Below are 144,179 nucleotides of genomic sequence, written 5' to 3' on the forward strand. Positions count from 1 at the left end.
CAACCTCACAGATGCGTGATAGGCAGGTGGCCTCACTAATTTTAAAAGCCGTGCTTGGATGTACTTGATGAGGTTTGTTTTGAGCTATTGCTTATGTTCTTCTTACCCATCAGCATATTTGTACAATGAGCATGTCTGTCACGATTTTACTATCAAAGGATATGCCTGTGTTCCATTGCACTGTACACCCATTCCAGCAAGGTTTATTTGCCTTCCTTGCATTGCTGTATATTATTTTGAAAATGATAGTTGGGAACAAAAAAAACACTTATGAATTCTTTCTTTCTCTATCCCTTCATTATTCTATTCAAACCAAATACCAGACTCACATGTTCTCCACTCCAGTTATCTCATACCTCCCTATACATACCTCCACATATTAATACTGTACTCCTATTTCCCTATACTAATCCACCACTAATCTTTTTGAGTTCGGAGTAGCGTGTTACTCATCGAAAACCACTTCGGTGCCACGTTAGGGGTAGTATGCACTATATAAATACAATTACAATACACTACAATATGTTTCATGCAAAACATAACTATGTAATTCAGATGTGAAAGATTCCTTATTCCTAAAGATTATACAAAAGAAGGTATCCAGATATAAATGAGATGTGACTCAGGATATTCTCGAATATTCGGCACTCAGATGCACAGCAAAGTATTGCCTAAAACGTGTCCCAATCAAGAATTATCTAGTATATTTGAAAACGAACTATCAAACAGAATCAATTAATCCGTGGTAGAGGAATAATTCCCTTTATAAAGAAACATCGTAATCTGTAGGAATAGGAACACTTAATCCTAGTAACATAAAGTGAGGCAATTAAATCCTCCAAGTGATGCTTCTTTTTTTTTTTTTTTTTTTAAGATCATCCCACTGGTGATACACTTCCAAGCTTCTTCACAAAGGTATGCTTTTGTATAAGTATTTCCAATTGAACTTTCTAGTCTACATTCCGACCTACTAGTATAAGTAAAATAGGTGCAAACCACATATAACATCCTTCTAGGCCATCCTCCATTAAGGAGGATATTTCTGCGGATTTGGAAGATGGCACTGGCTTTTAATAAATGATCAATCTTAATTCAGAATTCCTCAAGCTCACCAAACATTGCACTGCTCACTTGTTCAATTTGGTACTGAACAAGTGAGCAGTAACCATCACCTGACCAGAGGCATCGGTTGGGGCAGGTGAGTACATTCTTCCTTTGTGGCCTTCCTGGGCACTTGTGTTGTATATTCAAGCTTCCTTCCTTTTCAAAGTGAGAAGGCAGGGTGCACAGAATAACTCCAGAGGCAGGGACCAGGTCTAGAAGTGCACAGAGCAGTCAGGATGCACAAATGACTTTACAGATTGCAGCAGTAGGTCTGCAAGCACAAATATGCTTACTGATGTCATAGAGCGCATAATTAACTAAAGCTGAGGTTTTGGAACGCCTGGTTGTGTTTACCATAGCGTGAGTATGGAGATACCGAGCATATCTAGGAGTATTCACAGTGTTAGTGAAGAAAAACAGAATGACCCTTTTTGATGTCTACCTCCTAGACTGGTTCTTTCTTTTATTTGTCATGCTATTTTTTGTGTTCTTTGTGGTGAGCGTTCTTGGTTTTACCCTGCTCCGTTTTGTTCTGTTTAACTTTCATTTATCTCCGAGTTTTCATTGTATGGTATATTTTGGCAACCGTTTTTGTTCATTCCCAGGTTCTCTCCCCAGGGTGCCTTCCCTTGGCTTGTGGCATATCACAGTGCTGTACCACCCCTGATTGTCCCTCCGCATTTACAGATTTTAGATATGTGGTGGCTCTATGAAGCCAGATTATACGAGTCCGCAGCAGATACGAGTGAGTGTCTGTCTCAATCAAAACAGCCTGCATCATGCTTCCCCTACTGTATTTCTGTTGTTTGAGTTTAAATGTTGGAGAGTTTATTTCATTTGCCACTCGGATTTTTCCTTCTACCATTTGTAGTCAAGGGCCTATGCTTTTTGAATGATCTGTGCATTTTATTTGGTTTCATTATTGCGTTGTTTAATTTGATTGACGTAACCTGCTCCGTTTTCTTTTATTTAACTTTCTAGTTTAGTTACCTTTCTGTAGTTGGCAGTATGTTTGGGTTCCTCTCATTGATATCTTAATGCTTCCCTCCCTTTGTAGATAACCTTCTCTCGGGCTCTAATACGAGCTATTTACTAAAGCAATGGACAGCCCCTAAATAATATTCGATGTGATACAATCATACTAGGCCTTGGTGTCTCAACACCATAAACATATCTAAGGCAAGTCCTTCTGAGCACATCCTTTCAGAGAGCGAACCCAGGTGGCGCGGAGCCAAGCCTTGATGAAAATGTCTGCTCCCTACTGCAGCTCGGCAGACCTTGCACCTGACAGCCTTCATACGGCGCAACCCTCCCTCTGAACTCCCCTCAGGGGCTCCGTCAAAGATCTCCTCCATCCCAGACTGTGAACTTGCCTGGATTCTTCGCTTCTCCGAGCAGCTGCCGTGGAGCCTTGGGTGCAGCCTTCCAGCATGACCGTGGCCTCCTATGCTCTGACAGCCAGTGCCTTGGGGGTCCTTCTGAGGAGCGATGTTGCTACCCAGGAGGTGCTGGTACTGCCATGAGGTTGATAACTGGCAAGCCGACTCCAGGGCTTCTTTTGCTTAAAACGCTTTATTGGACACCTGCTGAGAGCTGTCCCTCCTCTTTCCTCATGAACCGCCCGCAGCTTCCAACCGGCCTCATTGCAGTGATGCACCTCTCTTTTGAGAGTGACAGGATAGTGCCCTACACTCGTCTGGAGGTACTGGTGCTTCCATTCCACTAAATACTGAGAATCGGCCTCCTTGGCCAGCTTGTTTTTGCCATCTGCAGCCTCTCACCCATCAGAGGCTGCTTGTCATTCCTAAACTACTCCATCAGGGTGAGACGTCTCGCCTGGCTCCAAGGGCGGTAAGCAGGAATCATATACCTACCAGGGAGGTGCTGGTACTGCTGTTTGTCCACCTGCAGACAAGCTACTGAGTGGGACTTTTTGCTCTCTCCTTGCCTAGTGCCGTACCCCTAAACCCCTATTGCAGCTCTTTACTGGACAGACAGGGGGCGCTCTATTCTTGGGACATACCACCTTCTTTGGTGACAGCTTACCCTGCTTGGCATATGGGATGATCCTCATATTGAACTGGGTATTCAAACGTTGCTCCATCTTTCTGGAAAATTCGCATAAATGTATGGATGACTTGGACCTCAGAGTGACAATGACATGGAGCGCAGAACTCTGGAATACTCAAAAGAAGCTTAAAGACTTGGAAGACAGTAGCTTCAATGGTCACAGAGGCGGACCTTCATGGTCGCAGAGACAGAGGATAACATAGATGTCTTGGCTTTCTTTCAAACATTTTATCCGGACCTTACTGGCTTAACTTTCACACCACACCTGGAGTTTCAACATGCCCACCAGATGGCAACTCGTACTGCCTCTTCCTGCACCACCCTGCAGCTGATTAAAGCCAATCTCATTTGGTTTCAATACACACAGTCCATCTTGTCTTAAACTAGGTGGTATGATTCATGTACCTATAAATATGACAGAAGAGCCATTTCTGATGATTTCTCCTATGAAACCCACATTACTCGGAGAAATTTCTAGCTCTGCATCCCGCTCCTATAAAACTTGATGTGCAGTTTATTGGACCTGGCACTTATGATCATCATGGCTGGAACATGAGGGAACCCAATTCGTGAACATGGATACTTCCCAAGCTTCTTCTGAGGTGATCCTCAACCTATCCATATCACAATCCATCATGCAGAAGGGCCCAGACAGAGACCACAGCAGGTGAGAGGCTTGTTTACCTAACACAGACAGGGATATGTCCTGTTCACCTGTACTACGATGTCCACAGGTGCACAGACCTTCTTTGGATTTGACATGTGGAGCCCACCTACCCTCCTCTTCTACCTCAGAACATTTCTCAACTTACTAGATAGGGCATACCTTATTGTTTCTTTACTGCAGATGTCCACACACCTCCTATTCTTTGTCTCTCAATCATGACTCAGCACCATCTTGCAGACTTGGACATATGGTCTCTCAATGTCAATGGCATGACTCACTTTTTTAAATGAAAAAAAATCCTAACAATCACCAAACTGAAATATGACTGGGTGAAGAAAGTGATCTCTGCCTCAGGTTCAGACGTCCCAACAATCCGGAAGCCACTGGTCCTGCCATCACCCCAAGGAAAAACAGACTGACCATACTCATTCATAAGAAGCTGCCGGTGAGGGTCCTGAAAACTTGGATTGATGTATGTGGTTGGTACATCTTTGCCCAAATGCAGATCTCTGATTGCACCTTTGCAGTGGGATCCATCTATGCTCCAACAGGAACTGAACAACATTGATTCACTAAATTGACTAGACTTCTTACTGAATTTATCTCCTACCCCATCACCATTGAAGGGCACTGGAACATGACACTGAACCCACTCCTGGATAAATTGGCCCAACCTAACCTTCGCTATACTAGGAACAGAGCTATCCTTGGTGATCTTATTTGGTGATGTTATGGCTGATTTCTCCCTACATGATTCATGGCGCCTGTGGCTCCTTGGGGAAAGAGGCTATACCTACATCTTTCCTGCTCATGTATTGGAATTCAGACTGGATTTCTTTTTAACAACTGCATCTGTGCTACTGAAGATCTGAGCCTGCGAGATCAAGATGGCGGTATTTCTGATCATACCCCAATTGTTCTCTCCTTAGATATCTGATTAATAATGCCTAAAACACGTACATAACATATGGACAGGTCAAAATTCAGAATACCCAGATAATAAATGGAAACCTCTATTAGAAATGCACTTCTTTGAGAAGAGGGATTTATCCACCCGAAAGCCCTGTTATGGCATAATGCTTGCCATGACCATTGATTCTAACCCTTCCTATGGCAGAACTGCCATCTTAGGGGCATCTCTGAATTAGAAAATACAGTGGTAGATGGATCTAAATAGACCTTTGTCATTGTCTTCTTGTCAGAAGTATATTGACTACCCAGCTACCACTTCTGGAGATATTTACAACTGTGGCACTGCTTGCACTCGATGCAGAGGGCACATAAATGGCTTCACATAGGTACTTAGGGCCTAATTTATACTTTTTTTAGAGCCACATTTGCATCACAGAAGCGGCACAAACTTAAAAAATTCAATTATAGCCCCTTTTGCATAAAAAAATGACACAAATGACCTTATGCTTACCAAACAGTTTTCTGCTCTGCTGGAACATCTCCTCTTTCACCAGTGGAAACTGATACTCAGCTTTCCTTACTCTATGATCCAGTGGGCACATCGCATGGCTAACCATGACAGAGATCTTCGCGAGGCGCAGATGAAACTCAGTTATTTTAAAAATCTCTATGATTGGCACTGGACCCTGAAAAGTGTTTTCCAGGTGAAATTGTCATATACCTCTAATTGCTGGAGATGGCCCCATCCACACTGAGGTACTTTACATGTCCTCTGGGCCTATCCTATGCTTCAGTCCTACTGGACCCAGGTATGATGAGCTCTCACCTGTGACCTGGACTGCACCCCATTAACGGCCTTCACAGCGGCAATGACATCAGAACTGCCTTTACCATTACTAGGTATGAGAAGCGGTTGCTCTCTACTGCCTTGGCAACAGCGAATATGTGTATTCTTCGGAACTGGTCCAAAGCCAAGGCCCCCCACTCTTGAGGACTAGATGGACAGTATGGCAGTGACTGTGACCTATAAACAACTGATCTTCAGAATAAATGACGAGACACAGCTCTTGTTAGACATTTTGGGACAGCTTCTTGCGTCCCACTAATAGTGCAATATTGTCTATCCCCCGAGCACTCCCCATGAATGACTATCTGATACTGCTCATTCTATGGTCCATGGGAATGTGTAGTATTTCTTTTGATAATCCACTTTGAATTGGAAGCAGCTATCTCTTCTTTTACAAATCCAGACTTTGTAACTTCCTTTCCTACTGGTTAGCAATTATACATGTAAGGATTGAGCTTGCAAGGTGTTCCACCTTTGTTGCATGACCCTAGTCCTCCTAGGATTGTTCTCATATTGGTAATTGGTGTTTATCCATTTCTAAGATCAGCAAGAAACTGTATATAATGCTGTCTTGACTATTTGATTCTCACATATCAATAAAAATGTTTATAAACAGAGAGAGCACCCAGGGCCAGCACAGTTGACAAAACATTCACTATGGACATCATACCTTCATAAAACTGCGGGCAACATTGGCTGTGCATTCACCATTAGCCTTGAATATTTAATGGCCATGGACAAGAAAAGGGCTTTGCCAATATCCACTTCCACTTGTGCTACCCTACACGAGTATCTCTTAAGGTAGACTACATTAATGCATACTCTCTTGTAGGACCTGCCTGTAAAATCTATGGCCCTCATTCTGACCTTGGCGGGCGGCGGAGGCCGCCCGCCAAAGTCCCGCCGTCAGGTTACCGTTCCGCGGTCGAAAGACCGCGGTGGTAATTCTGACTTTCCCGCTGGGCTGGCGGGCGGTCGCCTTCAGACCGCCCGCCAGCCCAGCGGGAAAGAGGCTTCCACGATGAAGCCGGCTCGGAATCGAGCCGGCGGAGTGGAAGCTGTGCGACGGGTGCAGTTGCACCCGTCGCGTATTTCACTGTCTGCTCAGCAGACAGTGAAATACATGTAGGGGCCCTCTTACGGGGGCCCCTGCAATGCCCATGCCAGTGGCATGGGCACTGCAGGGGCCCCCAGGTGCCCCGCGACCCCCCCTACCGCCATCCGGATCCCGGCGGTCGGACCGCCGGGATCTGGATGGCGGTAGGGGGGGTCGGAATCCCCTCGGCGGCGCAGCAAGCTGCGCCGCCTTGGAGGATTCAATGGGGCGGCGGTACACTGGCGGGAGCCCGCCAGTGGTGCCGGTCCGACCGCGGCTTTACCGCCGCGGTCGGAATCCCCATTGGAGCACCGCCGGCCTGTCGGCGGTGCTCCCGCGGTCCTCCGCCCTGGCGGTCTTTGACCGCCAGGGTCAGAATGACCGCCTATGTCTCCATCTATCACCTGTCTTTCTGATCCATGAAACATTGCTTGCCTTCATGATTGGATTATCTGAAGCTATTCATAGTGGTTTCACGATCATTACAGCATATAACCCTATTGAGAATTGAAGTGTCTGTTAGAGCCATTTTTGCTATCTCCATCAAAGTCTACCCTATCATAGGTGCAGAAATGTTTTTTATTGAAACACCCATGATTCTAGCATTACCCTCACTGTTTGACAAACATACCCCAAGCTGGCCTTAAAACAGGTTTCTAATATGTGTTTTGCTGCAATGCACATCTTTAGTGACCTCACTTTCCACACCTTAAATTATTGCTGAGTGTACAAACTGGCTAGATGTCCACTCTGATGAGGCTGCATACATTTCTGACATTTTATCAGCCTTAAATCTAAAACATTAGTTCTCCGCACCCACCCATACGAAGGGTCACAACTTGTATCTTCTTTCAGGTGCTTAAAGCTAAATTTATAGTCTTTAACACTACATGTTACATGGGATGACCTTTCCTCATTAGTTTCTCCATTAAATACCAGTCTCCTTGCCCTTCGAAGTGAAAGCTGCCCTTAAGAATTGCGGAGTGTTCAAAGCTCAACAAACTGTTCACATCAGGATTGTGCCACAGGATTAATCTAATAGATCTACACTTCCCATTGCAACAATATATTCATTGTAGTTCACACAATAGGAAATATGCAGGGGGAGAGTTATGGTTATGCTAATACAAATATCCATCACTAGCACAGAACCTATGATGATGATTTCAGGATTGACAATAAGTCTACCTGTCATTCTTGCAAAAAAATCCTAAATACACTGGTAGGAAGATCTTTCCTTGCTTTGCCTGTAATATCCAAAACTGATAAACAGATCATTTAACAAACTTTCTAACCCTCCTGCGCTTCACCCCTCTCTCACCTTCTCTCAAAAAAGTCTGAGGTGCCCTAAATACGTTTGTTTGTGACATGATCATCAAGACTTCTTAGATCAATTTGCCACCCCAGATAACCCTTTAACCCTGTCCACTTTTCTTCCTTTTACTGTTTATTCACTACTGAAAATCATTTTAAGCTTGTTGTATTTTCCCTCACACTGATCAATGCCTAGTTGAAATTTTAAAGCTATTTGTACTTAGCATTCTTCTGGAAGTATATGCTTAAAGTTTGTCTTAATTTGTCGTATTTCAAACTAAACTACATCAGACCTTTGTTATGCATGGTTTACTTATTAAACCTCTATTGTATGCACCAGATTCTAAATGTGGTACTTCACTGCTATGAAGTAGCAATAATTGTCAACAATGCTTGTTACTCATCGTTAAAGGCCTTCCAGGCCAGGAAGACAGGTCTCTGCGAGTGACTCTGAGTGCCTGTAAACACTGTGCTGCTTTCTCCTTTTAACGAAAGAAAGAAAGAAGCACAACTGCAGGAGGGAGAACGAAGGATTGAATGTGATGAATGTTGGTTAAGATTGCCAGTTAAGGTATTTCTTCACATTTGAGACAGGGATGAGAGGCCCCATTATGCATGACTATCTCATTACTCTTCAGCCCCACATAGAAGTTGAAAGCCAAGCATAACATAAAATGATAGATGCATGAAAAGTACAGATGTTTGTCACCTCTGCATTCTGAGTGACATCATTGACCACTTGATTTTGTTCTTATTGTCTGCTTGATGTCACTCAAAGACCCTTTGTGAAAAAACACCCCTGTAATTCGCTGTTAAAAGCAAGCTAGGGAGTTATCATCCAAGCTCCCTTCTTACAGTAGCTGCTAAGATTTTGGAAGGCCATGTTGCCAAACATGTCTCAGGGTGGCTTCTATTGAAAAGACAGTGCAGAGTCATTCTCATAGCCACCATAAATGACCTCAAGATGACCTATCAATAACATTTAAAGTAACTGATTATTCTATCCTTCTGATAAACCAAGGCAAATGGGATTTCTGAGTTAGCCTACTTCTGGTTCAGTTCTTTCTGGATCTTTCTTCTTCCATTAAGTTTAACACTATGGGGTAGAGCTGCAGATGGATGGGTGGCAAGTGGCTTAAACGCAACACAGACAACAAATATGGCCATGCTGACGAGTGAGTAGGCAAGTTCCTAGATTGACATGTACTTGGAACTAAGTTGAGCCCATATCTGGTCCCTGGTCTAAAACCTTGGTGTCTGTTCTGGCACCGGTCTGTCTCTTTTCCCTCCAATCACTTCAGTAGCTTCCATCTGCTCCTTACACATTCACCATCTAATCAAGGTAGTTCCCTCCTTTAATGATATTAGTGCACTCTACTCCATCATTGGGGCCAGACTTCACTTGGCCAACTCTGACTAAATGAGACTTTGAAGTATCTACCATATCCTCTTCGACTGCTGTAAAACCAGGCCCACTTGGCTAAATTGTCTCACCACTTTAGTCATGCCAGGCATGCCCTTGCTGCGTTCCACTAGCTCCCCAATAAAGAGATGCTTTATGCACCACTGTATATACCAGCTACCTCGGACCTGCATTAGATAGTTTATTTATGCTTACAAACCTAGCAGTCTTTTAGTTTAAGACCTTCTTTAGCCCAGTTGTTAGCTGCCTGTCGCCCAAACAAGCTTGTTTACAGCCCACGTCCATTTGAAAGTCTTTAATTCCGAGCTTTCATTACATTGATTCTTTGCTCAATGTCTTCAAAGTACTGAGAAACTATCACTTTTTCAAAGTCAGCTATTATGAGCAGTCCTTAATACCTTCTGCACCACAAACACTATTAGGTGTAGGCATGCCCAATAACAACCAGATAACATAACATAATCTGTGAATATGTGCATAACCAGACTTCACCAAGATAGCAGATGAGAGAAACGTAATCCTTTTGACTCCAAACCTGAAAAATAGGAAGCAATGTTTTCATAGAGAGAAGCAGAGTAACAACGTGAGACATGCAAATGGAGCTCAACAAGTTGAGTTCTATTTCTTTCTTCTTTTTGCTGTTTTTCATTTAGATTATATTTTTGGGTTATAGTAGGCTTTTATTCACTGATTATTTTTATTGGCGTACAAGTGACTGCCTTAATGTTTATGAATGGTATTATGAAAATGGGAGGGTTACTCGGTACCTTAGGGAAGGTCAAAGCTTTCAAAGATCAACAATACTGGCAGAGCTAGGAGTCAGCCATGATGGAAGATCTCCCTTGAAGCTCAGTTTGAAACTGGAATTTTGCTTGGGAAAGGTTAGTAGCCCCATGGGCTAACACAGGGTAACCAGTAAGGCTGGTCTAAAAATTCCACTCCACTAACAGAGTTTGCAGAGTTCGGGAACTCTGTGCTATGCATGTAATGTGGAGTTTCCGCTAAATTCCACCTCTGGCGTGTGGTGGAATTCTTTTTCTGTTCGTAAACACAAGAGTTTTTTTGGCATCTACTGACAAGCACAACAGGATTTGCTGGCCACTATAAGGTGCATGCAAGACTTGCTTCCCACTTGTTCAACGTCTGGTCACTACAGAGCCTTCTGGCAAAATCCTTGTGATGCTTGTAAATGCGAGTGGCTGAGGGTGCTTCTCGAGCATATTTTCTACTTTCTAAACCACTAAATATACTTGAAACAGTATTTTCAAGTGAATATTCTATTTCAATGGATCATTGTGGTTGTTTTTTTATTGCAAAAAGCATTAAAAGTGCCCCAGAGACTCCAACTTCCTTGCCCAGTCCAGCAGGCTCCTTCCATTGCTTTATCCATCTCCTGGTCACATTTCACTTGGATTTGGAGGTGGAAGGATCACTCTCCCTATCTGCAATTCCTACTGTATATATACTATTAGATTTTAAGGACTTTGGCTCTCATTATAACATTGGCGGTCGACCATAGACCACCAACAGTAATTGGAGCCTCCTTTCGGCCAGGGATTCCCTGGCGGCAACCACGTCAGGAAATCTCTGGCGGAAAGGATACTGGCAACAGAAATGTACATTCCTGTCACCAGTATGCGACTCCCCCAGCCCCCTCCACAACCACGGTCCCCCTTAAGCCCCTAGAGACCCATCCCCACCCCCATCCCATCCAAGCATGAACGCACCACACACACACACACATGCAATCGTGCATTCATGCACTCATCCAGACACACACATAAACTCGCACACACCCCCACCCCCTCATCCATTCACGCACTCACACAGACACTCGCAATCACACACATAAATGCACACAAACACCACTCCGCTCCAATCACACAAACGCACACCCCCATGCATGCACACACCACTCATTACCCCCCCCCCCCCATTGGCCGGGCACTTACCTTTTCACAGTGGTCGTCCGGGAGGGGACGGGATCCTTGGGGCCTGCTCCACCGGCAGCGCCCCATCACCACAACCCCACTATGCCTATTACCAACTCGTAATAGGCGTGGCAGTGTTGTGATGACGTGGCAGTGCAAGCTACGCGGCCTCCGCTGCACTGCCAACTGCCAGTATGGCTGCTGGCGGCTCTCCGCCCAAATTCTGGCAGAGAGCCGCCAGCAGTCATATTATGGCGGATGGATGAGCACCATCCCTGGCAGTCTTGTGGCTGGCGGGACTTTGGCGGTCTAGGTTATAGACCCCCAAAGTCATAATGAGGGCCTTTGTCACAAGTAAATAAAACACTTTTGTATAAGAATGTTGTTTGTTTGATGGAGGGTATGCACCAGTATTTATTTGTAATTTTGTCACATTTTTTCAAATTTAATTATGGTTGTGGTGGGTGGCCTACAGTTTCAGTTGGGCCGTAGATATCGTTTTGCATTTATTTTTGTGTCTTTTGTAAGGGAAACATATTGCACAGTTGAGGTACATTTTCTCTGTGTTTGTTAAGTTTGCACCATTCATTTCTTTTACTATGTGGATTGTGGACTAGTCTGCCCAGGGGCCATCCAGCCTGTACTGGTAATGCGTATACGAAACAACCGTTTCTGTGGTATATTTTATTTTAAATACTTCATTTAGGCCAGGGATGGCATGGGAGTCAATGAAAAATGTGTTTTTTTGTATTTTACATTTTCTTTGCAAAAAATCTATTTTGGTGGGGTTGATGCTTTGGCAGGATGTGTGTTGTTGTAAAAGTGTTATAGCCATGTGGTAGGGTGGCATTTTGTGTAGTCTTTGTCCATAAGCCTGCATGTGTTCTTTGTTATCCATGCCTCCTTGTTTGCTGTTGTGTGACCATGTGACTGGCAGCCATTTTGTGCAGGCAACCAGTGTCCTTTTGCCATAGGCCTTCACATGTTCTTATTCTCCAATGCCTCTTTGCTTGCTGTTGTTGATGTTGTTTGACCATGTGACTGGGGACCATTTTGTGAAGCCAGCCAGTGTATTTTTGCCATAGGCCTGCATATGTTCTTTTATATCAGTTTAATTATTATGTTTGAGGGTTGTTGTGGGTTCTCATTAGTGCCTTGGTTGGACACCCTTATTTTAGCATTAGTCCCATAGCCTGTGACTTTTACACGTAAACATGTTTATATTAATTTCAGATTTTTTATCACAGCCAGCTTTTAGGTCATTGTTTTTATATTTTAATCAGCTGCCTCTTTCTGAGAAGACATAGTTTTTTGCATTGCACATTGTATTGGCCCTTTGTAAACATTTCACTTTGTACCCTATTCAAGGCCATCATGTTCCATATATGATATTCTAACTCGTATTGCCACTCCAAGAGCTCATGAGTCAGTCCCCAATTCCGAGACACATTAGTACATCAGGCCTGTTCTTAGAACAGTTCAGGATTTATTATATAAACACCATACAGGCCTAAAGGGGAAAGAGGGCATTCCAGGCATGGCCATTCTGGGGTGCACATCATTCCATTGACAGCTTTGCTGACCCTGCCACTGAGTGTTCAGCTACCCGAGATTATTTCCATCCAGGCAACAGGCAAACTCTTGCCAGCCTCTTCTGGTATAGGGTCGGGGTCCTTCCCTTAGACCAGGATAGGCAGAAGGGTTACCACTGCTATGCCTGAGATTTTAGACATAGGTCGTAGGTAGGAATTTTTAGGATCATACAAAGATGGTGGGGTTGTTTATTTACTTCATACTGATTGAAATGATGATTACTGTTTTATGTTTCATCTGCCTAATTATTGCAGTTCATACTTTTTATAATAGGATGCAATTGTTTCAATAAATGCAGACTTCCTTGAGGAGTCAGAGTGTCAGGCTTAGGTTGCTATAAATCACTTTTCCTTTCTAAGATCAGTGAGGCATTGCGGGCTAGCCATTGAGTTAGACAGACAACCTCCAAACACTGCGGGACCAAACTTAGCCACCCACACTGGATGGTGCTGCCACCTAAAAACATGCAGTCTTATTACCTAAACAGGAACCACGTGACAGGATCATTGTAGTATCTGAATGAACAACTTTTAATATTCTATGCATTTTTTTCTCCATTTTTCACCTGCACCTTCTTAGCCTTCCAAATCCCAACGAGTTCCCCATAGTTCCCTAGTATACCAGCAATCACTTTTTAAAATGTATTTATTTTTTATTTATTTTTTAAATAATGTATTTTTTCATTATTTATGTTTTGTAATTTTTTATAATTTTAAAAACATTTTTAACATTGTTCAATTTTTATTTCTTAATATTTATTTTAAATTTTTCTTCCATCTACCCCCGCCTGCCATAGGTGCCTGTTGCACACCAGCATTAATCTTTTAAGGTAGGCATTCCTCATTTTCCCCTGGCACCCCTACCTGCTGTAGGCGCATAGTCCCACACACACCAGCATTCATTTTTTAAAGATGATTTCATTTTTCTCTAGAACTCCTTGCCTGTCACAGCTGTCTCCCCTTGGATGCACATACAGGAAAACATTACAGCTGTATCTTGCTATCCTGACTGAAAATGAAATATTATGTTATGGTGGTGTAGTTTGACTTTGGAATAGATACACTAACCACACTGAATTATATTGTCTGTACTATGCATAATTAAAAGAAAACTGAACAAATGCCACGTTTTACTAAATGTTTTCTTGCTTGTTCACTTTTAGGTGCACAAGAGACATCACCCACGGAGTACTGCCAGACAGAAGGCCAGAGTAAAGTGACGTGACCAAATCATGTGAGCCTTCCGGTTTCTTCCACTTGTGCACCTAAGTGCAACTGCCAATAGACAAAGCTACAATGATGGCCCCAAAGAATGGTGCTGCCACGAAAGTGGCCAATGAGAAGGAGTAAAATCAGATTTCCACCACTGGTGTGCCACAGCAAGCCATTTTCAGGAAACATGCGCCTGTCACACCGTCCTCTGGCCAGCAAGCTGGGAACTGCACTCCTGCATCAATGGCACCACCCCAACCAAAGCCTAAAACCATGTCTCTCAGCAAAGCAGCCACTGCAATCATGGCGATGAAAAGAGACCCTGAATTGGAGTTGTCTCAGCCACAAACTAGTACCTAATAGTCACAGAAAACTGAGCAAAGTGTACAACTAGAGCCCCATCCAGCAATAGTAGATCTTCCTGAGGTATGAGCAGAACAGGGGGTTATTCTTTCTCCTGAGCAGGATGTACTTATTCTTGAACCATTGGTTTCCCAACCCCCAGCAAGAAAAAGGAAGGGTATTCCATCATTTTCTCCAAGCCCCACTTCTGGTTATCTGGACACGGGGTGGACCCCACCGGAGTCCAAACCCAACATGAGAAACAGTGAAAAAGGAAAGTTCCTGAAGGCCTTAGACTTATGGAAGGGGATGAGGATGAGCCCAGTATTGTTATGGAAGTTGGCTCAGGGTACACAGACATTATCCCTTCTGTCCAACTTGTTCCGAGGGATGTGGCACTGATACCACCACCACCTCTCTCCTCCATAGTTGTAAGGCCCCCACTGAGACCTGCACAGCAGAGAGGCAATCATTGACACATCCACCTACCTCTAGTTCTTCAGGCATTGTTAGTGACACCAGTGTCCTACCCAAAAAAGTTCTCCTCCCCAGTTTTGTGCTTCTTTATGATTAGCAAGCAGGGGGATAACATTACAATATGCTCCATTTGCCACACGAGTGTTCATCGAGGTAAGCCTGGTTCACACTATGGTACTGGAGGCCAAACGACCCATATGAAACAACATCATGCAATCCAGTTGGATGAACACCTTAAAAAAATGCTGCAGGTGGTGGTGGTGATGAAAGGAGACTCAGTTCCGATCACAGTGGGAGGTGAGGTTGATGAGCAAGAAGAGGTTGACAGGTTTACGCAAAGTAGCTCTGTCCCCAGCAGTGTACCAGTATTACTTGCCTGAGCAACCTCAAAATGGCACAAGAGTCAGATGGAGGAACCACAGCATACAGTGATTGCCTCAAGATGCACATTAAGTCTACCACCTCCTAGTTCTTAGAAGTCACTTTCATCAGTGGCAACAGATAAAAAAAGAAATCCAGGCTACAATTAGGGACATGTTTAGCCAGGAGGGGCCCTATGAATGCAACCGCCCAATGGCACGTTTTTACAATTGGAAGCTGGCTAAAATGTTAGCACTGTACCTCCTACCTTTTTCTTTTGTGAAAGGAGTAGTATTTTGAGAATTTGTGGCAGCCATCTGCCAGAAATAGAAGGCTCCCAGGCTGACCTATTTTGCCAGAGTTGCTATTCCAGCAGTCCATAACAATGTTTGCAGCAGAGTGCTATTCACATTATGCACCTGACAACAGACATAAGGACCAGTTGGTTAGCAAATGATTACATGTGTATCACTGGATACTGGATCTCTTATGTGGGGGTTAGGCAACAGCTATCTACAGGTCTAAGTGCAGAAGAAACGTTTAAGGATGTTCAGGAGCATACAACAGTAGCTCTGTTTGCCATGGAGAAATCCCATACAGTTGCAATCATCCTGGAAGACTTTAACAGCAAGGTGTTTGAATGGCTGCGATACAGAGGTCTAACAACTGAATTTGCCCCAGGCAATGCCAGTAATATAGTTAAGACCATGGCAGAGGGTGACTATTTCAGTGTCCTGTGTTTGGTGCATTGCATCAGTCTGGTTGTACAGGACTTTCTAAAAAAAGAAGACATAGGGACTGATTTGGATTTTGGTGGATGGGTGACAGATATCCTGCCTGCCAACATATAAATCGCATGCGAAATAATGGGATTTATATTTCATCTGATGAGATATCTATCATACTACATTGGCCAAAACCAAAATCACACACCTGACACTCATACACACACCACATCCACCCACCCACAGAACCATAAAACACACACCCACATTACCTACAAGCCTTTATGAACACCAATTATTGCCACCAGACTGAAACATAGACCACTGAGACAATTACACACACCACAAGCACACACACATCCATCGCGCATCCCACTTCCCACACCCCTCCACATTACTCAACACCCTCCCACCAACACACACCACACAACACCCATGTTCCCACTAAGGTACCCCCATTTCACTGATGAGGAGTTTCAGGTCATGGTGGAGGAAATAGTCAGGGTAGAGCCACAGCTGTTTGGAGCACAGGTACAGCAAATATCCATTGACAGGAAGATGGAGCTATGGTGGAGAATCATGGTCAGGGTGAACACCGTGGGACAGCATCCAAGAAAAAGAGACAACATCAGGAAGAGGTGAAACGAACTACGGGGGAAGGTACATTCCGTAGCAGCAAGGCACTAGCTCGCCATACAGAGGACTGGCGGTGGACCCCCACCTCCTCTCCCACAGCTCACAGCTCAAAGCATGAGAGGAGGAAGTCTTGGCAATACTGCATCCTGAGGAACTCACTGGAGTTGCTGGAGGACTGGACACAGGTGAGTCAATATTTATTACTTATCACCCTCCATACCTGCATGCAAACACACCCCCTCACTCCCATCACCCCACTACATCCCACACACTGCACCTACACATATGACTAACCCCAGTGCCTAGCCCTGCATGCTATACCAATGCATGGACAGCCCTCCGAGCCCTGCATGGACACCCATCACAAAAGCATGCACAGCATAGAGAACTAACAATCACACAATACAGCACAGCACCATACACAAACAAAGGCGGCAGGGCGACAGCAACGATAGAAGGGAAGCCAGGCCCAGGGATGTATAATTTGTCACAGACATGAGGCATAATACATCACTTACATCCCCACAGGTGCACCAGCCAATCTCAGTGGAGAGGAGGTGCCATATCTAGCCAGTCCCCCAACAGAAGATGCCCCCAGTGATGATAGTAACTCTGGACTTCAGGATCTGGATCAACTACCTGGCCCATCAGGGATCACTGGTCAGTCGGACAACCAGCCCACTCACAGTCCACCCCAGAGCCTCCCCCATCAGTACCCAATACAACAGCACCCACCCAACGACCCCTGTTCTCAGGACACCTCAATCAGCAGTGTGCCCACCTGTACAGGGACCCCAGTCCACACCTCACACCCAAGACAATCAGGGTCCTGGGGTCAGTGGCAGTGGGAACACCATTAAGGGGACACAAGCACAGGGCTACAGGAACACTGGGAGGACTGCTGTGCGCCAGGGGGAGGACAGGCCCAGGGAACTGACTCTCCAGGAGGCACTCAAAATTGTCCTGGGGGCTTTCCAACAATCCCAGGACAAGATGAGCCAGAGCCTTACCAATATGCAGGAGAACAAGCGGCTGCAGGAGGAACACCATCAGGAGATCAGGGAGGATTTGCAGGCCCTCAACACCACCATGATCTCCATAGCAGGGGTGCTGGCAGACATGGCCAACATGATGAGGGAATGGGCAGCACGCCAGCGTGCCCCTACCAATAGACAGCATAATGACCAGCCCACCACATCTGTTGAAGCTAATGGACAGGAGAACCTGCCACAGGACCCACAGGCCACCAGCACCCCTCCCCCTGCAGAAGGTGAAACACCCCGTAAACGTTCCTGCAACCAAGACAGAAGCCAGAGACACTTGCCAAGACCACCACCAGGAAACAAGACCCTCCTGAATGTCCCCCTTGTGTCCCACCCTGTCACCTTGTCCACTTGAACTGTCTTTGCTCCCCTTCCTATGGCCATTGCACACTGGACCTGTGCTACAAACAGAATGGAACTATACCCTGGACTTTCCTCTACCATCACCCCATTCCAGTGCACTTTCCAGTCAATTATTTGCACTACAATAAACACCCTTGAACACAACTTGACTGATAGTGTTTAATGTGATGAAAATGTGCATTTATGGAAACAGTCACATCATGTGCAAATGATCTTAAAACTGTGCTAGCATACAATTAATGACTTGTAGCTGTATGTAGTCATCACATCAGTACATTGTTGAAATATCACCAACATCTGCAAAATGAGAAGCCAAGGAAGTGAATGCCAACCTGCTACAGCCACACAGATAAAACAATATTTAGAAGAATGGTCAGTTACACTGTCTCACCTGTGTGTCATTGGAAGTATTTACGTATAACTGATGTTCTGTTGTCCACATCCTCATCCTCTGCCTCCTCATCCTCACAGTATTCAGAGTCCACTGCTGCCACAGGGGCATTTCCAGTCTCCTCCTCCTGCAGATAAGGCACATGTTGTCTGAGGGCCAGATTGTGCAACATGCAGCATGCCACTACTATCTGGCAAACCTTCTCGGGAGAGTAGCGCAGGTATCCACCTGTCAGATGCAGGCATCTGAACCTGGCCTTCCGGAGGCTGAAGGGCCTTTTGGTGATTGTACTGGTTCTTCTGGTTCACCCATGTGCATCATTATAACAAGAAAAATTCTCACCACCTGTCCTGGCATTCCTCACAGGGGTCAGCAGCCACGATATGTTTGGGTAGCCAGAGTCACCAGCAAGTATTGAGGGACAAACATTAACCTTAAACAATGGTATGGGATTAACAGCAGAAGGCATACACTGACATACATTGGGTGGGCACTCAGGCACACCTATTAGCCACACTCTGTGCCTCTGTAGTTGTGCCATCAGGTATAGATTGCTGTGGGATGCTGCTATTCCTCAGAACAAAGACCTCATGCACTGACCCAGGATACTTGGCAGAGACGTGGGAGATGTACTGGCCCACCAGGCACACCATTTGCACATTGAGTGAGTAGAAACTCTTCTGATTCCTGAACACATGTTCATTCTGGCAGGAAGGGGGACAAACGAAATATGTGTTCTGTCAATCGCCCCAACAATATTTGGTATTTGTCCCATTGAATAGAATCCTGCCTTCACAGTGGCCAAATCTTCCACCTAGGGGAAACCAATGTAGCTGCACATGTGTTTGACCAAGGCAGACGGAACCCTTGCCAGCACAACTGAGAACATTGGGTGTGACATTCCTGCTGCCAAGCCCACTGTCACTTGGAAAGAACCAGTTGCCAGGAAATGGAGCACTGATAGGACTTGCAAGCATCCCAGTGGGATGACGGATAGCTGATATCAGATCAGGCTCCAATTGGGCACACAGTTCTGTGATTGTGGCCCTGTCCAGTCTATAGGTGAGTATAATGTGCCTCTCCTCCAGTGTAGCCAAGTCCACAAGGGTTCTGTACACAGGGGCTTGTCTCCTCCTATTCATCCACAGTGGTAGGTATCTAAAACACAAGAGTTGGTAGTCTGTCACAATTTGTGCAATGGAACCACCACCTCAGTGTACAGAGAGCAAAATTGTGATGGGACAGTGGGAATGGCAATGTACGTGCAATCTTCAGAAAGGACACAGTTCAGGAATAGCTGAATGTTGTCCACCACCATTAAATGGCGACCGCCTGTCCTGTATGTAGGGATGTGGAAGTGAGGTAACTCTGCCGATGTTGGGCGTTGTGACCGAAGGCGGTCTCGCAATTCCTCATTAGCTAATATGGTTCTCTATGGAGTACAGTGGGCAATAGGGATCAGCGGTGGCGGTGACAGTGTACACCACCAAGGACATGACCCCCATTTTCTATCTAAATCCTCACTTGATTCCTGATTTTCCATGGCCCGTGTGACTGGGGAAAGGGCCCCTGCCTTCACTTCGGAGGAGTTGGAGCATTTGGTGAATGGGGTTCGACCCCAGTATGGACTGCTGTATGAGCCTCCAGACCAACTGGTGAGTACACCTTGGGCACAATGCATGTGCCAAGTTGCATGGAGATGTGTGTGCAAGCATTGTGTCATTCGGGGGGGGGCGGTATGTCTGTTGCCAGTATACATGTTGGGCACCGGGTGATGTGTGTACCAATGGAGATGGAAATGGGTTTTGTGGGTCATATGTGTGACAGGCGGGATTGTATGTGTAATGGTGTCCTTACATCTGTATTACCTTTCCAGGTCAGCACCCATAAGAGGAAGGGATTGTGGCGTGCCATCGCCAAGGACGTGTGGACCCTGGGGGTCTACAGCACCCACTGTCGGAAAAGGTGGGAAGACCTAACACGCTGGGCATGGAAGACCGTGGAGGCCCAGCTGGGGATGGCCTCCCAATGAGGAAGGGGTGCCCGTCGGAACCTGACCCCCGATGGCCCGTATACTGGCTGTGGCCTACCCAGAGCAGGATGGGCGCTTGAGAGCATCACAGCAGCCACAAGGGGGTGAATACAGAGGGAGTAACTACAGTCATTGGTAGGTGGCATGGGATCCGGGTGGTGGTTGTGAGTCAGTGGGTGCCCCTTAATGCCAGGTCAGACATTGCAGCGTGACCCAGCTCAAGGGTAATGGGTGTAGACCAAATTCATGAAACCTAGCTAGGTTGTATTCCATGTCAGACAGGGCTTAGCGGGTCCCAGGAGGGGTGCAGTTGACAGTGTTTGGCCCTCATCTTTCTGTGGCACCTAGCCAATTGTTTTCCAGAGTGGTGCATAGTACTCACTCCTGAACCCTGTGTGTGATGGTAATGTGTATGCCAACTGTGGTGTTGGTGCTGTTATTGACCCTGTGTTCCTTTTCCCTCCCCCCCTTTTTTCTTCTTTCATCCTGTCCATGTGTGCATTAGCATCATCTGGCGGAGGAGCAGGGGCACCGGCGGCTGAGGGAGCTGCATCCCACAGCACCCAGGAGGTAGAGTCCACCGACGCCGAGGGAACCAGTGGGACGGAGGGCGAGGGGAGCACCACAGCGGAGACAGGAGGTGACAACGCTGACTCTGATTCCTCCCTGGTGGTTGTGGACACCTCTGGGGCAACACCAGCTCCAGGTACAGCTGCCACCCCGTATCAGCACAACCCTCCATGTAGCCCCTCAACGAGTTGCCCGTGCCCGCTCACCCAGGAGGGTGGGCATCTCCTTTGCCCCAGGCACCTCAGGCCCTGCCCCAGTGAGCCCTGCTGCCCTGAGTGAGGAGGCAATTGACCTCCAAAGAACCATCTCTGTACGACAGTCAACCATAGTGAATGCCATCTAGGGACTGGCATCCCAGATTCAGCAATGTAATGCATTCCTGGAGGGCATCCACAGTAGATTGGCAGCCCAACAGAGATCATTCCAGGATCTGGCTTCCTCTCTGATGGCAGCCATTGTCCCTCTTCCTACCATCCTCTCTGCAACCACCCCTTCCCAGTCCCAGTCTCCTCAACCCCAACCCATTCCATGCACACATACAGACAAACATGCACACAAAACATCACACAAGAGTAGTACAGTCAAACCCAAGCAGCACACTTCAGTCCACAAGCACTCGCACAAACAACAGACAGTTACACACACACCAACATTAACTGCCTCCACTGTCTTCCCCTCCTCCTTCTCCCTCACAGTCACATCCACACTCACACCTACATGCACTGCTTCAACAGCCAGCACCACCATCACCACACCAAGCAGCACACACACCTCACTAGCAGACACCTCCACAACATCCATTCACGTGTCCCCTGTGTCCTCTCTCACCCTGTTTGTTCCCCCTTCTAAGGACACAAATGCAGGCACTCAGACACCCAACAGCCATCGACCTCACATTAGCACACTGCCCATGCACCTGCACCCAAATCCAGCAGACGTACTCCTCGAACAACCACTCCCTCAACCTCCACTCCCATCCTTCCTCCCTCATCTTGCCCCACCATCCCTAAGAAGCTTTTCCTTTCCCAACTTGACCTCTTCCCTCCCTGGCCATCCCCCGTCCTGCCCGTAAGAGCAGGCTCCCAACAACCCAGCCCAGCACCTCAGCCAACAGTTCAAGGGGACAGTGGAGGTCCCTCCTAGTCGTGGAGGCAAGAAAGTGAAGGATCCCACCCCACCAGCCATGAAAGGGAAGGATCCCACTCCACCAGTCAGAAAAATGTGGGTTCCCACTCCACCAACCAGGAAATGGAAGGATCCCACTCCACCAGCCAGGAAAGGGAAAGACCCACTCCACCACCCAGGAAAGCGAAGGATCCCACTTCACCAGCCAGGAAAAGGAAGGATCTCACTCCACCAGCCAGGAAAGGGAAGGATCCCACTCTACCAGCCAGGAAAGGGAAGGATCCCACTTAACCACCAATGACAGCAGCTGTTCCCACTCAACCACCAATGACAGTAATGGTTCCCACTCATCCACCAATGACAGCAGAGGTTCCCACTCACCCACCAATGACAGTAATGGTTCCCACTAAACCACCAATGAAAGACAAGAAGCCCTCACATCCCGCTGAGACAATGCAGCCCTCACCTCCATCAGAGGACGCCCAAGAGACACCTCCCTCAGCAGTGACTATGGAGCCCTCACCTGCAGCAGAGGCTGCCCAGGAGACACCTCCCCCAGCAGAGACAATGCAGCCCTCACCTGCAGTAGAGGCTGCTGAGGAGACACCTCCCCCAGCAGTGACAATGCAGCCCTCACCTCCAGCAGAGGCTGCCCAGGAGACACCTCCCCTAGCAGAGACAATGCAGCCCACACCCCAGCAGAGGCTGCCCAGGAGACACCTCCCCTAGCAGAGACAATGCAGCCCTCACCTCCAGCAGAGGCTTTCCAGGAGACACCTTCCCCAGCAGATACAATGCAGCCCTCACCTCCACCAGAGGGCATGTAGGCCACCCTCCAGGGACTGTTGGACAAGGAGCACCCTCCAGAAGCAGTGGGTGAGTTCCCTTACTTCAGAGACTGTGACCTTGCACTCCCCAGCATTGGAAAATGGACATGGAGCCCCCTCCAGAAGCAATGGGCGAGTTCCCCACTTCAGAGACTGTGACCTTTCACTCCCCAGCTTTGGGAAATGGACATCGACCACCCTCCAGAAGCAGTGGGCGAATTCCCCACTTCAGACACTGTGACCTTGCACTCCCCAGCATTGGGAAATGGGCATAGAGCCCCCTCCAGAACCAGTGGGCGAGTTCCCCACTTCAGCTGAGGTGCCTCCCACCCCCTTCCCCCTGAGGTGCATGCCCACTTCCTACATGTTGCCCCTGCACAGTTTGATGCCGTGAATGTCAGGATCAAGTTGGGGCTTGGACGCTGCCCTGTGGCCATGTGGGGATTTTGTACTTTGGACTGGGCATTGGCCCTTTCTGGACAATGGTTCATGTATAATATTTGTCACTTTGGTACTAATGGTGGTTGTTGTCATGCGAATTCATTTTCAGTTCTGCCTTACTGTTGTCCTTGCATTATTATGACGTGTGTCCTGTGACATTATTTTTTCATTTGCAGCTGGTTGTGTGTATGGTGTGTGTGAATGGTATGTGTTTTGCGTTGGTCACTGTAGGAAAGTACCATCTTGCCTGGCATGTTACCCCCATTTTTACTTGTGTTTTTGCCTGTGTCACTGGGATCTTGCTAGTCAGGACCCCAGTGCTCATAGTTGTGGTCTATATGTGTTTCCTGTGTGGTGCCTAACTGTATCACTGAGACTCTGCTAACCAGAACCTCAGTGTTTATGCTCTCTCTGCTTTTAAATTCTCACTGCAGGCTAGTGACCATTTTTACCAATTCTAATTGGCACACTGGAACACCCTTATAATTCCCGAGTATATGGTACATAGGTACCCATGGTATTGGGGTTCCAGGAGATCCCTATGGGCTGCAGCATTTATTTTTCCACCCACAGACAATTCTTACACAGGACTGCTACTGCAGCCTGAGTGAAATAACGTCCACGTTATTTCACAGCCGTTTTACACTGCACTTCAGTAACTTATAAGTCACCTATATGTCTAACCCTCACTTAGTGAAGGTTAGGTGCAAAGTTACTAAGTGTGAGGGCACCCTGGCACTAGCCAAGGTGCCCCCACATTGTTCAGGGCAATTTCCCCAGACTTTGAGAGTGCGGGGACACCATTACACGTGTGCACTACATATAGGTAAATACCTATATGTAGCTTCACAATGGTAACTCCGAATATGGCCATGTAACATGTCTAAGATCATGGACTTGTTGCCCCATGCCAAATCTGGTATTGGGGTGCCAATCCCATGCATCCCCGGGGCTCCAGCATGGACCCTGGGTACTGCCAAACTAGCTCTCTGGGGTTTTCTCTGCAGCTACCACTGCTGCCAACCCTCAGACAGGTTTCTGCCCTCCTGGGGTCTGGGCATCCCAGTCCTATGAAGGCAGAACAAAGGATTTCCTCTGAGAGAGGGTGTTACACCCTCTCCCTTTGTAAATAGGTGTTTAGGGCTGGGGAGGAGTAGCCTCCCCAGCCTCTGGAAATGCTTTGAAGGGCACAGATGGTGCCCTCCTTGCATAAGCCAGTCTACACCGGTTCAGGGAGCCACCAGCCCCTGCTCTGGCGTGAAACTGGACAAAGGAAAGGGGAGTGACCACGCCCCTGTCCATCACCACCCCAGGGGTGGTGCCCAGAGCTCCTCCAGTGTGTCCCAGACCTCTGCCATCTTGAATGCAGAGGTGTGAGGGCACAATGGAGACCTCTGAGTGGCCAGTGCCAACAGAGGACGTCAGAGACCCCTCCTGATAGGCTCTTACCTGGTTAGGTATCCAATCCTCCTCTGACCCTTAGGGTCTCTCCTGTGGGTTCCTCTTCAGATAACAAATACAAAAGCTCACCAGAGTTCCTCTGCATCTCCCTCGTTAACTTCTACCAAGGATCGACCGCTGACTGCTCCAGGATGCCTGCAAAACCGCAACAAAGTAGCAAGAAGACTACCAGCAGCATTGTGGCGCCTAATCCTGCAGGCTTTCTCGACTGTTTCCTGGTGGTGCATGCTCTGAGGGCTGTCTGCCTTCACCCTGCACTGGAAGCCAAGAAGAAATCTCCTGTGGGTCGATGGAATCTTCCCCCTGCTAACGCAGGCACCAAACGTCTGCATCACCGGCCCATCACCGGCCCTCTGGGTCCCTCATCTTGATGAGCTTGGTCCCTGGAACACAGGAGCTGGATCCAAGTGACCCCAACTGTCCAGTGATCCTCCTGTCCAAATTTGGTGGAGGTAAGTCCTTGCCTCCCCACGCCAGACAGTAATCCTGTGTACTGCGTGATCTGCAGCTGCTAGTGCCTCTGTGCACTTTTGCAAGGAATCCTTCGTGCACAGCACAGCCCAGGTCCCCAGCACTCCGTCCTGCATTGCTCAACTCGCTGAGTTGACCACCGGCTTCGTGGGACCCTCTTTTGTTGTGTTTAGATGACTGCTGTGCTCAGATTTTTTGAATGCCTGTTCAAGTGCTTCTGCGGGTGCTGCCAGCCTCTACGTGGGCTCTACGTGCTGCTGAGCACCCCTCCTTCTCCAAGGGGCAACCTCCTGGTCCTTCCTGGGCCCGGGCAGCACCCATTTTCTTCAGCTGTGACTCTTGCAGCTAGCAAGGCTTGTTTGTGGTCTTTCTGCCTGGAAACAATTTTGCATCCTCTAGCACGCCATGTGACATCTTCTGACCAAAGGAGAAGTTCCTAGCGCCTTCCGTTGTTGCAGAATCTTTGGTTTCTTCCACCCGGAGGCAGCCCTTTTGCACCTTCATCTGGGGTTTAGTGGGCTCCTGCCCCCCCTAGACACTTGCGTGACTCTTGGAATGGGTCCCCTTCCTTTACAGGTCCTCAGGTTCAGGAATCCATCTTCAGTGCTTTCCAGTCAGTTGGTGCTTTTGCAGAATCCCCTATCTCAACTTTACTGTCTTTCTGGGGTAGTAGGGTAACTTTACTCCTACTTTTCAGGGTCTTTGGGTGGGGTATCTTGGACACCCTTAGTGTTTTCTTACACTCCCAGTGACCCTCTACACACTACACTAGGCCTGGGGTCCATTCGTGGTTCGCATTCCACTTTTGGAGTACATGGTTTGTGTTGCCCCTAGGCCTATTGTCTCCTATTGCATCCTATTTTATTCTACAGTGTTTGTACTACTTTTCTAACTGTTTACTTACCTGATTTTGGTTTGTGTGTATATTTTGTGTATTTTACTTACCTCCTAAGGGAGAATATCCTCTGCGATACTTTTGGCATATTGTCACTAAAATAAAGTACCTTTATTTTTAGTAACTCTGTGTATTGTGTTTCTTATGATACAGTGCTATATGATATGAGTGGTATAGTAGGACATTGCATGTCTCCTAGTTCAGCCTAAGCTGCTCTGCTATAGCTACCTCTATCAGCCTAAACTGCTAGCACACTACTAATGTACTAATAAGGGATGACTGAACCTGGCACAAGGTTCACTACCATCAGGTGCCCACTATAAGCCAGGCCAGCCTCTTACAGTCACACTCCTTTTCCTCCCTCCCTCCCTTGTGTGCTAGGCGGCTGCACTCACCGTCATCGTCTTCGTCAGCATTGGTGTTCCAGGGGGAGCATGGCATAGAAGAGCATCGGGAAGGCCTGCAGTTCCGGTTCCTTGGCAGCGTTGATTTCTCTGTGTCTCTAATGGTGAGTCTTCGGTCTTCGGTGTTGTGTTTCCGCCAGGCTTTTGATGCCGTTGGTACTGCCCCGGAAATCGTGGCAGTGTGCTGTATCATAATATGATGGGTGGTACCTTGTCTTCTGCCTGGCTGTTGATGGCTACTACCGTAGTCAGTGGTGTTTACACCCTGGCAGTTGGTGTGGTACATTGGCTGTCTATGGAGTTGTCACCACCATGGTCATAATTTGGCAGTAATTACCGCCAGCCTGCTTGCAGTATTCAACCACTTTATCACTCATTGCCAATGTCATAATGAACACCTTTGTGTGGAAAAGTCCAAATTAATTACTTCTCCTTAATAAGTAAGGCATTATGCACTATGGAGTACAAGTATTCTCATTGTGCTAAATTAATGGAGGCATGCTAGCTGTGTGTGTTTGGTACTTTGCTACTCTCTGCAGTGTGCCGCTAGGGCAGCTGTAATGTATAATTATCTTACATTAATTCCAATGGCCCTCCTCCTTTCCAAATGCCCTTCAATTCTACTCTGTCTCCAAAAAGGCACATGAATAATGATAATACTATGTCACACATGTGACATATAAAATGCACATATCCTGTCTGCCATAAATAGATGGTGGGAAACCAATGCACTGCAGCACAGGGAAAGGAACAGGATATAGATTTTGTTTTTCACATTTGTCACAAAGTAACCCATCCGCAAAACCTGAAATCAGGCACTTAGGTGGTCATTCCAAACTTGGCGGTAATATCGGCTTACCGCTGTCAGAAGACCGCCAACATACCGCCGCGGTAAACCGCAGCGGTCATTCTGACCCACAACAGGCAAACCGCCAAAATACAGACATCCACAAAAGTCCGCCACACCAAAGGGCAGCGAGAAACTGGCGATGACCAAACCTCCACCGTCACGCCAAAAGAAATACGCCCACACTATCACGACACACGAATCCACGCAGCGGTCTTTCAACCGCAGTATTCTATTGGCGGTACACACCGCCGCGCTCAAAATACACACACACTTACAAAATACAACCACATTGGACAATTCGAAATACACACACCTGATACACATACAAACACCACTCCCACACACCCAAGACAATATAAAACACACACCCACATCACCCTCAAACCCCCACTCCTCCAGAATCGGGACCACGCACAGAGAAATAGAGATCCGAGCACCCAGACGTGCATTTTACTTTCACCCAGCAATATTACCACGCACTTCACACAACACACCAATACACATCACCACACTTAGCACCACACAATCCACCCCACACATCACCCACACTACCCCATGGCACCGCAAAGACACCCCAGGTTTTCTGAGGATGAACACAGGGTCATGGTGGAGGAAATCGCACTGGTAGAGCCACAGCTCTTCGGAACACAGGTGCAGCACACCTCCATTGCCAGGAAGATGGAGCTATGGAGCAGAATAGTCGACAGGGTAAATGCAGTGGGGCAGCACCCAAGAAATAGGGACGACATCAGGAAGCGGTGGAACGACCTACGGGGGAAGGTGCGTTCAATGGTATCCAGGTACAACATCGCGGTGCAGCGGACTGGCGGCGGACCCCCACCTCCTCCCCCAGAATTTACAAAATGGGAGGAGCAGGTCTTGGTGATCCTGCATCCTGAGGGCCTCGGCAGAGTATCTGGAGGAATGGACTCTGGTAAGTCTCATCTTCACTACTTCATCCCCCCCACCCCACCAGCATGCCAACTCATACCCCCACCCTCACCCTCACCCCCATCACACCTACTCCTTGAAAATGTCTCACCATCACAACCCACCCATCCCAACCCCAAGCCCTGCATGCGACCACAAAGCATGGACACCCATCACCAAAGCATGCCCACTGCACATCCCCATCCCCCCCCAAACCACCGTCACAAAAGCCCCCACACAGGAATGCCAGCAATGGGGTACACGGGCACCCAGCCATTGCACGCTATGGCACACACAGATGCAATAACCATCCATTTATACCCCTGCAGGACCCGAACGCCACGTCACCACGCAGGAGGGTCCACAAATGTCCACTCCACCCCCAGAAGAGGCCCACAGTGATGACAGCACCTCTGTCGACCTGGATCTAGATGACCAGCCCGGCCCATTGGGGACCTCGGGACAGTCGGTTCCCCTCAGACAGCCACAGGCCACAGCAGACCTTACCCCCTCTGGGAAAACCAGCACAGCACCCACCCAGCGGGCCCATACCTCTGTCTCCAGGACACGTCAATCAGCGGTGTGTCCACCACTACAAGGCACCCAGGTTAACCCACCACTCCAACAACAACAGGGACCTGGGGGCAGTGGTAGTGGGCACACGGTCCAGGGGACAGAGGCCCAGGGAAACAGGGGAACTGGGAGGGCTGCTGTGCGACAGGGGGGGGGGACAGGCCCAGGGAACCCACTCTCCACGAGGCCCTCTCCTCCATCATGGGAGCCTACCATCATTCCCAGGAGACGATGGCGACGGTCCTGGCCAGGTTTCAGGAGATCCAGCTCTTGCAGGAGGAACATTATTTGGGGTTCAGGGAGGAACTACGAACCATCGGTTCCACCCTGGGCACCATTGTAGGGGCTCTGAATCAGGTAGTCACCACATTGCGGGACACTGTGGCACCACAAAGGGCCGTTACACTAGCATGGACCAAGAACTGCCTACCACCTCTGCCGGCGCTAGTGGACAGGAGGCCCCACACAGGACCAACAGGCCACCAGCACCCCACCACCTGCAGAAGGAGAACCACCCCGCAAGCGGGCCCTGAGATCCAGGAAGAAGACAGAGTAAGATGCCAAGACCCCCGCCAGCAAAGGATACCTCCCTGATTGTCATCCCACTGACCCACATTGTCACCCTGTCCATCCTTAAACTGCCCCTGCTCCACTTCCCACAGCCATTTGGACAATGCACCTGTGATAATACTAGTCTGGACTCTGCCATGGACAATCCTCCACCATCACCCCTCACCGATTTGTAACCACCCACCAATATAAAGCACAGAAATAAACACAGTCATTGCACAAAACATTCTGGAGTCTGGCTGTGATTTAGTACAAATGTATTAGAGATTACTTTGCCAAAATGCATATTTACATTGTGATGCCAACATACCACTGTCACACAGCTGTAGTCCATGGGGAAACAAAGCAGATGTCACGCAGTGGGGCCCACATCTCTGAAATCGGAAGGGAAAGTTACAACTCAGTTACCATACACTGGGGGAAAAGGACAGACAGTAGAGACGTAGTAGTGGTTAAGTATATGTAATATGCCAGTGTGGATTCTTACCTGTGTGTCACTGAAAATACTGCTGTATTACTGTGTTCCTGTTGTCTATGTCATCCTCTTCGGCTTCCTCGTCTTCACTCTCCACAGGCTTCACAGCTGCTACAATACCACCATCTGGACCATCCTCCTGCAGAAAAGGCACCTGGCGTCGCAAAGCCAGGTTGTGAAGCATACAGCAGGCCACGATGATCTGGCACACCTTCTTTGGTGAGTAGTAGAGAGAACCACCTGTCATATGGAGGCACCGAAACCTGGCCTTCAGGAGGCCGAAGGTCCGCTCGATCACCCTCCTAGTACACCCATGTGCCTCATTGTAGCGTTCCTCTGCCCTTGTCCTGGGATTCCTCACTGGGGTCAGTAGCCATGACAGGTTGGGGTAACCAGAGTCACCAATTAGCCACACACAGTGCCTCTGGAGTTGACCCATCACATAAGGGATGCTGCTATTCCGCATGATGTACGCGTCATGCACTGAGCCAGGGAACTTGGCATTCACATGGGAGATGTACTGGTCTGCCAAACACACCATCTGAACATTCATCAAATGATAACTCTTCGTGTTTCTGTACACCTGTTCACTCCTGCTGGGGGGTACCAAAGCCACATGTGTCCCATCAATGGCACCTATGATGTTGGGGATATGTCCAAGGGCATTGAAGTCACCTTTCACTGTAGGCAAATCCCCCACCTCAGGGAAAACGATGTAGCTGCGCATGTGTTTCAGCAGGGCAGACAACACTCTGGACAACACCTTGGAAAACATAGGCTGAGACATCCCTGATGATATGGCCACTGTTGTTTGAAATGACCCACTTGCCAAGAAATGGAGCACTGACAGCACCTGCACTAGAGGGGGGATCCCTGTGAGTTGGCGGATTGGTGACATCAGGTCTGGCTCCAGCTGGGCACACAGTTCATGGATAGTGGCTCGGTCAAGCCTGTATGTCAGTATGACATGTCTTTCCTCCATTGTCGACAGGTCCACCAGCGGTCTGTACACCGGAAGATTCCTTCATCTCCTCGCATGTCCCAGCGGACAGTGCCTATGAAGGACAACAGCGAGCACAGAGTCAATCAACCCACAGGTACGTAACCACAGCTTGCACATAACACGATTCCCAATGCATTGAATGGCTTGTATGAGTGTTGATGCAAGGCCTAGGTATGTGTGACGCAGTAGAAAGAAAGCCATGTGGGCCCCTGAAATGGCGGCTGCCTGACCTGTGAAGTGCGACAATGGGATGTGAGGTAAATGCACTGGCGTGGCACACCGTGGCGGTAGGCGGTCGAAGACCGCGGCGCTAAGCACCATTGGTTAACATTGAACCCTATGGGTCTCAGGAGCCAATGGAGATGTGCGCCGGCGGTCGCGGTATGCACCGCCGCGGTACGCACCGCCGCGGGCGTGACCGCCATTTTCTATCAGCTTAATCACTCGATACCTGATCTTCGACAGGAGAGGACCTACACTGCAAGTGCTACTGTGACCTCGGTCTGGAAGAGACAATGGCTCATGCGACTGGGGAAAGGGCCCCTGCCTTCACTGCTAAGGAAAAGGAGAAACTTGTGGATGGGGTCCTCCCCCAGTATGCGCTACTCTATGGTCCTCCAGACCAACAGGTAAGAACACTGGGACCATGCTTTGTGGGCAATGCCTGTGTTGAGTGGGGTGGATGAATGATGGTGGGGAGGGGAGCGATTGAGGCATGCATCAAACGACGGTGAGAGCATGTGCCACATGGCAAGGGTAGTGATGGGAGGCCACTCACATTGAGCATGCAGATGGTGATGACTATTTTCCCCCCCTGTGCATTTCACATAGGTCAGCGCCCACCAGAGGATCGATATTTGGCGTGCCATCACCAAGGACGTCCGGACCCTGGGGGTCCACCAGAGACGGGGCACCCACTGCCGGAAGAGATGGGAGGACATCCGACGCTGGAGCAGGAAGATGGCGGAGGCTCAGCTGGGGATGGCCTCCCAACGTGGGAGGGGTGCCAGTCGGACTTTGACCCCCCTGATGTCCCGGATCCTGGCAGTGGCCTACCCCGATTTGGATGGGCGCGTGAGGACATCACAGCAGACTCAAGGGGGTGAGTACACTCTCATTCTGTTGACTTTGCGCCCAGTGGAGGTGTCTGGGTGGGGGAGGAGGGCTGTGGGTATCCCTAGGCCAGGGCGATTTCTGTAGGCTAGGCCCCTCCGTATGGCATGGCCCTGTGCCCCCGCCCCCCACCTCTGTAGGGTGCCAAGTACAGCTAATCAAGGCCCTGTGTCATCTATGTGTGCAGATGTCGTCCATAGGCTTGCAGGCCATGTTCCACGGATTGAGTAGTCGACCCCAAGTGCGCGGCGTAGTGCAGGGGGCTTCTGTGTCTGTCCTGTCCGCCAACGGTGTCGCCAATGGATGCACTCAACATGTCTTTCTTTTCTCCCCCCCCCTTTTTTGTGGTCTTCCTGTTCATGTGTGCATTAGCATCATCAGGCGGAGGAGAAGTGGCATCAGAGCACGAGGGAGCTGCATCCCACATGGGCATGGAGGGCCATGCAACGGCCTCCGAATTCACCAGTGGGACGGAGGGCGAGGGGAGCTCCACAACGGGGACTCTGGCAGACATCAGTGACACCGACTCGTCCTCTGAAGGGAGCTCCCTTGTGGTGGCGGCAACATCTGTGCCCCCCGCAACAACAGGTACAGCCGCCACCCACTGCACCAGCACCGCCCTCCCAGCAGCCACTCAGCGTTTGCCCCGTGCCCGCTCACCCAGGAAGGTGGGCATCTCCTTCGCCCCAGGCACCTCAGGCCCTGCCCCAGTCACCCCTGCTGCCCTCAGTGAGGAGGTCATTGACCTCCTGAGGACGCTCACTGTTGGGCAGTCTACCATTTTGAATGCCATCCAGGGTGTAGAAAGAGAGGAGCACCAGAGTAATGCATACCTGGAGGGCATTCATTCTGGTCAGGCTGCGCTACGGCGATCGTTCAACACTCTGGCCTCAGCACTGATGGCAGCCATTGTCCCTGTCTCTAGCCTCCCCCCTCCAACTTCCTCCACCCAGACCCTATCACCTCTACCTCTGCCTATCCCTGACACACCATCAGACCAGCCTGCACACACCTCAACACCCAAGGGAAGCTCAGGCAGACATAAGCACCACAGATCACACAGGCATTCACCCAAGCAACATCCACATACAGACATACCAACACCCACTGCATCCACTGTGTCCCCCTCCTCCTCGTCTCCCTCCTCCCTCCCTGTCACGTCTCCACTCACACCTGCATGCACAACATCTTCAGCCACTACGTCCATCACCAGCACACACACCAGAACCCCCCACACACGTGCAGTCACCACCCCCACTACCATTTACACGTCCCCTGTGTCCTCTCCCAGTGTGTCTGTGACCCCCTCTTCCAAGATACACAAACGCAGGCAGCCACCCGCCCAACAGCCATCCACCTCACGACAGCCTCCAGCCAAAGCACCTGCACCCAAAGACACCAGACTTCATACTCCTACAACCACAACCTCTTCCTCCACTCCCATACCCACTACACCTACCCGTCCCACTGCTCCTAAGAAGTTTTTCCTGTCCAAACTCAACCTCTTTCCACCAACTCCCCCACCCCGTCCATGTCATAGGACTATAGTCAGCACCTCAGCCACGACAAAACCGGGCCCTGTCATGACAGTCTGCCATGGACTGTGGAGTCCCCCACCCTCCAGGGCAGCAAGTTCAGTACGGAGCCAAGGCACGGGCAGCCCACCCCTGGAGAAACATCCAAAGATAGGCAGTGGCCGGCGCGAGAGGGGGAAAACACCAGGGACTAAAACCCCTACCATGGCTCCGGCAGGAAGTGTGGAGACAGCTGGCACCCCGCCCAAGGTGGGGAAGGGACACAGGCGATCAGGGAAGGCTGGGAAGGGCAGCACGCCCGACAACACCGCCATCAGCCCAGCTGGCCAGGAGGGCCCCGCCAGCCCCATCCCAGGTGGGCAGGAGGGCCCCGCAAGCCCCATCCCAGGTGGGCAGGAGGCCACCAACAAGCCCGGCACTGCAGCCCAGGAGGGCCCCGCCAGCCACAGGACAGATGGGCAGGAAGGCTCCGCCAGCCACAGGACAGGTGGCAAATGACCTCCACGCCATGGCCAGATCCGCTGCACTGGGCACCGCCGTCTCAAGCACCGCTGAACTGGGCCCTTCATCTCAAGTACCGCTGAACTGGGCCCTTCATCTCAAGTACCGCTGCACTGGGCCCTTCATCTCAAGCACCGCTGAACTGGGCACCGCCATCTCAAGCACCGCTGAACTGGGCCCTTCATCTCAAGCACCGCTGCACTGGGCCCTTCATCTCAAGCACCGCTGAACTGGGCACCGCCGTCTCAAGCACCGCTGAACTGGGCACCGCCGTCTCAAGCACCGCTGAACTGAGCCCTTCATCTCAAGTACCGCTGCACTGGGCCCTTCATCTCAAGCACCGCTGCACTGGGCACCGCTGTCTCAAGCACCGCTGAACTGGCACCGCCGTCTCAAGCACCGCTGAACTGGGCACCGCCGTCTCAAGCACCGCTGAACTGGGCCCTTCATCTCAAGCACTGCTGAACTGGGCACCGCCGTCTCAAGCACCGCTGAACTGGGCACCGCCGTCTCAAGCACCGCTGAACTGGGCCCTTCATCTCAAGCACCGCTGAACTGGGCCCTTCATCTCAAGTACCGCTGCACTGGGCCCTTCATCTCAAGCACCGCTGAACTGGGCACCGCCGTCTCAAGCACCGCTGCACTGGGCACCGCCGTCTCAAGCACCGCTGCCCCATGAGCGGCAGGGGCTGGCCCGCATCTGTGTTGGGCAGGGCTGCACAAAGCACTCTGGGCACAAAGCCCCCTCCAGAACCAGTGGAGACTGTTATCCACTTGTGAGACTGTGGCTTTGCACTCCCCAGGATGGTCCAGTGGGCAAACCACCCACTGCAGAGACTTGTGAGACTGTGGCTTTGCACTCCCCAGGATGGTTCCAGTGGGCAAACCACCCACTGTAGAGACTTGTGAGACTGTGGCTTTGCACTCCCCAGGATTGAACAGTGGCCATGGAGGCCCCTCGTGGATCTGGCGTCATTCACTCATCTGGCTGAGGTGCCCCCCCTTCCCTTCCCCCTGAGGTGCCTGTAGTTTTGCTATCTGATGCCCCTGCAGTGTTCTCTCCGTTGGAGTCAGGTATCTTGTGTGGGCTTTGCCCATGTGATTTGGGCCCAGTGGTCCACGGACAATGCATGCTACAATGCTCGGACTTGTAAATTTTTTGTATATCAGATTTTTTGATGTGTAGATATATTTTTATGCCAGTTATACAATATATTCCAATGTTTAGAATCATTTCCTTTTGTCTTTGCATTCTTCCGGGGGGTTTCGGGGGTGTCACTCTGATGTGTTGCTATGCATTGATGTGTGTGTTGTAGTGGGTGAGGGTGAGGGTGGGTGTGTCGCGTATGTGTGTACCCGTAATATGTTCTTCTCCCCCCTCCCCTGTGTCGTAGGTGCAGTACTCACCGTTGTCTTCTGCGCCGGCGTTTGTGCTCCTGGTAGAGGAGTAGGAACACTATCCCTGGGAGTATGTGGAGTTCGGGTTCCATGCTGTCCTGATTCCTCGTGGGGTATATGGAGGTGGGCGTTTTCCCTTCGAAATGGCTGTTTCCGCTGTGTTTTTATCGGCGGGGCTACCGCCCCGGAAAAGGTGGCGGATTGGTAGGTTGTGATACAGTGGGCGGTACATTGTCTCCCGCCTGTCTGTTGGCGGTGACCGCCGCGCTGTTTGTTTGTGCCGCCGTGGAACGGTGTGGTAATGTGGCGGTCTCTGTTGGCGGTTTCCGCCAGGGTCGAAATTCCATTTTTTACCCCGCCAGCCTTTTTGCGGTTTAGCCGCAGGTTTAACACCGACCGCCAGGGTTAGAATGACCACCCTAGTCCCACTTTACTTCCTGGCCTCACGGTCCACCACAAATTATGTTCAACAAAAACACTTGCTTGGAATATTGATTTTCTGGAGAACATGGCGGGCTGCGTTGAGGAAGGAGCACGCTAGGACGCCTAGCTGCCTCCTGGATTGCGAAGGACAGAGGTGACGGCGCCACTTGGGGGCGAGACCACGTATGTGTGGGCTGGTGACGACGAGGGACGGTAGTGAGTCGCTGCGTTCGGTTGAGGGACGGAAGGCGGCTGTGCTGGTTTTGGGCACTGGAATCGTGCTGCGCTGGAGCTTCGTCACACATGCCGGGGAGAAGCGCGTATTCCCCTCCGGGGGACCAACAGCAGCGGCAGCCCAAGCAAGGCTGCCGGCGAGATGAAAGAGGAGTTGTGAGCTGCAGCGAGGAGGAGCGCGAAGGGGGCTGCAGCAGCAGGAGTGGAGGTGGGGACAGCTGGAGGAACGGTAAGGCAGAGTGGGGGGATTGTGGCACCCCCCCAAACTTTTACAAGCAGGGGGATTTAGGCAGAAGGAGCCAGGTAAGGGGCAGAAGGGGACTTTGTAGTTGAAGAAAGAAGGTATATAAGTAAAATTAAAGAGCCTTAAGGAAGGAGAAATTCTGCGAGGAGGGGAGGCGTTAGGGTTAGACCCAACGTTATTGCACTTGTTCCGGGGCAGGCAAAATCTCAGAATAATCAGGTGATGTAAGATCCCGGCCCACAGATAATGGAACAGCTTGGCGATGTTAGTGCTTCCAAGCTAATGGAGGTTTTAATAAGGGGCAAGCAAGAGATGAGGTACCTTCCCCTGCGCAGTACAGTACAGTAATGAAGAATCTACTCTTTCGCAAGTAGAAACTCCAATACCAGTGGTCCCCCGGTCGCATAGGTCTCAGTTTCTGTTAGAAGCTGCAGCTTCTACAGCTCCTATCACCACTCTCTCACCCAAGGCTCCCCCATTGAGACAGTGATTATTTCTATCACAGAAGATATAAAAAAGGGTTTTACAAATTCTGAGCTAAAGCAAGGGGTGATAAGGGAAGCTTGCGAGGTATTAGAAAGGAAGTTTGATAGTTTGATGGTGAGAACTCAAGCTCTAGAAAAAACAGTGGGTGGAATGAAGGAGGAATTGAGACTACATAAAGAAGAGATTCAAGTATTTAAAGGGAAAGAGCAGGAGCAATTGGAGAATTATTCACGAAGGAATAACTTAAGACTTGAAGCCACCGGAAGGTGTGGAAGGGGGAAATTGGAACTCCTACGTGGTCTCCCTCATTAAATCTGCAGTTGGGCTTGAAGAGAGTAAAGAGGAGTTTTGGAAAGATATTCAGAGAGTGCATCGTGACCCCTTTATGAGGCGGCCGAATAGTAGTAAACCTCGAAGAATTTTGATACATTTTCTAACTTATGAATTGAAAGAAAAGATCTTGTCTAGAGCGTTAAAACAAAAAACTTTAAGAGTAGATGATGTTATATTTGAGATTAGGTCTGATTTGTCTAGGTTTACCATGGATAGGCAGTGGGAATTGAGAAAGCGCTTGGAGGAATTTAAGAGCTTAGGTGCCTTGGCTCAGTTGAAATTTCCTGCGTCTCTCCGAGTTATGTACAATAACAAAATGCATAATATAAAGGATGTAAATGGAGCGGATGAACTGTTGGCAGCTATTAAGAGTGAGCAGGCCGATCACCAGGGAAGGTGTTGCTTTCTTCCTTTTTGTTATCCTATGTATACCCAGGAATGCAAGGGTGTTCTAAAAATGGGTCCAATATTGGCCTATAAATTGGGGTGGGTTCTCTACGGGAGGGGTGGGGGAGGTGGGGAAAGGGGGATCACTGGGTTGGGAGCATTTGGGAGAAAAGATAAAAGAATCTTGTTTACCCCGGTTAAGTCTCACACCTTATTCTAGAGATAGTTATTAGGTGTTGGGGTCAGGGTACAAGAGGAGCGGTATCGTGCATCCTTTCTTGGAATGTTAATGGTTTGAGAACCAGAGGAAGAAAAGATAGAATTCTGCAATATTTAAGAGACCCAACAGCCCACATTTTGGATTTGCAAAATACTCACTTGGCAAAAGATGAGTGTATGACGTTATTTAGAACACAGAGGTGGGTCCAAACGTGTATTTGTACTGAGAACAATTTTCATACAAAAGGTGTGGTTATTCTGTTTAAACAATGACAGCAAGTTAACATAGTAGTACTGGATGTAAGATCAGACCCAGCAGGGCGCTGGGTTATAGTTATAGTACAGGTTGGTGATAGAAATATTGTATTGATTGAGTACTATGGCACTAATTGTGAGGACATAGAACCACTTAATCAGTTGTTTTCTCAGCTAGTTGAATTTTCAGATCCGGTTATTATGATGGGAGATTTTAATGGTGTGTTAGATAATAAACTGTGTAGGACAGATAACTGGAAGTCATTAGGAACTCCGAAATCTCAACAATATTTGAGGATGATGATGAGGGAATTGGGCTTGTGTGACAAAAGGGATTATTCTTTTTCTAACAAGAAATATAGACATGCTAGATATACGGTTGAGAGAGGGGGTGGAGGACGTAGTATACCTGCCGTCTCATCTATCCGACCATGCAGCGCTGTTGTTGGATATTGTCCTGTCTCAGAGGACAATTAGTAATAGATGGACATTTGACCGCTCATTGCTATTGGATGATGAGGTTGTATTTCAACTATGTAAGGAACCAGAGGTTTTTTTAGTGTTAATGTAGGGTCTGCTTCACCATCAGTAGTGTGGGACACATTTAAGGCAGTTATAAAAGGGAGGATTATGAGTATTTCGTGTTACAAACGTATGTTGTTTAAGAATGAAATAAACTCTCTAGAACAGGAAATGTTAATGAAAAGGGAAAAGCTGGTGGGGTTGGGGGAACGGTCAAGACAGAGGCTTTGAGGATAAAATTGGATGAATTGAGACAACAGTTGGAAAATGTATTACAAGGGAGAATTATAAAAAGATGGGAGGCAAGTAAACTGGCGCATTTCGAGTATGGTGAAAACGCGGGGAAGTTACTAGCTTAGAAGAGCAAATCAGATCAAGTAAGACATTATATCAAGGAAATTTAAGTAGATCAGTCAGGGGAGAGAGTGGCAAATAGTAAGGCTATTGAGTTTGTTTTCCAGAATTTTTTTGCTCAACTTTACACAGAGGATTTAGAGGTGGGAGAGGATATGGTTGATGATTGGTTGGGTCCTGATATACTTCCTGGTATTTCACAGCAGGAGCAGGAATTACTTAATGGACCAATAACAGCAGAAGAAATAAGGAGGGTTTTGATTGGGAGTAAGGGTGGGAATGCCCCAGGTTTGGACGGTATCCTAGTGGAACTATATAAGGCATTAGGGGATGCTATTATTCAAGCTTTAACTAAATTGTTTGGCGAGATTTTTGAAAATGGAATTGGTATTCCAGTTTCGTGGAATGAGGCGATTATTACACTAATTCTGAAACCAGATAAAATCTCTGCAAAATGTGCATCGTATAGGCCTATATCGTTGTTGAACAGTGATTATAAATTATTTGCTAAAATATTAGCTGATAGGCTGAATAGGGTAGTGAATAACTTGATACACCCTGATCAGAAAGGGTTTTGTAGGGGAAGATATTTGCATGAGTTGACTTTCAATTTGATTGGGGCTATAGATTTGGCCACTTCCCTTGAAACCCCCCCGGGCGATTATTATCATTGATGCGATTAAAGCTTTTGATCAGGTGAATTGGAGTTATTTAAAATCGATTTTAAGACGGGTTAATTTGGGGGACAAGTTTTGTGGGATTATTGATCAGATTTATAGGGCCCCTTTGGCTAAAGTTTTGCTTAATGGGAACCTTACAGGATCTATTGCAATTACAAGAGGCACTAGACAGGGATGCCCATTGTCTCCTGTGCTGTATAATTTGTATATTGAGCCATTAGCTAGGAAGATCAGGCAGAATTTGTCAATCTCTCCTTTTAGCTGTAAAGGTTGCTCTATAGGCGGATGATCTCCTTGTACACACAGATAATTTATCAATAGCTCTCCCTGCAGTTCTAAAATTGGCTGAGGAATTTGGCAGTATATCAGGATATCAGGTGAATGTTGAAAAAACAGATACTATGGCCCGCATTACAACATTGGCTTTAAAAGCCGCTTACCACTGTGCAGAAGACCGCCAACACACCGCCGCGTCCGCGGAACTCCGCCACAGCTATTATGACCCACAGCACGGAATCCGCCAAAATTTAGACACCCACACAAGTCCGCCACACCAAAGGTCAGTGATAAACTGGCGAAAACAAAACCTCCACGTCACACTGACAGAAATACAGCCACAGTATCACGACACACGAATCCACGTGGTGGTCTTTCAACCGTGGTATTCCATTGGCGGTACACACCGCTGCACTCAAAATACACACACACATCCAAAACACAGCCACATTGGCCAATTCCAAATACACACAACTGATACACATACACACACTACTCCCACACACTCAATACAATATAAAACACACACCCACATCACCCACAAACCCCTGCGACCAAAAATCCAGAACGAAGTCCAAAGAGAGACACCACAAACAACTACCAAGCATCCACAGGCACACAATACCATCACCCACAGAACTTCCATGCACCTCACAGAACACACCACTAAATATCACCCCACCTATCACCACACACACCACCCCACACATCACCCACACCACCCCATGGCACGGCAAAGACACCCCAGGTTCTCGAAGGAGAAGCTCACGTCATGGTGGAGGAAATCGTCCGGGTAGAGCCACAGCTATTTGGATCACAGGTGCAGCACACCTCCATTGCTAGGAAGATGGCGCTATGGCAAAGAATCCTGGACAGGGTCAACACAGTGGGACAGCACCCAAGAAATTGGGATGACATCAGGAAGAGGTGGAACGACCTACGGGGGAAGGTGTGTTTCGTGGTCTCAAGACACCACCTTGCGGTTCAGCGGACTGGTGGCGGACCCCCACCTCCTCCCCCACAACTAACAACATGGGAGGAGCAGGTCTTGGCGATTCTGCATCCTGATGGCCTCGCAGGAGTAGATGGAGGAATGGACTCTGGTAAGTCAAATCTTAACTATTACATTCCCCACCCTACCTGCATGCCATCACATACCCCCACCCTCACCCTCACGCCCATCACTCCTACTCCTCACAAATGTTCCACTATCACAAACCACACATCCCAACACCTAGCCCTGCTTGCAACAACAAAGCATGGACACCCATCACCAAAGCATGCCCACTGCACATACCCACACACCCCCCTAAACCATCATCACACAAGGTCATACACAGGAATGCAAGCACTGGGGTACACGGACACCCACCCATTGCACACCATGGCACACACAGATGTAATAAACATCCTTTTATACCCCTGCAGGACCCCTACCCAACGTCACCGGACAGGAGGGTCCACACATGTCCACACCACCAACAGAAGAGGCCCACAGTGATGACAGCAGCTATGTCCAACTGGATCTAGATGACCAGCCCGGCCCATCGGGGACCTTTGGACAGTCGGTTCCCCTGACACAGTCACAGGCCACTACAGAGCTTCCCCCCTCTGGAAACACCAGCACAGCACCCACCCAGCGGGCCCATCCCTCTGTCCCTAGGACACGTCAATCAGCAGTGTGTCCACCACTACAAGGAACCCAGGCTAACCCACCACCCCAACAACAACAGGGACCTGGGGGCAGTGGTAGTAGGCACACGGTCCAGGGGACGGAGGCCCAGGAACACAGGGGAACTGGGAGGGCTGCTGTTGCGACAGGGGGAGGACAGACCCAGGGAACCAACACTCCACGAGGCCCTCTCCTCCATCATGGGAGCCTATCACCACTCCCAGGAGACGATGGCAACGGTACTGGCCAAGTTTCAGGAGACCCAGCGCCTGCAGGAGGAACAGTATTTGGGCTTCAGGGAGGAACTCAGAGCCATCAATTCCACCCTGGGCACCATCGTATGGGTGCTGAAGGAAGTAATCAACACCAGGAGGGACACTGTGGCACAACAAGGGGCACCTGACACTAGCATGGACGATGATGTGCCCACCACCTCCGCCGGCGCTAGTGGACAGGAGGCACCGCCACAGGACCACCACACCAGCACCCCACCCCCTGCAGAGGGAGAACCACCCCACAAACGGTCCCTGAGATCCAGGACAAAGACAGAGAACGATGCCAAGACCCCCACCAAGAAATGAGACCACCCTGAATGTCATCCTTTCTGTCCCACTTTGTCACCCTGTCCATCCTTAAACTGCCCCAGCTCCACTTCCTATGCCCATTTGGACAATGCACCTGTGAGACTAATAGACTGGACTCTGTCATGGACATTCCGCCACCATCAACCCTCACCATTTTGCAACCCCCTCCAATATTGAGCACTTAAATAAACACCCTTGAAGCACAAAACAATCTGGAGTCAGTCTGTGATTTCGGAATAGTGTATTAGCAATTACAGCGGCAAAATGCACTTTCAATTATAATGTCAACATACCTATGCCACACAGCTCTAGTCCATGAGGAATCAAAGCAGATGTCACACAGTGGGACCCACATCTGTGTAATCGTAAGGGAAAGTGACAACTCAGTGACCATACACTGGGTTAAAACGACAGGCAGTAGAGAGGTAGTAGTGTTAAAGTACATGTAGTAGGAAGGTTTGTATTCTTACCTGTGTCTCAACGGAAATATTGCAGGATCACCAAGTTCCTGTTGTCCATGTCCTCTTCTTCTGCTTCCTTGTCTTCACTGTCCACAGGCTCCACAGCTGCAACAACACCACTATCTGGACCATCCTCCTGCAGAAAAGGCACCTGTCGTCGCAAAGCTAAGTTGTGAAGCATACAGCAGGCCACAATGATCTGGCACACCTTCTTTGGTGAGTAGAATAGGGATCCACCTGTCATATGGAGGCACCTGAACCTGGCCTTCAGGAGGCTGAAGGTCCGCTCTATTATGCACCGTGTTCGCCCATGGGCCTCATTGTAGCATTCCTCTGCCCTTGTCCTGGGATTCCTCACTTGGGTCAGTAGCCATGACAGGTTGGGGTAACCAGAGTCACCTGCAAATGGTGAGGGACAACTGTTAGACACACACTAACCTGGAGTGATATCCCCAGACCCAGACAACCATTCCCACGGACTTGCTTCCAGGTGCTCACCTAATAGCCACACACGGTGCCTCTGGAGTTGCCCTATCACATAAGGGATGCTGCTATTCCGCAGGATGTAAGCGTCATGCACTGAGCCAGGGAACTTGGCATTCACATGGGAGATGTTCTGGTCTGCCAAACACACCATCTGCACATTCATGGAATGATAACTCTTCCAGTTTCTGCACACCTGTTCACTCCTGCGGGGGGACCAAAGCCACATGTGTTCCATCAATGGCACCTATGATGTTGGGGATATGTCCCAGGGCATAGAAGTCTAATTTCACTGTAGGCAAATCCTCCACCTGAGGGAAAACGATGTAGCTGCGCATGTGTTTCAGCAGGGCAGCCAACACTCTGGACAACACGTTGGAAAACATAGGCTGGGATATCCCTGATGCTATGGCCTCTGTTGTTTGAAATGACCCACTTGCAAAGAAATGGAGTACTGACAGCACCTGCACTTGAGGGGGGATTCCTGTGGGATGGCGGATAGCTGATATCAGGTCTGGCTCCAACTGGGCGCACAGTTCCTGGATTGTGGCACTGTCAAGCCAGTAGGTGATGATCACATGTCTTTCCTCCATTGTTGACAGGTCCACCAACGGTCTGTACACCGGAGGATGCCGCCATCTCCTCACATGTTCCAGCAGATGGTGCCTATGAAGGACTACAGCGAGCACAGAGTCAAACAACTCAGAGGTACGTAAACACAGCTTACACCGAACACGAATCATAATCTGATATTTGGCCTGTATGTGTGTTGAGGCTAGGCCTAGGTATATGTGACGCAGTTAAAAATTAAGCCATGTGGGCCCCTGAAATGGCGGCTGCCTGACCTGTAATGTGGGACAACGGGATGTGAGGTAACTGCGCTGGCGTTGTACACCGTCGCGGTAGGCGGTCGAAGACCGCAGCGCAATCCTGCATTGGTTAACATAGGACCCTATGGGTCCCAGGAGCCAATGACGATGTACGCCGGCGGTGATGGTATGCACCGCCGCGGACGTGACCGCCATTTTCTATCTGTTCAATCACTCGATACCTGATCTTCGACAGGAGAGGACTTACACTGCAAGTGCTGCTGTGACCTCGGTCTGGAAGAGACAATGGCTCGTGCGACTGGGGAAAGGGCCCCTGCCTTCACATCAGAGGAGTTGGAACAACTCGTGGATGGGTTCCTCCCCCAGTACACGTTACTCTACGGTCCTCCAGACAAACACTGACACTGACACTGGGAGCATGCTGTATGGGTTATGCCTGTGTGCAGTGTGGTGGATGAAAGAAGGGGGGGGATTGAGGCGTTCATGAAACGACGGTGAGTGCATGATGGCAAGGGTAGGGATGGGGGCCAATGACTGTGACGGTGCATTTGGTAATAACTTGTCTTTTCCCCCTGTACAATTCATGTAGGTCAGCGCCCACCAGAAAAAAGATATTTGGCGTGCCATCGCCAAGGACGTCCGGACCCTGGGGGTCTACCACAGACGGAGCACCCACTGCCGTAAAAAATGGGAGGACATTCGCCGCTGGATCAAGAAGATGGCGGAGGCCCAGCTGGGGATGGCCTCCCAACGTGGGAGGGGTGCCCGTCGCACCATGACCCCCCTGATGTTCAGGATCTTGGTGGTGGCGCAACCGGAGTTGGATTAGCATTTGGGGTCATCAGAGCAGCCACAAGGGGGTGAGTACACTCTCATTCTGCTGATTTTGCACGCAGTGGAGGTGTCTGGGTGGGGGAGGTGGGCTGTGGGTTTCCCTAGGCCACGGCGAGTTTAGGAGGCAAGGTCCCCTTGAGCTGGCAGAGCCTGTGGCACCCCACCTGTGTACAGTGCCAAGTACACCTAGTCAGGCTCCTGTGAAACCGATGTGCGCAGATATCGTCCATAGCCTGGTAGGCCATGTCCCAGGGATTGAACAATGGAGGCCAAGTGCGCGGCGTAGTGCAGGGGGCTTCTGTGTCTGTCGTGTGCGCCAACGGTAGCAGTAATGAACATGTCTTTCTTCTGTCGTCCCCCCACTTTTTGTGGTCTCCCTGTTCTTGTGTGCATTAGCATCATCAGGCGGAGGAGCAGTGGCAACGGAGCAGGAGGGAGCTGCATCCCACATGGCCCTGGAGGGCGAGACAACGGAGTCGGAATACACCAGTGGGATGGAGGGCGAGGGGAGCTCCACGGCTGGACAGGAGCTGACACCAGTGACACGGACTCGTCCTCTGATGGGAGCTCCCTTATGGTGGCGGCAACATCCGTGCCCCCTGCATCTACAGGTACAGCCGCCACCCCCCCCTACCAGCACCACCCTCCCAGCAGCCCCTCAGCCTTTTCCCCGTGCCTGCTCACCCAGGAGGGTGGGCATCACCTTCGCCCCAGGCACCTCAGGCCCTGCCCCAGTCATCCGTGCTGCCCTCAGTGAGGAGGCCATTAACCTCCTCAGGTCCCTCACTGTTGGGTAGTCTACCATTTTGAATGCCATCCAGGGTCTAGAAAGGCAGTTGCAACAAACAAATGCATTCTTGGAGGGCATTCATTCTGGTCAGGCGGCCCTTCAGTGCGCTTTTCAGACTCTGGCCTCAGCACTGATGGCAGCCATTGTCCCTGTGTCTAGCCTCCCCATCCAAACTTCCTCCCCCCAGACCCAATCCCCTCTACCTCAGCCTATCCTAAGCACACCTTCAGACCAGCATGCACACACATCAACACACAAGGGAAGCTCAGGCAAACATAAGCACCACACATCCCACAGGCACTCACGCAATCATCACACACATGCAGCCACACCAACATCCACTGCCTCCACTGTGTCCCCCTCCTCCTCACCTCCTTCCTCCCTCCCAGTCTCGTCTCCACTCACACCTGCATGCACTACATCTACAGCCACTACTGCCATCACCAGCACACACGCCACCACACCCCGCTTATGTGCAGTCACCACCCCCACTGCCATTCACACTTCGCCTGTGTCCTCTCCCACTCTGTCTGCGACGCCACCTCCCAAGATACACAAACGCAGGCGCACACCCACCCAACAGCCATCCACCTCACGACAGCCTCCAACGCATGCACCTTCACCCAAAGTCACCAAACTAACACCTCCTACAACCACAACCTCTTCCTTCACTCCCAAACCCCCTCCAGCTACCCGTCCCAGTGTTTCCCAAAAACTTTTCCTGTCCAACCTTGACCTCTTTCCCACACCTCCCCTACCCCGTCCACCTCCTAGGGCCCGACTCTCCAGGTCCCAACCTAGCACCTCAGCCACAACATCTCCGGGATCATTGGTGCCTGTAGTCACCGGAATCTGGAGTGCACCGGCCACCAGGGCAGCCAGTGTGGCACGGAGCAACAGCACGGCCAATCCCCCACCTGTGAAGCATCTAAATTTGGCCAGTGCCCAGCGGGAGAGGGGGAAGACTCCAGCCACCAAAGCCGCTCCCAGAGGTACAGGTGGGAGTGTGGAGTCAGCTGCGACACCTTCCAAGATGGGGAAGGGCCACAAGAAAGTCTGCAGGTCTGCGAAGAGCAGCAAGCCGGAGAAGACCGCCATCATCCCCGCTGCCCAGGAGCCCACGCCATCATCCCCGCTGCCCAGGAGCCCACCACCATCATCCACGCTGCCCAGGAGCCCACCGCCAGCACCTGCTCTGCTGCCCAAGAGGCCACTGCCAGCACCTGCTGCCCAAGAGGCCACCGCCAGCACCTGCCCTGCTGCCCAAGAGGCCACCGCCAGCACCAGCCCCGCTGGGCCAGACAGGACCGCCAGCACCAGCCCGCTGGGCCAGAGAGGACCACCAGCACCAGCCCCGCTGGGCCAGAGAGGACCACCAGCACCAGCCCCGCTGGGCCAGAGAGGACCACCAGCACCAGCACCAGCCCCGCTGGGCCAAGAAGGACCGCCAGCACCAGCCCCGCTGGGCCAGAGAGGACCGCCAGCACCAGCCCCGCTGGGCCAGAGAGGACGCTACTGAGTCCATCACGAGCAGGATGAAGCATTCTGGGCACCATGACCCCTCCAGAACCAGTGGAGGTTCACATCCACTACCTCAGTCCTTAGCAGGATGAAGCACTCTGGGCACCATGCCCCCTCCAGAACCAGTGGAGACAGTCATCCACTACCTCAGCCCTTAGCAGGATGAAGCACTCTGGGCACCATGCCCCCTCCAGAACCAGTGGAGACAGTCATCCTCTACCTCAGTCCTTAGCAGGATGAAGCACTCTGGGCACCATGCCCCCTCCAGAACCAGTGGAGATTCACATCCACTACCTCAGTCCTTAGCAGGATGAAGCACTCTGGGCACCATGCCCCCTCCAGAACCAGTGGAGACTGTCATCCACTACCTCAGTCCTTAGCAGGATGAAGCACTCTGGGCACCATGCCCCCTCCAGAACCAGTGGAGACTGTCATCCACTTGGGAGACTGTGGTTTTGCACTCCCCAGGATGGAACAGTGGGCAACCCACCCACTGTAGAGACTTGAGAGACTGTGGCTTTGCACTCCCCAGGATGGAACAGTGGGCAACCCACCCACTGTAGAGACTTTGCACTCCCCAGGATGGAACAGTGGGCAACCCACCCACTGTAGAGACTTTGCACTCCCCAGGATGGAACAGTGGGCAACCCACCCACTGTAGAGACTTGAGAGACTGTGGCTTTGCACTCCCCAGGATGGAACAGTGGGCAACCCACCCACTGTAGAGACTAGTGAGACTGTGGCTTTGCACTCCCCAGGACTGAACAGTGGGCATGTGGCCCTCTCGTGGATTTGGCGTCGTGCACTCAACAGGCTGAGGTGCCCCCCCTTTCCCTCCCCCTGAGGTGCCTGTTTTTTTGCTCTCTGATGCCCCTGCAGTGTTCTCTCCATCATGGTCAGAATCTTTTGTGGGCCTCGCCCATACCGTGTGGGCCCAGTGTTCCACAGACTTCACTGGAGCACTACCTGGACTACTATTGTTTGTGTATATTTTGTTTATAGTGTATATAAACATATTTTTGCATACTTGATTTAAATATATTACAGTGGTTACACTAATTTTTTTTTGTCTTTGCATTCTTCCGGGGGGCTGGGGGTATAACTATAATGTATCATGCTGTATTAGTGTGTGTGTTGTCGTGGGTGAGGGTGGGGGTGGGGGTGTTGCGTGTTGTGTGTCCCTGTTTTTTCCCTCCCCCCTCCCCTGTGTCGTAGGTGCAGTACTCACCGTTGTCTTCGCCGCCGGCTTTCGTGCTCCTGGTAGAGGAGCAAGAAGATAAGGGCTGGCAGGATCTGCAGCTCTGGTTCCATGGCGTCCAGATTCCTTGTGGGGTGTGTAGATGTGAGCGTTTTCCCTTCGAAGTCCTGTTTCTGCCGTGTTTTTGTTCGCGGTGAATCCGCCCGGGAAAAGGTGGCGGATTGGTAGGTTGTGATACTGTGGGCGGTACTTTGTCTTCCGCCTGTCTTTTGGCGGTGACCGCCGCGCTGTTTGTTTGTACCGCCGTGACAGTCAGAGTGTTAAAGTGGCTGCCTTTGTTGGCGGTTTTTGCCACGGTCGTAATTGCAATTATTTTACTGCCGGACTGTTGGCGGTCTTACCACCGCTTTAACACCATCTGCCAGGGTTGTAATGACCACCTATGTCTTGGAATATGGAGGAAGGCTCGACATATTGTAAGAAGGAAGTAAGCTATCTAGGTATACTGGTGACTCATGATCTTAAGCAGCTAGTAGAAAGGAACCAACGGAAATTGTTAGTATAATGTAAAGGTATAATGCAAAGATGGGCACACCTTCCATTGACAATACTTGGGAGAGTTAATTTGCCATCTTGCCTAAGTGGATTTTTTTGTTTTCAGCTATTCCTCTTCTTATGCATAAAAGATATTCGGATAAGATTCAGCAGGTTATAAACGATTTCATATGGAGGTCAAAGGGGCCAAGAATATCTTGGAAAGAATTGCGTAGAAGGAGGGAAAATGGAGGTCTGGCACTAACAGATTTGAGGTTTTATTCTTGGGCTTTTTTACTCAAGAACTCAAGGATTTTATTTTTCTGTCCAGACACCACAGCAATGGGTCTTATGTTTAAGACTATGGTTTCAACTATTAAGGGGGCTTCAAGACACGTTTTATTTAAATTTGGAGACCCCAAGTTTAAAAAAATGGTTTAGTTGAAAATATTGCAGGGTCTTGCGAAGTGTTGGTAACAGTTAAGATTAGCAGCAAAGGCAACATATTATAGTTGTAATGCTCCTATTTGGGACTCTCCGGGTGCACAAGACTGTTTTACAGATGTTCTGGCTTCACCAATTCAAAAGGCTCGGATGGAAGATAGGGGAGATCTTTTTCATGAGGGCATCTTGCTTTCATGGGAAGAGTTGACGGAGGAAACTGGAGGATCTCTGTCTAGACTGAGGTTTTTGCAGGTAAAGGAATAGGCACAGGGGGTTAAGGGTGGGTGGGTGTTGCTAACACTTTGTAAGATTCTCTCCCGTTGTTCTCCCCAGCTTCAAGAAAGGTTGCGGTTTGGTATTGGGAAATTTTAGAAGGATTAGATGGGGATTTTAAATTGCCTATTGATCTTTGGGGTGATTTTATTCCTAAGGAGATGGTTCATAGGTGGTGGAAGAAGTCGTTGGCGCTTTTGTTTGATGTAGTAAAACTAGCCTCATTAAGGAAGAATCACCTTTATTTTATACATAGAGCCTATATTTCTCCGGATAAGATGTATAAAATTAAAAAAGGAGATGGTTAAATGTTTAAAATGTGATCTTGAAGGGGCAACAGATATTCATATGTTCTGGGAATGCCCAGACATTTGTTATTTTGGGAGGAAGTATGCAGGACGGCCTCAAGCATATTAGGTTGGGATATCACAGCATCTTTCCCTCTGATAATATTTGGGCAACCACAGGAACTAAGGAGCAGATGGGGAAGAAATGAAAGGCTTAAACTTTTGTTTTATGTGATTTTGTTGGGCAGAAGAGAAATATGTAAAAAATGGATGTCTGTTTCCACTCGGACACACTCGGAGTGGCTTAATGCTGTATTTCATACCTCGGAACTGGACTTGAATTTACGAAATATTAGGAGGACAAGAGTGAACCTTTGGGCCCCTTTATTAGATTGGAGAGAATCTATTTGAATTTCGTTTGAATGGGTGGGTAGTAGGTCTTTAATGATAATTTTTCTTTCGGTTGTCCAATGATTATACACCTCTCTCTAGGATCTCCTGCCCAACAGTGGTTTCTCCCCCTTCGGCGGAAGATTGCATGAGAGTTAAATGGAGTCCCCTGGCACGGACCATTCTCTTGTCGAGAGGGTGAGAACGGCATTTTGGAGGAGATAACATCTGCATATCTGGTGTGCTGGAGGGGGTGGAGAATGGAGACATGAACTTCTTCCTGGGGACTCTCCTGAACAGCTGGAGCTCCAGAGGTCACATTGCCACTCTGCCTCAGTCCCCTCCACGTTCCATTATCATCTGTGCCCAATGCCATCAGGATCCTCTATTGTTTGAAGGGTGTCACATTTCCTTGTTTGGCGATTAGTCCTCAGTTACAAGTGTCAAACATAGGATGTTTCTCGCACTTTGCCCACATTTCCAGCACTGAGCTCTCCAATTCATTCTCCTGGACCTGGCACATATGTTAGTCACAATGAATGGCAAAACCAAAGGAATCTCCGACCCTGAAGAGCTGGTATATTTCTTGGACAAGCGGGAAGACTCTTCCCATGCCAATACTCCCCCAGACTCGTCTGATATCCCTACAGGCACGGGCATCAGGCATCCCAGCTCTCTGCTCATCTTTGCTCACGCTAGCAGAGGTCTTCAGTGGGCCTTCATAGAGAATTGGATCACGATGGTCTCCATCCAGCAGGTGGTAGAATCTCTACTAAAGGGCATGGATCAGGATACGTCCTGCTCACCTCTCAAACAGACTGTGACGGATGCAGTGCTTAATACCCAAGCAAAAAAACTTCCTGAATGGAACATGTGTGTGTGGCAGGTGGGAGGGGTTCTGCCCTTAACTCATGCATGCTCTAAGGCTGCAAATAGGTCCTGATTATCTCATCTCTTACTTTTGACAGCATATTTCTAGCAAGGTCCTGTCTCTCTTCTCTGCGTGTGGATTACACCCAAGTATCCATCTGTGATGGGGGTCAGAAATGCGTGACGTCTCCCCATTTTACCACACTGCAGGGCCTCCCTTGTTCCTTGGTTCCCTTGCACCCAGGTTTTTCCATAACCAGCATGGCCCATCTCCTTGTATTCTCTGCTCCCTTATGTTTGGTTATGTGCGACCCTGCTGTCTGAGTTATGGTGACTATAAGGATTTGTCCCTGTTACTGGGGCTGGGTGCCCCCTTTCCTGCTTGGGTGGGGAATGGAAGTTGGTGCCCTTAGATAGTATGGAAGTTAGCTCGACACTAAACATTTTTTGATTTCTCTACTTTTATCTATCTAATTCCTTCCCTTCCTGATGGTTCCCAGTTCTCCCACCAGTTGTCCCTCTCCCCTGAGACGGGGCCATTGAGTGTGTGGCATGCACATACCTATAGTCACAAGTGGTGGGAGAGTGACGTCCTGCCCCACTCTTTTGAGGGCAGATAGTTCCTATTATATGGAAAATGAGGGATCAGTGGAGTCCATTGGAGTTTTGTGGGCAGCCAGGAAAGCTACTTGTTTCAGAACGTTGATGAGACACTCTGCAGTGGCCGAATGTAAAGCTGCCTCTGAAGTCTGCCTTCTAGAGGAGCGGGCAGTTGACCTTCATAACAGTTAGCTCTTGACCCCCTCATCTACAATATAAAGGGAGTGGGAACTAGTAAAATCTCAATGTAATCTATACTTTATTATGGCGACAGAGAGGGTGCTGGTTAAGCTGCAGTGGGCGCACTATGATAATAGTGGAAAGGCAGGGTAACTGTTATCCACCCAGCTTCATCAGTGGAAGTCGCAATTGTCCATCCCAGTGATTTGGGATACAATCAGAGTCATCTTGATGCATCCTATTGACAATATCAACAGCTTTGCTTCTTTTTTACTCTTATCTTTACATTGGTGAGCCTCAGGCCTCGCAGGGCTAACCTGATGCCTTCTCAGCCCCCTAGATATTTGCTCCCTCAATCTTGAAGGCAGAAACATCTGACTGGGGACTTAATGGACGATGAGGTTGCAGAGGCCCAGTCAGCCCTACTCACTTGCAAATCACCAGGTGAAGACGTCTTTCCAGGCAAATTCCATAAAGCCTCTTCTTAGCAAAGTTATTCCAGAAAATGACTTTATTTAGTTCCATTGGGTCGATCTCCAATAAGGCCACTATTGCACTCCTCTTGAAGAAGAAGAAAATCCAGTTGGATTGAGCCAGTGATAGGCCTATCTCCCTGATAAATGTGGATGTAGAAACTGTGGTTAAAACCCTTCCCAACCACTTGCAAACCGTCATCCCTCAGTTCATCCACACATCTAGGTGGAAATTCACTTAATCACCTTTGAACACTGTCACATTTACTGTAGCTTGCAAAGAGTGATATTGCCCACAAGCTGATGCTTTCTGTTGACTCCAAAAAGGCATTCTATTGGATAGAATGGCCATACCTTTTTGGGATAATTTCTCCAATGGGGCAAGGGAATGAATTCATTAGTAGTCAGGCTTTTATATGACTTCTCCACAGCAGAAGTCAGCTATGGTGGCTTCTTCTCACGTTCTATTCTGGTACACTGGGACACTCAACAGGTTGTCCTTCTCACCACTCCTTTTACTTTTGGCCCTCAACCTCTTGCTATCGATCTACAGTGAGCACCCGCGATGTCAAGATGAGGAATGAGAAAATCAAGGCACTATTGTACATTGATAACACACTGTCCCTACTGTCTCTCAGAGAAGACTTCATCCCAGTTGTCATGTCCATTACTGATCAGTTCCCCCTCCTTTTGAAGTGTAAGATAAACTGGATGAAACGCAAAGTTTTGCCCATGTCGTGAGTAACTACCAGTTCTTGCATTCCTGAATATTCCTTGCTGTGAGTTCTTCGGGGTCTCTGGTATTTAGGTGCCTGCATAGTCAAAGATAAGCTTCTTCCTTTGGTGAAAAAACTAAGGCCCTCATTACAACCCTGACGGACGGTGTTAAGTTGGCGGTAACACCACAAACAGGCTGGCGGTAATTACTGCCAAATTATGACATTGGTGGTTTGGCACATGCCAAACCACCAATGTACCACACCGTCCGCCACAGCAGTGACGACCGCCGAGGTCATAATGAGGGTCTAAGTGTGATTTCTCAAATAGGCTCACCTCAACCTTTTTCTCCGGGGGGAGGGTAAACTGATGGTCGCTTCAAGATACAACTTTTTGTTAGGGATGCTACTCCTTCATCTTCCGCCTGCACAACTATCAAGGATTGAAACTGATATTTGCTCCTACATCTGGAGTGGAAATAGTCCTCAGCTCTGTGCATCCCACCTAAGGCAGACACTACGGCAGGGTGCCTACGTCTCCACACATGATGTCATATAGATTGGCCATCCACCTCTCCCAGTTATCCTGCCACTTGCTTGATCTCCTGGAAGTCCCCCTGTGGGTTGTTCTTGAGTGTCACATTTTAGGGTACCCTGATGCCACTCTCCCGGTTTAGCTATCTACTTTGCACGGCCACATAGTGAGAATCCAGTTCTCCATGCTAATCTCCTGAGTTGGTGTTCCACATATAAGCTTCTGGGGATACTCCCCTTTCTCCACGCTGTGGCTCCTTTCTGGTGTAACCCGGATTTGTGCATCGCTAATGCACCTTTTTACTGGGCGTCCTGGAAGAGGAAGGAGATACAGAGTTTTGTTCACCTTCCGCACAATGGAGGCCTGAAATCCTTCCTACAATTGTGGAAGGAGTTTGGGCTCTCGGCGACCACTATCAGAGATATAGGCAACTAGCCCATTGAATGCTCTGCATTCTGCCCTGCTCGCATTAGCTGTGTCCCCTAGCTGCCAACATCTGTCACTCTAGAACCATTTCAAGGGTCTGGCTTCAGTACTATACAGAGTAGTTATCAAAGTCTTGCATTCCAATCCAACGCTGACTGGGATATGATCAGACTGGTAGGGGCATCTTGAGAGGGAATAATAAATGAATGAGTGTATTTGTAGAGCGCAACTGTCACTCAAAAGAGATCATCCTGGCGCTGTGCTGAAAGTACTGTGAGTTCCCCCGAGTGGCCAGAAAATATTAAATTAGTGACATACAGAAAGTGGCCTGAAATATACACGTTTTTAGTTCTTTTTAAATGCTGATTCAGATCCAATGGTACGCATCCTACGGGGAAGAAGCCTAAAACTGCAACAGACTTTCCACCTTGATATTTAATCAGAATGAGAAATGTTTCAGGAAGTACCCAGTGGAGGATCTTAAATTTTGTTTAAACACGTATGCACAAAACCATTCATTAAGACATTTTGGGCCATAATCTTTGAAAGCTCTGTAAGCAAGCAGAAGTAACTTAAAGAGGACCCTTTTATGGACTGGAAGCCAGTGCAATTTGTTTAATGCACCTGATGCAGAATTTCTCCCAGGCAATTGTAGAACCAGCCTAGCTGCTGAGTTCTGTACCACCTGTAGTTTATAAATGAAGTGTTTAGCACAGCCAGCATAAAGACTGTTACAACAGTTCAGAATTGATAGGATTAGTGCAAAGGCATGGGTTTTCCTGGAAGCCAAAGACAGAAAATTAAAAAAGGATTTCAGTGATTTTATGAGGCTGAAGCACATACTAGAAACTACAGAGGCTTGTGGGAGGAAAGATAACTTGGTGTCAAATTTTACCCCATGATTCTTTGCCACCACCACCGTGGCTGAAGGGGAATGCAGAATCTGACCACCATTTCATAGAAGAACAGCAGTTGGATTTTGGTGGTTAGCTTACATCCACTGAAAAGTGTTTGTCATGCAATTTTGAAAGCTGGTGTCTGACTTGAATTAGTTTTTTGCCTCAAGACAAGATACAATTGGGTATCACCAGCCTAACATGAAGTGGCAATCCCATATGAAGAAATTAAAGAGATCAAGGGGGTCATAAAGATATTGAAAAGAGCTGGGGTCAATGAGGAACCCTGTAGCACTCCCATGATGACTTTTCTTTCTTGTGACACAAATTGTCCACGAGAGACCAATTGCCTTTTGTTGGTCTGAAACAATTCAGCCAAGCTGGAATGGTATGCTATATTCTGAATCCACTGCAATAGAATTGCATGGGAAATGGTATCAAATCCAGTGGACAGGTCCAATAGAATCAGCATGCATTTTTCCTGAGTTTAAGGTCGTTTTAATAATTTCTGAGACTTCTGTAGAGTGTTTGGATCTAAAGGCTAATTGCCGGATGTGAATGAGATCAGAATTCTCAAGAAAGGACTTTAGCTGTTGTTTCATATTTTTTCCAAGACCTTACCTAGCATTGGAAGGAGGTAAATGAGCCTTAAATTGGACAAGGTGATCAAATCTGCTAAAGGTTTATTCTGTAGAGGCTTGCCAATTGCCAGTTTCCACTCTGCAAGAACTACTGATTCCTCTAATAAAGTATTTATGATATTATTAATGACGGGGTTTAACACATCAATGGCTGCTTCTAGTATGGATGGAGGTCTGGGATCAAGTGGAGATCCTGATTTGCTTGTCAGGTAAGTTTGATGAGTGAGTGCTAAGGAGATCTTTTGAAATTGGGTCAGTCTCACCGTCAAAGTTATGTTACCAGTGGGTACAGATAGGCCATTTGGTAAGGTGGTGCTTAGAGTTTGATTGAAACCTTGTTCGATAATGGAAATTCTATCTTCAAAATGAGCTGAGATTTTATTGCAAAGAGCCTCGGAAAGAGGAATTTCCAGAGTAAATGCTTTTAGTTGTAGAAATGATTTAACCACATTGAAAATCACCTTTTAGTCAAACCAAGCCTCTTCGATTTTTGCTGTATAGTAGCATTATTGCTCCCTTAATAGCTTTGTGATATGTCTTTTAGGTGGTCCGGTGTAGCTCAAGATCATGTTGTTTATAGGCACATATACTGAGTTAATCAAGGGGGAAAACAAGGAGCTGAGACTTTTGAACAATGCTTTTTTAGTGTGGACAGGTGGGGCTAATTCTAAGGCAGAGTTATAAACCTAGTTGTTGAACAGGTCAAGGTACTCATTAAGATTGACTGTAAGAGTGGGTGTAGTCCTAGTGGGACCAAAAATAAAATTAGGGTGAGACTTCATTGGTCCCCATTTATTAATCTTAAGATTCATGTAATTTTGAGGCTTAGAGAGCTGTAACTAGCTAGGTTGAACAAAATTAGGCTATGGTCTTATAAAGATTGAGGGGCAGGGTCTTTGACTGAAAAATCCTGTCCAGAGTATGGCCTAAAGTATGGATGGGAGTGGTTACCATTTGTGAGATCCCTAACATCTTGAGGTTATCTGACAGATTGATGACATCAGGATTAGAGGAGTCATCTGCGTGGAAACTGAAGTCTCCTAGGACATAGAAAGGCAGCATTTTGCATTAAACAAGAGGTGAAAGCATCGCCAATGGTGGAGAGAACTGATGTTGCAGGGCCCGTAGAGTAAACAGCCTGCCTCTGAATAAGAGGTGCTAACTTGAAAAGGAAACATAAGTCTCAGCTCCCTTTAGGGAGGCAAAGTCAAAGGATCTGCATTCCCAACTATCCCGAAAGATAATGGCTACACCACCGCAACAGCCTTCTCCTCTGTTGCATCTGATCATAGTAAACTCCAAGGGGAGAGCCATCACAACAACAGGTTTGGCCAGGATTTTAACCATGTTTCTGTTATAAATAAGACTTCCAGTTGGTTGTCGATAAGTAAGTCATGTACATCATGAATGTCTTTACTTAACGAACGAACATTAATAAGGCCTCCAAGTAAATGATAACTGGATGGAATAGATTTGGGTAGCCTAATGTTAGATCGATCAAGGGAAACCTCAAACTCCCTTCAACATTTGGAACAGGCGACCAGGCCCTATACATAGTTTGGGTCCAAGATGTGGCAATTGGGATTTATGTTGGGCCTAAAAGTCAGCAGTTAAAAGACTACCTGTGGAATTTTCAGCATAATGGCCGGCTCTGGCCATGGAACAGATGCAGACGGGTGCAGAGGGGCTTCCCTTTGGTGCGCCTTCAGCTCACCAGTGCCATGTCTGCTGTGTGCATCAGGTGCATGTCCGCATCGCGGACCTGTACATAAAGTAAGCTTGGTTCCGCCCCCTAAACATCAACTAGAGCGCTTGTGCAGCAATTCACTCCAAAATTAAAAGTGGAGCACATTTAAAAGAACTAAGCTGTAAATACAGCGCTGATGATGGTTCAGTGTAGAATCACAGAGTTCCTCACAAAGAGCACCGGTGTCCAGAGAAGGTTGGGAGTTGCAGTACTAAGCAGGCCGCTTCCACGTAGCAGACCTGCCCCTAAATGTCAACTAGAGCATTCATGCACTAGTTCCCTCCAAAATTAAAAAGTGAACAAATTAAAAAGAATTAAGCTGTAAATACGGTGCTGATGATGTTGGCGAAAGACAAGCCTTACCCATAGGCAGTGTGGTCAGCTCAGCGTAGAATCACAAAGTGCTTCGCACGGGGCAGAGAAGGTTGGGAGTTGTAGTACTAAGCAGGCCATGTCGGCATCACAGACCTACTCATAAAGGCAGCTTATGCCCGTCCCCTAAGTATCAGCTACAGCGTTTATGCCAGTTCCAGTTTAAAAACAAGCTTTATTCAGCCATGGCCCTAAAACATAGCGCAAGTCACTTAAAATCACAATTAAATCATTACTTAAAACACAATATACTCAAAATATAAAATTAGGACATCATCATCTCATTATTCTAATAAAACATACAGGACAGAATTATTCAATACAACAGCAATCCTCGCAACACCTAAAGATGCAACTAATTGCATTTCTTGGGGGTGCTAGCCTTCCTAATCCTAAATAAATATTAGATAACACTTGCATATTCCTTACCATATAATCAAGAATTAAAAACAATTTGATCTTTGTAAAACTACCTTTGATTAGTTGAACATTGCTTACCAGCTCTCTTACCCCTTGCAGCCCCATTAAGGAACCTCATATTTCATTTAAAAATCAGCCTAAAGCACATGTCACGTTAAAAAAATCTCATGTCTACCATAGGTTTGAGAGCATGATCCCGGTTAATAAAATTATGGCCCTCATTACAATCCTGGCGGTAAATCCCGCTTACCGCCGTGCCGACGGCCGCCAACACACCGTGTCCGCGGTGGAAATCAGCAACGGGTATTATGACCCACACTGAGAATTCCACCACTATACAGACACCCACACAAGTCTGCCACACCAAAGGTCAGTGATAAACTGGCGATAGCAAAACCCACACCGTTACGCCAACAGAAATACGCCCACAGTATCACGATCCACGAATTAACGCAGCGAACTTACAACCACGGTAAACCATTGGCGGTACACACCGCTGCGCTCAAAATATTCACACATTTACAAAACTACACCACATTGGACAGTTCAAAATACACACATCTGACACACATACACACACCACACCCACACACCAAATCCAATATAAAACACACACCCACATTACCCACAACCCCTTACACCGAAAAATTTGGAAGAAGCAGAGAGAGAGAAAAGCAAATACCACACCAGCATCCAGAGGCACACAACACCATCACTCATACACCATCCACGCACATCACACTAACACCCCAACACATCCCCCCACTCATCACATCAACCATCACCTCACACATCACCAACACCAAATCATGGCACCTCAAAGGCACCCCAGGATTTCAGATGAGGAGCTCAGGGTAATGGTGGAGGAAACCATCCAGGTAGAGCCACAGCTATTTGGATCACAGGTGCAGCAGACCTCCATTGCAAGGAAGATGGAGCTATGGTGGAGAATTGTCGACAGGGTCAATGCAGTGGGACAGCATCCAAGAACAAGGGATGACATCAGGAAGAGGTGGAATGACCTACGGGAGAAGGTGCGTTCCGTGGTATCCAGACACCAGGTAGCCGTACAGAGGACTGGCGGTGGACCCCCACCTCCTCCCCCACAACCACAACATGGGAGGAGAAAGTCTTGGTGATCATGCATCCTGAGGGCCTCGCAGGAGTAGCAGGAGGACTGGACTCTGATAAGTCATCTCTTTACTATAATATGCTCCCCACCCTACCTGCATGCCATCACATAATCCCACCCTCACTCCCATGACTCCACCATCTCCCACACACCCCAACATCATCACCCACCACTCCCACAACCAAGCCCTGCATGCAACAACAATGCATGGACACCCATCATAGACATGAATGGACACCCATCACTAAAGCATGTCCAATAGAGAGACTCACCCAGGGCACACAATCACCACTCACACAAGGACCAAGGCGATAGTGCAAGCAAAGTAATAGAGGGAAACACACCCATTGCACAAGATGGCACACACAGATAAAATAACAATGCATTTACACCCCAACAGGACCCCTACCCAACCTCACCGGACAGGAGGTGCCACCATATCCAGTCCCCCCACAGAAGAGGCCCATAGTGACGACAGCATCTCTGCACACCTGGATCAACATGACCAGCCTGGCCCATCAGGGACCTCTGAACAGTCAGTTCCCCTGCCACAGTCCCAAGCCACCACAGAACCTCCCCACTCAGGAAACACCAGCACAACACCCTCCCAGCGGGCCCATGCCACTGTCCCCAGGACACATCAATCAGCAGTGTATCCACCACTACAGGGACCCCCAGGCAACCCCACTAACCCAGGATGATCAGAGACCTAGGGTCAGTGGCAGTGGGCACACGGTTCAGGGGACAGAGGCACAGGACAACAGGGAAGCTGGGAGGACTACTGTGCGACAGGGAGAGGACAGGCTCAGGGAACCGACCCTCCACGAGGGACTAGCAAACATCATGGGAGCATACCACCATTCACCCATTCCCAGGAGACCATGTGCACGGTACTGGCCAAGTTTCAGGAGACCCAGTGGCTGCAGGAGGGACAATACATGGGGATCAGGGCGGACCTAACCAACATCTACACCATCCTGGTCACCATAGCAGGTATGCTGGCTGACATAGGGAAGACCATGAGGGAGGCAGTGGCACAACAAAGGGTCCCTGACACTAGCCAAATCGAGGAACAGCCCTCCACCTCCGCCGGCGCTAGTGGACAAGAGGCCCCGCCACAGGAACAACAGGCCACCGGCACCCCACCAGCTGCAGAAGAAGAACCACCCCGCAAACGGTCCCTGCAATCCAGGCAGAAGACAGACAACATTGCCAAGACCCCCGCCAGGAAATAGGACCCTCCTGATTGTCATCCTTCTCTCCCACTCAGTAACCCTGTCCACCTTGAACTGCCATTACTCCCCTTCCTATGCCCCATTGGACAATGCACCTGTGATACCAAGAGACTGGACTCCACTATGTACCTTCCTCCACCATCACCCCAGCCCCTTCCACATACTCCTATAGTCATTGACCCCTAAATAAACACCCTTTAACCACAAACCAATCTGGAGTCAGTCTGATCTTTCACAAATGTATTATTACAACATCAGCAACAAATAGCAATATAAATGTTTATTTGTTCATACCAATGTATGAAAGTTGTTGGGCAGCAGTACATAAATCAGAAGGCAGAATGAGGTAACCAGATCTGAAAAACTGAAATCCAAAGTGAACTGTCAGTGTCCATAGACAGAGGTTGAGAGGCAGACTTATATAATGTCCTACAGTATTTAGAAATGTGAGAAGCAGTTACAGTCTCTTACCTGTGTGTCACTGGAAGTACTGCATGATGATGTTCGTTCGGTTGTCAATATCTTCTTCCTCAGCCTCCTCTTCCTCACTGTCCACAGGCGCCACCGCTGCCACAAGACCATCACCAGGCTCATCTTCCTGCGGAAAAGGCACCTGGCGTCGCAATGCCAGGTTGTGCAACATGCAGCATGCCACAATTATCTGGCACACCTTCTTCGGTAAGTAGTATAGGGAGCCACCTGTCAGATGGAGGCACTGGAATCTGGCCTTCAGGAGGCCGAAAATCCTCTCAATAATATGTCTAGTTCACCCATGTACCTCATTGTAGCAGTCCTCTGCCCTTGTCCTAGCATTCCTCACTAGGGTCGGTAGCTATGAGAGGTTGGGGTAACCAGAGTCACCTGCAAATGTCGAGGGATAACTGATAGACACACACTAACCCTTAGGAACTACCCCATACCCAGACACCTACTCATACTTTGTGGGGACCTTGGGCTCACCTATTAGCCATACACTGTGCCTCTCGAGTTGGCCCTCACATAACGGATACTGCTATTCCTCAAAATTTAGGCGTCATGCACAGAGCCAGGATACTTGTCATTTACATGGGAGATGTACTGCTCCGCCAAACACACCATCTGCACATTCATCAAATGGTAGCTTTTTCTATTTCTGTACACTTGTTAATTTCTGCGGGGGGGGAGCAAATGCCACATGTGTACCATCAATGGCACCAATGATGTTGGGGATATGTCCCAGGGCATAAAAAATCAGCCTTCACTGTGGGCAAATCCTCCACCTGGGGAAACACGATGTAGCTGTGCATGTGTTTCAGCAGGGCAGACAACACTCTGGTCAACACATTAGAAAACATTGGCTGAGACAACCCTGATGCCATGGCCACTGTGGTTTGAAAGGAGCCACTTGCCAGGAAATTGAGCACTGACAGGACCTGCACTAGAGGGGGGATTCCTGTGGGATGGTGGATAGCTGACATCAGGTCTAGCTCCAATTGGGCACACAGGTCTTGGATTGTGGCACGATCAAGTCTGTAGGTGATAATGATGTGTCTGTCTTCCACTATCAACAGGTCCACCAGGGATCTGTACACCGGAGGATGACGTCATCTCATCATCTGCCCCAGCGAATGTGGCCTATGGAGGAGAACGGTGAGCAGAGGGTCATGTACTGCATAGGTTGCACAAGTGTGTTTGCAGTAGTGTGAGTAAATCTGTGTGAGGTATAGTTAGTCCGTATATCTGCCAAATTGTGCTGTGACGCAGTTAGGTGCCATGCCATGTGCACCTCTGAAATGGCGGCTGCTTGACTTGTGAGGAGGGACAAGGGGAAATGAGGTAACTGCGCTGGCGTTGTGCATATCTGTATTGGTTATCATTGAGCCCTATGGGTTCCAGGAGCCAATGGCGATGTACGTTGGCGGTGGCGGTACGCACCTCCGCAGACGTGACGGACATTTTCTATCTGTTCACTCACTTGATACCTGACCTTCAACAGGAAAGTACCCACACTGCCAGTGCTACTGTGACCTCAGTCTGGAAGCGACAATAGCTACAGTGCCCTGGGAAAGGGCGCCTGCCTTCACTGCGGAGGAGTTGGACAAACTGGTGGATTCGGTCCTCCCCCAGTACACGCAACTCTACGGTCCTCCAGACAAACAGGTGAGTACACTGTGAGTGTGATGCGTGGGCAATGCCTGTTTGGAGTGGTGTGGATGGAAGATACATGTGGGGGGCTGAGGGCTGCATGTGAAGATGGTGAGTATGTGGGTCGGGGCATGGGTGGGAACTGGTGGGCAATGAGTATGACGGTCCGGATGGGTGAGTAATGTCCTTTCCTCCTGTACCTTTCCTCTAGGTCAGCGCCCACCAGAAGAAGGGTAATTGGCGTGCCATCGTCAAGGAAGTGCGGACCCTGGGGGTCTATTATAGACGGAGCACCCACTGCTACAAGAGATGGGAGGACCTACGCCGCTGGAGCAAGAAGACGGCGGAGGCCCAGCTGGGGATGGCCTCCCAATGTGGAAGGGGTGCCCGTTGCACCATGCCCCCCCTGATGTTCCAGATCCTGGCAGTGGCATATCCGGAGTTGGATTGGCACTTGAGGCCATCACAGCAGCCACAAGGGGGTAAGTACAGTGTCATAAAGCTGACTCTGTGCGCTTTACAAAGTGTCTGGGTGGGGGATGTGGGCTGTGGGTTCCCCTAGGCCAGGGCAAACATGGCAGGGGAGAAACCTTGTTGGGCAGGCTCTGAGGCACTCCAACCCCAATATTTCTAGAGGGCATCTACAACTGGGCAGGCTCGTGTGGGTTCCAGGTGTGCAGCAAATGGTGTAAGGCATTGTACCCCATGGCCTGGTGAATTTCCTACTAATTGCTAGTGCATGGCCTAGTGCATAGGGCTGCTCCCTGTGTGTTGTGTCCGCCAACGGTAGTGGTGTTGCTGGCATTGACCATGTGTGTTTTCTGTCTTCCCCCCTTTCTTGTTTTGTCACCCTGTTCTTGTGTGCATTAGCACAATCTGGTGGAGGAGCAGAGGCATCGGTGATGGAGGGAGCTGCATCCCACATGGCCCTGGAGGGTGAATCCACGGAGGGTGAAAGCACCAGTGGGACGGAGGGTGAGGGGAGCTCCACGACAGGGACAGGAGGGGATACCAGCGACTCCTCCTCCGATGGAAGCTCCCTTGCGGTGGCAGACACTTCTGTGCCCACCCCAACAACAAGTTCAGCCGCCACCCCCCCTACCAGCACTGCCCTCCCAGCAGCCCCTCAGCATGTTTCCCGTGCCAGCTCACCCAGGAGGGTGGGCATCTCCTTCGCCCCAGGCACCTCAGGCACTGCCCCAGTCAGTCCTGCTGCCCTCAGGGAGGAGGCTATTGACCTCCTGAGATCCCTCACTGTTTGGCAGTCAACCATTCTGAATGCCATCCAGGGTGTCGAGAGGCATTTGCAGCAAACAAATGCATACCTTGAGGGCATTCATTCTGGCATGGCGGCCCAACAGAGAGCATTTCAGGCTCTGGCTTCAGCACTGATGGCAGTCATTGTCCCTGTGTCCAGCCTCCCCCCTCCACCGCCGACTTTCCGTTTCTGGCCGCGGCTGTACCGGCGCGGTCAGAATGCCCGGCGGAGCACCGCCAGCCTGTTGGCGGTGCTACCGCCGACCCCGGCCCCGGCGGTCCTTGACCGCCGGGGTCGGAATGACCCCCTATATCATAAGAAAGACAATACTCAGAGTTACTAAAAATAAAGGGAATTATTTTAGTGACAATGTGCCCAAAATATCTCAGATGATATACTACCTTAGGTAAGTAAAATACACAAAATATACACACAAACAAAAATCAGGTAAGTAAAACAGTCAGAAAGTAGTGCAAACACTGTAGAATACAATAGGATGCAATAGGTCTAGGGGCAACACAAACCATATACTAAGAAAGTGGAATGCGAACCACGATTGGACCTTAGAAAACACTAAGGGTGTCCAAGATACCCCACCCCAAACCCTGGAAAGTAGGAGTAAAGTACTACTATTTCCCCAGAAACACACTAAGGTTGTGATAAAGGAATTTGCAAAGACCACAACAGACTGCCAAGCACTGAAAACAGATTCCTGGACCTGAGCACCTGCAAAGGAAAGGGACCAAGTTCAAGAGTCGTGAAAGTGTCCGGGGGGGCAGGAGCCCACTAAACCCCAGATGAAGGTGCAAAATGGCTGCCTCCAGATGGAAGAAGCTGAAGATCCTGCAACAACGAAAGGTGCTAGGAATTCTCCTTCGTGCACAAGATGTCCCACAGAGAGCTGGAGGATGTAGAGTTGTTTCCTTGGCAAAATACCACAAACAAGCCTTGCTAGCTGCACGAGTCACGGTTGAAGAAAAAGGGTGCTGCCTGGGCCAAGAAAGGATAAGGATGTCACCACTTGGGAGAGGAGACAGAGGGGGCCCTCAGCAATGTAGACAGCCCATGCACAAGAAGGTAGCACCTGCAGAAGTCCTTAAACATGGGTTCAAGAAGTCTGAACACGGCGGTCATCTCAACACTTCAAAAGAGGGTCCCACGGCACTAGAGATCAACTCAGGGAGCTGAGCATCGCAGGACAGAGTGCTGGGGACATAGGCTTGGCTGTGCATGTAGGATTTCATGGAAATGTGCACAGAAGCCACTGTAGCCGCAGTTCACCCGGTGCACAGGATTACTGTCTGGAGAGGGGAGGCAAGGATTTACCTCCTCCAAATTTGGGCATTTGGATCCTTGGACAGTCTGAGTCACTTGGGTCCACCACCTGTGTTCCATAGGCCACGCTCGTCAGGATGAGAGGGGTCCCAGAGTACCGGTGATGCTGAAGTTTGGTGCCTGCTGAAGCAGGGGGAAGATTCTGTCGACCCACAGGAGATTTCTTCGTGGCTTCCAGTGCAGCATGAAGGCAGGCAGCCCCCAAAGCATGCACCACCATGGAAAGAGTCGAGAAAGCCGGCAGGATTAGGCACTACAATGTTGCTGGTAGTCTTCTTGCTACTTTGTTAATGTTTTGCAGGCGTCCTGGAGCAGTCAGCAGTCAATCCTTGGCAGAAGTCGAAGAGAGAGGTGCAGAGGAATTCTGGTGAATTCTTGCAAGTCATTATCTGAGGAAAAGCCCACTGGAGAGACCCTAAATAGCCCTCAGAGGAGGATTGGCCACCTAGTCAGGTAAGCACCTATCAGGAGGGGTCTCTGACATCACCTGCTGGCACTGACCACTCAGAGGCCTCCAGAGTGCCCTCACACCTCTGGATGCGAGATGACAGAGGTCTGGGACACACTGGAGGAGCTCTGGGCACCACCCCTGGGGTGGTGATGGACAGGGGAGTGGTCACTCCCCTTTCCTTTGTCCAGTTTCGCACCAGAGCAGGGACTGGGGTTTCCTTAAACCATTGTAGATGGCTTATACCATCTGTGCCCTTCAAAGCATTTCCAGAGGCTGGGGAGGCTACCTCTCCCCAGCCTTTAACACCTATTTCCAAAGGGAGAGTGTGTAACACCCTCTCTCACAAGAAATTCTTTGTTCTGCCTTCCTGGGACTGGGCTGCCCGGACCCCAGGAGGGCAGAACCCTGTCAGTGGGGTGGCAGCAGCGGTAGCTGCAGAGAATACCCCAGAGAGCTGGTTTGGCAGTAACCCGGGGTCCATAGTGGAGCCCCGGGGATGCATGGACTTTTGTTCCCAATACCAGATTTGGTATGGGGGGACAATTCCATGATCTTAGAAATGTTACATGGCCATATTCGGAGTTACCATTGTGAAGCTACATATAGGTATTGACCTATATGTAGTGCACACTTGTAATGGTGTCCCTGCACTCACAAAGACTGGGGAAATGGCCCTGAACTATGTGGGGGCACCTTTGCTAGTGCAAGGGTGCCCTCACACACACTTAATAACTTTGCACCTAACTTTCAGCAAGTGAAGGTTAGACATATATGTGACTTATAAGTTACTTAAGTGCAGTGAAAATCGGTGTGAAATAACGTGTGTTATTTCACTCAGGCTGCAGTGGCAGTCCTGTGTAAAGGTTTGTCTGAGCTCCCTATGGGTGGCAAAAGAAATGCTGCAGCCCATAGGGATCTCCTGGAACCCCAATACCCTGGGTACCTAGGTACCATATACTAGGGAATTATAAGGGTGTTCCAGTGTGCCAATTGAAATTGGTAAAAGTGATCACTAGCCTATAGTGACACATTTAAAGGCAGAGAGAGCATAAGCACTGAGGTTCTGATTAGCAGTGCTTCAGTGACACAGTGAGTCACTACACAGGTCGCATTCAGGCCGCAAACTATGAGCACTGTGGTCCTGACCAGCAGGATCCCAGTGAGACAGGCAAAAACAAACTGACATACATGTAAAAATGGGGGTAACATGCCAAGAAAGATGGTACTTTCCTACAAATAGTTTAGCAAATACTTTTTCCCCCACGTCCAACAGGCTAATTAGGTGATAATTCTTTGGTTGTGTTGCATCATCCTACTTATAAATTGGCCTAATTATTGCACCTTTCCAACTTTCAGGTACGCATCTGGTATCAAACATTTTATGAAAGGTAACATAAAAGAGTCTTGCCCACCAATCAACATTATTTTTTATTATTACTGCTAGAGCAGCTGCTTTAGTTAACTTAAGAGCCACAATTTTTTTTTTTATCTTTTGAAGGGAAAAACTTGACCTTATGTCACCAACTACCTCAACTTTATTCTCCAGAGTTTGTGCAGTAATTCCCTCCAAAACTTAAAAGTGGCACAAAATGAAAAAGAATGAAGCTGTAAGTATGGTGCTGAAAATGGTGACTAAAGACAAACCTTGTTCATAGGTAGTGAGGTCAGTTCAGCGTAGAATCACAGAGTGCCCCTGTGTCCGGAGAAGGTTGGGAATTGTAGTACTAACTACTGGAAGACTAAGAAGGCCTGGGCCAGAGAAGGTTGGTAGTTGTAGAACACTCTCAAAAGACTTAGGTCCACATTATGACATTGACGGTATAAACCACCTACCGCAGCGGAGACGGCCACAAAAAGAATGTCACCGCGGCTACCATCCGTCCGCCAGATTATGACCACAGCCGGACTTCCGCAACAAGAAGTGCAGAAATCCGTCCGTGGCCATACTGGCAGATGGTGGTAAGGTGGAGCTGCTACTACCAGCACTGCCACGCCAGTAGACTGCCGGCATGACCTGTGATACAGCCTGGCGGTGTTCTGCTGGCGGGCGCTGCTGGCGGGCGCTGCTGGCGGTAGCAGCGCCCGATCTCATTCCCTGATGGAAGACCACCTGGATGAAGGTAAGTTGGGCTTCCAACAGGGGAGGAGAGGTCGGAGGTGTTGTGTGTGTGTGGGGTTGTGTGCATGAATGTGTGAGTGTGTGCGTGTGTGCATGAATGCGTCTGTGTGTGTTGTGTTGTTTGCGTGAGTGTATGTATGTGTGTGAATGCGTGTAAGAATGGAAATGTGAATGCATGTCTGCATGTCAGGGATTTGTGCAAGCATGACTGGATGTATGCATGTTTGAATGCATGTATGCTAGTGTGAGTGTATGGGTGTATGCGTGGTGTGAGTCTGCAGGTGTGTGCATGTAGGGGGTGAGGGATAGAAAGGGGGGAGCGTGGATGGAGGGAAGCTGGGGGCGTCTGGGAAGTGTTTGGGGGCTGGGTCAACCACCTACCAGTGACAGGCATTGCTAACACCACGAAAACCATGGTGTAGGCTGGCTAATAATGGCACTGAGGGTACTATAGCGGCCGCCAGGCTGGAGCTTCATATCTCCGGCCTGGCGGCTGCTACTGCCATAGCAGTCTGAGTGGAGAAGTGCCATTCTCATAATGTGGCAGTATGTACCGCCAGTCTGTTGGCGGTACTACCGCCACATTACCACTCACCACCGGGGTCATAATGATCCCCTTAATGGCCACCCTTCTCTATCATGATATAACACCAACGCCAGTGCACTTACCTCATTTCCACTTGTCCCTCCTCACAGGTCAGGCAGCCCCCATTTCAGGGGGGCACAAGGCATGGCACCTAACTGCGTCACAGCAGACATTGGTCCATCAACTGACTGTCGACTTTACATACTGCTTCTGGGACCTAATTTCAGCTACAGTTGTGCATTCTATGTGGAAATATGACCTGCTCACCGTTCTCCTAAAAAGGCTACAACCGCTGAGGCAGATGATGAGATGGCGGCATCCTTCGGTGTACAGACCCCTGGTGGACCTGTCGACAATGGAGGACAGACACAATCCAAGAACTGTGTGCCCAATTGGAGCCAGTCCTGATGTCAGCTATCCGCCAGCCCACAGGAATACCCCATCTAGTGCAGGTTCTGTCAGTGCTGCATTTCCTGGCAAGTGGTTCCTTTCAAACTGCAGTGGCCATGGCATCAGGGATGTCTCAGCCAATGTTCTCCAATGTGTTGTGCAGAGTGTCGTCTGCCCTGCTCAAGCACATACGCAGCTAAATCGTGTTCCCCCAGGTGGATGATTTGGCCACAGTGAAAGCTGACTTTTATGCCCTGTGACATATCCCCAACATCATTGGTGCCATTGATGGTACACATGTTGCATTTGTCCCCCCCCCCGGAGAAATGAACAGGTTTACAGGAATAGAAAAAGCTATCACTCAATGAATGTGCAGATGGTGTGTTTGGCAGACCAGTACCTCTCCCATGTGAATGCCAAATATCCAGCTCTGTGCATGACGCCTATATCTTGAGGAATAGCAGCATCCCTTTTGTGATGGGTCAACTCCAGAGGTAGTGGGTGTGGCTAATAGGTGAACCCAAGGTCCCCACACATTATAAGTAGGTGCCTCCATCTGACAGGTGGATCCCTATACTACTCACCGAAGAAGGTGTGCCAGATCATTGTGGCATGCTGTATGTTGCACAACCTGGCCTTGAGACATCAGGTGCCTTTTCTGCAGGAGGATGAGCCTGGAGATGGTCTTGTGGCAGCGGTGGAGCCTGTGGACAGTGAGGAAGAGGAGGCAGATGAAGAAGATGTGGACAACAGAACAAACATTATACAGCAGTACTTCCAGTGACTCACAGGTAAGAGACTGTAACTCAACTTACATTTTCAGTAATCTTTTGGACATTGTACATGGCAGCCTCTTACATTCTGTCTATGGACACTGACTGTAACCTTTTGATTCCCTATTTGCACATCTGTGTGCCCCATTCTGGCTCCTGCTATATGTACTACTGCCCACCAAAGGTCATCCTGTCGTATATTTCACTGAACATATACATTGCAATGCTTTGATAATGTTGTACTAATACATTTTTTGAATCATTACACTGATTCCAGTATGGTATTTGTTTCAAGGGTGTTTTATTTTTGTGCCAATAAGTATAGGGGTATGTGCAAGGGGCTAGGGTGATGGTGGAGGAATGTTCAGTTAGAGTCCAGTCTCTTGGTATCACAGGTGCATTGTCCAATGGGGCATAGGAAAGGGAATAATGGCAGTTTAGGGTGGACAGGGTGACAGAGTGGGAAAGAAGGGTGACAATCAGGAGAGTCTTATTTCCTGGCAGGGGTCTCGGTAATGTTCTCTGTCTTCTGGCTGGATTGCAGGGACCGTTTGTGGGGTGGTTCTTCTTCTGCAGGGGGTTGGGGTGCTGGTGGCCTGTTGGTTTTGTGGCAGTGCCTCCTGTCCACTAACGCCGGCGGAGGTGGAAGGCTGCTTCTCGGTGTGGCTAGTGTCAGGGGCCCGGTGGTGTGCCACTGCCTCCCTCGTGGCCTTGCCCATGTCAGCCAGCACCCCTGCAATGGTGACCAGGATGGTGTAAATTTTTGTTAGGTCCTCCCTGTTCTCCATGTACTGTCCCTCCTGCAGCTGCTGGGTCTCCTGCAACTTGGACAGTACCTGGCCCATGGTCTCCTGGGAATGGTGGTATGCTCCCATAATGTTTGAGAGTGCCTCGTGGAAGGTCGGTTCCCTTGGCCTGTCCTCCCCCTATCGCACAGTAGTCCTCCCAGCTTCCCTGTTGTCCTGTGCCTCTGTCCCCGGAACCATGTGCCCACTGCCATTGACCCCAGGTCCCTGATCGTCCTGTGTTTGTGGGGTTGCCTGGGGTCTCTGTAGTGGTAGACACACTGCTGATTGATGTGTCCTGGGGCCCGCTAGGTGGGTGCTGTGCTGGTGTTTCCTGAGGGGGGAGGCTCTGTGGTGGTTTGGGACTGTGGCAGGGGAACCGAATGTTCAGGGGTTCCTGATGGGCCAGGTTGGTCATCCAGATCCAGGTGTGCAGAGCTGCTGTCATCACTGTGGGCCTCTTCGGGGGACTGGATGTAACTGGCACCTCCTCTCCGGTGATGTTGGGTAGGGGTCCTGTTGGGAGGCAAATGCATTGTTAATGTATCTGCGTGTGCCATCTTGTGCATGGGTGTGTTTCCCTCTATGATTATGCTTTCCCTGTGGGCTTGGCCTTGTGTGAGTGGTGATTTTGTGGGCTGGGTGATTCTCTCTATTGGGTATGCTGGGGTGATGGGTGCCCATGCATGTCTGTCATGGGTATCCATGCATTGCTGTTGCATGCAGGGCTTAGTATTGGGATGGGTGGGTTGTGATTGTGGGGTATATGTGAGGTGGTTTAGTGATGGGGTGAGGGTAGGGGTAGGAGTTTGTGATGGCATGCAGGTAGGGTGGGGGATGAAGTAGTTAAGATTTGACATACCAGAGTCCAGTCCTCCTGCTACTCCTGCGAGGCCCTCATGATGCATGATCCCCAAGACTTGCTCCTCCATGTTGTTAGTTGTGGGGGAGGAGGTGGGGGTCCACCGGCAGTCCTCTGTACAGCAATCTGGTGTCTTGAAACCATGGAACGCACCTTCCCCGTAGGTTGTTCCACCTCTTCCTGATGTCATCCCTGGTCCTTGGGTGCTGTCCCATGGTGTTGACCCTGTCCACGATTCTCCGCCATAGCTCCATCTTTCTTGCAATGGACGTCTGGTGCACCTGAGATCCGAATAGCTGTGGCTCTACCCGTATGATTTACTCCACCATGACCCTTAGCTCCTCCTCAGAAAACCTGGGGTGTCTTTGAGGTGCCATGGATGTCGTGTGAGTGATATGTGTGAGGATGTGTAAGGTGATGCGTGGGGTGATGTGTTGTGGTGTATGCTGAAATGTGGGTGAATGGTGTATGGGTGATGGTGTTTTGTGCCTCTGATTGAGTGGGTGCTCTTGGCTTGTCTCTCTCAGTTGGCTATCTTTTTTTCTTTGCAAGGGGTTGTGGGTAATGTGGGTGTGTGTTTTATAGTGGTGTGAGTGTGTGGGTGAGGTGTGTGTATGTGTGTTATGTGTGTGTATTTTGAATTGTCCAATGTGGTGTGGTTTTGTTTGAGTGTGTGTATTTTGAGCGCATCAGTGTGTACCGCGGTTGAAAGACCGCCGTGCTGATTTGTGGGTCGTGATACTGTGGGCGTATTTCTGTTGGCGTAACGTGTGGCTTTTGGTACCGCCAGTTTATCACTGACCTTGGTCTGACGGACTTGTGTGGCTGTCTGTATTGTGGCGGTATTCTATGTGTGGGTCATAATACCCATGGCGGATGTCACAAATACAACAGGAGATGGCCTGGCTTGTTTGTAAGTAAGATCTGTCCTAACTGTATGCAATGCAAGGTACTATACCGCTGCGCTAACGGTATGTTGGTGGCCGTTAGCACGGCGGTGGGCGGCATTTACCGCCAGGTTTGTAATGAGGGCCTATATATTATGCTGTACTCAGAGACATGTCTGCCTAATTAACTTGATGTTGTCCTGGTCTCCCCAACTGAAGCTATTGCTGGCATGAGTGACACCTTATCAAGTGTGTACATCAGGTATTTGCAAGGCATTATGCTGCTTCAGCTGATTGGAAGTGGCAGGTAACCCATTGATTCTGCATGTTCACATGATGACTAATGCTACATATACACCCAAGTTGTGTGTTCACCTGTATCGTACATAACTAGGCCTTGGAATGGTCAAAAGTACATATTATTTCTCCACTATGTTGTCTTAAATATTTGTTAGATGTCATGTTCAGTCCTCATTCTAAGATTCAGAAATGTAATGAGCTGCTCAATTCTAATACAGGTTTTCAACCTCCACAAATGTCTTGTTAACAAGTTCAATACCATGGAAATATATCACAGTAGGAAACCCTACCTACTAAGATTTTCCTAGGTCTTTACTGACAGTGACACAAAACAGTTGGATGTAGATTCCACACTTCCACCTATAACAATGTTCTCTATTGCACAACAGGTCGACCTGGCACAGCACCTGGGCAGAGATTATACACCGACCAGACTCCCGCTCCTCCCCCGGATGAAGTCCTCAGTGATTACAACACTCCTGGACATATGGACGTGGATGATGGACCTGGCACATCTGGTCAGCCTGGGTGGATAGCAACAGTGAGTCTCACTGTTCCAATACCAACATGTCCCACCCCAGCTGCAACAACATCTCAGCTAGCACCAGTCCCCCCAACTTGTGTACCTATCACAGTCAGTCCAATGTTGTGCCCCCTAATCCTAGATCCTCAAGTGCAAATCATGAGCCCTGACACAGAGGGACCAAGACCCAGCTGAAGAGGCCATCCAGGGCCAAAGGCACAGGCTTGTGGGGGAAGGGTCACTGGGATGGTTACCGTGGGCCAGCAGAGTGAGGCCACTCACAACCAGGACTCCATCAGCCATGTCTTGGGTATGTATCAGGAGTACCAACGTGTGATGGGCCAGGTACTTACTGATCTTTGGGAAATGAAGCACCTGCACAGGGACATGTACCAACAAATGGAGGCCCACAGCTCGAACATGGGCTCCCTAACGGGTGTGCTGATCAACATCCATACAACCCTGAGCATGGCTTTCTTTTCCTCCACTATCTACCTCTTCCTGTAATGCAATTACATCAATCCCATCTCCAGGGAGGCCCTGACAGAGGAAGAAACAACTTCAGCCACCCCTGCTTCTTCAGCAGCAGGACTCCCCCCATCCTTGCAAATGGGGACGTCCATGTAAAAATCCAGGATGTGCGGACATCAAGACAACCACTACTGCCAACAAGAAACCTCAACCTTAATTTCCTTCACAGTGTGTCACACATTCACTCTGTGGACTGAATATGGACATTTTTCTATTTCTGATGGGAGGAGTAATTTGGCATCTACATCTATGGCTTCATTCACCATGACTGACTACTTCACTTTTCTTTTATGTTTGTTTTTGCACTAAGGGGGTCATTCTGACCTTGGCGGTCCATGACCGCCATGGCGGAGTGCGGCGGAAGCACCGCCAACAGGCTGGCGGTGCTTCCTGGGCGATTCTGACCACGGCGGTAAAGCCGCGGTCGGAAAAGGGGAGCCGCCGGTTTCCCGCCGGTTTCCCGCTGGCCCAGGGAACCCGCCATGGCGGCGCTGCTTGCAGCACCGCCATGGGGATTCCGACCCCTTCCCGCCAGCCTGTTTCTGGCGGTGTCCACCGCCAGAACCAGGATGGCGGGAACGGGTGCCGTGGGGCCCCTGGGGGCCCCTGCACTGCCCACGCCACTGGCATGGGCAGTGCAGGGGCCCCCTAACAGGGCCCCACAAAGATTTTCACTGTCTGCTGTGCAGACAGTGAAAATCGCGACGGGTGCCACTGCACCCGTCGCACCCCTTCAACTCCGCCGGCTCCATTCCGAGCCGGCTTCATTGTTGAAGGGGCTGTCCCGCTAGGCCGGCCGGCGGTCTTCTGGCGGTCGCCCGCCGGCCCAGCGGGAATGCCGGAATGGCCGCCGCGGTCTTTTGACCGCGGAGCGGTCCTTCGGCAGGAACCGCTTGGCGGGCGGCGACCGCCGACCGCCGCGGTCAGAATGACGCATGTACACAATGTGTAGCCCAGAATCTCCAACATGTCACACCAACACATTCATGTAAGTGTCTTGTCTTATATCATTTTTATTACATTGCTCCAATCATAGGCTGGCAAGATTTCAGAAGCACAGCAAATCATTCATGACTCAATTATACCGTATTAGTGATCACATTTACTAGTACGGTCCTCAAGAACATAAAAAGAGGGTATGTATCAGACATTGTCCTGTAGAATTGGCAAACATGAATTGTTTTCAACTGGAGCCAGATCATCTACCTCAAAAAAGGAAACCTACATAATTTTAGCAAAAGTCAAACAGATGGCAGTACAACTGTTTCTGATCACATGCTCAATACAATCAAGTGCTTCTGTGTCAGGTTGTATAACACAAACCAATGTCAATGAGGTTCCACAAGCACTTTGGCCTACAATGATAAAACACATCAGCAGCTACATACAATTCATACAAAATGAGTATTTAGCCAATGTGAATAAGATTTGGGCCTACAACTACATATTGTTTGAGCACATGATGACACACATAATACAGCAAGGCCACCACATGACAAAGAACACGTTCAATGGAGTCTCTTTAACTTCTATCCTATCACTGTGCAAGCTGTCTTGGTACAGACTTTGTATACCCAAAGTATGTGCCATACATTCCCAGGAGCAATCCATGTCCACTTTGTATGTTCCAACAGCATCACATACCTGCTAATGTCACAACTCTGAAATGCAGGCCACAACCGCTCGCGGTGAAAAAGCTGCCGCTCACATTGAGGAAGCTGCCGCTCAAGTAGAAAATCTACTCGAGCAACAAAAGCCGCCTGATGCCGTTCATGGTGATTTTACAGTGCAGGAGAAAGTGCTACAATGTGTCACATTCTTTCTGATTATAGTACCTGGCATTGCATACAGTTTGGACAGATCTTACTTACCAACAAGCCAGGCCATCTCCTGTTGTAGTTGTGACATCCGCCACGGGTATTATGACCCACACATAGAATACCGCCACAATACAGCTGGGGTTTGGTGATGTTCTACAATATGAAGAATTCATGGGTTGAACCTGGAAACTGGGCACAAACGTTTGAAATATACAAATCTGACAGAAGACAACTTGCACTTTGATAGAATTAAAGTGATTCCTGTTTCAATAAACTTGTGTTCTGGCTTGCAGTGGTGCTAATGCAATATGGGAGCCATTAACTGTTCCAACAAAATGGAGGAGGCAACCAAATTCATAGAAGTTAACTTTCACATTGGCTAAATCCTTACGTCTGGAGAACCAGATATAGCTGTCAATGTGTTCCATCATTGCTGAAAGCACGTCTTTTAATACACCACTGAACATAGGTTGTGACATACCACCAGATATAGCCAATGTATTTTGAAAGGCTCCTGTGGTCAGAAAATGCAATATTGCCATAAGTCTCAGAATTGGTGGGATACATGTTGGATTAGTATTTTGAAGCATGAGATCAGGCTCCAACTGATGACATAAATCTTGTATTATTTTCCTATTCAGCTGAAACTTCTTTATAGCATCCCTTTTTTTCATGGTCTGAAGGTCTTGAAATGGGTGGTACACTAGAGGTTGTCGTCTCCTCCCTCTCCTAGGGTATGTATGTGAGGAATGCAACAATCTGAGCATTGGTCACAGTGTCCAGAGTAACGTATATGATGAGTAAGCCAAAAGTCTTTTGAAGAAACATAACTGTCTCAAAAAGCATTACAATTATTTCACATAACAATTATCTACTATCCAAAATCCACCTATAATCCCCATTGTGGTCTAACCGTGTCTACAACATATATGTGCACATTATGGCCCTCATTACGACCCTGGCGGTCGGTGATAAAGTGGCGGTAATACCGCCAACAGGCTGGTGGTAAGTACTGCCAAATTATGACCCTGGCGATTAGATCTCCGAAAGACGGCCAATGTACTACACCGACGCTAGGTCGGAAACAACAGTCATCACGGTGGAAGCCGCCTAAAGCCAGGTGGAAGACAAAGTTCCGCCCACCATGTTATGATAACACAATCCGCCACGTTTTCTGGGGCAGTACCAATGTCTTCAAAAGCTGGCGGAAACACATTACAGAAGAGAAAGGTCTCACCATTGGAGACACAGGGAAGAACCACGCCGCCATGGAACCAGAACTGCAAGTAATCCCGATCATCTTCTACATTATGCTCCACCACGAACACCAACGCCGGCGAAAACGACGACGGTGAGTACAGTCGCCTAGCACACAAGGGAGGGGGGGGAATGTGAGTGAACCACATATGCATAACACACACCCCATCCACACACAACATACACACAACCAGCCGCACAAGAAAACAATTTATCCACGTAAATCGGCTGAATAATGCAAGGACAACAGGAATTGAGTAGAGTGATTGTAATCAGAGCAACACAAAATTAATAATACAATCTGCCAATGCAACAGATATGTACAAATGTACAAAAAAGGGACACTGCCCAGTCCTCAGTTCACAGGGGCCACATGGCCACAGGGCAAAGTCCAAGGCCCCACTCGTTACCTGCCCCAATACGAAGAGAACACTGCAGGGGCATCAGTTGGCAAATAGGCAGACACCTCATAGGGAGGAGGAGAGCACCTCAGCCGGATGCGGAAACAAGACCACTGGTTCTGGAGGGGGAAACAAGCCCTGTGCTTGGTCCTGGGGAGTGCAAGGCCACTGTCTCTCAGGTGGGTGTCTTCCACACTGGTTCTGGAGGAGGCAACATGCCCTGTGCTTGGTCCTGGGGAGTGCAAGGCCACAGTCTCTTGAGTGGGTGAATACCCCACTGGTTCTGGAGGGGACATGCTGCACAGCAGCCCATGGAGGCTGGATCACATGGCGTCCGCCGGCGTGGCTGGCTGCACTGTGGTGGTGGTGTTTGTGGGAGGCTCCTGCTCAGCCCCTGCACCATCCGATGGCTGCACTGTGGTGGTGGTGGTATTAGTGGGAGGCTTCTGATCAGCCCCTGCACCCTGCGATGGCTGCACTGTGGTGGTGGTGGTAGTTGTGGGAGGTTCCTGCTCAGCCCCTGCACCCTGTGATGGCTACACTGTGGTGGTGGTGGTAGTAGTGATAGGCTTCTGCTCAGCTCCTGCACCCTGCGATGGCTGCACTGTGGTGGTGTTGGTAGTAGTGGGAGGTTCCTGCTCAGCCCCTGCGCCCTGCGAAGGCTGCACAGTGGTGGTGGTGGTAGCAGTGGGAGGCTCCTGCTCAGCCCCTGCACCCTGTGATGGCTGCACTGTGGTGGTGGTGGTAGTAGTGGGAGGCTCCTGATCATCCCCTGCACTCACTGATGGCTGCACACCCACGGCTGGTGGTGGGGGCTCGGTGACAGCTGCTGGTGCAGGCTCCTTCCCCTTCTTGCCTGAAAGTGAAGGCTCCTTCCCCTTCTTGCTTGCTTTTGCAGGCTCCTTCCCCTTTCTGCTGGCTGGTGCACACTCCTTCCCCTTCTTGCTTGCTTGTTCAGACTCCTTCCCCTTTCTGCTAGCTGGTGCAAGCTCCTTTCCCTTCAGGATTTGTGGCCTGGAATCCTTTCCACCACGAGTAGGTGCTGATGGAACTGGGCCCGTGGACTGTTTGGCTGAGGTGCTTGGCTGGGTTCTTGATACCCTGGCCATACGTGAAGGACGGGGTGGGAGGGGTAGGGAAAAGGTCAGTGGTGGAGAGGAAATGCTTTTTAGGGACATTGGGGCGGGAAGAGGGAGAAGTAATGGGAGTGGAGGATGAGGGAGTGGTTGTTGGAGGTGTATGTCTGCTGGATTTGGGTACAGGTGCATGGGTTGTATGCTGTTAACAAAAAAATACTCCAAAAAGGAGAGGGTCCACACTGTAAGCTTCCTGTACAGAATGCTGTTATTTATATAAACGTGGGAGCTTAACCGGAGGACATGGACCCAAGTCCTCCAAGAGGGGTGCACTAGTAAGGAAGGGGTAAGGTCCCACTTGAATAGGAAAAATTTTAAAATGTCAGAATGCCAATGGTTTGCTAATTTTACAAGAATGGGATTACACTGAGAACTTTGGTTGCTCCACTTCGAGTTTTATTGCAAAAGACGAATAATTCCCAGTTGGGGTACAGCAAAAAGGATCCCACAGAGATGCAGAAGCTCAGCCAACACGTGTTTCGTCCTTCTGGCGCATACGCCAGGGCTTTCTCAAGGCTGAAAAGAAGGAAACAGCACACGACTAAAAAAAAACGACTAAAAAAATGTTAGGTTATATTGTGATGTAGAGAAAGGAAACAGCACCGAAAAGTGTTGACCCAAAATCCATGGTAAAAATCGTGCGACACAGCGGTCTGGTAGGCAAGAAACTTTTTCAAGTGATTAAAAAACCAAAAGGAAACAGGAATGAAGGAAAGTTAAGGCATGAATAGCTAAAGAAGCAAGCAGAAAAAGGTTTGTGGTTACAAATATTGTTGCATGTACCCATACAAACTAGAAGGTATGGGTTTTAAAGAATGAAGAAATGCAAGAGAAAACGTGCGGAAATTGCCTACAAAGTATAAAAGAAGGTGTGCGACAAATAATTGTCAGTGAAGTCAAAAAATTAGTAGCGCTGGTCCTAAACGTTAGGAGGGAATAGGGGGATTGTGAATAAAGGTACTAATTGGTATTGCGTGAATGTACGACTCGTGATAATCTAGGAACCATATTAATAGTGGCGGTCCTACGGATTTTTAGTATGAGTGGGAGAGTTGGAAAAAGGTGCTAATTAGTCTTCCACAAGCAAAGATACCATTGTCAAGGATAAATGAGAACACTACATGTAGTTCCAAACCTACCATATTATGTAGATAAAGTTCGGCTTACAAAGACAATCAACTGTATAAATACTAATTCAAATGGTAAATCTGCAAAATAGATAAATGTACATGACATGTAACATCAAAGTAAAAATGGCTAACCCTTGGATGCAAATAAACAAGGTCATAGTATCTCTTTAAATAGAGAACTTGCTAGAAAAACACTGTCTATTTTGTTAATGTAACAGAAGGAGCAAGGAAAGCAAAAGTGAAAACGGTCATAATTATGTAAAGGCACTCGAGAAAATCTATTACGAGTATACCCCTCATTGCTAACCCCAAGAAAGTTAGAGAAGGCTGTTTTAAATCCTGTAAAAGGATATCAAGCAAATATATTGTATTCCTGTAGGGTAAGTTTGACAAATATATGGCGTATTGACAAAAATGTGGCATTTAATATGTTGGAATTGGTAACCTCCGTATTAGAAAGATAATGGGGGTTACAGGGAGGCCTGAAATAAGGCTAATAACGGCTGAGAATAGCATGACGTAAGGAGTAGTAAATCAGAGCCCCCGTCTCACCTGTTTTTAATCGGTGCACACATAGAATTCAAACGTTCACGTCCGTCGCCGTTATGTTAAAGCGAAGGCAGACGCACCGGCATAGCACCGCTTTTTATATCTGTGTGCAGTGTGATTGGTGTCCTACCTCGGTGTTGTTGATAAGGTAGAGACTAAGAGACGGGACTAAGAATACAGAGCATCGTAATGTGCCATAGACACGAGTAAGTGGCGTCATTTTGGATTTTGAGGAAAAACTGTACCATCTTGTAATGGTGTCACCCTCGTCCGAGATAAAGGACGCAGTGGGAAGAAGTAAGAATAAGAGAGACTTTAGAGTTAAATAGTGGGACTGATAGGATAAAAATCAATCTGGTTATGTAAAGAACGGTGTAATCAAGAAGGTGTGATCAAGAAGGCCTCTCTTAAAACCATTCTCCTATACTGTCAAGAATGTGACAGCCCTTATCAAGGAAAGACATCGGTAGAAAAGGCGCTTATTAAGAGGAAAAATTCTATAAACAAACAAACTGTGAAATATGAGAAAAAATATAACTGATGTAAACATAGAAATACAATTAAAGAAACAGTAAAAAAAAAACAATAAAAAACAAGCAACAGACGTTATTTGAGAAGTAAGGGTGGTGAGTTTTCCTCTCTAACAACAATAAGCTCCTAATGGTAATAGGACATGAATAGCACTTTACATTAGCCAATAATGCCATTCATGATCTTTATTAAGTCCATTGTTCACTGTGTCGTATTTAATTATCAGCATGGGTTGTATGCTGTTATAAGGTGAATGGCTGTTGGGTGTCTGAGCACTTGTGTTTGTGTACCTTGGGGGGGGGATAGACACAGTGGGAGAGGACGCAGGGGACGTGTGCATGGATGTTGTGAAGATGTCTGCCAGTGAGGTGTGTGTTCTGCTTGGTATGGTGATGATGCAGGTAGGGGATGATGATATAGTGCATGCAGGTGTGAGTGTGGACATAACCAGGTGGGAGGTGGAGGAAGAGGATGAGGAGGGGGGAGACAGTGGAAATAATGGATGTTGTTGTGTCTGTAACTGGATGGTGTTTGTGTGAATGCCTGTGGGATGAAGTGTGGTGCTTGTATTTGCCTGAGCACACTCTTGTCTGTTGTCTTGTGTGCATGCTCATCTGGCTGTGTGCTTGGGATGGGTTGGAGTTGGGTAGAATGGGACTGGGAAGTGGAAGTTGGAGGGGGACAGTAGAAAGAGGGACAATGGCTGCCATCAGAGATGAGGCCAGAGATTGAATGAATCTCTGTTGGGCCACCAATTCAGTGTGAATACCCTAGAGGAATGCATTTGATTGATGCATCTCGGCTGCCAGCCCTTGGATGGCATACACAATGGTTGACTGCCCTACAGAGATGGATCTCAGGAGGTCAATAGCCTCCTCACTCAGGGCAGCAGGGGTCACTGGGGCAGGGCCTGAGGTACCTGGGGTCAAGGAGATGCCCACCCTCCTGGGTGAGAGGGCACAGGCAACTTGCTGAAGGGCTGCTGAGAGGGCAGTGCTGATATGGGGGTGGCATCTGTACCTGGGGTGGTCACAGAGGTGTCTGCCACCACCAGGGAGCTCCCATCGGAGGAGGTATCAGAGTCTGTGTTGTCCCCTCCTGTCTCCGTGGTGGTGCTCCCCTCGCCCTCCGTCCCACTGGTGCCCTCAGCGTCGGTGAACTCTGCCTCCAGGGTCATGTGGGATGCAGCTCCCTCCGTCGCTGGTGCCTCTGCTCCTCCACCAGATGATGCTAATGCACATAAGGACAGGATGACAAAACAAGAAAGGGGGGGAGAGAAAAAGGGTACACTCGGTCAATTACTGCACCAACACCACCATTAGTGTACACAGAACCCTCACACATGGGGTACAGGCCTACGCACTATGCATTGCTCTACCAGTGATATTGCTAGCCACCAAGGCATGATGAGGAGTACACACCACCAAGTGTAGCACACCTGGGACCCACGCAGCCCTGGCCAGTAGTGGATGCTAACAAGCTAGGTAGGCAGTATTTTCCCTTCAGACCCTCAGCCACCTGAGGATCTACACTGCTATGTCTGGCCTGACATAGGGGAACCCACTGACCCACAACCACCACCCTGATACCACACACGAGGCGTAAGTTGTAATGAAAGCCATTGTACTCACCTCCTTGTGGCTGCTGTGTTGCCCTCAAGCGCCCTTCCAGCACTGGATAGGCCACCGCCAGTATGCGGCCCATCAGGGGGGTCAGGATTCGACAGGCACCCCTTCCTCATTGGGAGGCCATCCCCAGCTGGGCCTCTGTGGTCTTCAGTGCCCAGCGTCTCAGGTCCTCCCACCATTTGCGACAGTGGGTGCTCTGCCTACCATAGACCACCAGGGTCCACACGTCCTTGGCAATGGCACGCCATATACCCTTCTTTTGATGGGCGCTGACCTGAAGAGGCAATACAGACAGGAGAACACCATTAGACAAATAGTCCTGCCAGTTACACAAATGGCCCACCATACCCGTATACATTACTATTGGCACACACATAGCCCAGCACTCAATGTGTACCCAGCCAGGAGGACATCCCTCCCCCCTTACATGATGACTTCAAACACACCTCCATACATGCATGCCACATTCATTGTGCCCACAGTGTACTCATTGGTCTGGAGCCCCATACAGCAGTCTGTACTGGGGTAGTACCCCATCCACCATTCTCTCCAACTCCTCAGAAGTGACGGCTGGGGCCTTTTCCCTGGTCATACGGGCCATGGTAGGTTCTAGACACAGGTCACAGCAGCACATGCAGTGTAGGTCCTCTCCTATGGAAGGTCAGGAAACAAGTGAGGAATCTGATAGAAAATGGCGGTCACATCCGCGGCGGTACATACCGTCACAGCCAGCGTAGATCAACATTGGCCACTGTACCCCATAGGGCCCAAAATTAACCAATGAGGAATTGTACGGCAGTTCCCAACCGCCTCCTGCCATGGCGCACAATGTCAGCTGCATTACCTCACTTCCACCTGTCCCTCCACACAGGACAGGCGGACTGCATTTCAGATGGGACAGGCCCATGGAATAATGCTGTGTCACTGGAGAAATAGGCACATACTGTACAGATCACACTGACCCATTTCATGTATACAGATTGCAAACTACTGTTGTAGCTTCAGTTTTCAGTTTGTGACAGGCTCCTCACTCTTTTGTCCCTTATATTCCTACACTGCGGATGAATAGGAGATGGAGACATACCCCCATGTATAGACCCCTGGTGGACTTGGCTACACTGGAAGACAGGCACATTATCCTTACCTATAGACTGGACAGGGCCACAATCACAGAGTTGTGTGCCCAATTGGGGCCTGACCTGATATCTGCTATCCGTCACACCATTGGGATCTCCTAACTTTAGCAAGTTCGATCAATGCTCTATTTCCTGGCAACTGGTTCTTTCCAGTGACAGTGGGCTTGGCAGCAGGAATGTCACAGCCATTGTTCTCAATAGTGCTGACAAGAGTATTGTCTTCCCTGATAAAACACATGTGTAGCTACATTGCATTTCCTCAGGCTGAGGATTTGGCCACTGTGAAGACTGAGTTTTATGCAATAGGACATATCCCAAATATAATTGGGGCGATTGATGGAACACATATTGCATTTGTACCCCCCTGCCAGAATGAACAGGTGCTCAGGAATTGCAAGAGTTTCCATTCCATGAATGTGCAGATGGTGTGCTTGGCGGACCAGTGCATCTCCCACGTCATTGCTAAGTATCCTGGGTCGGTGCATGATGGCTTAGTCCTGAGGAATAGCAGCATCCCAAATGTGATGTCCCAACTACAGAGGCACAGGGTGTGGCTAATAGGTGAGCCCTGGTTCCCACCCAGTATATGTTGGTGTATGGGTATGGTGTGGGCCATATGGGATAGTGTATGGCTAAATGTTGTCCCTCAATATTTGCAGGTGACCCTAGTTACCCAAACCTATCATGGCTGCTGACCCCTGTGAGGAATGCCAGGACAAGGGCAGAATAACGTTATAATGAGGCACATGGGCGAACAAGAAGGATTATTGAGAGAACCTTTGGCCTCCTGAAGGCCAGGTACTGGTGCCTCCATCTAACAGGTGGATCCCTGTGCTACTCACCCAAGAAGGTCTGCCAGATAGTAGTGGCATATTGCATGCTGCACAGCCTGGCCCTCAGACACCATGTCCCTTTTCTGTAGGAGGCAGAGACTGGAGATACCTCTGTGGCAGCAGTTGATCCTGTGGACAGTGAGGATGAGGAGGCAGAGGATGAGGATGAGGACAACAGAACAACTGTAATCCGTCAGTACTTCCAATGACACACAGGTGAGACAGTGTAACTTTACATTTAAATGACTTTAATTGTATTCGGTGTGGCATTGGCATGCTGGTATTTCCCAATTCTATGCCCACTTACTGTTCCCTGAGGCTATTCATTTTGCAGATGTTGGTGATATGATAAATACTCCTGGTGTGATCACAACAGCCAGCTACGGGTCTTTAATTCTATGCTCATTCTATGTACAGTTCATTTGCAATGGTTGTACCTGTTTCAATCCATACAAATTTGAAATACATGACATACTCGAAATTTAGTTTTATCAAAGGGTGTTTATTGAAGTGTTAACATATAGGGGGAAAGTGCAATAGGATGGCGTGATGATGGAGGAAATTCCAGGGTATTGTTCCAGTCTGTTTGTAGCACAGGTGCATTGTCCGAGGGGACATAGGAAGGGGAGCAATGGCAGTTCAAGGTGGACAGGGTGACTGTGTGGGACACAAGGAGGACAATAAGGAGAGTCTCATTTCCTGGCGGGGGTCTCGACAAGTGTCCCTGGCTTCTGTCTAGATCGCAGGGAACGTTTGCGGGGTGGTTCACCTTCTGCAGGGGGAGGGGTGCTGGTGGCCTGTGAGTCCTGTGGCAGGGCCTCCTGGCCACTAGCAGCAGTGGAAGTGGAAGGCTGTTCAGATGGCTGGCTAGTGGCAGGGGCCCGCTGATGTGAGACTGACTCCCTCATAATGTTGACCATCTCTGCCAGAACCCCTGCTATGGAGATCAGGGTGTTGTTGATGGCCTGCAAGTCCTCCCTGATCCCTTGGTACTGTCCCTCCTGCAGCCGCCTGTTCTCCTGCACATTGCCCAGGATCTAGTCCATGTTGGGAATGTTGGTAGGCTCCCAGGATCTCAGAGATTGCATCCTGGATAGTCGGTTCCCTTGGCCTGTCCCCTCCCTGGCGCACAGACGTCCTCCCAGTGTCCCTGTTGGCCTGTGCCTCTGTCCCCTGAACGGTGAGCCCACTGACCCCAGGTCCCTGATCGTCTTGGGTGCGAGGTGTAGCCTGGGGTTCCTATAAAGGTGGGCACACTGCTGATTGACGTGTCCTGGGGACAGAGGTTTGGGTACGCTAGGTGGGTGCTGTGGTGTTGTTTCCTGATAGGGAGGCTCTGTGGTGTTCTGTGACTGGGTATCCAGCTGTCCAGTGGTCCCTGATGGGTCAGGTAGATCGTCCAGCTCCTGAAGACCACAGTTACTGTCATCACTGTGGGCCTCTTCAGTTAAGGGACTGGATAGTGCTGGCACCTCCTCTCCAGTGGCATTGGCTGGGGTACCTGTGGGGATGTACATGATGTGTTATGCTTAATGTATATGACATATTGTACATCCCTGGCTTCCCTTCTATGGTTGGTGTTACCCTGCCAGCTTGTACTTGTGTATTTTGGGGAAGGGTGGGATTGTTAGTTCTCTCTGCTATGCATGCTTTAGTGAATAGTGTCCATGCAGGGCTGTGAGGGGTGTCCATGCATTGGTTCAGCATGGAGGGCTTGGCATTGGGATTGAAGTGATGTGATGGTGGAGTGTGTAGGATGGAGTGGAGTCTTGGGAATGAGAGTGAGGATGGGGGTATGTGATGGCATGCAGGTAAGGGGGTGATAATTGTTGAAAGTTAACTTACCAAAGTCCAGTCCTTCTCCGACTCCGGCCAGGCCCTCAGGATGCAGTATTGCCAAGACTTGCTCCTCCCATGCTGTGACTTGTGGGGGAAGAGATGGGGGTCCACCGCAAGTCCTCTGGATAGGGAGCTGGTGTCTTGCTGACATGGAACGTACCTTCCCCGGTAGGTCGTTCCACCTCTTCGTGATGTCGTCCCTTGTTCTCGGGTGCTGTCCCATGGCGTTGACCCTGTCCACGATTCTCCGCCATAGCTCCATCTTCCTTGCAATGGATATCTGCTGCACCTGTGCTCCAAATAGCTGTGGCTCTACCCTGACAATTTCCTCCACCATGACCCTTAACTCCTCCTCTGTGAAACGGGGGTGTCTTTTGTGGTGCCATGGGTGTTATGTGACGTGTGTTGGTGAGGGTGTGTTGGGTAATGTTTTGGGGTGTGTGATGTGTAGTGCATGAGTGGTGTATAGGTATGAGTGGTGTGTGGCTCTAGTTGGCTAAGTGGTCTTGTTGTCAGTCTTGTGCCAATGAATTGTAATCGTAAAGGGTTGTGGGTATTGTGGGTGTGTGTTTTATGGTGTTGTGGGTGTGGTGTGTGTATGGGTGTCAGGTGTGTGCTCTTTGAATTGTCCAACGTGGTCTTGTTTTGTCTGTGGGTGTCCATTGTGAGCGCGGCAGTATGTACCGCCAATGGTTTACCACCGTTGAATGTCTGCCGTGGTGATTCGTGGGTCATAATGTGGTAGGCGTTGTTCTGTTGGCGTAACGGTGTGGTTTTTGATACCGCCAATTTATCACTGACCTTTGATGAGGTAGATTTGTGTGTGTGGAAGTATTTCATCCTTGGCGTGGTCTCCCTTAACTTTTTGCCTCTGTTCCCCAGGTTGTTGATGTGTGCTGGAGTCTGATTTTGCTGTTTTTGTTACTCTGGGAACTTTACCTCTGCTAACCAGTGCTAAAGTGCAAGTGTTCCTGTACAAAATATGTATGTAATTGGCTTATCCATGATTGGCATATTTGGTTCACTAGTAAGTCCCTAGTAAAGTGCACGTGAGGTGCCAGGGCCTGTAAATCAAATGCTACACTGCAGTGTCTCTATGTGCAGTTTTAAACTGTAAATTCGACTTGGCAAGTGTACCCACTTGCCAGGCCAAAACCTTTGCTTTTCTTACATGTCAGACACCCCTAAGATAGGCCCTAGGTAGCCTCAAGGGCAGGGTGCAGTGTATGGTTAAGGTAGGACATATAGTAATGTGTTTTATATGTCCTGACAGTGAAATATTGATAAATATCTTTTTCACTGTTGCAAGGCCTGTCCCTCACATAGGTTAACATGGGGGCTACCTTCAAATCTGATTAAATTGTAGATTCCCTTTGGGAGCGGATGGACATGTGGAGTTTGGGGTCTCTGACCTCATAATTTAAAAATACATCTTTTAGTAAAGTTGATTTTAGGATTGTGTATTTGAAAATGCCACTTTTAGAAAGTGGGCATTTTCTTGCTTATATCATTTCTGTGACTCTGCTTGTTTGTGGATTCTGTATCTGGGCCAGTTTGACAGTTGGGCTGGTTGCACCTCACACTAGACAGTGACACAAGGGGAGCTGGGGTGTAGCCTGCATATCCTGATGAGCCATCTGTGCTTGGAGGGAGGGGAGGAGTGGTCAATCACACCTGAAAGGGCTGTGCCTGCCCTCCCACAATGGAGTCTCCAACCCCCTGCTGAGTGTCTGGGGCCTGACCTGGGCAAGGCAGGATTTTGCATTCAAAAGAGACTTTACTTTGATGTAGGCCTACTTCAAAGGAGAAATTGGGTATAAGAAGGGCACCCAATACCACAGACTTTAGAAACACTTCTGGAAACAAGAGGAACCTCTGCCTGAAGAAGAGCTGAAGAGCTGAGGAAGAAGAGCTGCCCTGCCTGTGACTGTGTTTTGTGGAGCTATCCTGCAGTTGCTGCTTCTGCCAGAGTAAGAGGGCAAAGACTGGACTTTGTGTGCCTTCCATCTTGAGAAGAACTCTCCAAGGGCTTGATTTAGAGCTTGCCTCCTGTTATTTGAAGTCTCAGGGACAGCAAAGACTTCTCTCTGGCAGCACCTGGAGTTTCTAGTGAGACTCCTACTCTGCCCTGTGGTGCCCATCCAGTTCCTGGGACCCTGAAAAGAGAAGCTGGCAGCCTAAAGAAAAGGAAATCCACGCTCAGAGCGCTGTTCTGGGAAAAGATCGACGCGACTCCGATCTGCGGCTGAAGAAACGATGAGCCGCCAGCTCCTCAGCTGAATATCGATGCTCACCGGAAATGCAACTGAAGAATCGCTGCACGGAGCAGGAGAAACAATGAGCAGCATTGCTGACGTAGCCTGGGAGATCGCAACCAGTGCTGCGTGGTTTTCGGATGATCGTGCGGCTGGATTTCCGACTAAAGTACCACTGGGCATGTAAAAACAACATATGGCCTGCCCGGACCCAAAAGTGCTGACCGGAACGATGCATCGCTCTCCTGCGGAGAGAAGAAATGACGCGCCCGATCCGACGAAAGGAGAAACGACGCAAGGTCCTGCTCGTGAGTGGAATCGACGCAACGCAAACCCTTTTTGAGGCACACTCGCCCGTGCAGGTTATTTTTGATGCATCCAAGGTACTTTTTCTCAATAACAGCATTAGTGAAACCACTTAAAGACTCTATTTGATTTTTAATTGATAACTTGACTTGTGTTTTGTGGATTTTTGTCGTTTTGGTCTTGTTTTGTTTAGATAAATATTTCCTATTTTTCTAAACTGGTGTTGTGTCATTTTGTAGTGTTTTCATTAAGTTACTCTGTGTGTTGGTACAAAACCTTTACACCTAGCACTCTGAAGTTAAGCCTACTGCTCTGCCAAGCTACCAAGGGGGTAAGCAGGGGTTAGCTGAGTGTGATTCTTTTTTACCCTGACTAGAGTGAGGGTCCTTGCTTGAACAGGGGTAACCTGACTGTCAACCAAAGACCCCATTTTTAACAGTATACCACTCAAAAAGAGAGTTAAAAGTAAATTTAATATGCCAATTGGTGTATTAGCCAATTTAGCCATGTTTTGGAGGAGTGCACACAAGCACTTTGGTACCAGTTAGCAGTGGTAAAGTGCACAGAGTCCTAAGGGCCAAAAAAATGAGTTCAGCAAAATGGAGGAGGAGAGGCAAAACATTTGAGGGAAGACCACCATAAGGCTGACAGGTATATCGGACCCACATTTTTCAACGGTTGGTTTATGGACTTTCACCAGAACCAATGCACTCAGTGTACCCCACCAGGCTTCATCACAGTTGGCATGCACCTGAACCTTTGTTCAATCTACTGCAGCCACTGCCTTAACTTGGGCACTTTATTTTTCACTTTAAATGTTTACAAATTCATATCTGTAGTTCCCCTTATTGGATGTTTGTTTTTCTGGACCCCTTTTGCTTAACTTGTTCCCTATTTTGTTGCTTTGTGTCTTTCTTTAACTGGTTAGGCAGTTCTAAATTCTTTACCTGTTTCCTCTAAGTTAAGTAAGCCTGTCTGTTCTATGCCACAGCTACCAACGATTGGGCTCAGGTTAAAAATACTGAACATTTGACTTGACCTTGCAGGTTATTGACTTTATTATTTATAATAGACTTCCCTTTACCCCCAACTAATAATTCATTTTCTTACAATTAACTTTTACAATTGTTAAAATACATTTTGAATTTGAAGCAGTATTAAAAGGTTTTAACTAATATAACACCTTTGTATTAAATAAACACTGTACGTATAAGTCCTCAATTTTCTAAATTCGCCTATCTAACATTATCCAGAATAGCAAAACATCAGGCTTACCTCTGAATATTTGCCAAGCCAACATTGTTCAAGAAATCCAGCTTCTGCCAAAAGTCACTTTTTCCATAGCCTTAGATGTCAACAAATCCTTAAATCAAGATGCTGTTACAGTGGAAATGAAATGCACAAAGATAAGAAACAGCAGGCTGACCAAAATAGCATGCCAAACCACAGTCTAATTTTATTACTCTTATCCTAGAAATACTGTGTGTGACATTTTAACTTAAGTTTCACCTAAGGGTAATAACATATGTGATTGCCACCAGGCAGGTTTCTTCCAGTTTAATAGAACTGAAGCAGTTACCCTAATACATTTGGAAGATAATGTTTAATTGTATATAGGACAATGTCAGACCTTGATCTTACTCGATTTGTCATATTGGATCTGTCAGTGTTTAACATGGTGCTTTGGGCACTCTTATAACCTACCTTATCCATTATGAAACTATATTCCAAGTGGTTAGCCCTAAAGCCTTTTAATAGTTTAGTAAAATGTAAGTACAATTCAGCACCTATATGATGAAATCATCTTCTCTATGACTCATTATGACTCGTTCCTGACAGCTGGACTGCTGGAGAGTCACCGCTCTCTATACAGTATTTTTCACACACTTCTCAAATTCAGGCTTGTTAGATGACTCCTGTAATAAAACAATTCTTAAATCAGTAGCCCGTACTCTTGTGCCCTTTGTCTGTCAGGCTATCAATGCTTCTATTGAGTCTGTTCATGTCCCGACTTCTGTAAGAAGGTCATTGCCACCCTCGTCTTAAGAATTCTGACCTCAACCATAAGCATCTTAAGAATTTCAGACCCATTAATTTGCTGCCATCTTTCTCTAAAATCCTGAATGATTTTCAAACCAAGGGGGTGATTCTAACCCTGGCGGTCGGTGTTAAAGCGGCGGCCAACCCGCCAACAGGCTGGCGGTAAAAAATATGGGATTCTGACCCTGGCGGGAACCGCCAACACAGACAGCCACCTTAACACTCCGACCGCCACGGCGGTACAAACAAACAGCGCGGCGGTCACCGCCAACAGACAGGCGGCAGACAATGTACCGCCCACACTATTCCAACTCACCAATCCGCCACCTTTTCCGGGGCGGGAGCACCGCCGATAAAAACACGGCGGAAACAGACTACGGACGGGAAAACGCTCACCACTACGCACTCCAGGAGGAAGGAGGACAGCATGGAACCCGAATTAAACATCCTACCTGCTCTCGTCTACCTTCTCATCTACCACGAGTACGAAGTCCGGCGCAGACGACAACGGTGAGTACTGCACCTACGACACACGGGAGGGGGAGGACGAAAGGTTACGGGCACACACATATGCGACCCCCCCCTCCAACTATGTACTCACCAATGCAGCGCACCAAGTCACAGTGACACCACCCAAACACCCCTGAAAAATGCCAGGACATAATCATATTTTGAATAAATATTTATGTACCAAAAAGCTCCAGAAAATTAGCGTACAACCATGAAAGATATCCACAACAAAACTAATGACACACACATCAGTGTATAACTGAAGTACCAAGTCCTGCACAACCTACGATTTCAGCATGTCCGTGGGCCAAAGTCTTGAGAAACAAGGGCAAAGCCCACACAGGAGACCTGAGTCCTTTGGAGAGAACACTGCAGGGGCATCAGATGTAAAAACTACAGGCACCTCAGGGGGAAGGGAAGGGGGGGGCACCACAGCCACATGAGTCCACGACGCCAGATCCACGAGGAGCCACCATGCCCACGGGACAATCCTGGGGAGTGCAAAGCCACAGTCTCTCAATGTCTCTACAGTGGGTGGGCTGCCCACTGGGCCATCCTGGGGAGTGCAAAGCCACAGTCTCTCAAGTCTCTGCAGTGGGTGGATTGCCCACTGGACCATCCTGGGGAGTGCAAAGCCACAGTCTCTCAATGTCTCCACAGTGGGTGGGCTGCCCACTGGGTCATCCTGGGGAGTGCAAAGCCACAGTCTCTCAAGTCTCTGCAGTGGGTGGATTGCCCACTGGACCATCCTGGGGAGTGCAAAGCCACAGTCTCTCAATGTCTCTACAGTGGGTGGGCTGCCCACTGGGCCATCCTGGGGAGTGCAAAGCCACAGTCTCTCAAGTCTCTGCAGTGGGTGGATTGCCCACTGGACCATCCTGGGGAGTGCAAAGCCACAGTCTCTCAATGTCTCTACAGTGGGTGGGCTGCCCACTGGGCCATCCTGGGGAGTGCAAAGCCACAGTCTCTCAAGTCTCTGCAGTGGGTGGATTGCCCACTGGACCATCCTGGGGAGTGCAAAGCCACAGTCTCTCAATGTCTCTACAGTGGGTGGGCTGCCCACTGGACCATCCTGGGGAGTGCAAAGCCACAGTCTCTCAATGTCTCTACAGTGGGTGGGCTGCCCACTGGACCATCCTGGGGAGTGCAAAGCCACAGTCCATCAGGTGGATGACAGTCTCCACTGGTCAAGGAGGAGGCATGGTGGGCACAATGAACCATAAACGGTGCTTGCGACCTGCGGTGCCCAGCGGAGCGGTGCTTGAGAGGAAGGGCCCAGCGGAGCGGTGCTTGAGAAGAAGGGCCCAGCGGAGCGGTGCTTGAGACGGCGGGGCCCAGCGGAGCGGTGCTTGAGAGGAAGGGCCCAGCGGAGCGGTGCTTGAGAAGAAGGGCCCAGCGGAGCGGTGCTTGAGAAGAAGGGCCCAGCGGAGCGGTGCTTGAGAAGAAGGGCCCAGCGGAGCGGTGCTTGAGACGGCGGGGCCCAGCGGAGCGGTGCTTGAGACGGCGGGGCCCAGCGGAGCGGTGCTTGAGACGGCGGGGCCCAGCGAAGTGGTGCTTGAGAGGAAGGGCCCAGCGGAGCGGTGCTTGAGAAGAAGGGCCCAGCGGAACGGTGCTTGAGAAGAAGGGCCCAGCGGAGCGGTGCTTGAGACGGCGGGGCCCAGCGGAGCGGTGCTTGAGAGGAAGGGCCCAGCGGAGCGGTGCTTGAGAAGAAGGGCCCAGCGGAGCGGTGCTTGAGAAGAAGGGCCCAGCGGAGCGGTGCTTGAGAAGAAGGGCCCAGCGGAGCGGTGCTTGAGAAGAAGGGCCCAGCGGAGCGGTGCTTGAGACGGCGGGGCCCAGCGGAGCGGTGCTTGACAGGAAGGGCCCAGCGGAGCGGTGCTTGAGAAGAAGGGCCCAGCGGAGCGGTGCTTGAGAAGAAGGGCCCAGCGGAGCGGTGCTTGAGAGGAAGGGCCCAGCGGAGCGGTGCTTGAGACGGCGGTGCCCAGCGGAGCGGTGCTTGAGACGGCGGGGCCCTGTTCAGCGGTGCTCTTCTGCACCGCGGGCCCTGTTCAGCGGTGCCTATCTCCACGGCGGGGCCCTGTTCAGCGGTGCTCTTCTGCACCGCGGGCCCTGTTCAGCGGTGCTCTTCTCCACGGCGGGCCCTGTTCAGCGGTGCTCTTCTCCACGGCGGGGCCCTGTTCAGCGGTGCTCTTCTGCACCGCGGGCCCTGTTCAGCGGTGCTCTTCTCCACGGCGGGCCCTGTTCAGCGGTGCTCTTCTCCACTGCGGGGCCCTGTTCAGCGGTGCTCTTCTGCACCGCGGGCCCTGTTCAGCGGTGCTCTTCTCCACGGCGTGCCCTGTTCAGCCGTGCTCTTCTCCACGGCGGGGCCCTGTTCAGCGGTGCTCTTCTGCACCGCGGGCCCTGTTCAGCGGTGCTCTTCTCCACGGCGGGCCCTGTTCAGCGGTGCTCTTCTCCACGGCGGGGCCCTGTTCAGCGGTGCTCTTCTGCACCGCGGGCCCTGTTCAGCGGTGCTCTTCTCCACGGCGGGCCCTGTTCAGCGGTGTTCTTCTCCACGGCGGGGCCCTGTTCAGCGGTGCTCTTCTGCACGGCGGGCCCTGTTCAGCGGTGCTCTTCTCCACGGCGGGCCCTGTTCAGCGGTGCTCTTCTCCACGGCAGGGCCCTGTTCAGCGGTGCCTATCTCCACGGCGGGGCCCTGTTCAGCGGTGCTCTTCTGCACCGCAGGCCCTGTTCAGCGGTGCTCATCAAGCAGGTCAAGGGAGCCAGACCTGGCCTCGACTCCCTGCTCAGTCGCCCTCGGACCGTGACGTTTCTGGACCCTTCGGGGACGGACTCCTGGCCTCCTTAGTGTCCTCCTTCCCAGCTGGGATGTGGCATGTGGGGTCCACCTTCTCCGCGCTCCTGCTGCCCTTCCGCTCCTTTGATGGGGCTCTCGGGCCCTTGCCTCCCCCAGATGGTGTGGGTGGTGAAGTGGCCGCACATTGCTCCTTGGGGGCAGCCCTGTCGGTCCTCGCACGGCGGTCCTTGTTTTTGCAGGTCCTCTTGCCGGGGGGGGGGGCTGGACGTGTCCTTGCTGCTGATCGATGTGTCACTGCTGGCAAAGGGTGGGCTCCAGAACCCAGGCACAACAGTGACACCCAAAGCTGTGCTGGTGGTGGCTGCGGTGCTCTTGGGACTCTTTGAAGATGGATGGGGGAGGTCATCGGGGGGAAAGAGGTTAAGGTTAGCCAGGAAAAGTTTTTTAGGGTCAAGGTAAAGGGTAGGAGAAGTGGAGATGGAAGTGGAGGTAGAGGAGGTGGTTGTAGGAGAGTCAGGTGTGCTGTCATTGGGTGAAGGTGCTGGTGCTGTAGGCTGTCGTGAGGTGGATGGCTGTTGGGTGGGTGGCTGCCTGCGTTTGTGTGTCTTGGAAGAGGGGGTGACAGACACAGTGGGAGAGGACACAGGGGACGTGTACATGGCAGTGGGGGTGGTGACTGCACGAGTGTGGACTGTACTGGAGGGTGAGGTGGTGATGGAAGCACTGGCTGATGTTGGGGTGCATGCAGGTGTGAGTGTAGACGTCACAGGGAGGGAGGAGGGAGACGAGGAGGAGGGGGACACAGGGGTGGCAGTGGCTGTTGGCATGTCTGCATCTGGGTGTTGCTCTGGTGAGTGTTTGCGGGATCTGTGGTGCTTGTGTTTGGATGAGCTGCTCTTGGGTGTTGAGGTGTGTGCAGGCTGGTCTGATGGTGTGGATGGGATAGGCTGAGGAACAGGAGACAGAGACAGGCTGGAGGCAGTCAGAAGAGGGAGGCTGGAAACAGGGACAATGGCTGCCGTCAGTGCTGAGGCCAGAGCAGTGAACGCTCGTTGATGGGCAGCCTGACCCGAATGAATGCCCTCCAGGTACGCATTGCTCTGTTGCACCTCCCTTTGCACACCCTGAATGGCATTCAAAAGGGTTGTCTGCCCAACAATGAGCGTCCTTACCAGGTCAATGAGCTCCGCACTGAGGGCAGCAGGGGCAACAGGGGCAGGGGCTGAGGTGCCTGGGGCGAAGGAGACGCGCGCCTTCCTGGGCGAACCGGCACGGAGCGAAGACTGAGGGGCTGCTGGGAGGGCGGGGCTGGTGCGCTAGGTGGCGGCTGTACCTGTAGAGGCGGGGGGCACGGATGTTGCCGCCACCCCTAGGGAGCTCCCATCCGAGGACGTGTCGCTTTCGCTGCTCTCACCAGCGGTCCCCGTCGTGGTGCTCCCCTCGCCCTCCGGATCACTGGTGCCCTCGGTGTCTGTTCCTGGGCCCACCGGGGCCTTGTGTCCTGCAGCTCCCTCGTGCTCCGATGCCATATCTCCTCCGCCTGATGATGCTAATGCACACATGCACAAGAAGATGAAGAGAAAGGGTGGGGGGAGAAAAAAGAAGACCAGGTTGAGTGCATGCAATGTCAACACCGTTGGCGGAGAGGACAGACACAGGTGCCTAATGCACTAAGCCGCGCATTCGGGGTACACTACTCAGTACTACTGACTAAGACAACAGGCCAAGAGACGTCAAACGCGCACATGGGAGATGCTGGACCTTCAATGGCTGTACTTGTCACCCTACCGAGGTGGGGGCCGGGGGCACAGGGCCATGCCTAAGGGAGAGGACTACACTACAGAAAGCGCCCTGGCCTAATGTCACCCACAGCCCTCCTCCCCCACCCAGACGCCTCCACTGCGCAGAAAGATAGGAGAATGTGCTGATACTCACCCCCTTGTGTCTGCTGTGATGTCTTAAAGCGCCCATCCAATTCAGGGTAGGCCACCGCCAGGATCCGGGACATCAGGGGGGTCATGGTGCGACTGGCACCCCTCCTAGGTTGGGAGGCCATCCCCAGCAGTGTTTCTGCGGTCTTCCTTGTTCCGCGGCGGATGTCCTCCCACCTCTTGCGGCAGTGGGTGCCCCGTCTGTTGTGGACCCCCAAGGTCCGGACTTCCTTGGCGATGGCACGCCAAATGTCGATCTTCTGATGGGCGCTGACCTATTAGACATGTACAGGGTGGAAAGGAGGAAATCATCAATGACCTGCATGTTAGATGTAATTGCCCCCCCCCCACCCACTTTGCCATATGGCACATGCTCTCATCTGTCGGGCGTTGCACTCCTCATTCGCCCCCCACCCCACCAACTTACATCCACCCCAATCCACACAGGCATAGCCCATTCCATTAGCACCCGGTGTACTCACTTGTTGGTCTGGAGGACCGTAGAGTAGCTCATACTGGGGGAGGACCCCATCCACGTGCTTCTCCAACTCTTCAGACGTGAAGGCAGGGGCCCATTCCCCAGTCGCAGCAGCCATTGTATCTTCCAGACCGAGGTCACAGCAGCACTTGCAGTATAGGTCCTCTCCTGTGGATGATCAGGTCTCGAGTGATTAAGCAGATAGAAAATGGCGGTCACGTCCGCGGCGGTGCGTACCGCGGCGGTGCATACTGCGACCGCCGGCGCACTTCGTTATTGGCTCCTGAAACCCATAGGCTTCAATGTTAACCAATGCGGCTTTGCGCCGCGGTCTGCGACCGCTTACCGCCACGGTGTGCCCCGCCAGCGCATTGACCTCACATCCCATTGTCCCACTTCACAGGTCAGGCAGCCGCCATTTCAAGGGCCCACATGGCTTAATTTTGACTGCGACACACAGGCCTAGGCCTTGCATTGCCACACATACACGCCTTTCAACCCATTGCCATTCTTTAACTGTGCAAGCTGTCTGTACGTACCTGTGGTTTGGCTGACTCTGTGCTCCATGTTGTCCTTCCTAGGCACCGTCCGCTGGGACTTGCGATGAGAAGGAGGAATCCTCGCGTGTACCGACCGCTGGTGGACCTGTCGACAATGGAAGAACGCCATATAATACTTCGATACAGACTTGACCGTGCCACTATCCATGAACTGTGTGCCCAGCTGGAGCCAGCCCTGATGTCCCCCATCCGCCAACCCACAGGGATTCCCCCTCTGGTGCAGGTTTTGTCAGTCCTCCATTTTTTGGCCAGTGGGTCATTCCAGACCACAGTGGCCATGTCATCTGGAATGTCTCAGCCTATGTTTTCTAAGATTTTGAGCAGAGTGTTGTCTGCCCTGATGAAACTCATGCGGAGCTACATCATTTTCCCCGAGGAGGGTGACTTGCCTACAGTGAAGGGTGATTTCTATGCCCTTGGACATATCCCCAACATCATTGGTGCCATTGATGGGACCCATGTGGCTTTGGTACCCCCAAAAGACGATGAGCAGGTGTACCGAAACAGAAAAAATTATCATTCGATGAATGTCCAGGTGATCTGTTTGGCTGACCAGTACATCTCCCATGTAAATGCCAAGTTCCCAGGGTCAGTGCATGACGAGTATGTGATGCGAAATAGCAGCATCCCCTATGTGATGGAGCAGCTACAGAGACAACGTGTGTGGCTAATAGGTGACTCTGGTTACCCCAACCTGCCGTGGCTACTGACCCCAGTAAGGAATCCCCGGACAAGGGCAGAGGAACGCTACAATGAGGCCCATGGGCGTACTAGGAGGGTGATTGAGCGAACCTTTGGACTCCTGAAGGCCAGGTTTAGGTGCCTGCATATGACTGGTGGATCCCTAATGTACTCACCAAAGAAGGTGTGCCATATCATCGTGGCCTGCTGTATGCTTCACAACCTGGCTTTGCGACGCCAGGTGCCTTTCCTGCAGGAGGATGGTCCAGATGGTGGTGTTGTAGAAGCCGTGGAGCCTGTGGAGAGTGAAGAGGAGGAAGACTCAGAGGACGACACAGACAATAGGGATAGAGTGATACAACAGTATTTCCAGTGACACCCAGGTAAGAATCACCCACGCCATTTCCCAATTGCTTCTAGCCTCCTGCATCTGTACTTTCTGTAGTTCCCCACAGATGTTTTTCAGTAATTTTTGCCTTTCCCTTCCCTTCTCAGTGCTGTCTGACTCAGTACCTGACTTCTGCTTGGTTCGCCCATGAAATACAGCGTATTGACATTGGTATGTTGTCATGACTAATTGACAGAACAGAAATTGAACAGTAATATGTAATACATTTGTTAATAAGACAGCATGACTCAAAACAGATTAGTGTTCAAAATGTGATTTATTTACAGTGCTAGATATCGGTACATGTGATTCTAAGGGTGATGGGTGGGGGTGGAGGAATATCCATGGCAGAGTCCAGTTCTCAGTCTCACAGGTGCATTGTTCTTTTGCCTGTGGAAGGATGGAGCATAGGCAGTTCATGGTTGGACAGGGTGGCAATGTGGGACAGTGGGAAGAGTTCAGGGGGTATGTCCTGCTGGCGGGGGTCTTGACATCCTACTCTGTCTTTTTCTTTGGTCTCAGGCTCCTCTTACGGGGTGGTTGTTCTTCAGCAGGAGGTGGGGTTCTGGGGGGCTGTCGAGGTGTTGGGACCTCCTGTCCACTAGCGCCGGCGGAGGTGGTAGGCTGTTCCTGGTCCGGCCTAGTGACACGGGCCCTGTGTGGTGCACCATGGTCCCTCAACGCGTCCTCTATCCTGTGGAGGGCCAGGACGATGGTCCCCATTGCGGTCCCGATGATTCTCAGCTCCTCCCTGAACCCCATGTAGCGTTCTTCCTGCTGTGCCTGGATCTCAGTGAACCTGGCCAGTACCGTCGCCATCGTTTCTTGGGAGTGGTGGTATGCCCCCATGATGGTGGTGAGGGCCTCTTGGAGAGTGGGTTCCCTGGGCCTCTCCTCCCCCCCCTGTCGCACAGCAGCCCTCCGAGCTGCCCGGTTTCCCCCGGCCTCTGTCCTCTGGCCGGTGTGACCGCTCCCACTGCCCCCAGGTCCCTGTTGTTGTTGGGGTGTTGGGTTAGCCTGGGTGCCCTGTAGTGGCGGACACACCGCTGATTGAGCTGTCCTAGAGACAGAGGCATGGGCCCGCTGGGTGGGAGCTGTGCTGGTGTCGGCAGAGGGGGTCGGGTCTGGTGTGGCCTGTGGCTGCCTGAGGGGAACCGACTGTCCAGAGGTCCCCGATGGTCCAGGCTGGTCATCAGGTTCACTGTCGACAGAGCTGCTATCCTCAGTGTGGGCCTGTTCCGGTGGTGGGATGGACACTTCTGGACCCTCCTGGCTGGTGTGTTGTCGTTCAGGTCCTGCATGGGGTAAGAGAGTTTGGTTATTGTTTCTGTGTGTGCAATAGCGTGCGTGTTATGGGTGCCCTTGTTCCCCAGTGCAGGCATTCCCTTGAGGGAGGTGTTGTGAGGGTATTTAGTGGGGGGGAGGGGTTAGTGCAGTGGTCATGCATAGGTGATGGGTGCCCATGATTTGTGTTGGCATGCAGGAGTTGGTGTTGGGATGGGTGGGTTGTGCTGGTGAGACATTGTCAGGGAGGATATGTGCTGGGGGGTTGGGGGTGAGGGTGGGGGTGTGGGTTGGCATGCTGGTGGGGTGGGGGGGATATAGTAGTTGAGATGGGACTTACCAGAGTCCATTCCTCCGGCTACTCCTGCGAGGCCCTGAGGATGCAGGATGGTCAAGACCTCTTGCTCCCACGATGTAAATTCGGGAGGGGTGGGTGGGGGTCCGCCGCCAGTCTTCTGGACCGCGATGTTGTGCCTGGAGACCATCGATCGGACCTTCCCCCGTAGGTCGTTCCATCTTTTGCGGATGTCCTCCCTATTCCTGGGATGCTGTCCCACCGCGTTGACCCTGTCCACGATCCGCTGCCATAGCTCCGCCTTCCTGGCTATACTGGTGTGCTGCACCTGCGAGCCGAAGAGCTGGGGTTCCACTCTTAGGATTTCCTCCACCATGACCCGGAGTTCTTGGTCCGAAAAGCGTGGGTGCCTTTGGGGTGCCATGGGGTGGTGTGGGTGAGGTGTGGGGTGGTGTATGTGATGAGGAGTGTGTTGGTGAGTGGTGCTTTGTGCTACTATGTGGTGTGTGTGATGGTGTAGTGTGCCTCAGTGTGTCTTGCTATGGATTGTCTGCTGTGTCTCTCTCTCCTTCTCTCAGTAATTGTGGTCGCAGGGGTTTGTGGGTGATGTGGGTGTGTGTTTTATAGTTGGTTGATTGTGTGGGAGTGGTGTGTGTATGTGTATCAGGTGTGTGTATTTCAAATTGTCCAATGTGGCTGTGTTTTGGTGATGTGTGTGTATTCTGACCGCGGCGGTGTGTACCGCCAATGGAATACCGCGTTTGAATGACCGCCGTGTGGATTCGTGGGTCGTAATGGCATGGGCGTATTTCTGTTGGCGTGACGGTGGAGGTTTGGTCATCTCCAGTTTATCGCTGCCCGCCGATGTGGCGGGCTGCAGTGGAGGATGGATTTTTGGAGGTTTGGCCGTTGTGGGTCAGAATGACCGTGGCGGTTGACCGCGGCCGCGGCGGTGTTATGGCGGTCTTATGACCGGCGGTAAGGGCATTTTACCGCCGAGGTCAGAATCACCCCCCAAATGTCTTGCACAAAACGTTTACTCTACCAATCTCCTTGATTGTACTCAAGAAGGTTTCCACTCAGGTCACAGTACTAAATTTACTTTGGTTATAACTACTGATTTTACCACTCACACTGAGGATCTGAGATCCAGTGCTGGTTTCTTGCTATTGGCCCAGCCAACAGATTTTGAGATGATCAACCACTCCATCTTAATAAACCACCTAAAGATGATCCATTTAGTTTAATCAGCCTTCAATTTTTCTTTTTTCATTTTGCAATGGTGATCAAAACTATATTTATTCAAGGACTGACCCGTGTCGTGTGGCGTTCCTCCAGGTTCTTCAATATCCCCAATACCTGTTGATGCCCATGTTTAGACTCTGAGAGAGCTGATCAGGAGCTTTGGGTTTGACATGCTGTAAGATGCAGATGACACTCAGATTCTTCTCAAGTTGAGCATCTCTACATCATCCACCTCATTTCCCCTAAGGACTGCCTGCCAGTTGTAGAAGTCTAGATTACAACAATTTCTTGGAGCTGAACAGAAATGGAAAATAAAACCTTGAGTATCAGTGACAGCCTGGTCAAAGGATCTGCAGCCCTCTTCTTTGGGAGCTCAGCAGTGCTCAGCTGAAACAGCTAGAAATCATGGGGTCTGGTTTAATGAGTACTTCTCCTTCAATATTCAAAATGAAAAAATGGGTATCCAGCTTTCTTATGCCGAAAACCTTGAGGATAATTCTGCTTTTCTTCCCCTGCACAGGTGAGCAGGGGCCATCAGTATGACCAGCCTGTCTTGGTTGTCAATGGCTCTTAATAATGGGCAAAGATAAATGTAGCACTGCAGAAGCTCACCTATTAGACTGGTGTCAAGCCTAGTCAATATGTATAAGTAATTAAAGGTTCTGTAGAGAGCACATATATACAAGGGGCCAGATTCACAAAGGTAAACTTAGACCAAAAGACTTAGGCGGTCATTATGAACTTGGTGTTTTGGCCCGCCATGCCGGCAGTGGCGGCTAAAGCCGCCAGCCAGCATGGCGGGCCGAACTGCCACATAATGAATAGGTTGATGGCCGCCAGCGGCAGCCGTCACCCACCGCCATGCTCCTTCCACCAGGCAGTGGGATGAAACACCATCCGCCAGGGTAGCTGCGCTACCCTGCGGATAATGTTTTTATATGCCGCCAGCTTTTTCCTGGCGGGATGTCCCGCCAGGAAAAGGCTAGCGGAGGGGGTGCCCCGGGGCACTCCTGGGGGCCCCTGCACTGCCCACGCACTTGCATAGGCAGTGCAGGGGGCCCCGTGCAGGCCCCCGTCACGCATGTCACTTCCCGATTTACAGGCAGTGACATGCGCAATGGGTTCTGCTGCACCCGCCGCATACCAACATTGGCGACAGCTCCTCATGGAGCTGCCCTCAATGTTGCTGCTGTGTTCCCCGCCAGGCTGGCGGGCGGAGACACTGTTTTTCCAGGAGGCTGGCGGTCGATGGAAAGACCGCCACCCTGAACACGGCGGACAAAATGACTGCCTAAGTTTAGACCAACAGTCTAACTTTACTAGTAGTAAAAATAGACTTTTGGTCTAAGTTTAGGTTTAAACTTAGGGGGTCATTCTGACGGGTCGCGAATGACGGAAGCACCGCCAAGAGGCTGGCGGTGCTTCCAAGCCCATTCTGACCGCGGCGGTAAAGCCGCGGTCAGAAAACCGGGGCCGGCGGTTTCCCACCGTTTTTCCCCCGGCTGACCCCCTTCCCGCCAGCCTGTTTCTAGCGGTTTTCACCGCCAGGAAGAGGCTGGCGGGAACGGGTGTCCTGGGGCCCCCTAACAGGGCCCCATGAAGCTTTTTACTGTCTGCTTAGCAGACAGTGAAAAGTGCGATGGGTGCAACTGCACCCGTTGCACGCCCGCAACACCGCCGGCTCCATTCGGAGCCGGCTTCTGTGTTGCAGGCCTCCTTCCCGCTGGGCCGGCGGGCGCTAACATGGTTAGCGCCCGCCGGCCCAGCGGGAAGGTTGAAATGCCGGCAGCAGTCTTTTGACCGCGTAGCGGCCAAATGGCGGTTCCCGCCTGGCGGGCGGCAACCGCCGCCCGCCAGAGTCAGAATGACCGCCTTAGACTTTTAGTCTAAACTTAGACTGTTGATATAAGTTTACCTTTGTGAATCGGGCCTTATATCTTTTATTTTATCATCATATTTATTATCGAGGTTAGCAGTTACAATAATACCTGATTTTCAAACATATTTGCCAACTTGAACATACGTGAAGTTCAAACATATTCTCAAGCATGAACATAGGTAAAATATCTTCCATTCACCATACATATAACATACGTAAACATGACAAAAATTTAATTTGCTGAATACAAGTAGCCATTTCTAGAAGCATCAATTGACTCCAGTAAATACATTTAATCTGTAAATAAACTTCAGCCAACATCTGTTTTGCGGCATAGAGTGCTGCTTCTTCACAGCTAAAATAATAAGAGCTGAACAGAATATTGGAGCCAGTTTATCCATATTGAGTGTACCAGACAAAGAAACACCAATAGTTTTATGCCAAATCTGAAGCCATTGTTACATGTATGTCAACCCTAGGAGCATCTATATTCATGTTGCTATGACCCCTTAGTCGATTGGGATGGTTAACTTACAACAGTCCAAACATTATAGTACCTGTGGTTCTTACCCCTTATTGTCATATTCATATTATATTAGAAATGCATTCATCAAATTCATACACATTGAATTCACCAAGTGAGGTCTTTTATCTGTTCCTCCTTCTCATGTTCTAGTGTCTGCTGTCAAGAAGGTGATATTCATTTTAATTACACTGGTAATTCAAGTGTTGTCCCAACCCATGCTAAATGTCCTGAATTCCCTGTGTGAGAACTTGAATTACACTCACCTGCCAATAAGTGACACAAACGCTATAAAGCTCCTCTAAGACTTCCACTCAAAAAATCCTTCTTTAAAAACATATCTCATTCAAGAATCCTCTTATGGTTATTATTATGTCTGCAGAGAAAGGAAATACCTTAGCAGTCCCAGTGATACAAGCAATCCAATGGTTCAAAGTCCCAACAGTTTCTAATCCACAAATACAGGTCCCTCTAGTTACTTCTTCCCAACTTAGGTATCGCTAAGGCAGATTCCTCATTCATTGTACCGTGCTCCCTTTCCATATATCATGTCAATGCACACTTTTGTGCTCATCCCTGATCCCACTTTCCCCAACAAGAGCTATTACATTCTTGTCTCCCCAATTCACAGTGATCAAAAAATACTTTACAATTTTTCAAACTCCCAACATATCCTAGTCCTTATACCTACCTTTCAGCAGTCTTTGTTCTCTGCCCCTTAGGTCTGACACAAATTGCTTCCAATATGATATAATTTCTCCAAGTTTCCAAATGACCGCAATCGATAACAAAAAAGTATAAAGCCAGATACAGTTGCTATTTATCTGCTCCATTCCCAAAGGGTAATCCTTCATTGTCTTAATATCCTACACACCAGTATCATTTGTTATTCCCCTCTTGTTTCAATATTCGCCTTTACCTTTCAACAGTCTTTACAACTTCTCATCTTCCAGTATAGAATAATTAGTCCCAGTATTGATTTACATGACCCATATTCTTTCTAAGTCATGGCCGCATTCTAAGGAAGAAGTGAAAACATACAATGTTGCAAAGTATTTCCTAGGATTCTAACAGTATCTACCGCTCCTTAAAAATTGCTCCCACATACCGTGGAACCTCGCCTTGCCACTCTCCTGTATTCGGACTCTAATGCCACCATTGCTGCATCACCTCTCCTTTTAAATACTGAACTTAATTAGGGCCCATCCGTTACTTTCAACCTAAATTCAACTTAACTGATATTCTCAAAGACCCGGAACAGATTCTTTGTTTATTCACTGGCCACACTCACATTACCACTAGGGACTTAAAAAGATGTCTCCATCTATTAATTGTACTCCACGTGGTCTCAACCTTCCCATCTTCAGTTCAAAACCGATTGTATAAAATAAATACAAAATAAATACTATCCCAATATACAAAATATGTCTACAGAGGGCACCGAACCTCCACAGGTGTTAGTTTGAATCTTAGCACGCTGTATCCATTCTACCATCCACGTTCAACCTCCCAACTCCATAAATTAACACAATCTATTTGTTCACTTCTCTCTTTAGATCAAAGTACCATCCACTGCAATCTTAAATCAACGTACATGCATATAGAAAAAACAACTAGGCAAGTCTTATTCGATCTACCACCAAAAAGGTAGGAAAGTCTCATGGCGAAATCCATTTGTGAAAAATGTAGAATAGATAGAAACTTAAATCCATAATCTCCACAGGACCCAAACTTCCACATGTGCCGGCTGACTCATGGTGCACTCTAGCCTTTACCTTATCTGCATTCATCCTTTCCAGCTGCATAGTTCACACAGTCTTTCCCCCACTTACTCCTATGTTACAAAACAAAATGTCAGGATGTATATGTCTTTTCAATCTACAATCAATTACTAACTTGAAAATCTCATGGCTAATACAAAACTAGAAATTTAGTCTATGACCTTCGTGGGACCTGAAATCTCACAATTGTGGGCTTACATTTTAACACGATCAGACCATCATACTGTCTGTGTTCCATCTATATATTTACCCAGTACGATAGATCAGTTCCTTATCTTACCTCTGACACAAGCAGAGCACCCAACCATACACCTGCTCAAGTATATATACATATATCCTACATCTTCAGACTTCAGAACTATCTAGCAGAACCATCATTCATGTTTTACACACACTGTATGCCCTAGCTGTGTTTACACAATATCAACTTCGTTTGCAGACACATGGATATCCCACATCTAGCTGTACCTCATCTAAGAGGGTGGTATGAAATTATCTATCCAAGTTGAGGCCCACCTCAACAGATCATAGTGTTTCAATCCACCAGGTGTCTTTGAAATTAAGTTTTTCTACCTGTCTCCCCCTCTGTGATGTGATCTGATGTGATCTATAGCTAACACTTCAAGTTTAGATCAATCACTGCCTGAATGACAATCTTTAAAATGCTTCCCAAGGGGAGATCTCTCATCACATTTTCTTATTGCATTCAAATGTTCTTCAATCCTCTCCTTAAGTGGGCTGATAGTTGAACCCACATACTATTTATTGTATACAGAGATACTCACACAGACGCAAAAATTAATATTGCAGTTGATAAAAGATCTAATCCTGAATTTTCTACTTTTGTCAAAGTTCTCAAACTCACTAGTTTTAGCTCAAACAAATTTACAGCAAACACAGTTCTGATATCTGTAAACCCTTCTGGTTTTTGCATTATCCAAGTGGACACTCTACTTGAAGCATATTTATAGGTATCACTTTGACTCAAGATATTTTTCAATGTTTCAGCCTTTCTAAATGTGATTAGTGGGTGTGGGCTGATGAAGTCTTCCAAATTCTTATCTAATCTTAATATGGCCCAACGTTTCTGAAGCACATCATAAATTTCTCCATGGTCTACACAAATGTTTGTAATGGATCTCACTTGCTGTTGGGTAGATAGATTTAATTTATTGCCAGAATTCTTCAATAGTTCCTCCCACTATGTCGCTTCAGCTTTTCTAATGGACTGTGTCAAAATCTTCATAGGGTAATCTCTCACTTCTAGTCTCTTGACAGTTTTCTGATCCTTTATGTGGTAATTTTATATATTCGAACAGTTCTTCCTGTGTCTAACCAGCTCCCCAAATATTCAAACGACTATATTCCGAAGCTAACTCAACAATAACATTATTAGAATTCAGAAACCTGTAATAAGATATTAGCTGATAATCTGACCCCTCCCATACCATTAACACATTGTCAATGTACCCGACCCACAGGGTCACATACTGGTATCGCTCATGGGTGGATTCCTTCCAAGCATGCGACATCTCATACCAACCCATAAACAGGTTGGCAAAGAGGGAAACGCCTTTTTTACTCATGGCAGTTCCACAAATTTGATGATAAAGTATATCCTGATAGAGAAAGTAGTTGTGTGTCAATATAAAATCCACAAATTCAAGGATCATTCTAGAGTGACTACGGAAGCTAGCTGACTTCATACCAAAGAAATACTTCAATGCTTGTAGGCCATCATAATGTCTAATGCTTGTGTAAAGACTCTTCACATCCATAGTGAAGAGCCACAGATTTTCACTTCATAGAATATCTTATAATTTCTTTAACAAGTTCTTAATGTTTTTAATATAGGATGCCAAATTGGACACCAATGGTGCAAAGAAAACATCAATATATTCTGTCCTTATTTCTGATGTAGACCCTATACCAGAAATAATCGGTCTGCAGGGGTTGTTCTTATCTTTTGTCTTATGGATTTTTGGCAAAAAATAGATAATTGGTATTGTAGGATTCTTAACGTCCAAATATCTAAATTCTTCTTGGTCCAGTATACCCATGTCCAACTATTTTTTGAGCAATTTAGAAGCCTCTCTCTTTCCTGTATTATTTCTAAATCCTTTGCACCTCTCACAGTCATTTTTACATGTCAACTGTTTACTTGCTTCTATTTCATAATCCTCAAAATTAAGACCACCACATTGACCTCATGTCAGCTTGCCTAATTATAATGCTCAAATCATTCTTCAAAGAGTGCATTACATATTGCTCTTTTATTGTGAGGTTATTGTTACCACAGTTCTTTTGTATACAGTCAATATCTTTGCAGGCAATATTAAAGAGTGTATCATTATCATTCTCTTTGGGGAGCTGAGGAACAAAATGTCATTATCTGGTCGGGCAACTTTCCTTAATCACACCTTCCTCTGTACCCATGTCATGTATCAAATTGTCAATGTCAGGCACTTCAACTTCACTCAGACTGATAAGAGTCTGTGTATCTTGCAAAGCTTTGAATTTTGGATCAGAAATCCTAACTTGTTCCAAAAAAGGAATAGTGGTTCTAGGTCTTGGGGCACATTTGCTTTTAAGTTTCAAAACCCTCACAAACTTAAAACTTTAATAGGTCAGTTTTCAACTCAAACGTATCACAATGCTGTGTCAGTGCAAATGATAAACCTTTATTCAAGATACTTTTTTCCTGGTCAGTTAAGATTCTGCTAGACAGATTTGCAACTAGGTTGGGTATTATTTTCGTGACCCTTTTGCTTGAGACCATGTCCTGACCCCTGGCTGCTCTTCTTCTAATGATTCTTTTGCCCCCTCTATTTCCTCTTGTCCTTCTTTTAGTTAGTATGACAATGCCTTCTATCTCGGCTTTCCTCACATTCAAATCACCAAACTGCAGTGGATCCAAAACATGGCTATATACCTTATGGCCAGTGTTACAAAATTCAAATACATATTAGAATGCCATTTCAAACAGCACTGGATTGCAGTCATTAAACATTTAAATTTCAAAGTTGTCTGCCTGGTTCACTAGGCCGATTATCATGAGACTCCAGGCTCCTCTGATCTCACTGTATCACCCAGGGACTCTTCTTGTTCAGGATCTACAGTGCAGTGCATATCATTCAGTGCCCTTACAATGATATGTAAGGGCACTGAGGGGTATGCAGTGCACTCCAGTGCAGTGCTTACCTCTCAGTGCCCTTGTATCCTTTTGGAAGAGCACCATGGACTAGACACTCCAGTGCATGCCCCTCAGTGCCCTTACATACTTTTGTAAGGGCGCTCAAGGGGTACTTAAACAGATCTGGAAGAGGGAGCAGCCCCTCTACGTGTAAAACTCACTGCAGAATAAAGTTTAATCTGCAGTGGTTTTTGAAATAGAAGGACTGCTCCCTCTCATCCCTATTTTAAGTACCATTTAACAATGCTGATTTAATTATGCCAGCTGAATTAATTAGTAATTCTGGAGTACATGAGTAACACAGAATTACTAATTTAGTCCAATTCTTAAAGCAGAATTTAAAAATCCACTCACCCCAGTTCTACGTGTGTGTTATGTATTGTTTACATGTTTGGGAGCACATTACACCTATCTTAAAGGAATAGGATGAAATAAGTTTTCAAGTTAGCAAAAGTGAACACAAAGCTAAAGTGCCTCACCTGAATCATGGAAGGGCTTTCTAGCAGCTTGATAGGCACGATCTTGGGTGGCCTCAGATGCCTGCATGTGGGATTACCTGAGGTGCACATTTGACATATCAATAGCCTCCGTGAATGCGTCTGCACGCCATATGCCTTTTAAGGCAATGAAATGGACTATCCCCGCAGAATCTCACCCAAACGTGAAACAGGAAGTGCCCACTCCGATGAGAAAAAATGAAGCAGATTAAAAACAATCAAAGGAAAGTAGAAAGCTAACAGACCTCAAGACAAAAATAAAAACACAAATAATGAAAACAACGGGTCAGGCACCCCACAACGTGCAAGAAAAATAAATTGTAAAAAATAAAAGCAAAGTAATGCAGCAAGTGACCAGAGGTTCTAACCCTCCCCAAGAATAAAAGTGCGTTGAAATGAGAAACGCGTCTGGGTGCATTATAAAAGCTGAATTTCACGGGGAGGTGGCAGCATTTCAGCTCATGGGCTCCAAATAAACTATTAGTCAAGGCCGCATACACCATATATGGTGTAATATTGACCATCTCTAGAATATCAAATGGAAGTGATGTAGGAAGTACACGCCCATGACTCGGCATGGCAGGCACATTGAACATGCCTACAACAAAATATAACAGCCAATGAAAACACCAACGAAAATAAAACACCAATATAAAAATACCTGGTCAACCACGTACAACAAGGAAACACAATAGTAAACAAGCAATGGCAAAGCTATAGTTCTGGCTTATGTTAGGTGCATGTGTTCATTGTTACACTAGCTGTATGTTGTATTGTGATATGTTTGGTTGCACTAACAGAAAACCTACATATAGGTACTCTCATGCAAACAGACAATGTCTAGATAGAGACACCCACATGTGTACTCACACAAACACACACAGTCACAAAACACACATACAGGTACACATAGACACAAATGGATGGTTGTTGAGTTCATGAATTGATTCATGGCTGGTTGGTTGTTTATAAGGATGAATTAATGATTGGATAGTTGTGGATGCATAAGATTAGCAAACGGTCATGTTAAAGGGTGTGGTTGCATAGCTGTAGGAATACTATTGTTGCTGGATGAATCAATGCTTTAATGAGTTGATAACTATCTGGGTGTGGGTGGATCGATATGTGCTTGGGGGACTGTCAACAATAGGTGCATGAATATGGATGTAATTACGATTAAGGAAAAAGTAAGTAGGAATAAGAATGAGTAAGTATAAGAAAATATATGATTAAGTATAATTAACAATACGAGCACATAGGAGTAAGGCCCTCATTACAACCCTGGTGGTCGGTGATAAAGTGGCAGTAATACCGCCAACAGGCTGGCAGTAAGTACCGCCAAATTATGACCATGGCGGTGAGAACTCAGACAGACAGCCACTTTACCACACCGACCGCCAGGCGGAAGCCAATGTTCCGCCCATCGTAATAAGACACCGGAAACCGCCACTGGGGTGGTACCAACGACATCAAAAGCCTGACAGAAACACTGCACAGAAGGGAAAGGACTCACCTTTGGAGACACAGGGAAGAACCACGCCACCATAGAGCTCGAGCTGCATGTCTTCCCAATGATTTTTTACGTCCTGCTCGACCACGAACACCAATGACAGCGAAGATGACGACGGTGAGTACAGCCGCCTAGCACACAGGGGAGGTGGGAGGAAAAAGAGAGTGACACACACACGCACAACACACACACCCCCCAACAGCATACACGCAATCAGCTGCAGTAATAAAACATATTTACCCTGTACCCCTGAAGAATAATGCAAGGACAAAACGATTTCACAAAAGTGAATGTAATGAGATCAACACAGTAGAAATAAGAAAATGCAATGTAACTGTTATATACATATGTACAGTTCAAGGGACACTGCCCAGTCCTCATTGTGCGTGGGCCACAGGCCAAAGTCCAAAGCCCCACTTGCCACCTGCATCAACACGGAGGGAACACTGCACGGGCATCAGTTGGAAAATAGGCAGGCACTTCAGGGGGACGGGGAACGGGGGGCACCGCAGCAGGCAGATGAAAGAAGACCACTGGTTCTGGAGGGGGCAACATGCCCTGTGCTTGAACCTGAGGAGTGCACGGCCACAGTCTCTTAAGTGGGTGACTTGCCCACTTGCTCTGGAGGGGGCAACATGACCTGTGGTTGGTCCTGGGAAGTGCAAGACCACAGTCTCTCAAGTGGGTGACTTGCCCACTTTCTCTGGAGGGGGCAAAATGCCCTGTGCTTGGTCCTGGGGAGTGCAAGGCCACAATCTCTGGAGTGGGTGACTTCCCCACTTGCTCTGGAGGGGGCAACATGACCTGTGCTTAGTCCTGGGGAGTGCAAGGACACAGTCTCCCAAGTGGGTGACTTACCCACTTGCTCTGGAGTGGGCAAAATGCCCTGTGCTTGGTCCTGAGGAGTGCAAGGACACAATCTCTGGAGTGGGTGACTTCCCCACTGGTTCTGGAGGGGGCATTGTGCCCTGTGCTCTTGATCCCGAGGAGGCTGGGGTTAATGGGTGTTTTACCCACTGGTTCTGGTTCTGTGCTCTGGATCCCAGGGAGGCTGGGGTTGGTGGGTATCTTACCCACTGGTTCTGGATGGGGCACCGTGCCCTGCACTCTGGATCCCGGGGAGGCTGGGGTTGGTGGGTGTCTTACCCACTGGTTCTGGAGGGGGCATCGTGCCCTGTGCTCCTGACCCTGGGAAGTGCAAGGTCACAGTATCTCAGGTGGGTGTCATACCCACTGGATTTGCAGGGGTCAGGCCGCACAGCAGCCCATGGAGGCAGTACTACATACTGTCTGCCGGCGGTGATGGCTGCTCAGTGGTGATGCTGCTGCTGCTGGTGGGGGAGGCTCCAGCCCATCCCCTGCAGCTTCAGACGGCTGCCCACTGGTGGTGGTGCTGCTGTTGGTGGGGGGAAGCTCCAGCCCATCCCCTGCAGCCTAAGTTGGTGGTGGGGTCTCCATCTGAGTCCCTGCACTAGGCCCCTTGTCCTTCCTGCCTGCTGGTGCTGACTCCTTACCCTTCCTGGCAGCAGCTGGGGCTGTCTCCTTGCCCTTCCTGGCAGCAGCTGGGGCTGGCTCTTTGCCCTACCTGGCAACAGCTGGGGCTGGCTCCTTGCCCTTCCTGGCAGCAGCTAGGTCTGGCTCCTTGGTTCTCCAGGCGGCAGCTGGGGCAGGCACCCTTTCCTTGATGCTGGCAGGTGCAGGCTCCTTCAACCTCTGGACATGTGCCCTGGATCCTTTCCCACCATGAGTGGGTGTGGAGACTACTGGGCCCGTGGACTCGTTGGCTGAGGTGCTTGCCTGGGTTTTTGCCACCCTGGCCAGACGTGAATAACAGGGCGGGTGGGGAAGAGGTAAATGGTGGAGAGGAAAAACGTCTTAGAGACATTGGGGCGGGAGGAAGGAGAAGGTTTGGGAGTGGAGGAAGAGGGAGTGGTTGTAAGAGGTGTCTGTCTGCTGATTTTGGGTGCAGGTGCATGGGCTGGATGCTGTTGTGAGGTGGATGGCTGTTGGGTGTCTGAGTGCTTGCGTTTGTGTAACTTGGGGGGACAGACACAGTGGGAGAGGACATAGGGGATGTGTGCATGGCTGTTGTGCGGGTGTCTGCCAGTGAGGTGTGTGTTCTGCTAGGTGTGGTGGTGATGCTGGTAGTGGATGAGGATGTAGTGCATGCAGGTGTGAGTGTAGACACTACTGAGAGGGAGGTGGAGGAGGAGGAGGAGGGGGAGACAGTGGAAATTATGGATGTTGGCATGTCTGCATCAGGATGGTGTTTGTGTGAGTGCCTGTGGGATGATGTGTGGCGCTTGTGTTTGCCTGTGACACTCTTGTGTGTTGTCTTGTGTGCATGCTCATCTGCCTGTGTGCTTGGGAGAGGTTGGGGTTGAGGGGAATGGGATTGAGAAGAGGAAGTTTGAGGGGAGAGGGTGGACACAGGGACAATGGCTGCCAGAGCCAGAGAGGAGGCCAGAGCCTGGTTTGATCCCTGCTGGGCCTCCAAGCCAGTGTGAATGTCAGTGTGAATGCCCTCCAGGAATGCATTAGTCTGTTGCATCTGGGTTGCCAGGCCCTGGATGGCATTCTTAATGGTTGACTGCCCTACAGAGATGGATCTCAGGAGTTCAATAGCCTCCTCACTCAGGGCAGCAGGGCTCACTGGGAAAGGGCCTGAGGTGCTTGGGGTGAAGGAGCTGCCCATCCTCCTGGGTGAGCGGGCACGGGCAACTCAATGAGGGGGTGCTGGGAGGGTGGTGCTGGTACGGGGGTGGCAGTTGTACCTGTAGCTGGGGTGGTCACAGAGTTAGCCGCCACCACCAGGGAGCTTCCTTCGAAGGAGGTATCTGTGTCCGAACTGTCCCCTGCAGTCTCCACCGTGGTGCTCCCCTCGTCCTCCGTCCCACTGGTGCACTCACCGTCGGTAGACTCTGCCTTCTGGGTCCTGTGGGATGCAGTTCCCTCCATCGCTGGTTCCTCTGCTCCTCCGTCAGATGATGCTAATGCAACTAAGGACAGGGTGACAAAACAAAAAGGGGGGGAGAAACAAAGGATACATTGGGTCAATGGCTGCACCAACACCACCAATGGCGTACACACCACTCCCACACACAGGGAGCAGCCCTATGCACTATGCTTTGCACTACCAGTTATATTGCTAGCCACCAAGGCATGGGAAGGTGCACACACCGCCAAATGCAGCACACTTGGGACCCACGCAGCCCTGACCAGTAGTAGATCCCTACGAGCTAGGTAGCAGGATTATCACTTGAGAACCCTGGCCACCATGGGATCTACTCTGCAATGTCAGGCCTGGCCTAGGGGCACCCACTGACACACATCCCCCACCCGGATACCACCCTACCATGCATAAGTTGTAATGATGGGAACTGTACTCACCCCCTTATGGCTGCTGTGATGCCCTCAAGCGCCCATCCAGCTCAGGATAGGCCACTGCCAGTATGCGGGCCAGGGTTCGACGGGCACCCCTTCCTCATTGGGAAGCCATCCACAGCTGGGCCTCCGCCGTCTTCCGTGCCCAGCGTTTCAGGTCCTCCCACCGTTTCCGACAGTGGGTGCTCCACCTGCCGTAGACCCCCAGGGTCCACACATCCTGGCAATGGTATGCCATAAACGCCCTTCTTTTGATGGACGCTGACCTGCAGAGGAAATACACACAGGAAAATAGTATCAGTCAGACAGTCCTGCCTGTTACACTTTTGGACCACCATATCCCTTGACATCACCATTTAAATACACATGGCCCAGCACACAACCTGTACACCGCCCAGGAGACTTCCACTCACCCTCCTACATGAGGCCTTCACAAACACCACTCCATGCATTCATGCCACATGCATCATGCCCACAGTGTACTCACCTGTTGGTCTGGAGGCCCATACAGCAGACCGTACTGGGGTAGGACTCCATCCACCAGTCACTCCAACTCCGCCAAGATGAAGGCAGGGGCTCTTTCCCCAGTCACACGGGCCATGGTAGGTTCCAGACACCGGTCACTGCAGCACATGCAGTGTAGGTCCTCTCCTGTTGAAGGTCATGTAGCAAGTGAGGTGATCAGATAGAAAATGGCGGTGACGTCAGCAGCGGTGCATACCATCACCGCCGGCGCACATCACCATTGTCCACTGTAACCCATAGGGCCCAATGTTAACCAATGAGGAGTTGCACGGCAGTTCCCGCCTCCCACAATGGCACACAACGTCAGTGGAATTACCCCACTTTCACCTGTCCCTCCATACAGGACAGGAGGATGCCATTTCAGGGGGGGGGGCAGGCACTGGATAATAACTGCATCACAGTTAAAATTTGGACATACTGTACAATACCTACTTACCCATTACAAATTAACATCATGCATTGTACTGTTGTGGCTCCAATGTTCTGTTTGTGACCGGCTCCTCACTCTTTTGTCCCTTAGACTGCTACTGCTGTGGATGACTAGAAGATGGAGACAGACCTCCATGCTCAGACCCCTGGTGGACTTGGCAATAATGGAGGACAGGGACATTATCCTCACCTATAGACTTGACAGGGCCACAATCACAGAGCTGTGTGCCCAATTGGAGCCTGACCTGATATCTGCTATCCGTCACCCCACTGGGATCCCCCCTCTTGTGCAAGTCCTATCTGTGCTCCATTTCCTGGCATTTGGTTCTTTCCAAGTGACAGTGGTCTTGGCAGCAGGAATGTCACAGCCAATGTTCTCAATCGTGCTGACAAAAGTGTTCTCTGCCCTGATTAAACACATGTGCAGCTACATTGTTTTCCCCCAAGTGGAGGATTTGGCCAGAGTGAAGCCTGACTTCTATGCAATCAGACATATCCCCAACATAATTGGGGCGACTGATGGAACTCATATTGCATGTGTCCCCCCCGCCAGAATGAACAGGTGTTCAGAAATCAAAAGAGTTTCCACTCCATGAATATCCAGATGGTGTGCTTGGCGGACCAGTACATCTCCTATGTCAATGCTAAGTATCCAGGGTCTGTGCATGATGCCTTTATCCAGAGGAATAGCAGCATCCCAAATGTGATGGCCCAACTACAGAGGCACCAGGTGTTGATAATAGGTGAGCATTGGTTTCCATCCAGTATATGTTGGTGTATGGGTATGGTGTGGGCCATATGGGGTAGTGTGTTTCTAAATGTTGTCCTTCGATATTTGCAGGTGACTCTGGTTACCCCACCTATCATGGCTACTGACCCTTGTGAGGAATGCAAGGACAAGAGCAGAAGAACGTTACAATGAGGCCCATGGGCAAACCAGAAGGATAATCGAAAGAACCTTTGGCCTCCTGAAGGCCATGTCAGGTGCCTCCATCTAACAGGTGAATCCCTGTGCTACTCACCAACGAAGGTCTGCCAGATAATCGTGGCATGCTGCATGTTGCACAATCTTGCCTTGAGACGCCATGTGTCTTTTCTGCAGAAGGAGGAGGAGGCTGGAAATGGCCGTGTGGCAGTAGTGGACCATGTAGATAGTGAGGATGAGGAGGCAGAGGATGATGATGAGGACAACAGAACAGCAGTGATACAACAATACTTCCAATGACACACAGGTAAGACAGTGTTACTACACATTTCTTTGTCATTATTTAGATTATCTCTGGCACTAGCATGCTGTTATTTCCCACTTCTATGCACACTTACTGTACCCTTTGGCAATTCATTTTGTAGATGTTGGTGCCCCACTATCACTCCTGGTGTGATCACTGCAGAAAACTGCAGGTCTTTCCTATGTCAACAATTAATGCACAGTTGAATTGCAATGTTTGAACCTGGTTAAACAAATACATACTTTACAAATGTAACATACTACATACTTGCAGTTTTTTCAAAGGGTGTTTATTGAAGTGTTAAGAAGAAGAGGGGCATGTGCATTGGGATGGGTTGATGATGGAGGAAAGTTCCAGGTATTCTTCCAGTCCATTTGTAGCACAGGTCTCATTTCCTGGCGGGGGTCTTGGCAATGGTCTCTGGCTTCTGTCTGAATTGCATGGCATGTTTGTGGGGTGGTTCACCTTCTGCAGCGGGAGCGGTGCTGGTGGCCTGTTGGTTCTGTGGCAGGGCTTCCTGTCCAATAGCGGCAGTGGAGGTGGAAGACAGTTCAGATGTCTGGCTAGTGGCAGGGTCCCGCTGTTGTTTGACTGCCTACCTCTTAATGGTGGCCATGTCTGCCAGCACCCCTGCAATGGAGACCAGAGTGGTGTTGATGGCCTGCAAGTCCTCCCTGATCCCTTGGTACTGTCCCTCCTGTAGCCACCTGTTCTCCTGCACATTGTCCAGGATCTGAAGAGTAGGTTCCCTGGGCTTGTCCTCCTCCTGATTCACAGCAGTCCTACCAGTTTCCCTGCTGTCCTGTGCCTCTGTCCCCTGTACTGTGTGCCCACTGCCATTGACCCCAGGTCCCTGATTGTCTTAGGTATAAGGTGTGACATGTGGTCCCTCTAGAGGTGGATACACTGCTGATTGACGTGTCCTGGGGACAAAGGTATGGGTATGCTGGGTGGGTGCTGTGGTGGTATCCCAGATGGGGGAGGCTCTGTGGTTTTCTGTGACTGGGCCTGGGTAACCAACTGTCCAGAGGTCCCTGATGGGCCATGTTGGTCATCCAGATCCAGGCGACCAGAGTTGCTGTCATTACTGTGGGCCTCTCCAGTTGGGGGACTGGATAGTGCTAGCACCTCTTCTCTGCTGACATTGGCTGGGATACCTGTGGGGATGTAAATGCTGTGTTATTGTTTCTGTGTGTGACATATTGTGCATTGCTGGATTTGCCCTGGCAGCTTTAACTTGTGTAAGTTGGTATGTGGTGGGCTAGCTGATTCTCTCTAGTGTGCATGCTTTTTTGATAGGTGTCCATGCAGGGCTGTGAGTGATGTCCATTCATTGGTGGTGCATGTAGGACATGCCATTGGGACGGGTGGGATGTGATGGCGGGGTGTGTGGGAGGTAATGGAGTGATGGGAGTGAGGGTGAGGGTGGGGGTATGTGATGGCATGCAGGTAGTATAGAGTTGACTTACCAGAGTCCAGTTCTCCTACTCCACCAGGCCCTCAGGATGCATGACTGCCAAGACTTGCTCCTCCCATGTTGTTAGTTTTGGGGGGGAGGGGTCCACCGCCAGTCCTCTAGATAGCGAGCTAGTATCTTGTTGCTATGGAACCGACCTTCGCCCGCAGGTCGTTTCACCTCTTCCTGATGTCGTCCCTTGTTCTGGGGTGCTGTCCCACGGCGTTGACCCTGTCCACAATTCTCTGCCATAGCTCCATCTTCCTAGCAATGGATATCTGCTGCACCTGTGCTCCAAATAGCTGTGGCTCTACCCTGATGATTTCCTCCACCATGACCCTTAGCTCCTCCTCTGAGAATCAGGTGTGTCTTTGTGGTGCCATGGGTGTTGAGTGAGTTGTGTAGATGAGGGTGTGTAGGGTGATGTGTCGGGGTGTGTGATGTGGGGTGCGTGGGTGGTGTGTAGGTGTAGGTAGTGTGTGGCTCTGGTCTTGTCTGTGGTCGTGGTATCTATTTCGTGCCAATGGTTTGTAGTTGTAAGGGGTTGTGGGTAATGTGGGTGGGTGTTTTTATAGTGGTGTGAGTCTGTGGGTGTGGTGTGAGTATGTGTGGCAGGTGTGTGTAGTTTGAATTGTCCAATGTGGTGTTGTTTTGTTTGAGTGTGTGTATTTTGAGAGCGGCGGTATGTACTGCCAGTGGTTTACCACAGTTGAATGTCCTCTATGGTGATTCGTGGGTGTGGGTTTGGATACAGCCAGTTTATCACTGACCTTTGATGTGGCGGACTTGTGTCTGTGGCTGAATAGTAACGGATTGGTGTGTGCGTGTGTCATAATATGGTGAATGGATATCCGCCGCCGCCGTGGTATGTTGGTGGCAGTCAGCATGGCGGTAAGTGGGATTTACCTCCAATGTCATAATGAGGGCCTAAGTAAAAGAATAAGAGTAGGTGTAAGTAGGAGTAGCAGAATTAAGTAGCAGTAAGAGTTAGTGTAATCAAGTGTAACAAAACGAGTAATGAGTAGTAGTATCAAGAAGAAGCAGGATAAAGCATGAATAAGGGTAATAGGTGGGAAAAGGGAGGGTGAGAGTAGGACTTAGTAGAACTAAGTAGGTATAAATCTAGGTAGGAGTAACAATATGAGTGAATTGAGTAAGCTAACACTTTTTAAGCATAAGCAGTCTCGCATAGGCATAATTACGCTTGGCCTGATGGAAAAAATAGATAAGCCCAAACCAAGTAGGTTAAAAGAAAAGGTAAGACTTAAGAGATTTCTAGAAACTACCATGAACAGTTATTTGATGACAATTCAGTGGAGAACTGTAGGAAAGCTGGGGTGCAATAACCAAAAAACTCTTCCACCAATTCTTTAACTCTATCAGCATGGAACGCCCACCAGTCAAAGAGATCCCTGGTGAAGAGAGGAAGAGGAAGCATGCTGACAAAGTTTGCTTTGAATGCAGAAGGGACCTATGTTGTAATATATCTATACACTTGATAAAGTATAATGAAGTAAATTTGGTCTGGCACAGGAAGGCAATAGAGGGAGCAGTGGGTTTATGAGACCGGGTCAAACTTTTTATTTTTAATGCTGCAAACCCGCTTATCTGCCATGCTGTACACCAGCTGTAATTTCTTGAGGGTAGTGGCCCAGAACCTAATAACAACCATTAGCATATCTTTCCTAGAACGGGTGGTGGCTCCACCCCTGAGGTACACAGATGTTGAGGATTAAAGGCACATTCATATTTAGGAGGCTCATCATATGGGGTCAAAATGGATCACTTAATCCTCTGAGAAAGCTTGAGGAGTAAGTAGGAGTTAGAGCATGAGTAAGTAAAGGTAGAAATAGGAGGAGGAGGAGTAGAAAGTAGATGTCGCTATCCGCAGATTGTCCTGACTCTGTTTTTTCTCTCTTTTCATATGCTAATTAAAAACTGCCTGTTCGAAATACCTCACTCTACAGGGTAACCCCCAAACTGTTTGCCTTCCTCCCCCTACTTTTTGCTGGATTTAATTGGCAGATACCTGATTGCCATATTTAATTTACATGTATGCCCCTTGTAGAGTGGTATACCATATATTGAAGACCTGTAAGTTAAATGCTACCAGGGGCCTGCAGCACCTATTGTGCCACCAACTTAGCAAGCACTTTTAAACATGCCAGAGAACTGCCATTGCAGCATGAAAGCAGTGTCCTACTCCCATGGTGACTTGGCATTTAAAACCCTTTGCAAACCCTTAAACTCCTCTCTTATTATATATGTCACCACTAAGGTAGGCCCTAGGTAATCCATAGGGCAGGGTACTATGTAATTAAAAGGTAGGACATGTACTTTTTAGTTTACATGTCCTATAAGGGAAAATCTCCAGAATTTGTGTTTCACTACTGGGAAGCCTACCCCTCCTATAGGATTACATTGGGGATTTCTTTTTGCATTTCATAAGCTGGCTTTTCTAGATCAGAGGAGGTAAATATATCATGATTGTTGTCTATGAACTTGTAATGATAAACCCTTTTTAATGGGAAAGTCATATTTGTCAATAAAAGTTTGAAAATGCCACTTTTAGAAAGTTGTCATTTTCCTGCCATTAGTCCTCTGTGCCTGAAGCCTGTCTCACCTGGGTGGGTGTAACCGTTAGTTAAGACTTTGTGAATTCCCTCCATACAATCACTCAATAGTGGAAATAGCTAAGCATGGATGGTCTATGAACAGGCTTGATGGAGGGGGTCGGAGCTAAGCACAGCACCACTTGCACCTGAAAGGCTGTACTCCGCTACCATACAATAGGCTTAACAACGCTGTATTCTCAGTTTCAGCAGCCAGGAGCTAGGGTAGGGGAGGCAGTGAACTCTTGGAATTTTAAAGAACCCTTCTCGAAACTTCTCCCACCTTCTAAAAGCAGCACACCAGGGTATAAATATAGCACTCTAAGATCCACTCTTCAGTTCACTACTGGATCTGCAAAGGACTTTCAGAGGACTGCCTGCTTCTGCGACCTGCTTTGCACTCTGCTGACTGCTGCTGTACCTGGAACAATAGCTTTGCTTCCTGGAGTCTGCCTTGAACCTTTAGAGGCCAGCCCTACTGTGCAGCCCTGCATCTTCACCTGCACCCAGAACTTCAGAAGTGATTCCAAGGGCTAGTTTTGCTGGCCTCCTTTTCAGAGCTGCAGGGCTATAACAGTCATCCACCATCTTGAACCCACACCTGGACCCAACCTGAGTGAGTCTTGAACCCCCAAGAGATCTCCATCCACTCCTGGACCCTTGGTTGTGGTGCTAAACGTGCCCAGGTGGTCAGTTTCTAAATTTGATGTCTTTAACCCCTTGTGTGCATCGGAGGGCTGGGGGCTGTCCAACGCCACAGTGGGCATGTGCGTTGGACGACCCCAAGCTGTCCTAGCACCCACCATGGGGGACGCACTAGTGCTCCTCCATTGGACACCTCCCTACAGCCCAGCCAGGTATGGCAGCAGAAGTACTTCTGCTGCCACCCATCACCCCCAGTGGCATCTGATGACATCAGCGCACATCCGTGCACCAACATCATGAGCAGTTGCCAGGGACAAACTGGAAGTCATTTGCTTCCAGCGCGTTGAGGGGAAAGAGGTGAGTTTCTTCTCTGGGAGGGAGGCAGGGAAGAGCAAAGAGGCATTGGGAGAAAGGAAAAGCTTCTGATTTCATCCTATGTCTCTTTGGAGCATTCCTGCTGCATGATCCCGCATGGGGCTGCGACTGCCCACTAGATTCCAGGAATGTTAGTTTTGTTTTTTGTTATTTGGCATTGTTGGGAGTGACCTGTTAGACAAGGGTCACTCCCTTTTGGGGATTGGGGAACAAGTATTGCAGACATTTGTGACCCCCTTGGGGGCAGATCGGCCTTCTTTTAAGGCCTATCAAAACACTAGGCCACCAGGTATCATTTTGTTGGCAATGTTGGGGAGCAGCCCCTTGGGCAAGGGTCTCCCCCCTTTAGGGGGCAATTATTTTGGCCATTTCTGCCCCCCTTGTAGGCAGCTTGACCTTTTCTTTTTAGGCCCATCTGCCTCCAAGTGGTGCAGAAACCACTAGACACCAGGGAAAGTTTCTGAATGTTTGGTGGTAAATTGTTTGTGGACTGGTGCGATCGTTTGTGATCATAATGTTTTATTTCTCCTTTTTATTCTACTTCAAAGATTTTGATTCCTTTGCTGTGACTCCTGCTTGTGGTTTTTAATAGTATTGTTGCCATGCATGAATTCGTTTTTTGTAAATGCTGTAATAGTAGCAGCATATTTAGCTTATGTTTTATTGTGTGTGAAATTCTCCTTCGATTTGTGCACAATGTGTATTGTGTTTCCTTATGTGTAATTTTATTGTGTTTTTCCTTTTCAGTGAGATATCGTTGGTGCTTGCTGTGTCAGTGCAGAGTAGGTGCTGGTGAGACTAGCTGTATCTGGCAAGTGATTTGTATTGTTTTTGAGTATATAGTTCTTTGTCAGGTTACTTTTATTAGTAAGGATCATGGCTTGTCACAGAATTACCGCTCAGCAGGTTTTTGGTATTCTTTTTTAATCTTCCTCTGACTGTGATTATGAGACTAAGGGGGTTATTCTAACTTTGGAGGAGTGTTAATCCGTCCCAAAAGTGACGGTAAAGTGACGGATATACCACCAGCCGTATTACGAGTTCCATAGGATATAATGGACTCGTAATACGGCTGGTGGTAAATCCGTCACTTTTCCGTCACTTTTGGGACGGATTAACACCTCCTCCAAAGTTAGAATAACCCCCTAAAACTCTGCATCTGAGGCAGAGGGGCAAGTGTAAGATTCTGGAAGTGAATTTTCTATCTGAGAAGAATCATCGGATGATGAAGCCACTCTTAGTGAGGATAAAGTACCTCTTTTTGAGGAGGATACCGATGTACTGTAGTGCAGAAAGAGGCATCTGGATTGTAGCCTGGGGCTGCAAGGCTTCCCATTGGAAGAGCTGAACTCTGGGTTGCCCTAAACATGGTGCGTTGCCTGCCTTTACTGGTGTTGCAAGGTGTTAGATTTGACAGTATTAGGGTGGTCACCCCTAACTTTTTGCCTGTCTCCCTCCACTTTTTGGACACTGTTTTTGCTGGTTTTAGGACTCTGCATACTTTACCACTGCTAACCAGTGCTAAAGTGCATATGCTCTCTCCCTTTAAACATGATGACATTGGATCATACCCAATTGGATTATTTAATTTATTTATAAGCCCCCAGTAAAGTGCACTATATGTGCCCAGGGCCTGTAGATTAAATGCTACTAGTGGGCCTGCAGCATTGATTGTGCCACCCACTTAAGTAGCCCCTTAACCATGTCTCAGGCCTGCCATTGCTTGGCATTTATAAGTACTTGCCAAGCCTAAAACTCCCTTTTATCTACATATACGTCACCCCTAAGGTAGGCCCTAGGTAACCCATAGGGCAGGGTGCTGTGGAGACAAAAGGCAGGACATGTACCTGTGTAGTTTACATGTCCTGGTAGTGTAAAACTCCTAAAGTCGTTTTGCACAGCTGTAAGGCCTACTCCTTTCATAGGCTAAAATTAGGGCTACCCTCATATACTGTTTGAGTGGTAGCTGCTGATCTGAAAGGAGTAGCAAGGTCATATTTAATATGGCCAGAATGGAAATACGAAATCCTGTTGACTGGTGAAGTTGGATTTAATATCACTATTTTAGAAATGCCACTTTTAGAAATTGAGTACTTCTCTGCACCTAAATCCTTCTGTGCCTCAGAATCCATGTCTGGCTAGATTTGGTTGACAGCTCCCTTGTGCGGTCACTCAGACAAACCCCAAGCACAGGATGCTCAGTCACACTTGCATACAACTGCATATTGCATTGGTCTTCCTGGGATGGAAGGGTAGAGGACCTGACACTTGCATGTCAAAGGACAGTAGCCTGCCCTCACACAAACGACTGACACACCCCCTATTGGGACCCTGGCAGACAAGGTGGAACTGAAAGGGGACCTTGTGCACTTCTAAGCCACTCTTTGAAGTCTCCCCCACTTCAAAGGCACATTTGGGTATTGAAACAAGGCCTCTGCCCCTAACAACTCAGACACTTCCTGGAGAAGAACCTGAACCAGAACCTGCAACCTGCCAGGAAGAACTGCCTGGCTGCCCAAAGGACTCACCTAACTGTTTTTCTGAGAGGGACTGCTGCCTTGCTGTGCTGAAGACGTGCTCTCCAATGGCTTGGATAGAGCTTGCCTCTGGTTCCCTGAAGTCGCAGGACCAAGAAGTCTTCATTTCTGCAAGAAGAACTCCCTGTGCAGCAAAAATTGATGCACAGCCTTCAAGAAATGATGCACAGCCTGCATTGCGATAAGAAAATCACTGCACGCCGACCGGAACGACGCAGCCCGACTTCACAAGGAGAAGATCAACACAGCGCCAGCGTAGCAACCGGAAATTTGACGCATGGCCCACTGGATCGACACAAAGCCAAGCCTGAATGACGCAGCCCAACTTCCTGAGAGGAATCGACGCAGCGCCTGCCGTGCGATAGAAATTTCCACGCAACACCCACCGGATCGACGCAGCCCCTGTGATTTTTTCCTGCAAGCACTGGATTTCAATGCATCGTTCCCAGGGCATCTGAAAAGCCCACAAACGGAAGAGAGTCCCAGTCTACGTGCCGGAAATCGAAAGCCTGCCTTGTGTGAAAATTCGATGACGCATTGCCTGTGTGTGCCTGAAAAATCGATACACACCTCCCCGTTTTCCACACATCTCCTCCTCTGCGGTCCCTTGCGGAGAATTTGAACGCAAACCAGGTACTTTGTGCTTGCAGGAGACACTTGTTGCTTTTTAAGAGACTAAAGATATAATTTTTACAGTGATCTTCCAACATATACTTATTGCATCTTAATCGTTTTGATCTGCATCTTACCAGATAAATATTATATATTTTTCTAAACACTTTGTGGTGTTCTATTGTGTTATTGCATGATTTATTGCACAAATACTTAACACATTGCCTTCAAAGTTAAGCCTGAGTGCTGAGTGCCAAGCTACCAGATAGTGGGCACAGGATAATTTGGATTGTGTGTGACTTACCCTGACTAGAGTGAGGGTCCTTGCTTAGACAGGGGGTAACCTGACTGCCAACCAAAGATCCCATTTCTACCATTGGGGATCAGCGGTGAGGATAGAACTTGTATTTGTGCAGTGACACACAATAGCTAAGTGTTCACTACCTAGCCACAGTTGAAGGTCAACTTGATTTTTTATCTATTTCTGTAATTTCGTTTTCTACCTGACATTTTTTAACTAAATCCTCACTCAACATGTCTCTGGCTGGGTCTCAAGCAGGAGATGAAGATGTTGACCTAGCCATGCTGGAGACACATACTGTTGAACAGCTGAAAGGGTTCTGCAAGGTTATGGGAGTACCCACCCAAGGTGCCTCCAGAAAGGAGGAATTCCAATTGGCGCTGAGAGCCTGGGCAGAAGCCCAATCAGAGGAAGATGTTGAGGAGGAGGGTTCAGAGGATGGTCTCTTAGAGGATTTCTTGCCATTAGTGGAGGATGCTACCACTGTGATTGTGTCTCCTGCAAAATCAGGGAGCAGTGTCTGTGACCATGGCCTGACTGCAGTGGCAAGCCTAAAAATGTATGCTCAACAGGAGGAGAGGAGGGCAGAGAGAGAAGCCAAAGCAGCTGAGAGAGTCTTGGCTGAATAGAAACTTTTGTCGGCTCATGAACTGAGTCTCAAGGAGCATAGATATCAAGACAAGACAGTCTGAGTTGAGCAGTGATGGCAGCATACATGCAGGACCTGTTGGGGAAAAAAAGGTTTGTATACCCAAAAGTGTAGTGCCAAGGTATGTGGTGGGAGATGACATTGATAAGTGGTTGGCTGCTAATGAAGTTGCACTAAGGGCTCATGGGGTCTCTGAGAAGCAATGGGACGGTGGCCTTGTGGTTTTATATACCAATAGTGGGGAGGGACACCCTTACACTAGATCCACAAGATCAAAATGTATATGCACCCATGAAAGTCGCTTTACTTGCCAAGTTTGGGCTGAGTCCTGAGAAATACAGTCAGAGGTTCAGGGACAGCACCAAACTCTCCACACAAACTTGGGTAGACTGTTTTGATTTCTCCAAGAAGGCTTTGAATGGGGGCGTGGCCTGGACATCCCGCAAGATGGCTGCCACACCGTGAAGCTCTGCAGGCGGGGAACTCCTTCGGCGCTTTTTCTCCTGAAGATCGGACGCCTGCCTCCTAGTCCTCCCTGGGTGCCTCTGGAAAAGGTTCGGGGAGGCTGCAGGCTATGGTGGGGTACCGTTTTTGGGCCGGGGACCATGCTGGCCTGTTTGACCCTCCGGGGCAGGCCCTGATTTGGCGTGCAGTGCACGCGGGCCTTGACGGCGTCTGCTTCTTCTGCTACCAGATGCTGGGCTTGTGAGTGATGTGGGGAGCGGCCCCTTTCTCCCCTTTTTCTTTTGTCTCACCCACATGATCAGGGGCAAAGGACCTGTCGGCTGCCTCATCGGCCTATCCAGCCGAAGCCCTTCTGTCTTCTCCCGCAGAGCCTGGATGGCGGCTTGATCAGGGTACGGGCAACCGCTGAGGCGCTAACCTGTGGCAGGCGCGGTGGCTGGTTCCTCCTGTCGCCCCTCCAGTGCTTTGGTGGGCTCGGATGCACTGTGCCTGTGGGCGCTTGGGGTGTGGGCCTTCCCCCCAGGCCCCCTTTATTTTTATTTTCCTCCTGGGGGTGGCCTGCCGGCGATCCTGGGCTCACCCTCTCTGGTAGGTGGGAGGCCTGCAATTGGTGACCTGTCGGGCATGATCAGCGGCGGGGCTCGAGGTGCGTGGCCCGTGGGCAGGAGTGCTGCTGCTGTGGGTCGCCGTGATGGACTTCTATGGCTGCTGTTGGCTGCGTGGTGGCGAACGTGAGACTGGTTCTGGTGCCTGGCATTTCCCACCCCCTCCTTCTAGCACGACACACGGGAGTGAGTGCCCGTGAGAAACTTCTGTTCTTTAGTGGCCCTACCTAGCTGGTGACTACTAATGTGTGGAGTGGTGGGCGCCTCTTTGGCTGCCCGCCTGGTCGGCTGCGTGGAGGATGGGGAAGGTGGACCAGAAACAGCCCTAAGCTTAGTTTTGGTGGTGGGAAAAAGATAATTGGCCCGGCTGGCTGGTCGATGGATGATCTGCCGCTTGTGGAGGAGGAGGCCGCCGCATCCTCCATGAAGGCTATGTTCTTAGACCTCAAGCATAGCCTGGCTAGCATTGACGCCAAGCTCGGCCACTTAACTGAGCAAATGGACCGTTGAAAGGAACGGGTAGATGATCACAACGCCCGCTTTGAGCAGCTGGAATCATGCATCTCAGATTTGGAGGGCAATCGTCACGGAGACGGAGAACAGTTGCTGCGCATGGAGCACGTGCTGGAGGTGATCTGGAATAAAAATTAGGACCTTGAGGCCCGCTCGCAATGTAATAACATCCACATTTTGGGCCTCCCGGAGTCGACACCCATGGGGCGCATAGAGGACTATGTTGAGACCATACTCTCTGAGTTATTTCCCGGCGAGCTTTCCCGAGTGTTGGTGGAGGAGAGAGCCCACATATCCCTGGGGCGGCGGCCTCCGCCGGGAGCTCTGGCCTGTCCCATTATTGTATGCTTACTGAACTAGAGAGATAGAGATACTATACTTAGACTGGCCAGAGAGCGTCGATCTGTGATCTATAATAATACTGAACTGAGTTTCTTCCCTGACTACACTCCTGGGGTGCAGTCGGCCTGTAAGGCCTTCCTGCAGGCCAAACGCACTCTGAGCCAAACCGATGCCAAATACTCCCTCATTTATTCAGCTAAACACTGAGTGCAGCATAAGGGCAAGCTGCACTTTTTCATGGACCCAAAACGGGCTGCTAAATGTGCTAAATCTGTTTAAAAAAAGGTGCCATCAGAGTGCCCGCGAGCTGACGGCGGCGAGGACAATGCTCTTAGTGACAATGACTGAATTAATTCTATTGTTTGGGGGTCCCTGTGGCCTTGCCCGGTGCCTTGTGGCCTGCAAATTTGTTGTTGATTTACATTGTGGTGCGGTCTGTTCTGCTCTACAGCTCACATTGGGAGTCCCCTTGCCCACCCATCCCATTTGGGAGGGTTCTCGGATGGCCTCGCTGACGCCCCATTGGATGGGTCCATTCAAGCTGTTTTATATCATGTTGTGGGATATGTATTTGGGTTTAGCCAGGATTGTAGTACTGACCCAATTGGGGGGTCAGCGTGGGTGGGGGTTTGAAATGTTTTATACCTGGTTTCTTTTCCTTGCCTTCTTTCCTTCTCTCCTGTTCTTTCCCCTACATCCAGCCGACGCCTTTATTGTGATGGTCTGGCAAGCTGTGTGTTTTGAGAGATTGCTGGGATGGTGCAAAAAAGTGTGACGCCTGTACGCTGCCTCACTTTGAATGTTCGTGGGCTGAATGATGGGCATAAGATTAGGTTGTTGTCCACCTACATGCAGCGGCATGCAATAAACATTTGTATGCTGCAGGAAACTCACCTGGTGGAAGCGACAGAACACCGGGTGAAAGCTGGTCGGATTGGTGAGTGTCATGCTGTGATGTATTCAAAATATGCATGGGGCGTGGCGATCTTGATCCGAAAGGGGCTGCAATGGCGTACTGAAAAGATGCTTGGTGATCCGAATGGTTGTTATGTCATGTTGAGAGGAATGCTACTAGATAAACAGTGTAGGTTGGTGTCGATCTACGGCCCAAATACTGATGACCCTGAATTTGTTGGGGAAGTGTGGCTGTTGATTGGCTCACTGGGTCCCGGGTCCCTTCTGTGGGAGGGGACTTCAACGTGGTACTGGACTTTGTGGCGGACCGTGAAAGCCATGCTAGACCACACCATGTGGCAGCTGCTAAGGCCTTGTCTCTTGTGATGGCTGAAGGTGCTTTTGTTGACCTATGGAGGACAAAACATGTAACTGACAGGGAGGGTACCTGTGTCAATTATGTGCATGGCAGTTGGTCCCATCTTAACACATGGCTTGGCACCAGGGGCGTAGAGCTTTGGATGCAGTCAATTGAGCATAAGGCCGGTACCTTGTCAGATCATTCACCGGTCCTGCTGGAGTTGCTTGCCCCTGGAGGCCCTGGTTGTGCCTTTATGCGGAGGCTACCTCATGGTGCACTTAGTGATCAGGATTTTAGGGACGAGATCCGTGACGGCATCATGCACTAATTTGCTGAGGATCAGGGATCTGTGTCCTCTGTGGGCACCGTGTGGGAAGCTTTCAAGGTAGTAATTTGTGTGGTCTGTCTTTCTAAACAGCACAGTGTGCTGAAGGCGCTAAGGTGGTACTTGACAAATCTGGAGGCTCAGCTTGCGGATCTCGAAAGACGATTGGTCACTGACTGGTCTGGTGACCTTCTGGCTGAACTAAGAGGAAAGATGACACAGTTTGAGGAGGCTGCCCTTCGTGAGGTTCACTTCCTAGGGAAGGATGCTACGATGAGGAGATATGGTGAGGGTGAGAGGGCCGGCCGAACGCTGGCAGCAATGCTTCGTAAGACGTGGGCAAGTAATTATATTGGAGAGCTGACTGATTGGACTGGCGTGCGACATACCGGCACTGAGGACATCAGACGTGTCCTCACTCAATTCTATTCTGACCTGTATGCTGAGCTCTCAGGACTGGGACTCGCGGATGCCTCTGACTCCTTTGAGGATATCAGCCTGCTGTGGTTGGAGATTTCACATAGGCAATATCTGGACGCTCCCTTTTCGGTGGACGATGTGATCCAGGTGATACGTAGTCTCCCGGGCGATAAGGCCCCTGGGCTGGACGGCCTGACGCCGTCCTTCCATAAGGAATATGCAGATATATTAGCACTGCACCTGTTGAAGGTATATGCGGAGGCTCTTGAGAATGGCGTTCTCCCAGCCTTGTTACGGGAGGCTCTTATCGTGAGCATTTTGAAGCCTGGGAAAGACCCGTGCTGTGATTCAAATCGGCCCCTTTCATGAATAAATATACATAATAAGATTCTGGCACAACTTATTGCGGCCCGACTGCAGCCTCTGCTCCCTTCCTTGGTGCTGCCTGATCAGTCTGGCTTTGTGCCAGGGAGCTCTACTTTGTGTAACCTTCGCACCTACTTTGCAATATCTTGCATGATCGATCCTGATGATCGTGCGACAGCGGTGTTCCTTGATGCTACTAAGGCCTTTGACTCTCTTGCGTGGCTGTATATGTTTGCTTTGTTAGCTCGGGTGGGATTGAGTTCCTGGGTTTATTCTACTGATTCGCCTGCTGTACTCGCAGCCATCCGCCCAGCTGAGAGTCAATGGGCCTATTTCTGACCCCTTTTCGATTGTTAGGGGCACTTGTCAGGGATGCCCACTCTCTCTGCTTCTTTTTGCAGTCTCGATGGAACCACTTGTGGCACATCTGAGACAGCACCATAAACACAGGGGATTGGTGTTCTGACAGCGTCCAATATTGATCTCTATGTATGCGGATGATGTTGCCCTATACGTTCGTGACTCGCAGCTACACCTTGATGCTCTGCTGGATGAGACAGTTTGCTTTGGGCAGATTTCTGGGATTACCATCAACTAGTCCAAGTCTGTAGTGCTGCCCTTGTCCGAGGCTACGGTGCGATGCCCCTCTAGATATCCCCTCGGCTGGGCTGATGGACTGGTGCGGTATTTAGGTATCTGGTTGAGTAGGAACATTAATACGGTTTGGTCAGCAAATTACGGCAAAGCTATTGCATGGTTGGAAGATAAGGTGGATGTGTGGCGTTCTTGCCACTATCATTGACAGGTTGCATAGCAATAGCGAATATGGTTATTCTGTCCAAATTTCTGTGAGTTTCTTTGAGAGTCCAACTTAACTACTTTAGGATCTTGGTTTTCGGATGGGATGTTTATCTCCTTGGAGGATGCACTTGGTGATGTGCATGACTCTGCGCTGCACAGATGATTCTTTCTCAGAATTCGTGCCATGCTCCGTGCAAGTTATCCCTGCTTTCTTGCAGCGCCCCTGGTGTGCAGAGCATTGGAACTTCTATATCAAATGCGAACCCAGCACGCGGTGTCTGATACTGAGATTAAAGCCAAGGCCCAATGGGAAGTGGACATTGGTGAACCCATTTCTGATGCAGTGTGGCGACGATGCTGCACGCATATGAGAGAGCTGTCCCCCAACTATAGACTGCTTCTTATTCACTTACATTTTTTGCACCGCTTGTACTATATGCCCCATAGACTGAAGAGTATGGGTATTCAAGCTGATGTGCACTGCGAGAGGTGTCTGGCTCCTGAGGCGGACTTCTTGCATCTTGCGTGGAGTTGTGCAGCGCTGTGAGAATACTGGATGGCGGTGTTGTGGGCGGCTGAGGAGATGACTAGACTTCTGTTGCCGCACACCCCTAAGCTTGCTCTTTGGGGATATGTCAAGGGGATTTCCTCCACGCACCAGAGGCTGGTGGGACTGCTGATGCTGCTAGCTAAGCATAGGGTCGCAATATGCTGGGGCAACGGCGGGCTCCTTGTTGCTGTGACTGGTTGTAGGACGCTGCCTACTGTCAGGAGAAACTAAAGATAAACTAGGAGCTTGTGCCTCAGGGTACCCGGCCAAGAGATATACGGGCCCCCCTATGATCTTATTTGGAGTCCCGAGCATTGAACAACATACGGTTGCCCAACGCTTCCCACTGATGATGCAATAGTTACACTCCCCTCACATGGCATTCAATTATTGCTTGCACTCCAGTTGGCAATTTGAAGGCTGCGGTGTTCCTCTATCGCCCTCCCTCCTTTTCTGCTTTCTCTTTTTCTTCTGCACTCTCTTGATCTTCGCTCTTCCTCCTCTCTATTTTTCCCCTTTTCTTTCAATGTTTGCATCTGGATGTTTCAATGATGCAGTTCTATTTACACAGCGCCCCGCGGCAATGTGCCACCTTCTCCTTGATGTATATTTATGATGGTTCATATATCTCTAGTTGTGACTTGTACTCTACACTGACTATCATTTGTACTTGTTGACTTTAGAGCTTTGTTCTGTCTGGGTTTTGTTACCAATAAATGCAAAACAAATATAAAAAAATAAGGCATTGAATGGATGGGTGCGGGGCAGCAAAGCAGATGATTACAAAGGATTATATGATTCGATTCTGAGAGAGCATATGCTCAGTATTTGTTTTACAGAGTTGCGTCAGCACTTGGTAGACAGTAAGCTGACTGATGCTAGGAAGCTTGCTGAGGAGGAGGACCTCTGGGTTAGCACCAGAGTGTCCAGAAAGGTACCTGGGGGGACACCCACAAAAGTGGTCAGGGTTCCCAACAGAAGAAAGAGGGGAGGGAAAATCTTAAACATAAGGGGTTCTCCAAGGATACCCAAAAAACTTCCCAGGGGGGTGGTGGCACCAAGTCCCAACCTGCGTTTGAGAAAAAGCCAGGATACTTTGATAAAAAGCAAGGGACATTTACCTCCAAATGCTTAGAATGCTTCAAGCATGAACACTCTAAGGGTGACTCCCAGTGTCCCAAGAGGGCACAGCCCCCCACTGGAGGGCAGACACCCGGGTTGGCTAGTGTAGCGCTTGGGAGGGAGACATTCCCAGTTAGCTTTGGGGAGCAGAAAGAGGTGTCAATAGTCTCCCTGGGGGATAAGAGAATGATGCCAAAAGCCCACATGTCTGCCAATACTTACAGGTAGTGGGTCACCATTGATGGGCAAAGGGTGGAGGCCCTGCGTGACACAGGAGCCAGTATCACTACTGTCAAGAGTCAGCTGGTGTCAGCAGAGCAGATAATCCCTAATACATTCCACCAGGTCATAGTCGCTGACCAACCGGTGGCTCTGGTTCCCTTTCAGTGGGGGGGGGTCTCTGGTACTGTAAAGGTAGCTGTGAGTCCTGCCATGCCTGTAGATTGTCTGTTAGGCAATGATCTTGAGCTTACTGCCCGGAAGGAGGTAGAGCTCAGATCCCACCTGGAGATGTTAGGGTTGCCTAAGTGGGTCTGCATGACCACAAGGTCCATGGCTGCCCGGGAAGGGTGTCAAGTGTATCAGAGCAAGAGGGGTCTACCCAATTTACCCTACTATACCTGGGTAGAAACAAACCATTATCGATAGCACGGTCAACTAGTAGGAAAGGATAATATCTCTCATTCACATTCAATGAGACCATGAATCTATCCTTGATGAGGCAATTTAATTGCTCAAAATTCACTCATTTTTTTATTCCCAGCAGGTAAGACACTTTGGCCCTCATTACAACATTGGCGGTAAAAGCCACTTACCGCCATGCAGAAGACCGCCAACACACCGCTGTGGCCGCGGAATTCTGCCACAGCTATTATGACCCACAGTTCGAAATCCGCCAAAATCTAGACACCCACACAAGTCCGCCACATCAAAGGTCAGTGATAAACTGGCGAAAACAAAACCTCCACCGTCACCCAACAGAAATACGCCCACACTATCATGACCCACGAATCCACGCGGCGGTCTTTCAACCGCGGTATTCCATTTGCATTACACACCGCCGCGCTCAAAATACACACACATTTACAAAACATAGCCACATTGGACAATTCCAAATACACACACCTGATACACATACACACACCACTCCCACACACCCAATACTATATAAAACACACACCCACATCACCCACAAACCCCTACTACCAAAAATTCAGAAAGAAGGCCAGAGAGAGACAGCACCAGCAAGAACAACAGCATCCACAGGCACACAACACCATCACCCACAGAACTTCCACGCACCTCACACAACACCCCACTACATATCAGCACACTTATCACCACACACGCCACCCCACACATCACCCACACTACCCCATGGCACGGCAAAGACACCCCAGGTTCTCGGAGGAGGAGCTCAGGGTCATGGTGGAGGAAATCGTCAGGGTAGAGCCACAGCTATTCGGATCACAGGTGCAGCACACCTCAATTGCAAGGAAGATGGAGCTATGGTGAAGAATCGTGGACAGGGTCAATGCAGTGGGACAGCACCCAAGAAATCGGGAGTACATCAGGAAGAGGTGGAACGACCTATGGGGGAAGGTGCGCTCTGTGGTCTCAAGACACCACCTGGCGGTTCAGCGGACTGGCGGCGGACCCCCCCACCCCACAACTAACAACATGGGAGGAGCCAGTCTTGGTGATTCTGCATCCTGAGGGCGTCGCAGGAGTAGGTGGAGGAACAGACTCTGGTAAGACAAATCTTAACTATTATATCCCCCACCCTACCTGCATGCCAGCACATACCCCCACCCTCACCCTCACCCCATCACTCCAACTCCTCACATATGTCCCAACATCACAAACCACCCATCCCAACACCAAGTCCTGCATGCAACAACAAAGCATGGACACCCATCACCAAAGCATGCCCACTGCACATACCCATACAACCCCCTAAACCATCATCACACAAGGTCTCACACAGGAATGCAAGCACTGGGGTACATGGTCACCCACCCATTGCACACCATGACACACACAGATATAATAAACATCCTTTTATACCCCTGCAGGACCCCTACCCAACGTCACCGGACAGGAGGGTCCACACATGTCCACACCACCAACAGAAGAGGCCCACAGTGATGACAGCACCTCTGTCCAACTGGATCTAGATGACCAGCCTGGCCCATCGGGGACCTCTGGACAGTCGGTTCCCCTCACACAGTCACAGGCCACTACAGACCTTCCCCCTCTGAAAAAAAACACCAGCACAGCACCCACCCAGCGGGCCCATACCTCCGTCCCCAGGACACGTCAATCAGCTGTGTGTCCACCACTACAGGGAACCCAGGCTAACCCACCACCCCAACAACAACAGGGAGCTGGGGGCAGTGGCAGTGGGCACACGGTCCAGGGGACGGAGGCCCAGGAACACAGGGGAACTGGGAGGGCTGCTGTGCGACAGGGGGTGGACAGGCCAAGGGAACCCACTCTCCACGAGGCCCTCTCCTCCATCATGGGAGCCTACCACCACTCCCAGGAGATGATGGCAACGGTACTGGCCAGGTTTCAGGAGACCCAGCGCCTGCAGGAGGAACAGTATATGGGTTTCACAGAGAAACTCAGAACCATCACCTCCACCCTGGGCACCATCGTAGGGGTGCTGAAGGAACTCGTGAACACCAGGAGGGACACTGTGGCACTACAAGGGGCCCCTGACACTAGCATGGACGATGAACTGCCCACCACCTCCGACGGCGCTAGTGGACAGGACGCCCCGCCACAGGACCACCACACCAGCACCCCACCCCCTGCAGAGGGAGAACCACCACGCAAACGGTCCCTGAGATCCAGGACAAAGACAGAGCACGATGCCAAGACCCCCGCCAAGAAATGAGACCACCCTGATTGTCATCCTACTGTCCCACTTTGTCACCCTGTCCATACTTAAATTGCCCCAGCTCCACTTCCTATGCCCGTATGGGCAATGCACCTGTGAGACTAATAGACTGGACTCTGCCATGGAAATTCCTCCGCCATCACCCCTCACCATTTAACTACCCCCTCCAGTATTGAGCACTTAAATAAACACACTTAAAGCACAAAACAATCTTGAGTCTGTCTGTAATTTCGAAATAGTGTATTAGCAATTACAGTGACAAAATGCTCTTACAATTGTAATGTCAACATACCTATGTCACACAGCTCTAGTCCATGAGGAATCTAAGCAGATGTCACACAGTGGGACCCACATCTGTGAAATCGTAAGGGAAAGTGACAACTCAGTGCCAACACACTGGGTGAAAACGACAGACAGTAGAGAGGTAGTAGTGTTAAAGTACATGTAGTAGGCAGGTCTGTACTCTTACCTGTGTCTCACTGGAAATATTGCTGGATCACTGAGTCCCTGTTGTTCATGTCTTCTTCCTCTGCTTCCTCGTCTTCACTGTCCACAGGCTCCACAGCTGCCACAACACCGCCATCTGGACCAACCTCCTGTTGAAAAGGCACCTGTCGTTGCAAAGCCAAGTTGTGAAGCATACAGCAGGCCATGATGATCTGGCACACCTTCTTTGGTGAGTAGAATAGGGATGCACCTGTCATATGGAGGCACCGGAACCTGGCCTTCAGGAGGCCAAAGGTCCGCTCGATCACCCTCCTAGTTCGCCCATGGGCCTCATTGTAGCGTTCCTCTGCCCTTGTCCTGGGATTCCTCACTGGGGTCAGTAGCCATGACAGGTTGGGGTAACCAGAGTCACCTGCAAATGGCGAGGGACAACTGTTAGACACACACTAACCTGTAGGGATATCCCCAGACAACCATTCCCACTGTCTTGCTCCCAGGTGCTCACCTAATAGCCACACAAGGTGCCTCTGGAGTTGCCCCATCACATAAGGGATGCTGCTATTCCGCAGGATGTAGGCGTCATGCATTGAGCCAGGGAACATGGCATTCACATGGGAGATGTACTGGTTGGCCAAACATACCATCTGTACATTCAATGAATGATAACTCTTCCTGTTTCTGTACACCTGTTCACTCCTGTGGGGGGGGACCAAAGCCACATGGGTCCCATCAATGGCACCTATGATGTTGTGGATATGTCCCAGGGCATAGAAATCACCTTTCACTGTAGGCAAATCCTCCACCTGAGGGAAAACGATGTAGCTCCGCATGTGTTTCAGCAGGGCAGACAACACTCTGGACAACACGTTGGAAAACATAGGCTGGGACATCCCTGATGCTATGGCCACTGTTGTTTAAAATGACCCAATTGCAAGGAAATGGAGTACTGACAGCACCTGCACTTGAGGGGGGATTCCTGTGGGGTGGCGGATTGCTGACATCAGTTCTGGCTCCAGCTGGGTACACAGTTCCTGGATTGTGGCACGGTCAAGCCTGTGTGTGATTATCACATGTCGCTCCTCCATTGTCGACAGGTCCACAAACGGTCGGTACACCGGAGGATGCCGCCATCTCCTCACATGTCCCAGCGGACGGTGCCTATGAAGGACAACAGCGAGCACAGAGTCACACAACTCAGAGGTACGTACCCACAATTTACACAGAGCACCATTCATACACAAAAGGTGGCCTGTATGTGTGTTGAGTCTAGGCCTAGGTATGTGTGACGCAGTTGAAAATGAAGCCATGTGGGTCCCTGAAATGGCGGTTGCCTGACCTCTAAAGTGGGACAATGGGATGTGAGGTAACTGCGCTGGCGTTGTACACCATCGCGGTAGGCGGTCGAAGACCGCGGCGCAATGCTGCATTGGTTAGTATTGGACCCTATGGGTCCCAGGAGCCAATGACAATGTACGCCGGCAGTGACGGTACTCCATTTTCTATCTGTTCAATCACTCGATACCTGATCTTCGACAGGAGAGGACCTACACTGCAAGTGCTGCTGTGACCTCGGTCTGGAAGAGACAATGGGTCGAGTGTCTGGGGAAAGGGCCCCTGCCTTCACATTGGAGGAGTTGGAGAAACTCGTGGATGGGGTCCTCCCCCAGTACACGCTACTCTACGGTCCTCCAGACAAACAGGTAAGTACACTGGGAGCATGCTGCATCGGCTATGCCTGTGTGGAGAGGGGTGGATGTAAGAAGAAAGGGGGAGAGTGCAGAGTGCATGAAACGACGGTGAGTGCATGTGCCACATGGCAAGGGTAGGAAGGGGGGGCCAATCACTTTGACGGTGCAGTTGGTAATAACTTACTCTTCCCCCTGTACATTTCATGTAGGTCAGCGCCCACCAGAAAAAACATATTTGGCGTGCCATCGCCAAGGACGTCCGGACCCTGAGGGTCTACCACAGACGGAGCACCCACTGCCGGAAAAGATGGGACCATGACCCCCCTGATGTTCAAGATCATGGCGGTGGCCTACCCGGAGTTGGATGGGCGCTTGAGGGCATCACAGCAGCCACAAGGGGGTGAGTACACTCTCATTCTGCTAACTTTGCGTGTAGTGGAGGGGTCTGGGTGGGGGAGGTGGGTTGTGGGTTTCCCTAGGCCAGGGCGAGTTCCATAGGCAAGGTCCCTCCGTAAGGCAGGCCATGTGGCACCCCACCCCACCTCTGTAGAGTGCCAAATACACCTAGTCATGCCCCTGTGTCATCTATGTGTGCAGATGTCGTCCATAGCCTTGTAGGGCATTTCCCAGGAATTGAACAGTGGAGGCCAAGAGCGCGGCGTAGTGCAGTGGGCTTCTGTGTCTGTCGTGTCCGCCAACGGTAGCGGTAATGCATACACTCAACATGTCTTTCTTCTGTTGTCCCCCCCCTTTTTGTGGTCTCCCTGTTCTTGTGTGCATTAGCATCTTCAGGCGGAGGAGCAGTGGCACCGGAGCACCAGAGGGCTGCATCCCACATGGCCATGGAGGGCCACACTACGGACTCGGACTTCACCAGTGGGACGGAGGGCGAGGGAAGCTCCACGGCAGGGACAGGAGCTGAGACCAGTGACACAGACTCGTTCTCTAATGGGAGCTCCCTTGTGGTGGCAGCAACATCTGTGCCACCCCCATCTACAGGTACAGCCACCACCCCCCCTTCCAGCACCGCCCTCCCAGCAGCCCCTCAGCCTTCGCCACGTGCCCGCTCACCCGGGAGGATGGGCATCACCTTTGCCCCAGGCACCTCAGGCCCTGCTCCATTCAGCCCTGCTGCCCTCAGTGAGGAGGCCATTGACCTCCTCAGGTCCCTCACTGTTGGGCAATCTACCATTTTGAATGCCATCCAGGGTGTAGAAAGGCAATTGCAACAAACAAATGCATTCCTGGAGGGCATTCATTCTGGTCAAGCGGCCCTTCAGCAAGCTTTTCAGACTCTGGCCTCAGCACAGATGGCAGCCATTGTCCCTGTGTCTAGCCTCCCCCCTCCAACTTCCTCCACCCAGACCCAATCCACTGTACCTCAGCCTATCCCAAGCACACCTACAGACCAGCATGCACACACCTCAACAAACAAGGGAAGCTCAGGCAAACATAAGCACCACGCATCCCACAGGCACTCACGCAAGCATCACACACATGCAGACACACCAACTGTCAACACCAGGGCAGTGCGCACTCTATTGGCGACTAGCATGCAAAAACCCAGCACTCTCAAAACAACGTAATTTATGCATTGTGCTGATATGTTGTTGTTTAACCTTTTGCATTGCAGAGTTCAATCCTGAAGACTTATTTTTAATGTGCTTACAGATGCTGTTCATTTGTAATGTATTGCTGCAGGCTTTCAGAGTGTTTTAGGGTGTGGTCCCTTTCCATGGCCTTCTAGAGACTTTCCCTGCAACATGCCTGGGTGTGGTTGTGGGCTGGGCCAAGACTCTATAAAAAGGAGCCAGCCCAGCTCCAAGTGCTCACTATTCAGAGGTCCCAGTGCAGAGCAGCAGCTACTTCCTGAGCTCCTGTCCCGGTGGCCTATTTGATCTTCCAGACATCTGACTTTGATTCTTCATTTGGAGATCCTTGTTCTGGGTGGTAAGACAGTGGTTGGGCTGGTTTCCCGACAACGTTATCGAGAACTCTCATGTTCTTGGGCCTATTTCTTTTATGATTTAACAGAGTACTTTGCACGTGTGAAATATGCGCTTGAGTGTTTGTGACATTTGCATGGTGGCTTAAGAATCGGCAAGACGCGCGATTTGTTTTATGGTGTTTTAACTTTGTTGTTCATTGCGCGCTACCATTTCTTGACATTTACATGGTGGCTTAAGAATCGGCAAGACGCGCAATTCGTTTTATGGTGTTTTAACTTTGTTGTTCATTGCGCGCTACCATTTCTTTGACATTTACATGGTTGCTTAAGAATCGGCAAAAGACGCGCAGTTCGTTTCATTGTACTTTGATCTTGTTATTCATGGTGAGCTGTAATTTCTTGGCATTTGCATCATAGTTTACGAATCGGCAAGACACGCGATTTGTTTAATGATAATTTGACTTTGATATTCATTGCGTACTACCATTTCTTGGCTTTTTACATGGTGACACTCGAATCGTCAAGACGCACGACGCTCTCCTCGAGTTTAATTCATGTTGTTTATTGTATGTCACTATTCTAAGATATTTATCATGTAATATTCGAGTTGACAAGTTATGTGATTTGTTTTTCTTGAATCCATATTGTGTTATTCATGGTGCACAATCCTTTTATGGTGTTTACTATATATATATATATATATATATATATATATATATATATATATATATATATATATATATAAATCTACAATATGCGCAATTTGTGTTGAATCATTTTAAGAGTACACAGAAGATCAGAGTGTCAAGATGCAATATTGTATGGTCCTAGTATGCATTCTCAAAAAAGGATTTATATGACTGGTTTAAAATTTAGTCAGAACGTTTTTCTGATTCTCATGTAAAGGAAAGTACTTGAATAAGAAAGTTTTCATTTAATACATCTTGATTCCCTTACAGGTATCCGGCCGTCTTGAAACTTAGTAATTTTAAACTTAATTCTTAGATTGTTCATGTTTTCAGAATGCCCATGCTTAGAATCATAGGCCCTCATTCTGACCTTGGCGGGCGGCGGAGGCCGCCCGCCAAAGTCCCGCCGTCAGGTTACCGTTCCGCGGTCGAAAGACCGCGGCGGTAATTCTGACTTTCCCGCTGGGCTGGCGGGCGGTCTCCTTCAGACCGCCAGCCAGCCCAGCGGGAAAGAGGCTTCCACGATGAAGCCGGCTCGGAATCGAGCCGGCGGAGTGGAAGCTGTGCGACGGGTGCAGTTGCACCCGTCGCGTATTTCACTGTCTGCGCCGCAGACAGTGAAATACATTTAGGGGCCCTCTTACGGGGGCCCCTGCAATGCCCATGCCAGTGGCATGGGCACTGCAGGGGCCCCCAGGGGCCCCGCGACCCCCCCTACCGCCATCCGGATCTCGGCGGTCCGACCGCCGGGATCTGGATGGCGGTAGGGGGGGTCAGAATCCCCGCGGCGGTGCAGCAAGCTGCGCCGCCGCGGAGGATTCAATGGGGCCGCGGTACACTGGCGGGACCCCGCCAGTGGTGCCGGTCCGACCGCGGCTTTACCGCCGCGGTCGGAATCCCCATTGAAGCACCGCCGGCTTGTCGGCGGTGCTCCCGCGGTCCTCCGCCCTGGCGGTCAAAGACCGCCAGGGTCAGAATGAGGGCCATAGTGTAGTACTGATTTCTAGAGATATAATTTTCATATTGTGTGTTCTAACCTTTTTCTTACTACAGGTCACCTTCCCAGCTATTTCCCTTCCTAATCCCCTCTTCCCCTCTTGAACTCTCTTAGCCTCTGTGATTTATCTATCAGAGTCTTGGAGCTGTTCAGTGGTGGACGTGTTGGGAACGTGCGCAGACCCTGAGGATCTGGTGACTCTGACACCAACATCCACTGCCTCCACCGTGTCCCCCTCCTCCTCGTCTCCCTCCTCCCTCCCAGTCTCGTCTACACTCACACCTGCATGCACTACCTCTACAGCCACTACTTCCATCACCAGCACACCCACCACCACACCCCGCTCATGTGCAGTCACCACTCCCACTACCATTCACACGTCCCCTGTGTCCTCTCCCAGTGTGTCTGTGACGCCCCCTCCAAAGATACACAAACGCAGGCACACACCCACTCAACAGCCATCCACATCACGACAGCCTCCGGCGCATGCACCTTCACCCAAAGTCAGCAAACGAACACCTCCTACAACCACCACCTCTTCCTCCACTCCCAAACCCCCTCCAGCTACCCGTCCCAGTGTGTCAAAAAAACGTTTCCTGTCCAACCTTGACCTCTTTCCCACACCTCCCCCACCCCGTCCATCTCTTAGGTCCCGAACTAGCACCTCAGCCACAACATCTCCGGGACCAGTGGTGCCTGTAGTCACCGGAATGTGGAGTGCACCAGCCACCAGGGCAGCCAGTGTGGCACGGAGCCACAGCACAGACAGTCCCCCACCTGTGAAGCATCAGAAGTTGGCCAGTGCCCGGCGGGAGAGGGAGAAGACTCCAGCAACTAAAGCCACTCCCAGGGGTCCCGTTGGGAGTGTGGAGTCAGCTGTGACACCTTCCAAAGTGTGGAAGGGCCACAAGAAACCACGAAAGTCTGGGAAGAGCAGCACAGTGGAGAAGACCGCCATCATCCCGGTTGCCCAGGAGGCCACCTCCATGCACCAGCCCAGGTGTCCAGGACAGGACCGCCAGCACCAGCCCAGCTGCCCAGGACAGGACCGCCAGCACCAGCCCAGATGCCCAGGACAGGACCGGCAGCACAAGCCCACATGCCCAGGACAGGACCTCCAGCACAAACCCACTTTCCCAGGACAGGACCGCCAGCACAAGCCCACCTGCCCAGGACAGGACCGCCAGCACAAGCCCACCTGCCCAGGACAGGACCGCCAGCACAAGCCCACCCGCCCAGGACAGGACCGCCAGCACAAGCCCACATGCCCAGGACAGGACTGGCAGCACAAGCCCAGCTGCCCAGGACAGGACCACCAGCACAAGCCCAGCTGCCCAGGACAGGACCGCCAGCACAAGCCCACATGCCCAGGACAGGACCGCCAGCACAAGCCCACATGCCCAGGACAGGACCGGCAGCACAAGCCCAGCTGCCCAGGACAGGACCGCCAGCACAAGCCCACCTGCCCAGGACAGGACCGGCAGCGCAAGCCCACCTGCCCAGGAGGCCACCGCCATCAAAAGCCCCGCTGGGCCATGAAGGATCGCCAGCAAAAGCCCCGCTGTGCCATGAAGGACCGCCAGCAGTTGAGTCCCTGCAATGGAGACCGCCGCCTCAAGCACCGCTGAACAGGGCACTGCCGTCTCAAGCACCGCTGAACAGGGCACCGCCGTCTCAAGCACCGCTGAACAGGGCACCGCCGTCTCAAGCACCTCTGCACAGGGCACCGCCATCTCAAGCACCGCTGCACAGGGCACCGCCATCTCAAGCACCGCTGAACAGGGCACCACCGTCTCAAGCACCGCTGAACAGGGCACCGCCGTCTCAAGCACCGCTGAACAGGGCACTGCCGTCTCAAGCACCGCTGGCCCATGAGCGGCAAGGGCACTGACGCAACTGAGTCCGTCACGGGGTGAATGAAGCACTCTGGGCACAAAGCCCCCTCCAGAACCAGTGGATACTGTCATCCACTACCTCTGTCCTTAGCAGGATGAAGCACTCTGGGCACAAAGCCCCCTACAGAACCAGTGGAGACTGTCATCCACTTGAGAGACTGTGGCTTTGCACTCCCCAGGATTGAACAGTGGGCAAACCACCCACTGTAGAGACTTGAGAGACTGTGGCTTTGCACTCCCCTGGATTGAACAGTGGGCAAACCACCCACTGGAGAGACTTGTGAGACTGTGGCTTTGCACTCCCCAGGACTGAACAGTGTGCAAACCACCCACTGGAGAGACTTGTGAGACTGTGGCTTTGCACTCCCCAGGATTGAACAGTGGGCAAACCACCCACTGGAGAGACTTGTGAGACTGTGGCTTTGCACTCCCCACGATTGAACAGTGGGCAAACCACCCACTGGAGAGACTTGAGAGACTGTGGCTTTGCACTCCCAAGGATAAAGCAGTGGGCAAACCACCCACTGGAGAGACTTGAGAGACTGTGGCTTTGCACTCCCCAGGATTGAACAGTGGGCAAAACACCCACTGGAGAGACTTGTGAGACTGTGGCTTTGCACTCCCCAGGATTGAACAGTGGGCAAACCACCCACTGGAAAGACTTGTGAGACTGTGGCTTTGCACTCCCCACGATTGAACAGTGGGCAAACCACCCACTGGAGAGACTTGTGAGACTGTGGCTTTACACTCCCCAGGATTGAACAGTGGGCATGTGGCCCTCTCGTGGATTTGGCATTGTGCACTCAACCGGCTGAGGTGCCCCCCCTTTCCCTCCCCCTGAGGTGCCTGTTTAGTTGCTCTCTGATACCACTGCAGTGTTCTCTCCGTCATGGTCGGGGACCTTGTGTGGGCCTCGCCCATACCGTGTGGTCCCAGTGTTCCACGGACTTTATTTGAGCACTACCTGGACTACTAAGCTTGGTATATATTTTGTACATGGTGTATATATATGTTTCTGCCTACTTGCTTTTAATATATTCCAATGGTTACACTCATTTTCTATTGTCTTTGCATTCTTCTGGGGGGTTTGGAGGTTGTAACTGTGATGTATTGATATGCATTAGTGTGTGTGTTGTGGTGGGTGAGGGTGGGGGTGTTGCGTGTTGCGTTTCCCTCTTTCCCCCCCTCCACTGTGTCGTAGGTGCAGTACTCACCGTGGTCTTTGCTGCCGGCATTCGTGCTCCTGGTAGAGGAGCAGGAAGACTATTGCAGGTAGAATTTGGAGTTCCGGATCCATGGCGTCCTCGTTCCTTGTGGGGTGTGTAGAGGTGAGCGTTTTTCCTTTGGGATTCCTGTTTCCGCCGTGTTTTTTTCTGCAGTGAATCCACCCCGGAAAAGGTGGCGGATTGGTACGTTGTGATACTGTGGGTGTTACTTTGTCCTCCGCCTGTCTGTTGGCGGTGACCACCGCGCTGTTTGTTTGTACCGCCATGGCGGTCGGAGTGTTAAAGTGGCTGTTTTTGTTGGCGGTTTCCGCCACGGTCGTAATTGCAAATTTTTTACCGCCGGCCTGTTGACGGTCTTTTCGCCGCTTTAACACCGACCTCCAGGGTTGTAATGACCACCTTTGTTCATTAACAGAACAAAATTCACACATATGATGTCAACATTAAACAAAACAAACAAACATATTCAAACTTACACATAAGTCAATGGTTCAGCAATCCTCGTAAATTATTGGTCCAACAGTCCTCTCCTTTTCCTCATGTAACCATGCAATACTCAATTAGAACTAAACCGAGAATCTGCATATGAGAGATGGTTGTCTACTTAGTCCCAGTCCTAAATCATATTTGCTTATGTCCTTAGTCAAGGAGAAAAAAGGACTGTACTACAGATTCCTTAAATGGTGAATTCAATTTTTATTACAACCTCTCCGTGTATAAACAGTCGACACGTTTTGGCCCCTTTCCATATATGGGCCTCTTCAGGACTAATGGAGAAAGCCAAACCTAGTAAATACAAACAACAATATTACTCAAAACTACCTAGTCCAGACCATGGGAAAACCCTTCACCTTAAAATAGACGCCAAGTGTATAAGGAACACAAATCCAGTGATACTG

This window comes from Pleurodeles waltl, chromosome 1_2 (genome assembly GCF_031143425.1).
Source record: "Pleurodeles waltl isolate 20211129_DDA chromosome 1_2, aPleWal1.hap1.20221129, whole genome shotgun sequence".
In the NCBI taxonomy this organism is placed as follows: Eukaryota; Metazoa; Chordata; class Amphibia; order Caudata; family Salamandridae; genus Pleurodeles; species Pleurodeles waltl.